We start from the raw sequence: 144,179 nt of genomic DNA, 5'->3' as shown, positions 1-144,179 counted from the left end.
TTTCCCCATACGCCCATAAAACGGCCTGTTTCCGCCTAGTAACACCCATTTCCTGTTAATCACATTACGATCGCCAGAGCGAAGAAAAAGGCGTGAGTAAAAATCCTAACTTCTTAGCAAATTTACTTGGCGCAGTCGCAGTGCGAACATTGCGCATGCGCACTAAGCGGAAAAATGCTGCGATGCGATAAAAAATACCGAGCGAACAACTCGGAATGAGGGCCTATCTATCTATCTATCTATCTATCTATCTATCTATCTATCTATCTATAAAAATGGACGTGTGTTTGTGTGTATGTTTGTATGTATGTTCCAGCACAACTCTGGAATGCCTGGAGCAATTTACACTAAACTTGGTACATGTATGACTTGCAATCGGGAAAAAAATTCTGTGGGGGTAAGACCAGTAGTGAATTTCCCATAAGACACACGAGGCACGTGCCTAGGTGTGGCACTTGTTTGGGAGTGGCACTTGATGCTTGTGTTGGTCAGCCCAAAAAGAACCAGTAACTGCAAAATATTTCCACTGTACTGTACCATATGTCATCTTGAATGGAGTGTAAATGGGTTGACATGCACATACTATACTGCCCCTGTAAGCTATCCTATTTAGTAAATATGTATATACAGTATAATAAATAAAAAAAATAATCATAGTTAGTGTCTTTTTTAATTATTCTATTAAATTGGCTATAATCAAATGAGGTCTTATAACCAACCAATAAAAATAATAAAATGATGCAAGTGGAGGCAGAATTTCTGTTGTGCCTAGGGGTGCCCTCAACCCTAAATCCGCCCCTGGGTAAGACACCCCTAGCACCCCCAGGGGTGGGGGTGGAAGGGGGGTGACATGTAAAAATTCATAGTTTGCAGCATAACTCTGGAATGCCAGGAGCAATTTACACCAAACTTGGCACATGTATGACTTAAAATCTTGATCCTTATCAAGAGCATAAAGATCATAAAAGCGTCAGTACAATGTAGAGGAAATTCAGGACAAAACATAGCTGTTATTATATAGTACAGCCTTGTTCTGACTTTGACAAGCCTAGAATGGGGAGCTTTCTGTTATGTCCACTTTTTAAATAAACTATTAAACAAAATCCAGTTAATTGTGATTTATATGTTGTAGGTGACATTTTATGCAAACTGTTCTTTTTTTCAGTTTTATACCCACATAATTCAATTTCTTTAATATTCATAAATATGGCATCACTAGGGATCAGCTGCTGCATTTCATGGCTTCACCATTCTGTACAACTATAAAAGTATGTCCCAAGGATTAATGTGGGTATTCCAGTGCTTATATTATTATTATTATTATTATTATTATTATTATTATTATTATTGCTACTTATATTGAATTTACCATTTAGGTCAGAGTTGCAAAAAGCAGAAAAAGACAAAAAAAAATGTGCACAATGCTGAAAGCCAATGTTTGTAATAGTATTTACTGATGTCCACCTTAGGTGATGGTTTGACCGTGCATGACCTGTCTGACACCACCAAATGGGAGGGAGACTGGAGACTCACAGACCAGGGTGCAGAATTAGGCACCTCTCCTACTCTGCAGCATTCCACGTTCCTATGGTCTGTGAAGTAAATCCTTTTCAGAATATCTTTCTGAAACAATAGTTAATACATCAGATACTCAAACAAATAAATGCTGTTCTGTAGGTTCAGTTAACATTGACTGGTTGTTATCCATACTAGGGGGGAAATTCAGATCTGATTGCTGCTGTGAGTTTCCACACAGCGGGCGATGAGGTCCAAACTGCACATGAGTATGTGCCGCAATGCGCAGGCGCTTCGTACAGCAACAAAGGGCATCGCTGTTCAGCGATGGGATGGTGCAAAAAATCAATTTGCACGGGCGTTCGCAAGGTGATTGACAGAAGGAAGCTATTTGTGGGTGGTAACTGACTGTTTACTGGAAGTGTTCGGAAAAACGCAGGTGTGCCCAAGCGTTTTCATGGAGGGTGTCTGACGTCCGTTCCGGTCCCAATCAGCCTGATTCTATGGCACTGGAGGAGTAAGTCCTGGGTTGCGCACAGACTGCACACAGTGGATTTTTGCAGCTCTGTATACACATGGGATCGCACACTTGCCCAGCGAATTTACACTCCCCCTGTAGGCGGCGACTATCTGATCGCAGGACAGCAAAAAACGCAGCCCAGAGATCAGATCTGAATTACCCCCTAGGAACAGTACTGTAGTTCTGCTTTTTCTGTCCATTCCACCCATCCTATGCAAACACCACACCACATTATTTATATTCTTTGCCTTAAACTAGTTTCCATCTTTCTCTGCTCTAATTCAATGAGGCCTGGCTTTATGTACAACTGTGATGAGATAACAAATTGTGAGGTTCTGGGAGACCTGAAAAATGTCACCAGGGCTCTATTCAGCAAGCAAATTTCTACTTAAATCCTGCGGAAACAGACATTTCCGCATAATTTAAGTATCCCCACAATAGAGCCAAGGGTTAACGAAGAAGATAATGCAGTTATCTTCTAAATTAATACCATGTGAAAACTGTACTTGGGAAAAGGAGGACCATGTGCGGGAGGGAGCAGGAGGGCTATATATATATATATATATATATATATATATATATATATATATATGGAAAAAGGAAAAGGATTCTCTTGGGAGCTTAACCGCCACAAATATCTAAAACATATGATAAAAAAATTATAATTTATTCAAAAAATTATATATTATAATATTGTCATAACAACTTCCAAAACATGAATATATGGATCATACATGTTAATTGAATAATACATTAATTTGCAATAATCTGTTATATAGTAATTTGATGTTATCTGTTGTTAGGTAAAGTGTTAAATTCTTCAACCCGAATTCAAGTGTAAGATCTATTCACAAATTCGTAGAAACCCAACGCTTTTCGTCCGTTAGGACTTCATCAGGGGTTATCATCAAATAACAGTATTTGCAAATTTCAATGTTCCATCCAGACAGAGCCGTGACAATATTCAAATGGGTAAGTTATCAATTTGGTTTCACCAATATGTATCAATATACACAATGTATGGAATTGCTGTGAATGTTTCCTTTTTGGTACATCTGATTGGACCTCGAATATAGGGTGTAAACCGAGGGGAATCAAAGGTAAGCCCATAAACTTCTTTTTTAATGTATCAAATTAGACTTCACAATCAAAGTGGAATTGCAAACACTAGCCAGTAAACTCCCTTTGTAGTGCCTCAGGGTTCACTTCACAGCTATACAGTATCTGAAGCCTGTTGTCATTATGATTTAAAAAGAGTAAACACAGTTGTTTGACAATAAATGGCTTCACCCAACCACTAACCATGAGTGAAAGAAAAGTTTGTGAGTTATCATTCATATTCTCTCATTCTCTGACAAATGGGCAGAAAATCACAAATTCTGCTAGGGTATGTAAACTTATGAGCACAACTGTATGTGTGTACATGTGATAGAGAATATAGATTGTAAGCTCCACTGGGGCTGAGACTGATGTGAATGCCCAAATAGTCTCTGTAAAGCACTGCAGAAAATATGTGTGCTATATAAATAACTGATACATAACAATAATAATAATAATAATAATAATAATAATTATAAGGATAGATAGATAGATAGATAGATGTTTCAGTAGATGCCAACAGGCAATGAAAGGGAGGCAGATGTCCATTGCCTGTATCATGATGTTACACTGGCCTTCTGTTTGTACACTTCATCTGTGAGGAATGAGGTGAGTGCTCCTGTATTTTTGCTAGAGATGTGCACTTGAAATTTTTCGGGTTTTGGGTTCGGTTCCGCGGCCGTGTTTTGGGTTCGACCGCGTTTTGGCAAAACCTCACCAAATTTTTTTTGTCGGATTCGGGTGTGTTTTGGATTCGGGTGTTTTTTTTAAAAAAACACTAAAAAAACAGCTTAAATCATAGAATTTGGGGGTCATTTTGATCCCAAAGTATTATTAACCTCAAAAACCATAATTTACACTCATTTTCAGTCTATTCTGAATACCTCACACCTCACAATATTATTTTTAGTCCTAAAATTTGCACCTAGGTCGCTGGATGACTAAGCTAAGCGACCCTTGTGGCCGACACAAACACTGGGCCCATCTAGGAGTGGCACTGCAGTGTCACGCAGGATGGCCCTTCCAAAAAACACTCCCCAAACAGCACATGACGCAAAGAAAAAAAGAGGCGCAATGAGGTAGCTGTGTGAGTAAGATAAGCGACCCTAGTGGCCGACACAAACACCGGGCCCATCTAGGAGTGACACTGCAGTGTCACGCAGGATGTCCCTTCCAAAAAACCCTCCCCAAACAGCACATGACGCAAAGAAAAAAAGAGGCGCAATGAGGTAGCTGTGTGAGTAAGATAAGCGACCCTAGTGGCCGACACAAACACCGGGCCCATCTAGGAGTGGCACTGCAGTGTCACGCAGGATGTCCCTTCCAAAAAACCCTCCCCAAACAGCACATGACTCAAAGAAAAAAGAGGCGCAATGAGGTAGCTGTGTGAGTAAGATAAGCGACCCTAGTGGACGACACAAACACCGGGCCCATCTAGGAGTGGCACTGCAGTGTCACGCAGGATGTCCCTTCCAAAAAACCCTCCCCAAACAGCACATGACGCAAAGAAAAAAAGAGGCGCAATGAGGTAGCTGTGTGAGTAAGATAAGCGACCCTAGTGGCCGACACAAACACCGGGCCCATCTAGGAGTGGCACTGCAGTGTCACGCAGGATGGCCCTTCCAAAAAACACTCCACAAACAGCACATGACGTAAAGAAAAATTAAAGAAAAAAGAGGTGCAAGATGGAATTGTCCTTGGGCCCTCCCACCCACCCTTATGTTGTATAAACAGGACATGCACACTTTAACCAACCCATCATTTCAGTGACAGGGTCTGCCACACGACTGTGACTGAAATGACGGGTTGGTTTGGACCCCCACCAAAAAAGAAGCAATTAATCTCTCCTTGCACAAACTGGCTCTACAGAGGCAAGATGTCCACCTCATCATCATCCTCCGATATATCACCGTGTACATCCCCCTCCTCACAGATTATCAATTCATCCCCACTGGAATCCACCATCTCAGCTCCCTGTGTACTTTGTGGAGGCAATTGCTGCTGGTCAATGTCTCCACGGAGGAATTGATTATAATTCATTTTAATGAACATCATCTTCTCCACATTTTCTGGATGTAACCTCGTACGCCGATTGCTGACAAGGTGAGCGGCGGCACTAAACACTCTTTCGGAGTACACACTTGTGGGAGGGCAACTTAGGTAGAATAAAGCCAGTTTGTGCAAGGGCCTCCAAATTGCCTCTTTTTCCGGCCAGTATAAGTACGGACTGTGTGACGTGCCTACTTGGATGCGGTCACTCATATAATCCTCCACCATTCTTTCAATGTTGAGAGAATCATATGCAGTGACAGTAGACGACATGTCCGTAATCGTTGTCAGGTCCTTCAGTCCGGACCAGATGTCAGCATCAGCAGTCGCTCCAGACTGCCCTGCATCACCGCCAGCGGGTGGGCTCGGAATTCTGAGCCTTTTCCTCGCACCCCCAGTTGCGGGAGAATGTGAAGGAGGAGATGTTGACAGGTCGCGTTCCGCTTGACTTGACAATTTTCTCACCAGCAGGTCTTTCAACCCCAGCAGACTTGTGTCTGCCGGAAAGAGAGATCCAAGGTAGGCTTTAAATCTAGGATCGAGCACGGTGGCCAAAATGTAGTGCTCTGATTTCAACAGATTGACCACCCGTGAATCCTTGTTAAGCGAATTAAGGGCTCCATCCACAAGTCCCACATGCCTAGCGGAATCGCTCCGTGTTAGCTCCTCCTTTAATGTCTCCAGCTTCTTCTGCAAAAGCCTGATGAGGGGAATGACCTGACTCAGGCTGGCAGTGTCTGAACTGACTTCACGTGTGGCAAGTTCAAAGGGCATCAGAACCTTGCACAACGTTGTAATCATTCTCCACTGCGCTTCAGACAGGTGCATTCCACCTCCTATATCGTGGTCAGATGTATAGGCTTGAATGGCCTTTTGCTGCTCCTCCAACCTCTGAAGCATATAGAGGGTTGAATTCCACCTCGTTACCACTTCTTGCTTCAGATGATGGCAGGGCAGGTTCAGGCGTTTTTGGTGTTGCTCCAGTCTTCTGTACGTGGTGCCTGTACGCCGAAAGTGTCCCGCAATTCTTCTGGCCACCGACAGCATCTCTTGCACGCCCCTGTCGTTTTTTAAAAAATTTTGCACCACCAAATTCAAGGTATGTGCAAAACATGGTACGTGCTGGAATTTGCCCATATTTAATGCACACACAATATTGCTGGCGTTGTCCGATGCCACAAATCCACAGGAGAGTCCAATTGGGGTAAGCCATTCCGCGATGATCTTCCTCAGTTGCCGTAAGAGGTTTTCAGCTGTGTGCGTATTCTGGAAAGCGGTGATACAAAGCGTAGCCTGCCTAGGAAAGAGTTGGCGTTTGCGAGATGCTGCTACTGGTGCCGCCGCTGCTGTTCTTTCGGCGGGAGTCCATACATCTACCCAGTGGGCTGTCACAGTCATATAGTCCTGACCCTGCCCTGCTCCACTTGTCCACATGTCCGTGGTTAAGTGGACATTGGGTACAACTGCATTTTTTAGGACACTGGTGAGTCTTTTTCTGACGTCCGTGTACATTCCCGGTATCGCCTGCCTAGAGAAGTGGAACCTAGATGGTATTTGGTAACGGGGGCACACTACCTCAAGAAATTGTCTAGTTCCCTGTGAACTAACGGCGGATACCGGACGCACGTCTAACACCAACATAGTTGTCAAGGCCTCAGTTATCCGCTTTGCAGCAGGATGACTGCTGTGATATTTCATCTTCCTCGCAAAGGACTGTTGGACAGTCAATTGCTTACTGGAAGTAGTACAAGTGGTCTTCCGACTTCCCCTCTGGGATGACCATCGACTCCCAGCAGCAACAACAGCAGCGCCAGCAGCAGTAGGCGTTACACGCAAGGATGCATCAGAGGAATCCCAGGCAGGAGAGGAATCAGAATTGCCAGTGACATGGCCTGCAGGACTATTGGTATTCCTGGGGAAGGAGGAAATTGACACTGAGGGAGTTGGTGGGGTGGTTTGCGTGAGCTTGGTTACAAGACGAAGGGATTTACTGGTCAGTGGACTGCTTCCGCTGTCACCCAAAGTTTTTGAACTTGTCACTGACTTATGATGAATGCGCTGCAGGTGACGTATAAGGGAGGATGTTCCGAGGTGGTTAACGTCCTTACCCCTACTTATTACAGCTTGACAAAGGCAACACACGGCTTGACACCTGTTGTCCGCATTTCTGTTGAAATACTTCCACACCAAAGAGCTGATTTTTTTGGTATTTTCACCAGGCATGTCAGTGGCCATATTCCTCCCACGGACAACAGGTGTCTCCCCGGGTGCCTGACTTAAACAAACCACCTCACCATCAGAATCCTCCTGGTCAATTTCCTCCCCAGCGCCAGCAACACCCATATCCTCCTCATCCTGGTGTACTTCAACACTGACATCTTCAATCTGACTATCAGGAACCGGACTGCGGGTGCTCCTTCCAGCACTTGCAGGGGGCGTGCAAATGGTGGAAGGCGCATGCTCTTCACGTCCAGTGTTGGGAAGGTCAGGCATCGCAACCGACACAATTGGAGTCGGACTCTCCTTGTGGATTTGGGATTTCGAAGAACGCACAGTTCTTTGCGGTGCTACTGCTTTTGCCAGGTTGAGTCTTTTCATTTTTCTAGCGAGAGGCTGAGTGCTTCCATCCTCATGTGAAGCTGAACCACTAGCCATGAACATAGGCCAGGGCCTCAGCCGTTCCTTGCCACTCCGTGTGGTAAATGGCATATTGGCAAGTTTACGCTTCTCCTCCGACAATTTTATTTTATGTTTTGGAGTCCTTTTTTTACTGATATTTGGTGTTTTGGATTTGACATGCTCTGTACTATGACATTGGGCATCGGCCTTGGCAGACGACGTTGCTGGCATTTCATCGTCTCGGCCATGACTAGTGGCAGCAGCTTCAGCACGAGGTGGAAGTGGATCTTGATCTTTCCCTAATTTTGGAACCTCAACATTTTTGTTCTCCATATTTTAATAGGCACAACTAAAAGGCACCTCAGGTAAACAATGGAGATGGATGTATACTAGTATACTTATGGATGGACTGCCGAGTGCCGACACAGAGGTAGCTACAGCCGTGGACTACCGTACTGTGTCTGCTGCTAATATAGACTGGATGATAATGATATGAAATCAATATATATATGTATGTATATATAATATCACTAGTACTGCAGCCGGACAGGTAGATATATATTTATTAGGTAATGATGACTGATGACGGACCTGCTGGACACTGTCAGCTGAGCAGCACCGCAGACTGCTACAGTAAGCTACTATAGTAGTATGTATAAAGAAGAAAGAAAAAAAAACCTTGGGTAGGTGGTATACAATTATGGATGGACTGCCGAGTGCCGACACAGAGGTAGCTACAGCCGTGGACTACCGTACTGTGTCTGCTGCTAATATAGACTGGATGATAATGTGATGAAATCAATATATATATGTATGTATATATAATATCACTAGTACTGCAGCCGGACAGGTAGATATATATTTATTAGGTAATGATGACTGATGACGGACCTGCTGGACACTGTCAGCTCAGCAGCACCGCAGACTGCTACAGTAAGCTACTATAGTAGTATGTATAAAGAAGAAAGAAAAAAAAAACCACGGGTAGGTGGTATACAATTATGGATGGACTGCCGAGTGCCGACACAGAGGTAGCTACAGCCGTGGACTACCGTACTGTGTCTGCTGCTAATATAGACTGGATGATAATGAGATGAAATCAATATAATATCACTAGTACTGCAGCCGGACAGGTATGTATATTTATTATGTAATGACTGATGACGGACCTGCTGGACACTGTCAGCTCAGCAGCACCGCAGACTGCTACAGTAAGCTACTATACTATAGTAGTATGTACAAAGAAGAAAGAAAAAAAAAAAACCACGGGTAGGTGGTATACAATTATGGATGGACTGCCGAGTGCCGACACAGAGGTAGCTACAGCCGTGGACTACCGTACTGTGTCTGCTGCTAATGTAGACTGGATGATAATGAGATGAAATCAATATAATATCACTAGTACTGCAGCCGGACAGGTATGTATATTTATTATGTAATGACTGATGACGGACCTGCTGGACACTGTCAGCTCAGCAGCACCGCAGACTGCTACAGTAAGCTACTATACTATAGTAGTATGTACAAAGAAGAAAGAGAAAAAAAAAACCACGGGTAGGTGGTATACAATTATGGATGGACTGCCGAGTGCCGACACAGAGGTAGCTACAGCCGTGGACTAACGTACTGTGTCTGCTGCTAATATAGAGTCTAGACTGGATGATAATGAGATGAAATCAATATAATATCACTAGTACTGCAGCCGGACAGGTACTATATATATTTATTATGTAATGACTGATGACGGACCTGCTGGACACTGTCAGCTCAGCAGCACCGCAGACTGCTACAGTAAGCTACTATAGTAGTATGTATAAAGAAGAATGAAAAAAAAAAAAAAAACATGGGTAGGTGGTATACAATATTATATATATATATTATATACAATTATATATATATATATATATATATATATATATATATATATATTAAACTGGTGGTGATTGATTATTAAACTGGTGGTCAGGTCACGTTGCAACTAGTACTCCTAAGCAGACAATCACAAAATATATTATACTGGTGGTCAGTGTGGTCACAATGGCAGTGTGGCACTGACTCTGGCAGCAAAAGTGTGCACTGTACGTTATATGTACTCCTGAGTCCTGCTCTCAGACTCTAACTGCTCCCCACTGTCAGTGTCTCCCCCACAAGTCAGATAATTAATACAGTCACACTATCTAATCTATATCACTTCAGCAAGTAGTAGTCCTAATAATGCTCCCCAAAATTACTACTACTGTGTCTCTCTCTACTGTCTCACTCTCTTCTCTAAACGGAGAGGACGCCAGCCACGTCCTCTCCCTATGACTCTCAATGCACGTGTGAAAATGGCGGCGACGCGCGGCTCCTTATATAGAATCCGAGTCTCGCGATAGAATCCGAGCCTCGCGAGAATCTGACAGCGGGATGATGACGTTCGGGCGCGCTCGGGTTAACCGAGCAAGGCGGGAAGATCCGAGTCGCTCGGACCCGTGAAGAAAAAACTGAAGTTCGGGCGGGTTCGGATTCAGAGGAACCGAACCCGCTCATCTCTAATTTTTGCACAATTCTTATTATACTGCTGTGAGTGCTGTGTCGGATTATGGGGTTCACTACGATATGCCGGCGGTCGGGCTCCCGGCGCGGATTACATATAGTGAGAAGGGGCATGCACAGAGCAGATCAGAGCAGACCAGAGCAGCTGTGTGTGTGTGTGTATATATATATATATATATATATATATATATAAAACAGATTTCCACCAAGTGGAGGGTGCACTCTCACATATAATACACAGGGTCTTCAATCTTGATTCAATTTCATTGCAGCCTCAGACAAAATTCGACGTTTCGATCCCACTCAGGGATCTTTCTCAAGAAACGCCGTACAGTGATACCATATTCATATATTTACACTTGTAACAAATGCCTAAAGAAAACAAAAAATGAAAAACGACTCATCCTCCCAGGCCCCATAAAGATGGTAATGCAATAAATACATATCTTGGCGTAATATCTATATAGAAAAGAGAACCAAATGTATGTGTGTAACTTACACCCTTATACCCCCAGCGAGCCAACCAGCAAAACCATCATGGATTCTAAAATAGGCACATACGGTGATGTTTAAACATAATCTTATAGTGCTGCTATCAATTCACCAAAGCATGCAAGAATAGTTCAACACCCGATCACTCAATAATCAACTTACAGATCATGATCTCAAGACACAAAACTGTGATCTCAGACAGCAGAACTAATATCAGATGCCAAAACCTATATTGCTAAATAAAAAACATACACCCTTAGGATATATATAATGCCTAACAAGGGTATATTTAATAATAGACACATAAATAGACTTATATGTGGTCAAATAAGTACCTAAACAACCAGCAGGATCAATGCAGGAATAGCACCTGTCAAGGGCCACAACGGACATCCACACGGTCACCAACAATGTAAAAGCACAGTATACCTAAACATCAGAATCTCCACATGATCAAAAAAGTATCCACAAACCACAACCGTAAAGTATAACCTTACCAACAGGTACAGGAGACCATGCTCGCCAGGGCTGCACACCACTCATAGCCTGCCACCAGAAGTATATGTACCCCCTGACCCGGAAGTGCCGCGGACCCGAGAAAACAGCGCAACAAACTCAATATTACCATAGTTATGAGGATAAATATGTAATGATGCCACACTCCTAGACATAAACTCTATACTCGGGTACTCCTCTATTCGATAATGCAATATCTACCCAAAACATCACCGATACACAGTCAATTACGGAACGCCTTGCTTTCCAAATACCAGAAGGAGTACTTTTTTTAAGGTTTTTCATGTTTTTACAACTGTTGCTGCATTTTTGCTATCCATGTCACAAACTATTACCTTTAGTAAGCTTGTTGCGAGCTAAGCAGAGCGGAGCGAGCCACTGCGCCTGAAGTGTGATGAGCAAAGCGAGCCGTGAGGAAACCTATTTTAACAAATTTTGGTGACATATGTTTAAAAACACAAGTGACACAAAAAATAGACATTTTTGTGTCAACGTTTTTCATGTCGACCTTTTGACAGTCGATCTTATGGTGTTGACCTATTGTCTGTCGATAAACTGTCTAAGTAATAGGCCACACCCATACCATATTGGTTTGATTTAGATTTCTCTGTTCATTCACTTTGCATTTTGTTAATTGATAAAATAAACTATTAACACTTCTATTTTTAAAAGCATTCTTATTTTGCAGCATTTTTTCCCACACCTGCCTAAAACTTTTACACAGTACTGTGTATATATATATATATATATATATATATATGTATACACACACACACACACACACACACACACACACACCTGCTAGTAAGCTGTGCTTTAAACTAATGATGATGTCATCAGTGTTTTACTGTGTTGCACCCACTTGACCTGTCCTCAGGGAGATTACTAGACTCTCCAAGAAGTCTGGGAGATCACCACTATTCCAGGGGCATTCCAACAACATTATGGAATAATGTTATGGAATAAGAACACCTCAAATGTTCAATAGGACACAGTATGGATGGTGTAATGCAGTACCATAACTAGACATTTTAGTCCTGTATGCAAGAATCAGCAATGCAGCCCCCCCCCCCCCCATCCCCTGCACATTTAAACTAGGGCTCTTAGTAAGGCACGTAACTAAAATAAAGGGGCAGAGTCACTGAGCAGCAGGCTGCAGCAGCAGGACTCAAGTGAGTCTCTAAGAGTTCCAGAAGTATAGTGCATGCACCTGACAGACAGTGACTGACCCCACCCTGTCCTCAGTCACACAGAAGCCTCGGCACCCAAAGCCATGGGTATGTTGCTACACATAGGAAGGGTTTTACACACAGCTGCCCACTGGTGGGTTTGGGTGGGTTGCGATTGTTGCGAACGCCCTCCCCCCTCCCCCAGCACTGTACAGCTGTAATCAATCAGCAGCAGCTCTCTGTCCTCCTGGCTCTCTGTGGTACCAGTAATGCACAGCACTGTCTCGTCCCCCTTACACTGATTACTGGGAAGAGGAGGGTGGCGGGTAATGAGAAGCGGGTGGGGGAGATACTCTATGTCGGTGCAGCTGCGGGCAGTGCTCCTTGCTAGCACAGTGCTAGGACGCCAGAGCCCTTCCGATACCCTGCTCAACAGGAGTCCCCCCTCCAATCGAGCAATCTCCTCCTCCAAGCCGCCACCACAGCTGGACACACTGGCACTCCAGAAACCAAAGCAGCAGTATGGTCAGCAGACGGCCACCTGTTTCATCAGTTGGTGGCAGGTATGCACCTGCTGCTGCTCTGAGCTCCCGGCGCTCCTCTTACCTATTAAAAAATAGCAAGCTTCAAATGTGTACATAGGGGGGTAATAATCACCTGCCTCACTCCCTCTCTAATCACCCTCCCCCTTCCCGGATCTCATACATCAATCTCATACTTACCTTAAGCCTCACTCCTGCATCTGACCGCTGCCATTCCAACTGGCTGCCCACTCCTCAGAACTATGGGAGAGATGTCATGACGTCTCTCCCATAGTGCACACTATGGGAGCCGGAAGCTGGAGCTTTTGAGTGAACTCCTGACTCCTGTTGTCACTGTGGGGAAGGGGCCAAGCGCCCGCTGGTAACAAAACTCAGTGGGCGCCCTTCATCTTCCTGTGGTGCCGGGCTGACATCCTATGTTAGGTGGGCCGGAGGAGCCGGAACTGAGTCTGTCTCCAAATGGAACTGATGGAAGGCATTTCTGCCCCATTCCAGCTTTCTTTTACTCCTGTTTGGGGCTCATCTATCGACGATCAATGATAAATGGGCCCCTAACTCTCTCTGCACATGTTACATCTGCCCCACCTGCAGTGCAACTACTGGCATTTCTATAATGGGTGCAGTGTGTGCGGTGCACACGGGCCCCTGAGTCCAGAGGGGGCCCCCACCGCACACGCTGCACCTATTTTCTGAATACTCACCCCTCCGGAGTCCCGCGGCGACGTCCACGGCAGTGTTAAAACTCCGTGGAAATGGGCCCCGGTACAGTAACTTCCCAGAGCCTCCCCTGCCGGGGATGTGGCAACAACCTGTTAGTTGCATGGCTGCACCACTTTGGGGGCATGTCTAGCACACAAGAAGTACCCACTCACAGGAGCATGACATACCTCCCAGCAGTTGGGGCAAATGTTTTCACTATTAGGATGGTGGGACAGTCACATAAAAGCTGCATTGGTTGCAGAGCGCATTCCCTGGAACACCATCATTTTGTGAAAGTGGATCCTCCATTGTAATTTAGGGATAAAGGATTCGGTATAGTGTGTAAGTGCAATCACTGTATACACACACACACACACACACACACACACACACACATATAGTCAGGGCCGGCTCAGGGGCTTCTTGCACGCCGGGCGGCTATAGGGGGCGTGGCTTCATACAGGGGGCGTGGTCAGTTACGCCCCCTGTACAGTAGTAGCGCCGCTGAAATGATGTGCGGTGCGCAATGACGTCATCGTGTACCGCACAGCAAAGGTCCTCTCCACGAAGGAAAACTAGATGCTACACGTCTAGTTCCCTTTGTGGAGAGGACCTTTGCTGTGCGGTGCGCGATGACGTCAACGCACACCACACATCATTACAGAAAAGGTCCTCTCCACGAAGAGAAACTAGATGCGTAGCGTCTAGTTTCCCTTCACAGCGGGCAGCCCACAAAGGGAATAGACGCGTAGCGTCTAGTTTCCCTTCACAGCGGGCAGCGGGACAGCGGGCAGCGGCAGCAGGGGGCACAGCAGCAGCGGATCTTGCCGTGGTGCGGTGCCCTCCGGATGGCACCGGCACTCTCCGGAAGGCGGCACCCCGGGGAGAAGTCCTGCTTGCCCGTGGCAAGATCCGCTACTGCATATAGTATATGCAGAAATACCACAGAAATTTCAGTACTTATCATGATTAAAGTTGAATAAACTGAAATGTTTACTTGCACATTAGTGGTCATCACCAGGATATATTGTTACGTTAGTACAGGGGTGGCCAAACAGTCGATCGCGGACATGCGACCAGTCGATCGCGATCCTCCGCCCAGCCACCAGAAGCCGCGCCTCTCCTGCCTGCCGCCCTGCCCTTCTGTCTGGTCTCCGGCAGTGACGGCGGAGTGTATAGCTCAAATCAGGTGCCGGTTCATTAGCCAATGAGAGCTCGTGGACCGGCGCCTGATTTGAGCTATACACGCTGCCGTCACCGCCGGAGATCAGACTGAACAGCAGGGCGGCAGGCAGGAGAAGCGCGCGCTGCGCTGCGCTCACCACACAGCAACGGTGAGCTCTGCTATGGGGGCATATCTGGCATTGTGGGCACATGGCTCAGTGGGGGCATATCTGGCAATGTGGGTCATATGTGGCACTGTGGGTGCATATCTGGCTCTGCTGGCACATGGCACTGTGGGGGCATATCTGGCACTGTGGGCACATGGTACTGTGGGGGCATATCTATAATCTGGCACTGTGGGGTCATATCTGTATCTGGCACTGTGGGGTCATATCTGGCACTGTGGGGGCATATCTAGCACTGTGGGCACATGGCACTGTAGGGTCACATCTGTATCTGGCACTGTGGGGTCATATCTGGCACTGTGGGCACATAGCACTGTGGGGGCATATCTGTAATCTGGCACTGTGGGGGCATATCTGGCACTGTGGGCACATGGCACTGTGGGGGCATATCTATAATTTGGCACTGTGGGGGCATATCTAGCACTGTGGGCACATGGCACTGTGGGGGGCATATCTGTATCTGGCACTGTGGGGGCATATCTGGTACTGTGGGGGCATATTTGGCACTGTGGGCACATGGCACTGTGGGGGCATATCTGGTACTGTGGGCAGAGCCAGCCATAGGCATAGGCAAAGTAGGCAATTGCCTAGGGCATTTGATATGCCTAGGGGCATCAGCAGCTTCTGCTGATTCAAATTATATGTGGCATGCCTATATTCTGTGTGTAGCATTTCATATGCAGATACAGCCACAGTCTCACACAGTATTTAGGCATGCTGCATATCAGTTTAATCAGCAGAAGCTGCTTGTACATCCTAGCTACATAGCAATGCAAATAAGATGCATTTTCATAAAAAAAAGGTGCCCGACATTAGCATTGAGGCAAGATTTATGAGGACACATCTGTTAGGTTCCTGGTGCTCAGAACAGGGGAGATGTTGCGTAGTGAGTCCTGAGCACCAGAACGTGACGCTGAGACTAGGTGTGGTGTGGAAATGGAACGGGAATAGCCCCTGGCACCCTATCTCCGTTGTCTCGCCCGTGCTGTCAGTACACTCTTGCGAGACTATGGTTGCTTGAGCCCATGGCAGCCGCGTTTGAAGGGCGGATTACGTCTGCCCAACTTCGATGGCCCCTCAGGTCTTAATGAGAGACAAAGAGTGAACCAGGGCTCTGCAACTCTGCTTCAACTGGAAAATCAAGAGAGGAGAGAAACATTCTCCTTTGGTTCCTGAATCTATAATGGGGCTCCCTAGCCCAAGGACCCCAATTGTAGGACAGAGTGCTTTTTAGTGTGGGTTGTGTGACAAGCACCCCTGCCACAGTTAAGACAGGAGTAGGTCTTGTATCCTGACTCAACTTGGCCAGAGGGCAAGACTTGTCAACACACTTTGGCTTGCGCAACTCACAGGTCTGCAAATAGTGGCCTAAACCCCCACAATATAGGCATAAATGTTATGCACACCAGTGCCTGCAGGAAAGTACTGGTGTCAGGACTGTTATGCACTCCAGTGCCTGCAGGAATGTACTGGTGTTTGAACTGTTATGCAAAACAAATGGACTTACAGACAGACTGGGGAATATGACATAACGTACACAGAAGGTGATAGGGTAACAAAATACACACAAAGTAAACAGAGAAGCCCAGAGGCTAAGGAACTGGGTATCTCCCTTGTATTAGAAATGCTCAGATGGGAAAAGCAAGATGTTGTGTTTTAATACGTAGAGAACCCGAAATGCTGTTGCTAAGGGCAACAGCAAAACCCTAAAGGGTTACAAACGGGTGTGGCAGTAAACTCCTTGGTCAGAGATGGAATGATAGACACAAGGAGAGTCTCCACAATCCTAATTCTCACTTGCAGTGCACAGGTTCAGTTTACTGCCACTAAACTGACCCCTGACACCTAGCACAGTGAGACAGGATTAGACAGGCAAGTCTTAGAATACAGCCGCAAACTTGCTAAGTTCACAGAGTAGTAACAGAACCCCAGCAAGCTAAACGACTGACTCCAGTCTTACTGCTAGGTCTGGATTGGCAGAGTGTAATACCAAATCCCCAGGCCTATTTGCAGTAAGCAACAAACAAATACAAAGCTACACAGTACTGGCTAACTTTCAGAAACTGACTAACCAACAAAGATTCAGCAGCATCTGCTTACCCTGAGAAGAGGCCTTATAAAGCAGGTGCTGTCCACGCCCCACTCAGACCTCACAGACTGTGAGCACAAAAACCAGCACCGGATCCCCTGCCATGCACAGAGCCTATAACCACTGCACAGCAAAAGACCAGAACCGGAGTATCAGCTGCGCTCAGGTCACTCTGCTAGCACTTGTCACCCGGTTGCCATGACGACGTGGCAGCACAGGGCAGGAGACCCTAACAGTACCCCCCCTCTGACGAGGGGTCAAAGAACCCCTACCACCGGATTTATCGGGGAACTGCGAGAAGAAAGAGCATATCAGTCTGGGGGCATGAAGATCACAACTGCGCACCCACGACCGCTCCTCCGGGCAATACCCCTTCCAGTGCACCAAAAATGACAGCCGACCCTGAACCACCTTGGAGTCAAGAATCCTTTCAACAACAAACTCCCTCTGGCCACGTATCAGAAGAGGGGAAGGTCTTCCACTGGAAGAAGGATTACTAATCGCCCGTTTTAAAAGGGAACAATGAAATGTTTTATTGATACCCAAAGAACGGGGCAGATCTAACTGAAATGCCACCGGATTGATAACCCTGGTGATCTTATAAGGGCCGATGAACCGGGGGCCTAACTTATGAGATGGCTGTCTCAACTTCAAATTCTTGGTAGACAACCAGACGAAGTCTCCTAATTTGAAGCTGCAGGGTCTTTTCCGCTTATCAAAAACCCTTTTGGTCACTAATGACACAGACACAAGGGCTTTCTTCACTTTCCGCCAAATACCTCTAAGGACCGAAACCACAGAGGAACCACCAGGCGTGGAGTCCAGGGGGTCAAAAGAATTGGCCTTAGGATGATGCCCATACACACAAAGGAAGGGAGAGATCCCTGTAGCAGAGTGAGCCGCGTTGTTATAGGCAAACTCCGCCATGGACAGATGAGCAACCCAGTCAGTCTGACACTTGGAGACATAACACCTGAGGAACTGCTCCAAGGACTGGTTCACCCTTTCAGTCTGCCCATTAGACTGCGGATGGTAGCCCAACGACAAGCTGACAGAAATCTGGAGATCGGAACTAAATGCCCTCCAGAATTTGGCCACAAACTGGGATCCGTGGTCAGAGACCACATCAAGTGGCAACCCGTGGAGACGCACAACATGCAGCATAAATAATTCAGACAGGCATCTGGCCGATGGCAGCCCAACCAGTGGAACGAAGTGCGCCATCTTCGAAAACCTGTCAACGACAACCCAGATGGCTGTCATCCCCTAGGATTTGGGCAAGTCCACCACAAAATCCATTGAAATGTGGGTCCATGGCTTAGATGGGATAGAGAGTGGATGTAATGGGCCAACAGGTACACCTCTAGGAGTCTTATTTCGGGCACAGATGTCACATGCCCGAACCCACTGATCCACATCCTTAGCCACCGAGGGCCACCACACCGCCCTAGATAGCAACTCCCGAGTTCTGGCAATACCCGGGTGACCTGCAGACTTCTTGGCATGGAATTCCAGGAACACTCGCTGTCTTAACCTATGAGGCACAAACAAAAGACCTACCGGAAGGTCTGGAGGAGCCTGCTCCTGTGCTCTAAGGACTAATGATAAGAGGTCCTGGGTAATGCCCACTTTAATACATGATGGGGAAACAGTGGGCAACGGCTCCTCGGTGGTCTCCTGGATTGAAGCAAAACTCTGCGAGAGCGCATCAGCCTTGATGTTTTTTGACCCAGGGCGATAGGTTATCAAAAAATTAAAGCGAGCAAAAAACAAAGCCCATCGTGCCTGCCTGGCATTGAGACGCTTCGCTGACTCTAAATATGCCAGATTCTTATGGTCAGTGAGAATTGAGACCACAAACTTAGCCCCCTCAAGCCAGTGTCTCCACTCCTCGAGTGCATCCTTAATAGCCAACAATTCCCGGTTACCCACGTCATAATTCATCTCGGCAGGCGAAAATTTACGGGAAAAGTAGGCACAGGGATGAAGGCGATTATCAGACACTCCCATCTGAGAAAGCACTGCCCCAATACCCATCTCAGAGGCATCCACCTCCACCACAAAAGGACGCTCTGGATCTGGGTGTCGCAGCACCTTGGCCGAAACAAATGCCCTTTTGAGACGGGCAAAAGCCGCTTTAGTCTCACAAGACCAGTGAGCAACATCCGCCCCTTTCTTAGTGAGTGCCACCAAGGGCGCCACTATAGACGAAAATCCAGCGATAAATCGTCTATAAAAATTCGCAAAGCCCAGGAAACGCTGAAGTGCCTTCAAACTAGTGGGCTGCACCCAATCCAGGACTGCCTGTACCTTGGAACCCTCCATTTGGAAACCTTCTGGGGAGATAATATATCCTAGAAATGCGATTTGCTGAACTTCAAATTCGCACTTCTCCAGCTTCGCCCCAAGCCGGTGGTCTCTGAGTTTCTGGAGGACTAAGCGTACATGCTTCCGATGTTCCTCCAGGGAATGGGAGAAGATTAGGATGTCATCTAAGTATACAACTAAGAATCTATCCAAATATTCCCTGAGCACATCATTCATGAAATCCTGGAAGACTGCCGGGGCATTACAGAGCCCAAAAGGCATCACCAAATATTCATAATGCCCTGAGTGGGTATTAAAGGCAGTCTTCCATTCATCCCCCTCTCTTATTCGGATTAGATTGTACGCACCGCGTAGGTCAATCTTAGAAAAAATGGTGGCAGTACGAAGCTGGTCAAACAAGACCGAAATGAGAGGCAGTGGGTATGAGTTTTTAATCGTGATACGGTTCAATTCCCTGAAGTCGATGCAGGGTCGCAACGAACCGTCCTTTTTACCCAGGAAGAAGAACCCCGACCCAACTGGAGACTGTGAAGGTCTGATAAATCCCTTAGCCAAGTTCTCCTGAATGTACTCTGCCATAGCCTGAGTCTCAGGACGTGACAGGGAGTACAACCTGCTCTTGGGAAGCTTAGCATTTGGCAACAAATCAATGGCACAGTCATAGGGGCGATGGGGAGGTAGTACCTCTGCAACTTTTTTGGAGAACACGTCCGCAAAATCTGCATAACACCCTGGCAATCCTGGCAAACTTAGCTGCGAGAGCCTGACTGGAAGGCTCAAGCAACTCCTGAAACAATCAGTACCCCAACTAAGAATCTCCCCAGAGACCCAGTCAAATTGAGGATTGTGGGCCCTTAACCAGGGTAACCCCAACACCAATGGGGCAAAAGTACAGACAGTCACATAAAAGGACAATTTTTCAGAGTGTGTGGCTCCAATAAACAAAGAAATCTGGCTAGTGCAAGAGGTAATTTTACCTTGGGATAATGGTTCCCCGTTTAACCCACAAATCTCAATTTCTGATGCCAAGGGTACTAAGGGAACAGAGTGTTTCAGGGCGAATTGGCGGTCCATAAAAACCCCGTCGGCCCCACTGTCCACAAAGGCCTCAGTCTTGACAGTTTGACCGAGGATCTTCAAGGTCACCGGAATGATAAAAGTCTTCTTGGGAAATTCTGACTTCTGGCCTGACAGGATATTTCCCATCACCCTCAGGCCCTGAAGTTTTCCAGCTTTTCTGGGCATGATACTACCACATGACCTTTATTCCCACAGTACAAACACAACCCCTGCTGTCTCCTCCGCGTCTTCTCACGCGAGGAGAGGCGGGTAGCCCCAATCTGCATAGGCTCCTCGGAAAATTCCTCAGAGTCTGAGGTTCCCTTGGGAAGGAAGGAAATCTCAGTCTCCCTTTCAAGCCTACGCTCTCTCAGCCGTCTATCCACCCGGATGGATAACTGCATGAGCTGATCCAAGCTATCAGGCAAGGGATATTGTACCAGTTGGTCCTTTATCTGGTTAGAAAGACCTCTTCGGTACTGGTGTCTCAGGGCTGGGTCATTCCACTGGGTATCATGGGCCAACCTCCGAAACTCCGTACAGTAAACCTCAACTGGCCTTCGCCCTTGCTTAAGGATCGAAATCTGAGCCTCGGCTGAGGCCGTCTTGTCAGGGTCATCATACAACATGCCCAGTGCCGTAAAAAAAGCATCAACACTTTTAAGCGATGGACAGTCAGGCTGCAACCCATATGCCCAGACCTGTGGGTCTCCTTGTAGCAAGGAAATCACTATGCCCACCCGCTGAATCTCCGACCCAGAAGACTGAGGCCTAAGCCGGAAGTATAGCTTGCAGCTCTCCTTGAAACAAAAGAACTGCGAGCGATCTCCAGAAAAACGATCCGGGAGATTTACTTTCGGCTCCTTAACCCCTGCAGGTTCTGCTGCTGCGGGAGCTCCGCCAGCAGCCTGGGAGGTGTGCATTTTAATGGACAAATCATTAAATTGTCGAGTCAGGACCTGCACCTGATCGACCACCTGTTGCAACGTATTTTGAGGGGTATGCTCCATATTCCCACAAAATTTCAACAGGAGTATTAGGCTGCTGAATATGTTTTGCACACCAGTGCCTGCAGGAAAGTACTGGTGTCAGGACTGTTATGCACTCCAGTGCCTGCAGGAATGTACTGGTGTTTGAACTGTTATGCAAAACAAATGGACTTACAGACAGACTGGGGAATATGACATAACGTACACAGAAGGTGATAGGGTAACAAAATACACACAAAGTAAACAGAGAAGCCCAGAGGCTAAGGAACTGGGTATCTCCCTTGTATTAGAACTGCTCAGATGGGAAAAGCAAGATGTTGTGTTTTAATACGTAGAGAACCCGAAATGCTGTTGCTAAGGGCAACAGCAAAACCCTAAAGGGTTACAAACGGGTGTGGCAGTAAACTCCTTGGTCAGAGATGGAATGATAGACACAAGGAGAGTCTCCACAATCCTAATTCTCACTTGCAGTGCACAGGTTCAGCTTACTGCCACTAAACTGACCCCTGACACCTAGCACAGTGAGACAGGATTAGACAGGCAAGTCTTAGAATACAGCCGCAAACTTGCTAAGTTCACAGAGTAGTAACAGAACCCCAGCAAGCTAAACGACTGACTCCAGTCTTACTGCTAGGTCTGGATTGGCAGAATGTAATACAAAATCCCCAGGCCTATTTGCAGTAAGCAACAAACAAATACAAAGCTACACAGTACTGGCTAACTTTCAGAAACTGACTAACCAACAAAGATTCAGCAGCATCTGCTTACCCTGAGAAGAGGCCTTATAAAGCAGGTGCTGTCCACGCCCCACTCAGACCTCACAGACTGTGAGCACAAAAACCAGCACCGGATCCCCTGCCATGCACAGAGCCTATAACCACTGCACAGCAAAAGACCAGAACCGGAGTATCAGCTGCGCTCAGGTCACTCTGCTAGCACTTGTCACCCGGTTGCCATGACGACGTGGCAGCACAGGGCAGGAGACCCTAACAATAAGTTTAAGTTTCTGCAATGCAGACGCTCCTCTTCTGAGAGCCTGGGCCGCAGAAAATTTTTAAACCTTTTCTCTACAATTAAACCAGAGGATTCTCTTGTCACCATACTGTGAACAAGAGTCTCTTTAGAGATAGATGTACTCTCAACGACTTCTGGCAAGATGAACAAGATTTTAGTCAGAAGGTTTTGCAGTTGCTTTAAAGATTGCTGCAAAACTTCTAGTCGCTCAGGTTTCAAAGCACTGAAAGCAGAGTTCAGGGCTGAGAGAGATGCCTGCAGGGCTTGCATAGTTGACATAGGAGGATTTAAAACTAGACAAGACAAGACAAGGCAAGACAAGACTGGATTTTTAAACACCAGATTGGATTCTGCACACTGGATTCTAGACAGGACTTGATTCTAAACAGGACTGGATTTTAAACACTGAATTCTAGACAGGACTGGATTCTAAACACCGGACTGGATTCTGCAAACTGAATTCTAGACAGGACTGGATTCTAGACTAGACACTGGACTGGGCCAAAAAAGAAAAAGTTTTATTTCTTTTTTGTGGTTTGGCTGGTGATAATGTTAGGTTCCTGGTGCTCAGAACAGGGGAGATGTTGCGTAGTGAGTCCTGAGCACCAGAACATGACGCTGAGACTAGGTGTGGTGTGGAAATGGAACGGGAATAGCCCCTGGCACCCTATCTCCGTTGTCTCGCCCGTGCTGTCAGTACACTCTTGCGAGACTATGGTTGCTTGAGCCCATGGCAGCCGCGTTTGAAGGGCGGATTACGTCTGCCCAACTTCGATGCCCCCTCAGGTCTTAATGAGAGACAAAGAGTGAACCGAGACAGGGTGATAACAAGGGGCCCTCTAACTAAACAAGGCCAGGGGCTACTAACAAACCTAAAACCAAAGTATGTGTGGCTTGCCGCCAAAGGAAAAGAACAACAAAGGAAATGCTGACCACACGCCGACACAATACTTTTGTGTACCGGCGGTGACAGCATAAGCAGAACCCTCTGCAAAACACCAGTGACAGAAATAATAACGGAATACAGCGGCCTAGGCCAACGGACACGGCAGAGCCGCTACTCACGGAACAGGTACGAATACTGGCAAATGGACAGGAACCCCCAATGCTGCCGACACAGACTCTCAGAACTGGAGGACAGGCAGAATCCCAAACGACAGATCGGTGGACACCAAGAAGCCAGAAACTCGACCAGGCATAGGCAAAGCCACAGGACAGGAATGCTTCACGGCAGGACACGGGATCAGACACAGGAATCGACACAGGAACCGACACTCTGGAAGCAGCTAGACTGACACTGCTAAACAGGAGCTCAGGAACTGGCAGGAACAAGCTCAGAACACAAGCACTCTGGGAGACAGGAAACCTAGAAATATCACCAGCGTCTGTGAATTGCAGTCAGCCAGCATATAACAGAGAGGCCTAATTAATTATCTCATGCAGCTGCCCTGTTGCATGACTCCAAACTGACAAGAAGCAATTAGCCAACAGGTGAGGCCAACCAGATAGACACAGGCTGCAATTGCACAGACTCACCACTGACAGCAAACAATAATCCTCTAAACCAGAGCAATGGGAAATCCTGGCCTGCAAGAGAATAATAAACATAAAATAGGAATGAACCACTACCTGTGGTTCATAACAGTATCCTCTCCTTAAAGGTGAGCTCCGAACACCCCATGACACCCACGGGGAACATAAACAGAAGTATAACATAAAATACCTAACCGAAATGCAAAAACAGGAATGGGCCACAGCCGTGGCTCATAACAGTACCCCCGCCCCTTGAGGAGGGGTCAAAGGACCCCAAAATTCAGACTTTTCAAAACAAGGGATACAAAAAAAAACTGACACACTGGTCTAACAGACAAGAAAACAGAAACAAGCTGTAGCAACAACTTGTAACAGTGCCCTCCCCTTGACGGTGGCCACAAGACAAGGAAAAAAAACTTTTTTTTTTTTTTAATATATCAAGGCAAGAGTCAAAAATAATTTATTTTTCTTCTTCTTCTTCTTTTTACAAAGCTCTTTAGGTCTGACCAAGGTAATTCCCCAAACATTGTCTGAACTGATGGTACCACCCAGCAAGGCTGCGTTCAAATCAGAAATGGGTTTCTTACCCTTGGGAACTGAACTTTCAGGCAAAGTACTATTATTAGAAGAAGAGAGAAAAGCACATCCTGCATTCAAAACAACGGGCTGAGACTCTTGTGCCAAGTCTACAGAATCCGGTGAACTCTCAGCAGACAAGATGAGTGACCTAGAGAAACAAGAATTAATTTCTTTGGAACCATATCTTTTAATAATTGCATCACTGAATGCTGGGGGATCCAGAAGAATGGGATCTTCAGCTTTCATTAGGCTGGTCGCACACTCAAAAGGCTCTCCTCTAAAGGAATAAATCAGATAAAGCACAAGGTTCTCTAAATTGATGCCCAGAAATGGTATAGACAACATAATGATGTAATAGGGTTTGTAAAGCGCCAGAAATTGGGCTAAGTCCCCATCAAAGATTATGGATGTTGAGATATCAATAGAGTCATGGTCTGTTTCCTTCCCATCTGACTGACTAGAGTGCTTTGCTAGGACCTGGTCACTATTGACCTTACTCGAGGCTGAGACTTTCTGAACCCCACCTGGGGCAGTGACTTTCTGAACCTCATCCAGAGCAGTGACTTTCTGAACCCAACTAGGGCAGTGGCCTTCGAGAACCCCGCCGGGGCAGTGGCCTTCCCCACTGGGACCGAGCCATCGGCTTCCTTCACAGGGACTGAGCCATTGGCCTCCCTCTCTGAGTCGATAATTATCGAAACTTCTCCCGGGACTATGACTTCCGGGACTTTTGCTGAAGTCATAACCTTCATAACCTCTACTAATGCTATGTCTCTTAAGTTCTTTCCTGGGAAAACGATCTCTAGACCCTTCTTTGGGGCTGCGTCTCTCGAGACCCCACTTGGGGATATTACTTCAAAGATCCCTTCTGGGGTTTTGCTTCTCGAGTTCCCTTCTAGAACTATGGGTTTAGATACCCTTTCTGGGGTTGCGCTTTTGAAGTCCCTACTTGGGGTAACAGCTTCTGAGACCCCTTCTGGTATGGACACCTGAGCTATAGTATTCAATATCCCTCTATAACCTAGAGCATCAGGTACCGCTCCAGAACTCTGGGCACCGGGTACCGCTCCAGAACTCAGGGCACCGGGTACCACTCCAGAACTCTGGGTACCGGGTACCACTCCAGCACTCTGGGCATCGGGTACCACTCCAGCGCTCTGGGCATCGGGTACCACTACAGCGCTCTGGACATCGGGTACCACTCCAGCGCTCTGGGCATCGGGTACCACTCCAGCGCTCTGGGCATCGGGTACCACTCCAGGGCTCTACAACTCTGCTTCAACTGGAAAATCAAGAGAGGAGAGAAACATTCTCCTTTGGTTCCTGAATCTATAATGGGGCTCCCTAGCCCAAGGACCCCAATTATAGGACAGAGTGCTTTTTAGTGTGGGTTGTGTGACAAGCACCTCTGCCACAGTTGAGACAGGAGTAGGTCTTGTATCCTGACTCAACTTGGCCAGAGGGCAAGACTTGTCACCACACTTTGGCTTGCGCAACTCACAGGTTTATTATTTATAGCTTAAAGACAAACGATTCATGTTTGCCAATACATTTAGCCAATCAGAATACACCATGTATGTCTCAGAACTTGAAATACATAAATTGTCATACAATGTTTCAACTGGCAACCATAACATTCTTGAATATAGTTTATTGCTTCATGATTATCAGTCTTTCGGACATAAACTCAAAACATTCTTCTCAAGTAGCCTTGTATTCATCTGGTCTTTCTTTGTCCGCCTTGGATACATTTTGTTTTGCCTTGTCCTTGAACAATTCAAGCTCTGCATACAAGATATTCAAAGTATATAATATTCTGACTAGCTCTGCAAAATTTTTAAGGACACATGAACCCATTTTGTGATTAACAGTAACTATCTTAATAAATGCGAAAAAGCGTGAATCAATATATTTGCTATACTGCGGAAGCTCCTACACCATAATTTCCCCTCTTTTTGATTCCACTTTTTCTCCCTATTCTACCTACACTAGGCCTGAACTATTCCCTTTCAGTAAACCAGTTGCCTGGATTTATAGTCCAAACCTTGGAGATTACCCTTAACAACAACCAAAGGATAAGCAACTTCATTCTTCTGGTTGGAGAGTCACTGTCAACTTCGAGTGGGAGGCGTGTACCCAAGTATTGCGACCTGACACCTTGATTGAGGTAGGCGTGGTTAGCAGCACTTGATATGGACCATCATATCTTGGTTCAAAGGTCTTTCTCACATGTCTCTTTAAATAGACCCAATCTCCTGGATTTAGTTTATGCGTAGCTGATCCTTCTGGGTCTGGAATGGAAGAAAACACTCGGCAATGGAGGTTAGTCAGTGTTTTACAGACCTCCTGTACATAACCTGTTAAATCACCATGATTATGTTGTAACTGTTGTGGATAATAACAACCTGTTCTTGGAGCTGACCCAAACAATATTTCATATGGAGTCAGCTTACTAGGTCTCATAGGTGTGGTCCTAATATTGAACAAGACTATAGGTAGGCATTCTGGCCAAGTTCTTTTGGTTTCTGTCATCATTTTCTGTAGTTTTAGCTTAAGGTCAAAGTTCAGACGTTCCACCCTCCCACTTGCCTCGGGACGGTAAGGCACGTGGAAGGCCTGCTGTACCCCAAAATCTTTCATTATATGATGCATGACTTCTCCTGTGAAATGTGTACCTCTATCTGATTCTATAACCTCAGGTACCCCAAATCTATATACTACTTCTGCTATCAGTTTCTTTGCAGTGGTTTTTGCTGTGGCTTTGCTTACTGGCCAGGCTTCGGCCCAGTGACTAAACATGTCCGTTGCTACTAGTACATATTCATATGGACCGCTTCGTTGCAACTGTATATAGTCGATTTGTAGTCTTTGAAATGGGTAAGAGGCTTTGGGTATAGTTCCTAGAGGTGTCTTGGTTCTTTGTCCTGGATTGCTGATTCCACAGATCCAGCATCCTGCTACAAAGTTTGTTGCAGCTTTATGGAAGCCAGGAGCTATCCAATGCTCTTGTAGTCTATTCACCATGGCTTCCTTTGAATGATGTACTTGTCCATGAGCTATTTGTAACATAGGTGGAAATAGAGCTGCTGGTAGACAGTACTTTAATTCTTTTGACTTCCAAAGTCCATGTTCATCTTCTTCTGCCCCCAATCGTGTCCATTTCTCCTTTTCTCCTTGTGATGCTTGTTGTTGAATTCTGATCAACTCCTCTTTACTGGGCATTTGTTTCACATCTTGAGCTATGAAGACTTGCTCAGGTTCTTTTGATTGTAAGGCAATTCTCTTGGCTTCTGCATCTGCAAATGCATTTCCTTTAGCTTCCATGGTTTGGCTCTTAGTATGTGCTTGTACCTTGATTATGCCAATTCTTTTAGTTAGTTCCAATGCTCTGAAGAGTTCCATAATCAAACTGGCATGTTTGATGGGTTTTCCGTTTGCACCTTTTGAAGTCCCTACTTTTCCAAATAACAGCGTAATCCTGGGACACCCCCCAAGCATAGCGTGAATCTGTGTAGATTTTAGCTGTCATGTTTTCATAATGTATGCAGGCTCTGGTCATTGCTATGAGTTCTGCTTCTTGTGCTGACATGCTCGGTAGTAATGGTCCAGAGTCTATGACTTCAGTTTCAGTTGTTACTGCATATCCTGTCCTTGGGGATCCGTTATCATAATATCTTGATCCATCGACGAACAGGTTCATGTCTGGATTGTCCAGTGGTGTATCTTGGACATTAGGAAGAGGTAAAGTCTCTAATTCCATGAGGGCTAGGCAATCATGTGGAAATGTTTGTGTTGTATTTCTGCGTCTGTAGCAGCATTTTCCTACTCATCTGACGATTTACCATCATTACCATTTCCCCCTCTCCTCCCCTCTTTTGAATCATTGATGGGAAGGAGTGTAGCTGGGTTTAGTACAGTGCATCTTGTGATGGTGACATGGGAGGCGCTTAATAGTGCTACTTCATATTTGGTAAGCTGCTGAAAGATGCTTGCTCGTTTCTTGACTTAGTATTTCTGTTACAGCGTGCGGTACTTGTATACACAGTGGATGATCAAGCACAAGGTCTGTTACCTCTTCCCTCAGTATTGCTGCTGCTGCCACTGCTTGGACACAGGATGGTGCTCCTCTGATAATCGGATCCAGCTGGGCTGAACAGTATGCCACTGGTCTTTGTTTTGGTCCATATTTCTGGGTGAGCACCCCTAAAGAATGCCCTCTGTTTTCATGGCAGAATAGGTTAAAAGGCTTTTTGTAATCATGCAATCCCAATGCTGGGGCTGTTATTATGGCTTGCTTTAGTTTTCTTACTGCTTCCCTGGTGTCCCTGTTTTCGGCTGACGCCTCCTTTTTTGTTAATTCATATAGGGGATGCATCAGTAATGAAGCTGAGGGTATACATTCTCTGCAATAACCAATAAGGCCCAGGAAAGCTCTGATTTCTTTTAATGTTCTTGGGGTTTTGCTTGAGTTATTGCTTTTGTTCTTTCATCAGTAAGATGCCTTGTTCCTTGGGATATGGTGTCCTAAAAAGATAACTCTTTTCTGTACTAGCTGTAGTTTGGCTTTTGACACTCTGCTATCTTCTTCTGCCAAAAAAAATGAGTAATGATGCTGTTTCCTTTTTGCACTTCTCTTCTGTCTGTGCAGCAATAAGCAGATCATCGACATATTGAACTAACTGGGTGTCTGTAAAGTGCGGTCTCCATTTCTGCAGGATTAATGCCATTGCCTCTGAGAAATCTGATGGACTGGTTGCTCCCCCTTGGGGTAATCGTGTCCAACAATATTGTTTACCTTCGTGAGTGAATGTTAGAAACTTCTGGCTTTCCCATTCATCAGTAGATAATCTGTTTTTTCCTCCTTTTGAATCTTGAGATTCAACACCTTTATTGATTAATGCTAGAAAAGGGTTGCTGAGTTGAGGGTAATACATCTTCTGATGGTTACTTGTCGCACTTTGGCAGTGCTACTTCATACATGGTCAGCCTTGCCTTGGTGTCTGGTTCTTGCTTGTTGAAGCTTCTCTGTACCTGCATGTGGACCCTGGATAATAAGTTCAAGATTCAGCACTATGCCTGTGCTCTTGTCCTCTTCTAGGACTACTGATTCAGCACTGTGTCTGTGCTCTTATACTCTGCTAGGACTGTTGCTATCAGTGCTCTGATGCCGGTAGGTGCTCTTTGATTACTGCTGTCAAGCTTGCTTGAGTTGTAGGCCACTGGTCTTCACCTCAGTCCATGATTTTGCATAAGGACTTCTATGTATGGCCTCTTTCTTTAATAGTCAGGTAGTTCTAGGGCTTGAGATGAGGCAACTGCTGTTTCCAATTGTTTAATTGCTTCATTCATCTGTTGCTGTATGTTGGATGCGGACCCTCCTCCCTTTCAGTGTTGTCATACAATGCTTGCATGTAGACTGGTGCTAGAGGTATCCATGTTCTGTAGTGTCCTACTAGGCCCAAGGAATGATCATCTGACTTGCTTGACACTAGTTGGCATCTTAGCTTGCAGTATAAATCTTTTCCTTCTCACTTTTGTTAGATGTCGGGTACCTTGAGTGTCCTAGGAAGATTAACTCTTGCTTGACTAGCTGCAATTTCTCCTTCTGAGGCTCTGCAGTCTTATTCTTCCAGAAACTTCACTAAGGACACTGCCCCTTCTTGGTACTTCTTTTAGTAGTAGTGGCAATCAGCAGTTCATTCACATCCTGTATTTAGCTGTGTGTTTTGTGGATAAATTACTTGGTGATATAGCCCCTCCACAGGGCTATCCTGGTCCAGTAGTATTGCTTACTTTCTTCTACAACTGGTACTGCGGGAATGAGCCAATACTGAACTTCTGTTCTAACTTGCTTCTTAATGGCTTTTTGTTCTATCCTTTGATAAGTGGCTGGAAAATTCAACTTCTGCTGGTGTGTACTGTATTCTCTTTGGATAAGCTTTAGTACATTGTGCTTCAGCAAAGTCACTGGACATGTACTCCGAGGTTAAGAACTGGGCTGGTATTGGTGACTGTAGTTCTTGCATCTCCTGTCCTTTTAAGAATTTCTGATATCATCAGTTCTTGTGGTATCTCCCTCTGCTGTCTTCTGCGTGTGCTGGCTCCAGTATTCATTAGGCACAAACGTATTTCTCCAGTGGGCAAGGTGACTGTAATCATACCTTCTGCTGTTTCCTCTGGAGCCATTATGTTCACTGGGGAGTACCTGAAGAAGCTTGTACTTCATATTGGCAGAAGAAGCATCATTCATTTGTCTTCTGGAACTTTTTCTGTCTTGTTCCTTATTATTTGCTTTAAACCCTGGAGCTTCTGTTGCTTTAAATCATGGCATTATCTCTGTAATCTTGCCATGTAGTACTGACCACTTGTCAGATGTCTTTCTTTGTCCTTCTTAAAGCAGACTTCCTTTAGTCTCCAAACTTTCATGCGACCTTCATATTGTTTCTCAACTTTTCTTTTTCCAATCACCTCTCTTTATGATTCATTCATTATTCTTCATACTTTGTCCTTTCTTTACTTGCATATTTTTTTCCACTGCTGTTGGCATGTCATCTTCTTAATCCAAGTCCACCGAGGCTGATGTTCAACATAATGATGTTCATGCTGGGAGTTGTTGTTCCTCTTACTTTTCCTGTGAGAGATAGACTTGTATAGCAGCTTGTATTTCAGGTTACATCTTTGCTTTCTTGCAGGTGTAGGGCTTAACCTCTCAATCCGGTCGTTGCAATGGCCTGATCTGTAAGTAAACGTAGAGGAATCTGGTTGTGCATAAAAACAGCTCTTGAAACCCTTGAGTCTCCTGTGGGTAAAGTCACTTTTATCAAACTGCCAGTGGTGACTGAGTACACTGTTGCCGACACGGGAGTTGCACACCCTCATATTCTATCATCTTGTGTGTCGTATAGTGACTTTATCATAGTAAGGTGGTGTCCATATGGCTTGAATTCTTTCCATATAGGCATAAAATGCTGTTGGTTTTTTTCTAGGATCTGGGGACTCTGCAACTATATTTGCGAGGTCGTTGCCATACCATGGTTTGTGGTGTTGGCTCTGTACGATGTATGGTTCATCTACCCTGGTTGCATCATTTGTGTTGCATATTCTCTGCACTTGTACTAGATGCAGAGAAATAGGCAATGATGACCGTCTTTCAGCATTTCTAGTTGCATAGTTATCTTGGCATGGCGGTTCATGTGATTAAATCCAGTTTCCACAATTTGGGGAATGCTCATATCCTTCTGGAACGCAAAACTGACATACCGGACACAATCTTTCTGGAAAATATGTAACTTTATTTTGTACATTATGTACCGGGGCATGAAAAGCTGTAGAGGCTGTGTCTTGATCCCTTGCTTCTCCTCTGCGCCTGATTTGCACCCTTTTGCCTATAGTTCCTGATTGTGGACTATTGTTTACTGGACTCATAGCTTGATTCCAGGTGTCCACCACTCGTTTAAACATGAGGGGAGCTTTAGGTGGCCAGTTTCTTTGGTTTGATCTTGTAGGGGTTTCTTGTGATAAAGTATCAGGACACTGGCGCATACTCTGTACACATAGCTCAGGTAAATCATTCGGGTTTTCAACCACAGATTCTTTCAAGATAGGGCTGATTATTCGCCACTCTTTTCCAGGTTCATCTCTTTTCAATTTTACTGTTAGTGAGCTTGCAGATGATTCAATTCTGTTCATACTAGAGGTACCTGGGTGTGCATGCATGTCTGAGTATAGGGGTGGGGTATAGTGTGGAGGTGCTGTTGCTGGAATCACAGGCAGTGAGTTTAATGCTGGTTGTGGTGCTATTGGGTACTCTGGTACAATGGAGAAATCATTTTCCTCATCTCTTCTTCTATTTTCTGCTTCTAATTCTTTTGCGACAGTGATCCAGATGGATACTTGATCTCTACAATTATGCTTAATTATCCAACTCTTGTTACAGGAGGCAAATTTTTCCCATTTTTCTAGATCTAGTGTCCCTTCTGACGGAAAACCTGCTGTTTTGTAAATTTTTCTTATTCCTTTCAGAGCTTTCTTCCCCTCCCTGTTACTAACAATATCAACGGGTTTGAACCCCTCCTGATGTGGTATTTTAGTAACCCCTTATGAGGGACTTAAAATCTCCTTTCAGAGCTTTCCTCCCCTCCCTGTTACTAACAATATCCACGGGTTTGAACCCCTCCTGATGTGGTATTTTAGTAACCCCTTATGAGGGACTTAAAATCTCCTTTCAGAGCTTTTCTCCCCTCCCTGTTACTAACAATATCCACGGGTTTGTCGGACCCTGACATCTTTACAGACCGCGCTCCCATGCCTGGGTGAACGTGCGCGGAACCCCTCCTGATGTGGTATTTTAGTAACTCCTTATGAGGGAATTAAAATCTCCTTGTGAGACTCTGACTCTGAAGAAGAGCTCCTTAAATCCGTCTGTGGACAAATGACTGGGGTTGTAGTGTTGCCCCTTCCTCCCTGTATTGGTGGAAAATCTATTAGTACTGCTCCCCAAGTGAGACCTGCATAATAGATTATTTCTTCTGGATCACTGAGATGCGTCCCTAATATTATTGTTAAATTACTCCAAGGGTCTATCCCCCTGCCTATATAGACTCCTGCTTGTACCAGTACCCCTGTTGTTCCTTGTGTTCTTGGTAAACTCCCCACTATTCTTGGAATATGTTCACCTTGTGTCTCTTTCAGTCAGTAGCTGTTCTTTATTACTGACCCAATCCTACCCCTTAACTGTCTTGCATAGGGACATACAATATATACAGTACAATGTGTGCAGGAGAATCTAGTTACTGACACTGGTTTCATTATTCAGCAGACACCCCGACTCCTCCCCACCTTTTCAAAAGCATATTGACAGAGTACATACAACAGTGCAAGGATCCAAAAAACAAGGATGACCATAAGTGCTATCTTCCAAAAGACGACCACTTCTTATATCTGATTTCTCTGTCTTCTGGATACCCTCTCACTGCTATGTCTGTTATTTGTGTGCACGGCAACTGTTTGAGGCTGTACGGGCAAATGGGTCTTAGACCTGGGATTATGTGGTTCCTAGGCCAATAGGTTATGATGTTAGACCAATCATTCTCAATGTAATGTTCCAACAATTCTCTTTTTAAATGACAACCTATTGTACAATAAAATTCATCATCATTTTCCACATAATTAAATTAGACTTCAGTGCTTGTAATTGCCACCAATCTCGGTGCTACAGACCCTTTGTATTTTCTTAACACAACAACACAGGTACAAGATTTGCATACACCTCTTTGGTTATTTATCAATTCAAACTGTTTATCAGCATTAGAATACACCTTGGCCATACGCCACCTTTTAAAAATGTAAAAGTTTTCTGGATATTTGATTAATTCCCCCTGTACACTTGTGACAAATTAGCTGAAGATATTTACCCACAATTCAACAATATAACATAAATGTATGGTACCTTAAAAAAACACTGGGCTCTTTAAGATATGCTCTGATTTTCTCGACTGGACTTCCGCAGATTCATTCAAGAAACGCTGATTCAAATGAGCAGGTAGAAATCTACACATTAAATCTCACTTACCGATTTTTTTTATCAGCGGTTCCTGAAAGATCAGAGGATTTGTTGCCAGTGAAGGAGATGCTGGAATATCCCTGGACGATGCTCCCAAAATGATAGGGTATGTTAACCTGTTCAGGTCTGGTCTATAAACTCTCTGCAGTCATCAGTCAGAATTCTGTTCAACCGGTTGGAGGTCAGTAAATGAAAAAAGGACACAAGATCATGTGTAACCTAATCAAATCATAAATGACCTGCTAGGGGCCGTCATAGGTTTATTATTTATAGCTTAAAGACAAACGATTCATGTTTGCCAATACATTTAGCCAATCAGAATACACCATGTATGTCTCAGAACTTGAAATACATAAATTGTCATACAATGTTTCAACTGGCAACCAGAACATTCTTGAATATAGTTTATTGCTTCATGATTATCAGTCTTTCGGACATAAACTCAAAACATTCTTCTCAAGTAGCCTTGTATTCATCTGGTCTTTCTTTGTCCGCCTTGGATACATTTTGTTTTGCCTTGTCCTTGAACAATTCAAGCTCTGCATACAAGATATTCAAAGTATATAATATTCTGACTAGCTCTGCAATATTTTTAAGGACACATGAACCCATTTTGTGATTAACAGTAAATATCTTAATAAATGCGAAAAAGCGTGAATCACTATATTTGCTATACTGCGGAAGCTCCTACACCATCACTTGTGTCTGAGAATCAGATTTATCCAGCCTCTTAGACAATAAAGCCACATTAGCATTAAGTGTACTTAACATAGTAACCCAATCAGCAGTCGGCGGTGCCAACAGAGACATTTCCAGCTCCTTTTCTGCGCCCCCAATAACTTCCTCCGTGGAGGAACACTCAGCCTCAGACATGCCGACATGTAGTACCGACACCCACACTGGCCAAATAAAGGGGACAGCCTACAGGGAAGCCTGGAGAGAGAAACACAAAGGGAGTATGCCAGCTCACACCCCAGCGCCCATATACTACAAAGCAATAATATATGATAGTAGCTCTGTTAATAACAAGGAAGCACCAATTTGTCTGCGCTCCCCCCCATTTTGCTCCCTTTTACTTGTGAGGAGATTGGAGGCCCGGGCCAGCGTCTCTGCAGCGGCTGTGGAGAGAAGAAAAAGGCGCTGGTGAGCTGTGCGGCTAAGCCCCACCCCTTCCCAGCGCGCTTCAGTCCCGCTAAAATCTCAAATCTTTTTGCTGGCGGGGGTATTAAATACGGTGCCCGGGCACCGTATATGCCTTTTTGGCAGCTTATTTTGACCCCAGTAACCTGCTGCCCAGGGCGCTCCCCCCCAGCGCCCTGCGAGTGCCGTTGGTGAAGTGTGTGGGAGCATGGAGCGCAGCGCTACCGCTGCGCTGTACCGTTACTGAAGTCTTCTGCCGTCACTGAAGTCTTCTGTTCTTCACATACTCACCTGGCTTCTTTCTTCTGGCTTCTGTGTGGGGGGTGACAGCGCGGCTTCGGGAACAAGCAGCTAGGCGAACCAAGTGATCGAACCCTCTGGAGCTAATGGTGTCCAGTAGCCTAAGAAGCAGAGCCCTTAACTAAGAAGAAGTAGGTCCGACTTCTCTCCCCTCACTCCCACGATGCATGGAGCCTGTAGCCAGCAGGTCTCCCTGAAAATAAAAAAACTAACAAAAGTCTTTCTAGAGAAACTCAGTGGAGCTCCCCTAGTGTGTGTACAGTCACTCCTGGGCACAGAGTCTAACTGAGGTCTGGGGGAGGGGCATAGAGGGAGGAGCCATTTCACACCCAGTCAAAGGCTTTTTAGTGTGCGCATGTCTCCTGCGGATCCCGTCTATATCCCATGGTCCTTTTTGGAGTCCCCAGAATCCTCTAGGACGTAAGAGAAATCGGTGAGGGGACACGTCTTGAAACTCTAACTTGTACCCTTGGGTTACTATTTCTATTATCCAAGGATCCAGGTCCGAGTGCATCCAGACCTGACCGAAGAGTTTGAGACGTGCCCCCACCAGAGCGGACTCCCGCAGAGGAGCACAGTGTCATGCGGTGGATTTGGTAGAAGCCGGAGAGGACTTCTGCTCCTGGGAACTTGCCTCAGCCTGTGACCTTTTTCCCCTTCCTCTCCCCCTCGCAGCAAGGAAGGAGGACCCACTTCTCTTTTTGAATTTGTTGGGCAGAAGGGACTGCACCTAATAGTGAGATGATTTCTTCTGCTGTGCAGGAACATAAGGCAAAAAGGATGACTTACCCGCGGTAGCCGTAGAGACCAGGTCAGTGAGGCAGTCATCAAACAAGACCTTACCGTTAAACGGTAAAGACTCCATCGCCCTCTTAGAATCAGCATTCCATTGATGAATGCACAATGCTCTCCTAGCAGAGACTGCCATGGCATTGGCCCTAGATCCCAAAAGACCATTATCCCTTACCACTTCCTTTTGTTAGAGTCTCCTGCCCTGTGCTGCCACGTCGTCATGGCAACCGGGAGACAAGTGCTAGCGGAGTAACCGGAGCGCAGCTGATACTCCGGTTCGGGTCTTTTGCTGTGCAGTGGTTACAGGCTCTGTGCACGGCAGGGGATCCGATGCTGGTTTTTGTGCTCACAGTCTGTGAGGTCTGAGTGGGGCGTGGACAGCACCTGCTTTATAAAACCTCTTCTCGGGTTAAGCAGATGCTGCTGAATCTTTGTTGGTTAGTTAGTTCCTGAAAGTTAGCCAGTACTGTGTAGCTTTGTATTTGTTGTTGCTTACTGCAAATAGGCCTGGGGATTTGGTACTACACTCTGCCAATCCAGACCTAGCAGTAAGACTGGAGTAAGTCGTTTAACTTGCTGGGGTTCTTTTGCTACTCTGTGAACTTAGCAAGTTTGCGGCTGTATTCTCAGACTTGCCTGCCTAAATCCTTTCTCAATGTGCAAGGTGTTCAGGTGTCAGTTCAGTGGCAGTAAGCTGAACCTGTGCACTGCAAGTGAGGATTAGGATTGTGGAGACTCTCCTTGTGTCTATCATTCCATCTCTGACCAAGGAGTTTACTGCCACACCCGTTGGTAACCCTTTAGGGTTTTGCTGTTGCCCTTAGCAACAGCATTTCGGGTTCTCTACGTATTAAAACACAACATCTTGCTTTTTCCATCTGAGCATTCATAATACTAGGGAGACACCCAGTTTCTTAGCCTCTGGGCTTCTCTGTTCACTTTGTGTTTATTTTGTTACCCTATCACCTTCTGTGTACGTAATGTCATATTCCCCAGTCTGTCTGTGAGTTCATTTGTCTTGCATCCCTATCCGTTCAGATACCAGTACATTCCTGCAGGCACTGGTGTGCATAACAGTTTAGACACCAGTACATTCCTGCAGGCATTGGTGTGCATAACAGTTCAAACACCAGTACATTCCTGCAGGCACTGGAGTGCATAACAGTTCTGACACCAGTACATTCCTGCAGGCACTGGTGTGCATAACATATTCAGCAGCCTAATACTCCTGTTGAAATTTTGTGGGAATATGGAGCATACCCCTCAAAATACGTTGCAACAGGTGGTCGATCAGGTGCAGGTCCTGACTCGACAATTTAATGATTTGTCCATTAAAATGCACACCTCCCAGGCCGCTGGCGGAGCTCCCGCAGCAGCAGCACAATCAGGGGTTAAGGAGCCGAAAGTAAATCTCCCGGATCGTTTTTCTGGAGATCGCACGCAGTTCTTTTGTTTCAAGGAGAGCTGCAAGCTATACTTCCGGCTTAGGCCTCAGTCTTCTGGGTCGGAGATTCAGCGGGTGGGCATAGTGATTTCCTTGCTACAAGGAGACCCACAGGTCTGGGCATATGGGTTGCAGCCTGACTGTCCGTCGCTTAAAAGTGTTGATGCTTTTTTTACGGCCCTGGGCATGTTGTATGATGACCCTGACAAGACGGCCTCAGCCAAGGCTAAGATTTCAATCCTTAAGCAAGGTCGAAGGCCAGTTGAGGTTTACTGTACGGAGTTTCGGAGGTTGGCCCATGATACCCAGTGGAATGACCCAGCCCTGAGACACCAGTACCGAAGAGGTCTTTCTAACCAGATAAAAGACCAACTGGTACAATATCCCTTGCCTGATAGCTTGGATCAGCTCATGCAGTTATCCATCCGGGTGGATAGACGGCTGAGAGAGCGTAGGCTTGAAAGGGAGACCGAGGTTTCCTTCTTTCCCAAGGGAACCTCAGACTTTGAGGAATTTTCCGAGGAGCCTATGCAGATTGGGGCTACCCGCCTCTCCTCGCGTGAGAAGACGCGGAGGAGACAGCAGGGGTTGTGTTTGTACTGTGGGAATAAAGGTCACGTGGTAGTATCATGCCCAGAAAAGCCAGAAAACTTGAGGGCCTGAGGGTGATGGGAAATATCCTGTCAGGCCAGAAGTCAGAATTTCCCAAGAAGACTTTTATCATTCCGGTGACCTTGAAGATCCCCGGTCAAACTGTCAAGACTGAGGCCTTTGTGGACAGTGGGGCCGACGGGGTTTTTATGGACCGCCAATTCGCCCTGAAACACTCTGTTCCCTTAGTACCCTTGGCATTGGAAATTGAGATTTGTGGGTTAAATGGGGAACCATTATCCCAAGGTAAAATTACCTCTTGCACTAGCCAGATTTCTTTGTTTATTGGAGCCACACACTCTGAAAAATTGTCCTTTTATGTGACTGTCTGTACTTTTGCCCCATTGGTGTTGGGGTTACCCTGGTTAAGGGCCCACAATCTTCAATTGGGTCTCTGGGGAGATTCTTAGTTGGGGTACTGATTGTTTCAGGAGTTGCTTGAGCCTTCCAGTCAGGCTCTCGCAGCTAAGTTTGCCAGGATTGCCAGGGTGTTATGCAGATTTTGCGGATGTGTTCTCCAAAAAAGTTGCAGAGGTACTACCTCCCCATCGCCCCTATGACACTGCCATTGATTTGTTGCCGAATGCTAAGCTTCCCAAGAGCAGGTTGTACTCCCTGTCACGTCCTGAGACTCAGGCTATGGCAGAGTACATTCAGGAGAACTTGGCTAAGGGATTTATCAGACCTTCACAGTCTCCAGTTGGGTCGGGGTTCTTCTTCGTGGGTAAAAAGGACGGTTCGTTGTGACCCTGCATCGACTTCAGGGAATTGAACCGTATCACGATTAAAAACTCATACCCACTGCCTCTCATTTCGGTCTTGTTTGACCAGCTTCGTACTGCCACCATTTTTTCTAAGATTGACCTACGCGGTGCGTACAATCTAATCCGAATAAGAGAGGGGGATAAATGGAAGACTGCCTTTAATACCCACTCAGGGCATTATGAATATTTGGTGATGCCTTTTGGGCTCTGTAATGCCCCGGCAGTCTTCCAGGATTTCATGAACGATGTACTCAGGGAATATTTGGATAGATTCTTAGTTGTATACTTAGATGACATCCTAATCTTCTCCCATTCCCTGGAGGAACATCTGAAGCATGTACGCTTAGTCCTCCAGAAACTCAGAGACCACCGGCTTGGGGCGAAGCTGGAGAAGTGCGAATTTGAAGTTCAGCAAATCGCATTTCTAGGATATATTATCTCCCCAGAAGGTTTCCAAATGGAGGGTTCCAAGGTACAGGCAGTCCAGGATTGGGTGCAGCCCACTAGTTTGAAGGCGCTTCAGCGTTTCCTGGGCTTAGCGAATTTTTATAGATGATTTATCGCTGGATTTTAGTCTATAGTGGCGCCCTTGGTGGCACTCACTAAGAAAGGGGCGGATGTTGCTCACTGGTCTTGTGAGGCTAAAGCGGCTTTTGCCCGTCTCAAAAGGGCATTTGTCTCGGCCAAGGTGCTGCGACACCCAGATCCAGAGCGTCCTTTTGTGGTGGAGGTGGATGCCTCTGAGATGGGTATTGGGGCAGTGCTCTCTCAGATGGGAGTGTCTGATAATCGCCTTCATCCCTGTGCTTACTTTTCCCGTAAATTTTCGCCTGCCGAGATGAATTATGACGTGGGTAACCGGGAATTGTTGGCTATTAAGGATGCACTCGAGGAGTGAAGACACTGGCTTGAGGGGGCTAAGTTTGTGGTCTCAATTCTCACCGACCATAAGAATCTGGCATATTTAGAGTCAGCGAAGCGTCTCAATGCCAGGCAGGCACGATGGGCTTTGTTTTTTGCTCGCTTTAATTTTTTGATAACATATTGCCCTGGGTTAAAAAACATCAAGGCTGATGCGCTCTCGCGGAGTTTTGCTCCAATCCAGGAGACCACCGAGGAGCCGTTGCCCATTGTGTCCCCATCATGTATTAAAGTGGGCATTACCCAGGACCTCTTATTATTAGTCCTTAGAGCACAGGAGCAGGCTCCTCCAGACCTTCCGGTAGGTCTTTTGTTTGTGCCTCCTAGGTTAAGACAGCGAGTGTTCCTGGAATTCCATGCCAAGAAGTCGGCAGGTCACCCGGGTATTGCCAGAACTCGGGAGTTGCTATCTAGGGCGGTGTGGTGGCCCTCGGTGGCTAAGGATGTGGATCAGTGGGTTCGGGCATGTGACATCTGTGCCCGAAATAAGACTCCTAGAGGGGTTCCAGTTGGCCCATTACATCCACTCTCTATCCCATCTAAGCCATGGACCCACATTTCAATGGATTTTGTGGTGGACTTGCCCAAATCCTCGGGGATGACAGCCATCTGAGTTGTCGTTGACAGGTTTTCGAAGATGGCGCACTTCGTTCCACTGGTTGGGCTGCCATCGGCCAGACGCCTGTCTGAATTATTTATGCTGCATGTTGTGCGTCTCCACGGGTTGCCACTTGATGTGGTCTCTGACCGCGGATCCCAGTTTGTGGCCAAATTCTGGAGGGCATTTTGTTCCGATCTCCAGATTTCTGTCAGCTTGTCGTCAGGCTACCATCCGCAGTCTAATGGGCAGACTGAAAGGGTGAACCAGTCCTTGGAGCAGTTCCTCAGGTGTTATGTCTCCAAGTGTCAGACTGACTGGGTTGCTCATCTGTCCATGGCGGAGTTTGCCTATAACAACGCGGCTCACTCTGCTACAGGGATCTCTCCCTTCCTTTGTGTGTATGGGCATCATCCTAAGGCCAATTCTTTTGACCCCCTGGACTCCACGCCTGGTGGTTCCTCTGTGGTTTTGGTCCTTAGAGGTATTTGGAGGAAAGTGAAGAAAGCCCTTGTGTCTGTGTCATTAGTGACCAAAAGGGTTTTTGATAAGCGGAAAAGACCCTGCAGCTTCAAATTAGGAGACTTCGTCTGGTTGTCTACCAAGAATTTGAAGTTGAGACAGCCATCTCATAAGTTAGGCCCCCGGTTCATCGGCCCTTATAAGATCACCAGGGTTATCAATCCGGTGGCATTTCAGTTAGATCTGCCCCGTTCTTTGGGTATCAATAAAACATTTCATTGTTCCCTTTTAAACGGGCGATTAGTAATCCTTCTTCCAGTGGAAGACCTTCCCCTCTTCTGATACGTGGCCAGAGGGAGTTTGTTGTTGAAAGGATTCTTGACTCCAAGATGGTTCGGGGTCGGCTGTCATTTTTGGTGCACTGGAAGGGGTATGGCCCGGAGGAGCGGTCGTGGGTGCGCAGTTGTGATCTTCATGCCCCCAGACTGATACGCTCTTTCTTCTTGCAGTTCCCCGATAAACCCGGTGGTAGGGGTTCTTTGACCCCTCGTCAGAGGGGGGTACTGTTAGGGTCTCCTGCCCTGTGCTGCCACGTCGTCAAGGCAACCGGGAGACAAGTGCTAGCAGAGTAACCTGAGCGCAGCTGATACTCCGGTTCGGGTCTTTTGCTGTGCAGTGGTTACAGGCTCTGTGCACGGCAGGGGATCCGGTGCTGGTTTTTGTGCTCACAGTCTGTAAGGTCTGAGAGGGGCGTGGACAGCACCTGCTATATAAGGCCTCTTCTCAGGTTAAGCAGATGCTGCTGAATCTTTGTTGGTTAGTCAGTTCCTGAAAGTTAGCCAGTACTGTGTAGCTTTGTATTTGTTGTTGCTTACTGCAAATAGGCCTGGGGATTTGGTACTACACTCTGCCAATCCAGACCTAGCAGTAAGACTGGAGTCAGTCGTTTAACTTGCTGGGGTTCTTTTGCTACTCTGTGAACTTAGCAAGTTTGCGGCTGTATTCTCAGATTTGCCTGCCTAAATCCTGTCTCACTGTGCAAGGTGTTCAGGTGTCAGTTTAGTGGCAGTAAGCTGAACCTGTGCACTGCAAGTGAGGATTAGGATTGTGGAGACTCTCCTTGTGTCTATCATTTCATCTCTGACCAAGGAGTTTACTGCCACACCCGTTGGTAACCCTTTAGGGTTTTGCTGTTGCCCTTAGCAACAGCATTTCGGGTTCTCTACGTATTAAAACACAACATCTTGCTTTTCCCATCTGAGCATTACTAATACTAGGGAGACACCCAGTTTCTTAGCCTCTGGGCTTCTCTGTTCACTTTGTGTTTATTTTGTTACCCTATCACCTTCTGTGTACGTAATGTCATATTCCCCAGTCTGTCTGTGAGTTCATTTGTTTTGCATCCCTATCCATTCAGATACCAGTACATTCCTGCAGGCACTGGTGTGCATAACAGTTCAGACACCAGTACATTCCTGCAGGCACTGGTGCATAACATCTTTTAATACGCTGCAGCGTCCTTGATATGACCCAAGGTCAAAAGCACACTATCCCTGTCTCGGGAATCTACCTCAGATTACAAGTTATCCGCCCACTTTTCAAAAGCGCTACTCACCCATGCCGCAGCAACAGCGGGCCTGAGTAGCGACCCTGTAGTGACATAAATGGATTTCAGTGTATTTTCCTGCTTACGATCCACAGGATCCTTTAGGGTTGCCGCGTTAGGGGACGGAAGCGCTACCTTCTTGGATAGACGCGATAAAGCTTTGTCTACCGTGGGGATTGACTCCCAAGTGTCCCTGTCCCCAGAGGGAAATGGATGTGCCATTGGAATTCTTTTGGGAACATGTATCTTTTAGCCGGGATTTTGCCAAGCTTTTTCAAAAATTAAATTCAGTTCATTAGAGGGAGGAAACGTTACCTCAGGTTTCTTGCCTTTAAACACACAGACCCTCGTATCAGGAAAACAGGGTCCTCAGTCATATGTAAAATGGCTTTTATCGCCACAACCATGTACTGAATACTCTTAGCCAGTTTTGGATGAAATCTGGCATCACTATAGTCGACACTGGAATCAGAGTCCGTGTCGGTATCTGTATCTGCTATTTGGGTAAATGCACGTTTCTGTGACCCCAAAGGGGCCTGGACCTGTGACAAAGCATCTTCCATAGATTTCCTCCATGGCTAGTTCTTAGACTCAGATTTATCAAACCTCTTAGCCAACTTAGTCACATTTGTATTTAAAACACTAAGCATATTGACCCAATCATCCGTCGGCCCAGACCTGCTAGCGCTTTTATCAAATAATATAATTCATCAATTACTAGTGCCCCCCCCCCCCCCCCGTTTTGCACCCTGTTACTTGCACAGCAGTGTGGAGGATCAGGGCCAGCATCTCTGCAGCCTTCTGTGAAGAGAAAAATGGCACTGGTGAGAGCTATGTGGCTAAGCCCCGCCCCCGACATGGCGCGCTTCAGTCCCGCTCAAAATTATTTATACTGGCGGGGGTGCCATAACAAGTGCCTGGGCACTGTCATACTGCATGCCAGTGGTATTTGCGGCTCCTCATGCTGCCCAGGGCGCCCCCCCTGCACCCTGTAGTGCCGTGATCAGTGTGGGAGCATGGCGCGCTGCACGGTACCTCAAGCCGTCTTCTGCCGTCACTGAAGTCTTCTGATCTTATCATACTCACCCGGCTTCTATCTTCTGGCTTTGTGAGGGGGGTGACGGTGCGTCTCCGGGAACAAGCAGCTACGCATACTGTAGTGATCGAACCCTCTGGAGCTAATGGTGTCCAGTAGCCTAAGAAGCAGAGCCCTTGAACTCTTAAGAAGTAGGTTTGCTTCTCTCCCCTCACTCCCACGATGCAGGGAGCCTGTAGCCAGCAGGTCTCCCGGAAAATAAAAAACCTAACTGCCACTGGGACTTTTGCCCATTCCTCAAGGCAAAACTGCTCCAGCTCCTTCATGTTGGATGGTTTCCACTTGTGAACAGCAATCTTCAAGTCTGACCACAGATTCTCAATTTGATTGAGATCTGGGCTTTGACTAGGCCATTCCAACACATTTAAATGTTTCCCCTTAAACCACTCGAGTGTTGCTTTAGCAGTATGCTTCGGATCATTGTCCTGCTGGAAGGTGAACCTCCATCCCAGTCTCAAATCACAGGCAGACAAACAGGTTTTGCTCAAGAATATCCCTGTATTTAGCACCATTTATCTTTCCCTCGACTCGAAACAGTTTACCAGTGCCTGCTTCTGAAAAACATCCCACAGCATGATGCTGCCATCACAATGTTTCACATGGTGTTCTTGGGGTAATGGGATGTGTTGGGTTTGCAACAGACATAGCGTTTTCTTTGGTGGCCGAAAAGTTAAATTTCAGACTCATCTGACCAGAGCACCTTCCTCCATAAATTTGGGGAGTCGTCCACATGCCTTTTGGCAAACTCAAAATATGCCTTCTTATTTTTAACACTAAGTAATGTTTTTTTTCTGGCCACTGTTCCATAAAACCCAGCTCTATGGAGTGTATGGCTTATATTGTGGTCACATGCACCACTCTGCTGCGGAACTCTGCAGCTCCTTCAGGCTTACATTTGGTGTCTGTGCTACCTCTTTGATTAATGCCCTCCTTGCCCGGTCTGTGAGTTTTGGGGGCCGGCCCTCTCTTGGCAGGTTTGTTATGGTACCATGTTCTTTCCATTTGAAGATGATGGATTTGATGGTGCTCTGGGGATCATCAAAGATTTGGATATTTTTTTTAATAACCCAACCCTAACTTCTCAACAACTTTGTCCCTACTTGGTCTTCATGGTGTGATGCCTCTTGCTTAGTGGTGTTACAGCCTCTGGAGCCTTTCAGAAAAGCTGTGTTTATACTGACAGATCATGTGACACTTAAGATTGCACACAGGTAGACTTTATTTCACTAATTATGTGACTTCTGCAGGTAATTGGTTGCACCAGAACTTTTGTGGGGCTTCATAGCAAAGGGGGAGAATACATATGCACATGCCAATTTTTACATTTTTATTTTTTTGACATAAATTCTTCTCCTTTCACTTCACTTACTTAAACTATTTTGTGAAGATCCATCACATAAAATTTAGATTAAAAAAATAATGAAATTACAGGTTGTAATGTAAAAAATAGGTAAAAAGCAAAGGGGGTGAATACTTTAGCAAGGCACTGTATATAAAATGGATAAAAGTATATATTTGGGTCATTTTAGAGGACTTAATAAAAACAAAAAGTGGAAACAGACTGATTACTCCCACCTGCAAGTATAAAAACACTTGTCCCACTCATAAATGCACCCCAATATAACTGTCCCATACCTTGTACCCAATTTCTATAATTTTGAACTTTTTCACCCCAAAAATGACCTGTCATTATTGGCCAATTAAAAATAAAACTTCATTATGCCTAGTGCCTAATTTGTCATTCAGGTGGTTGTCCCAGTGGTTCAGAAACAAATCCCAACATTTTTAACTTAAAATAGGGATTTTCCCCAAGTTTATCACCTGCTCAGAGTTGGTCAATTGAAATTTGCGGTAAAATTACAGCTTAACAGTTTTTGCGGGCAATTGAATAGCTACTTTGGCGAAGTTACCGCAATTTGCTGTAATTTCACTTCTTTTTACCACAAAAACGCATACTCAACGCTAATTGAATACCCCCTTAGGCTGCTTTGAACTGAATAAGTTTGAGAACCACTGCCGTATGAGACTTATTTTTTTATTTCCTAGAGAGACTGTGTGCTTTATGCAACTGGAACTTTGCAAACGCATATTACTAAATTAACAGAATATTCAATTTACACTGTGAATAAAAACTAATAATTTATTATACCATATATATTTGGCCACACCAAGTGTACTATTAGTGCTGTGAATATTGGCTCTCATTCCAAGTTGTTCGCTCGCTAGCCGCTTTTCGCAGCAGTGCACACGCTAAGCCACAGCCCTCTGGGAGTGAATCTTAGCTTAGCAGAATTGCGAACGAAGTATTCGCAATATAGCGAAAATAAGAATTTACTTACCGATAATTCTATTTCTCGGAGTCCGTAGTGGATGCTGGGGTTCCTGAAAGGACCATGGGGAATAGCGGCTCCGCAGGAGACAGGGCACAAAAAGTAAAGCTTTAGGATCAGGTGGTGTGCACTGGCTCCTCCCCCTATGACCCTCCTCCAAGCCAGTTAGGTACTGTGCCCGGACGAGCGTACACAATAAGGGAGGAATTTTGAATCCCGGGTAAGACTCATACCAGCCACACCAATCACACCGTACAACTTGTGATCTAAACCCAGTTAACAGTATGATAACAGCGGAGCCTCTGAAAAGATGGCTCACAACAATAATAACCCGATTTTTGTAACTATGTACAAGTATTGCAGATAATCCGCACTTGGGATGGGCGCCCAGCATCCACTACGGACTCCGAGAAATAGAATTATCGGTAAGTAAATTCTTATTTTCTCTATCGTCCTAGTGGATGCTGGGGTTCCTGAAAGGACCATGGGGATTATACCAAAGCTCCCAAACGGGCGGGAGAGTGCGGATGACTCTGCAGCACCGAATGAGAGAACTCCAGGTCCTCTTTTGCCAGGATATCAAATTTGTAGAATTTTACAAACGTGTTCTCCCCTGACCACGTAGCTGCTCGGCAGAGTTGTAATGCCGAGACCTCTCGGGCAGCCGCCCAAGATGAGCCCACCTTCCTTGTGGAATGGGCCTTAACCGATTTAGACTGTGGCAGGCCTGCCTCAGAATGTGCAAGTTGAATTGTGTTACAAATCCAACGAGCAATCGACTGCTTAGAAGCAGGCGCACCCAACTTGTTGGGTGCATACAGTATAAACAGCGAGTCAGATTTTCTGACTCCAGCTGTCCTGGAATATATTTTCAGGGCCCTGACAACTTCTAGCAACTTGGAGTCCTCCAAGTCCCTAGTAGGTGCAAGGCACCACAATAAGCTGGTTCAGGTGAAACACTGACACCACCTTAGGGAGAGAACTGGGGACGAGTCCGCAGCTCTGCCCTGTCCGAATGGACAAACAGATATGGGCTTTTTTGAGAAAAAACCACCAATTTGACACTCGCCTGGTCCAGGCCAGGGCCAAGAGCATGGTCACTTTTTATGTGAGATGCTGCAAATCCACATATTTGACTGGTTTTAAACCAATGTGATTTGAGAAATCCCAGACTACGTTGAGATCCCACAGTGCCACTGGAGGCACAAAAAAGGGGTTTGTATATGCAATACTCCCTTGACAAACTTCTGGACTTCAGGAACTGAAGCCAATTCTTTCTGGAAGAAAATTTACAGGGCCGAATTTGAACCTTAATGGACCCCAATTTGAGGCCCATAGACACTCCTGTTTGCAGGAAATGCAGGAAACGACCGAGTTGAAATTTCTTTGTGGGGCCTTCCTGGCCTCACACCACGCAACAAATTTTCGCCACACGTGGTGATAATGTTGTGCGGTCACCTCCTTTCTGGCTTTGACCAGGGTAGGAATGACCTCTTCCGGAATGCCTTTTTTCCCTTAGGATCCGGCTTTCCATCGCCATGCCGACAAACGCAGCTGCGGTAAGTCTTGGAACAGACATGGTACTTGCTGAAGCAAGTCCCTTCTTAGCGGCAGAGGCCATAAGACCTCTGTAAGCATCTCTTGAAGTTCCGGGTACCAAGTCCTTCTTGGCCAATCCGGAGCCATGAGTATAGTTCTTACTCCTCTACGTCTTATAATTCTCAGCACCTTAGGTATGAGAAGCAGAGGAGGGAACACATACACCGACTGGTACACCCACGGTGTTACCAGAACGTCCACATCTATTGCCTGAGGGTCCCTTGACCTGGCGCAATACCTGTCCCGTTTTTTGTTCAGACGGGACGCCATCATGTCCACCTTTGGTATTTCCCAACGGTTTACAATCATGTGGAAAAAACTTCTCAATGAAGTTTCCACTCTCCCGGGTGGAGGTCGTGCTGAGGAAGTCTGCTTCCCAGTTTCCATTCCCGGGATGAAAAACTGCTGACAGTGTTATCACATGATTTTCCGCCCAGCGAAAAGTCCTTGCAGTTTCTGCCATTGCCCTCCTGCTTCTTGTGTCGCCCTGTCTGTTTACGTGGGCGACTGCCGTGATGTTTTTCCCACTGGATCAATACCGGCTGACCTTGAAGCAGAGGTCTTGCTAAGCTTAGAGCATTATAAATTTACCCTTAGCTCCAGTATATTTATGTGGAGAAAAGTCTCCATACTTGATCACACTCCCTGGAAATTTTTCCCTTGTGTGACTGCTCCCCAGCCTCTCAGGCTGGGCTCCGTGGTTACCAGCATCCAATCCTGAATGCCGAATCTGCGGCCCTCTAGAAGATGAGCACTCTATAACCACCACAGGAGAGACACCCTTGTCCTTGGATATTGGGTTATCCGCTGATGCATCTGAAGATGCGATCCGGACCATTTGTCCAGCAGATCCCACTGAAAAGTTCTTACGTGAAATCTGCCGAATGGAATTGCTTCGTAGGAAGCCACCATTTTTACCAGGACCCTTGTGCAATGATGCACTGTTTTTAGGAGGTTCCTGACTTGCTCGGATAACTCCCTGGCTTTCTCTTCCGGGAGAAACACCTTTTTCTGGACTGTGTCCAGAATCATCCCTAGGCACAGCAGACGTGTCGTCGGGATCAGCTGCGATTTTGGAATATTTAGAATCCACCCGTACTGATTGTAGCAGTATCCGAGATAGTGCTACTCCGACCTCCAACTGTTCCCTGGACTATGCCCCTATCAGGAGATCGTCCAAGTAAGGGATAATTAAGACGCCTTTTCTTCGAAGAAGAATCATCAATTCGGCCATTACCTTGGTAAAGACCCCGGGGTGCCGTGGACAATCCAAACGGCAGCGTCTGAAACTGATAGTGACAGTTCTGCACCACGAACCTGAGGTACCCTTAGTGAGAAGGGCAAATTTGGGACATAGAGGTAAGCATCCCTGATGTCCCGGGACACTATATAGTCCCCTTCTTCCTGGTTCGTTATCACTGCTCTGAGTGACTTCATCTTAATTTGAACCTTTGTAAGTGTTCAAAAAAAAATTTTTTAGAATAAGTCTCACCTAGCCTTCTGGCTTCAGTACCACAATATAGTGTGGAATAATACCCCTTTTCTGTAGTAGGAGGGGTAATTTAATTGTCACCTGCTGGGAACACAGCTTGTGAATTTTTTCCCATACTACCTCCTTGTCGGAGGGAGACTTGGTAAAGCAGACTTCAGGAGCCTGCGAAGGGGAAACGTCTCGACATTCCCATCTGTACCCCCGGGATACTTCTTGTAGGATCCAGGGGTCCTGTACGGTCTCAGCGCCATGCTGAGAACTTGTCAGACGCGGTGGAACGCTTCTGTTCCTGGGAATAGGCTGCCTGTTGCAGTCTTCTTCCCTTTCCTCTATCCCTGGGCAGATATGATCTTATAGGGACGAGAGGACTGAGGCTGAAAAGACGGTGTCTTTTTCTGCAGAGATGTGACTTAGGGTAAAAAACGGTGGATTTTCCAGCAGTTGCCGTGACCACCAGGTCCGATGGACCGACCCCAAACAAGTCCTCTTCCTTTATACGGCCATACTGTGCCGTTTGGAATCTGCATCACCTGACCACTGTCGTGTCCATAACATCTTCTGGCAGTTATGGACATCGCGTTTATTCATGATGCCAGAGTGCAAATATCCCTCTGTGCATCTCGCATATATAGAAATGCTCTATAGTCAATAAAATACTGTCCCTGTCAAGGGTATCAATATTTTTAGTCAGGGAATCCGACCAAGCCACCCTAGCTCTGCACATCCAGGCTGAGGCGATCGCTGGCCGCAGTATAACACCAGTATGTGTGTATATACTTTTTATTATATTTTCCAGCCTTGTCAGCTGGTCCTTGAGGACGGCCCTATCTATAGACGGTACCGCCACTTGTTTTGATAAGCGTGTGAGCGCCTTATCCACCTTAAGGGGTGTTTCCCAACGCGCCCTAACTTCTGGCGGGAAAGGGTATACCGCCCATAATTTTCTATCGGGGGGAACCCACGCATCATCACACACTTTATTTAATTTATCTGATTCAGGAAAAACTATGGTAGTTTTTTCACATCCCACATAATACCCTCTTTTGTGGTACTTGTAGTATCAGAAATACGTAACACCTCCTTCATTGCCTTTAACGTGTGGCCCTAATAAGGAATACGTTTGTTTATTCACCGTCGACACTGGATTCAGTGTCCCTGTCTGTGTCTGTGTCGACCGACTAAAGTAAACGGGCGTTTTAAAACCCTTGACGGTGTTTTTGAGACGTCTGGACCGTACTAATTGTTTGTCGGCCGTCTCATGTCGTCAACCGACCTTGCAGCGTGTTGACATTATCACGTAATTTCCTAAATAAGCCATCCATTCCGGTGTCGACTCCCTAGAGAGTGACATCACCATTACAGGCAATTGCTCCGCCTCCTCACCAACATCGTCCTCCTACCTGTCGACACACACGTACCGACACACAGCACACACACAGGGAATGCTCTGATAGAGGACAGGACCCACTAGCCCTTTGGAGAGACAGAGGGAGAGTTTGCCAGCACACACCAAAAACGCTATAATTATATAGGGACAACCTTATATAAGTGTTTTCCCTTATAGCATCTTAATATATATATAAGCATATCGCCAAATTAGTGCCCCCCCTCTCTGTTTTAACCCTGTTTCTGTAGTGCAGTGCAGGGGAGAGCCTGGGAGCCTTCCCTCCAGCCTTTCTGTGAGGGAAAATGGCGCTGTGTGCTGAGGAGATAGGCCCCGCCCCTTTTTCGGCGGCCTCGTCTCCCGCTCTTAACGGATTCTGGCAGGGGTTAAATATCTCCATATAGCCTCCGGAGGCTATATGTGAGGTATTTTTAGCCAAACTAGGTATTCATTTGCCTCCCAGGGCGCCCCCCTCCCAGCGCCCTGCACCCTCAGTGACTGCCGTGTGAAGTGTGCTGAGAGGAAAATGGCGCACAGCTGCAGTGCTGTGCGCTACCTTTAGAAGACTGAGGAGTCTTCTGCCGCCGATTCTGGACCTCTTCTTACTTCAGCATCTGCAAGGGGGCCGGCGGCAAGGCTCCGGTGACCATCCAGGCTGTACCTGTGATCGTCCCTCTGGAGCTGATGTCCAGTAGCCAAGAAGCCAATCCATCCTGCACGCAGGTGAGTTCACTTCTTCTCCCCTAAGTCCCTCGTTGCAGTGATCCTGTTGCCAGCAGGACTCACTGTAAAATAAAAAACCTAAGCTAAACTTTCCTAAGCAGCTCTTTAGGAGAGCCACCTAGATTGCACCCTTCTCGGCCGGGCACAAAATCTAACTGGCTTGGAGGAGGGTCATAGGGGGAGGAGCCAGTGCACACCACCTGATCCTAAAGCTTTACTTTTTGTGCCCTGTCTCCTGCGGAGCCGCTATTCCCCATGGTCCTTTCAGGAACCCCAGCATCCACTAGGACGATAGAGAAAATATTTTTCTTTGCAGTTTCTGAGTAGCTCGAGACTTACTCTTCCAGTGCGATCAGTTCAGTGCTTGTCGTTCCTGGTTTGAAGTCACAAACACACCCAGCGTTCGCCCAGCCACTCCCCCGTTTCTCTAGCCACCGCGTTTTTCCCAGAAACGGCAGCGTTTTTTCACACACTCCCATAAAACGGGCAGTTTCCGCCCAGAAACACCCACTTCCTGTCAATCACACTACGATCAGCAGAACGAAGAAAAAACCTTGTAATGCCGTGAGTAAAATACCAAACTTCTTAGCAAATTTACTTGGCGCAGCCGCAGTGCGAACATTGCGCATGCGCAGTTAGCGGAAAATCGCACCGATGCAAAGGAAAATAACGAGCGAACAAATCGGAATGAGGGCCATTGTATGTATAATTTTTATGATATTTCAGAATTGGAGACCCCTAATTTGCTTATTATTAGGACACAGCAGAGCAGCTTTTCTCATTTCTGAGTTACAGTTGACAACATCAATAATGTAGTCAAACAATCCATAGGATTGTGAAAAAAATAACAAAAATGTACTTAATAGGTCATGCAGGAATGATAGCAAAGAAATAAACTATAGTAAAAGGACAGTGAAAATATTCCATACAATTAAATGTAAATTGTCAATGACATCACAAGAAAGCTAAATAGGCTTTATACAACAGTCAAAGATAATGTGGGATCAATTAATAAAAAGAGGCTGCATATAGTCCTGTCCTTATTCTGATGCTCACTCAGTGGCTACGGATCGAGGCACAAATTTTAGAATGATCGGTGTCTTAGGTTGCATGAAACCTGTAGTGCTGAACTCCATCGGGATCTGCAGACAGAAAAATGACAAAGAAATGAGTAAAATTATGACATTCAATTTACACAACAATAATGCCACAACTTTTATTATTTGATAAATAGAGTCTAACAACTTCATATTTTTGTACTTTGCCATTGTCTCGCTTAGCACACTTTGGTTACATCTATGACCATGAGTAATTTGTGAGTGGCATAGTAATGATGAATGTAAAGTGAAGACTGATGTTTCTCCCAAGCAAGACCTTGGACAACATAGTAAACTACTGCTACAGTAACTACTGGATGAGTCTCCGATAAACAGTACAAAATGCTTGGGACCAGAGGCATTTTGGATTTTTCCTTATTTTGGAATACAAGGCAGATCTGTCACATGAAGCACCACCAGGGTCAGTGTCGGTGTGGAGAAAAGTCCTAGAGAGTTCACCAGATACTGTGGTCTAAGGTCAGTGCTGCATCCTCGATCCTTTGATTGCAGCTTGCAACTTGGCAACAAGAGCAGAGGCGGCAAATCACAGACCTAACAGTGAGTAGGGTGGCCAGAAAAGCCACACTCTCACCAAGTAAGAATGGTGCCCATAGAGTAGACACATGGGAACTGGAGAATGGGGGGGGCTGAAAAGCAAGATATCGGTTTCAGAGTCAGAGCTATGGGTAAACATGCCCCGAGTCGCATGCAATGAAATTTAAATGGTGTCGCTGACACAGCTCCCGAAAACCTACGGTTTTTGGAACAACAGATATGGGAGACTCAACCTGCAGCAGGACATACCACAGAGATAAAAGGCTAAATGTAATAGGGTGCAAGGAGCTGGAGGAACAGGAGCTTGTGTGAGAATGCCCATATTTTTAAAGTGGAAATCATTTACAAGGCAAAACCAACCTGGTTTCATATTGTAAACGATTTCTGCTTTGAAAATACGGGCATTCTCACACACTCTCCCACACCTTCTGCTTCTTGCACCTTATTACATTTAGCCCAACGTTTCCATTAGTCCCTATAACACGCAACTGTTCATGTTTCCCCCAAAGGATATACGTAATGCAGTGGTTTCCAAACTGGGTGCCATGGCACCATGGGGTGCCACAGAGCTCTTACAGGTATGTCATGGGTTTGAGGTACCACATTGAGTTATTTGTGGTCAATGTGATAGGCAAAAGTACTGCTGGTGGCTACAATCATAAAATAACAGGTTTAAGCACAATATTCTTAATTTAATATTTTTTTGCTGTATTTCTCAACACATAATAATGTGCATCTCACAAACGCTTAAACCATTAGCACAGGGGTGGCCAACCAGTCAGAGTCAAAGAGCCAAAAAATCTTGTTAGGTACGTCAAAGAGCCGAAGGTGATCATGCAAAAATGGGGTGTGGCCTTGTGCCTGCTAGGCACCGCCCCTGGTATAAAATATATTGAAAAGGCCAGATCCACATAAAATAAATTTTTAAAGCCAGATCCAACATAAAATACATTGAAGAATGATTCACATAGTACACTTCAGCCAGCACCCTGCTGTGTCACTCCAGTCAGCTCCCTCACTTGTCACTCCTGCTTGCACCCTCCTATGTCACTTCATCCAGCTCTTCCATGCGTCACTCTTGCTAGAACCCTCATGTGTCACTTCAGAGCCCCCCAACTCATGCCATTGTAGCAGCTCCTTATTACCCCTTTCACACCGCGCAAATATCCCGGTATCGACCCGGCATATTGCCGGGTGGACACGGGTTGGTGTGTGGTGTGAATGGGCCATGGTCGAATTCCTGGATCACCTGACCCGGTAATTCAACCCGGGTTATAAGCAGTGTTTTTCCTTCGTTGAATACCAGGTCAGTGGTAGCGTAAACGGGTTCCCGGGTCGAAGGAACCCGTTTACTACTGAGGGAGAGGCGGCGTTGAGATTAGCTCATCTCCCAGCGTTGCTTCCACCCCTGCTTCCACCCCTGCAGCTATGACAACCGACCCAGCAAATTGCCAAGTTGGGAAGCCACCTGTTAGGGTCCACTGCCGGATCCCACCCAGGAATGACCGTTTCTAATTCCCAGGTGGGATCCTGCATTGGCGATGTGAAAGGGGCTTAAGGATCCTCTGTTTGACAGTGGGTGTTTTATCTCTAGTATCTGGCTCCCTCAGTCCACAGTCCTCTTAGTGCTTCCGAGTGTCTTTCTGGAGTGCAGTGGTTACCGGATATGTTGTGGTAATGTGACTTCAAGTGTCGGGAGCCACATTTAAAGAAAGAAAGAGCCACATGCGGCTCAAGAGTAACAGGTTGGCCACCGCTGCATTAGCATATTTCAAAATGTGTAAAACTCCCAGGTGTTTGATAATATGGCTTGGGTACAGAATATCGATAGTTAGGAACCCGACACAACTCGGTAAGTATTTTTACCCTACTCCGGGGCTTAGTAAGAAAGGAGTGCAGTTTCCGTCCATGCCCCTTCCTCTCTAGCAGACAGCGGCAGCTACCCTTTCTTTAAATTACAGAGCATCAGGCATAAGGCTATATGCTTACCAGAGTATCTTTACATGGGCGACATGTAAAATGCTGGAGGAGAGCTGAGATTACTACTTTCATGCTCAGCATAGCAAACCTCATCCCAATACAGTTCCTTGGTCCATCTCCAAAGGGCAGGAAGGTATAAGGGGCATGGTTTTCCCGGTTTTCTTTACTGAACCTAGAAAATACATAGAGTATATCTGTTACAGTACAGTAAACATAGAGAAATGTAATTAACAAAGCTTACTGTGCACGCACATAATGTAAACAGACGACATTGCCTACAGAACTAGGGTCTTCACTAATTTTATTGCTGCTGCACCATAATTTTACAATGAACATGTAAAGCACATAGAGGACGAGGCAAGGGTGGACACAAATCATCTGCAATTGCACTTGCATTGTGTACACAGCAGATATTTACTTGTAGGTGGAGCTGCATAAACCTCTGCCATCTTACCGCCCCCATCTGTACACCTGACTTTATAGCTGTCATGAATATTGAACACTTAAACCAGGCTTATAAGGGATAGGTTATGTCTTATGAAACACCAGGTGTAATTTACAAAAAAAACTGTTATTTGAGGACTTCAGTGCAACTCCTGTAAAATGAATAACTAGTGCTAAAGAAATATACAGACCAAGTCTCCCATAGACAAAATGCTTGGGATCAGAAATACTGCATTTTAGATTTATTTTTTGTTGGAATTATTTGAATAACATACTGAGGTATCTTGGGTATAGGACCCAAGTCCTAAATGCATTTTGTGTTATGTTTCATATACTGTACATAACATTTTTGAGAAAGAAAAGCTGTCAATATTACTATTTCAAAAAGTTTCAGATATGGGAGATTCAACCTGCACTATGAAAAAAGTGAAGTACTTCCAACAGAGCTGTCTTAACAGCAGTGTAAGTCCCTGGGCAAAGCAATGTACTGGAGTCCCTCCCTATTCGTTCTCCAGCGGTGGGGTGGGTGCTATTGGCGGCGGCTGTGATGTCTCGTGGGCAGCAGGGGGTGTTCTATCTTCCACAACCGCATCCTCCAGTCGTGGGGGAAATGGGCTGGTTGAGAAGGGGGTTAGTGACATGGGTGCTGGAGAAAGAATAATAAACTGTAGAAGGAGGGGCATTGAGCCGATTGGGGGAGCACTGTGACTGGACTGGCTGGGAGGGGGAGTTCTAGGTAGGGGGGCAGTGAGATGGGGATGCGGTTAAAATACTGGCTGTCGGGATCCCAGCAGTTGTAATACCAATGCCGGTGTCAGTGATGTGGTCGGTCTACTGGGTTGGAAAAGAGGGAGACACAGGGATTGGTCAGTGAGTTTGGGAGGACAATTGCTGGGGGAGGGGACTGACCTGTAGATGGACTGCCTGGCCTCGCACTCCAGCACTACGCATACCGATACCGGCAGCAGCCCCACAGTCTTCATGTCTCTGCTCCAGCTGGTCAGACTTGATGTGTGCAGAAGAGGTGGCTGCCAGCGATAACTGCCTCACCCTAAGGCGAGATCCCAGGAGCCAGGAGGTGTTAGGACCTTTTCCATGCTTATTTCAGTGGGAAGAGAAAAGTGACAAACAGCCACCATCAGTGAGAGCTGTGAGGACTAGAGGCAGGGCCTCCCATCAGCACTCTCTAATACCCCTTTTCCACCAGCCCGCATACAACACGGGTTATTGCACATGAACGCGCATAACCCGTGTTGCTGGCTGGTGTAAAGTTGGAATAATCCGGGTCGAATGACCCGATATTCTAACTCGGGTAGCTTGCAGGGTTGAACACGGGTTCAACCTGGTAAGCTGTGCAGTGTTAACGGAAGCGACATGGCTCCCGTTCGCACTGTATGGGAAGGTGGCGCTGGGAGTTCATCCAGCCCCCGCTGCATCACCGGCAACGTCACCGGCAACGTCACCAACCCGGCAATATGATGGGTTGAAAATGGCAGATGGAAAGGGGGCTGATGCGGGTCGCAGCCGCATAGCACCCGTGTTAGGCTCCCAGCTGCGACCCGCGTATTTAGATGGAAAAGGGGTATGATTCACAAGTGCAGAGGCACAGCTGCCAGTATACTCACCAGGCATGCACTCACCAAACTCCCTGGTGTACACAGCACCAGTAGCATTATGGCAGTGGCAGAAGGGTGCTGAGACCCCTTGGAACTTCTTGTGGGAAATTTGCCTCTGATTGCCCGCAGCTGCAACCTCAGTGCGGCTGTTCAATGGGTGGTGGGCATAGGTGCTATCTAGGGACCCCTAGGCAACTGACCATTAAGCCCAATGGATGAGATGGCCTAACTTCCGATAATATTGGTCTTACTGTACTTTAATCAAGGTATAGGAGGAAGAGGAGGGACAAGAGATGAGAGGTTCCAGGAGAAAGAGAAGATCCCAGGAAAGGTCACGGTGCCATGGCAGAGTGTCATAAAACACAGAGGATGCAAGTTGACAGGATCACAGGAGAAAGTGCCAGGGGAAAGGGTTCAATAAGCAACTTTCCAAAGATGGTGAAGGCTTACAGATCTTAAGTTCTGTACCTACTTTGGATCCACCCCTCTAGTAGACCCTGAAGGGAAAGTACAGATAAGATGTGCAGGGGCATGATGCAGTGAATTACAGGCCCAACCCCATAGCTCAATGCCACTGTGCTAAAGGGAACGGGCCAAAGCTACAATATTTGATGCAAATCTTAACATGAAGCCTCTAGAGCTATAACTTCACTATGGAAATTTGTTGGATCCAGGAGACTGGATCTACCCACAGAGAGTAGGCTATTCTGTGGGTATATTTCTGCAGAGGTATGGCTTTGCTCAGTGACTCTGGAAGAAGTCTGTAAAAGTAAGGATTAGCTCAGGAACTTCCTGCACCCTATAAACACAGTTGTAAGCCATGGTAAGCAGGCCGGTGAAGTTCTACACTGAGCTCCCGCTCCTATAGACTCTTTCTAGAGTTTTTGTGGAATCAGACTTCAGATTTTCTGTTATTGTTATTTTAACTGAAATGCTAGGAAACTATTGTGGGGGTTATTCAGAAATGAACGAAGATCGCTGCATACGCAGTCAGATCTGCATTCATCTCCTCACATGCTGGGGGCTGCCCAGCACAGGGCAAGGCCATCCAGCATGTGTGAGGCCGCCTCCGGATGCATCTGCAATTAGATTGTGGACACATCGGATCAATGGTTGACCCCTGGCAGTTCAGCCTGGCTGCCCCCAAACCGTGGAGCTGCCCCACAAAAACCCGCCACTGTCAATCACATTGCGATGTGGCCACAATGTGTATATCTGCGCAGCTGCAATGTGGCCGCTGCACATGCGTAGTTCGCTGCAACCAGAAAACCGCTGCGCAATGTAAAATTTAGAATCCGTAATTATAATGTAATAACTTGTTAAAGAACTAAGTTATTTTTTTTAAGTCCTTCTTTTATTTTCCTCTACTAGGCTGCCCATTATCACCATGCATAGCAACTTCAGCTGCTTTTCAAAAAAGTGTTAATGTGCAGTGTAATGGTTCACGAGGAAAGTGTGATCTGGCAGTCTCCACTGACGTCCTTTATTTAAACCACTGTAGATGTCATGCCTTCATTACAGTTATCCATAATGTTTGATTACTTCAGAGGGTGGGGGAAATCCTGTCTGATTCATATTTGCTGTAAGTTACCTTTCAGGATGGAACTCTTGAGGATCTGGCCAATATTCAGAGTCATGATGCAACACATATGCTGGGATCATACAGACCACCCCCTTTGGTATGGTTACACCACTGATCTCAACAGTTTGCTTTGAAACCCTCTCCAATCGCCCCGCAGGGGGGTACATGCGGAGGGTCTCTTGAATCACCATATCTAGGTACTCCATCTTCTTCAGGATTTCATAAGTGGGATTAGCCTGCAGGTGACAAGTTATACAAAGAGTAATGATTAGGAATCTCCTTTACCACTTCACTTATCTTATTTCCCCCTCTCCCAGAATGTAAATTTGTGTTTTCTATTTTTCTCCTCAATAGAATGACATGTGAGTTATTAATCTGTCAATGGCCATGTGCATTGTATGGCTGCTTATATGTCAATTGTTTAAAAAAATTAAAAAACATTTATCACATATCTACATGGACCATTAATATAATTCACTTGGGTAAATTTACTAAGGTGGGAGTTTTTTTAGAACTGGCGATGTTGCTCATAGCAACCAGGCAGATTCTACTTAACATTTATCTGTTTCTAGAAGATAATAGATATAGATATAATCTGATTGGTTGCTATGGGCAACATCACCAGGTCTAAAAAACTTCCACCTTAGTGAATTTACCCTTTAGTGCAGCGGTTCCCAAACTTTTTGGAATCACGGCACCCTAGAGCAACATAACTTTTTTCATGGCATCATTGGGCCAAATGTTTGAGAAATTTTAAGATAAATATTACATTAAGTAAATTGTGTTTATATGTCATCCTTTTAGAGTCAGTTGTGTGGTGAGGGACAAGATTTGTTTCTGTTTGTCCACATATTTTATGATTGGCAGCCACCAGCACTGGTTTTGCCTATTACATCGACCTAAATAACTTAAATTGGTCCTGGACCAGCAATCCAAGCACCCCTGCAAGTGTCATGAAGCACCCCAGGGTGCCTAGACACACTGTTAGAGAACTACTGGATTAGTGTATAAAGTGCTTTTTCCAATAAAATAGGACTCAGACATCTACTTGTGTGTGCTAAGCTTGTCAAATATTTCTCTAGTGTTAAATCCATTCTTTATATATATATATATATATATATATATGTATCTATCAATCACAGAAAAGGCGGCACTCAGACTGTCATAAAATCTTGTAATGGTGCAAAAAAGAAATCTTTTTTGCACCATTACAAGATTTTATGACAGTCTCTGAGTGCCGCCTTTTCTGTGATTGAAATATTTTGGGGGGCCTTACCAAAGCCCTCCACGGAGGAAGGCACCAGAGCAGGACATATCCCCCAGCGGATACTGGAATGCCGGGGCAGCAAGGTACTAATATATTATTTATATATATATATATATATATATATATATATATATATATATATATATATATATATACATACATACATACATACGTATGTATATATATATATATATATATATATATATATATATATATATATACATACATACATATACACACACATATACATACATATATATACACATACATACATACATATACACACCCTGAGAACCCAGCACTCACCTTGGTAAACTCACTCACTTCAATATATCAGTACATATACAAACAATGGGGTTTTAGTTCATGAACTGTACGATGCATTTAAGCTTGCAGGCCAACATCAAGGGACCCCATCTCATGGCAAGTCCTACTCTATCACCTAGACTTTTAAACACCTGGTCAATGCTATCACATCAGAGTCAAATTGCAAATATGCTTCCAGGTGCTGCAAGCTTAAATGCATTGTACAATCCATGAACTAAAACCCCATTATTTGTGTACTGATGTATTGAATTGAGTGAGCTTACTTAAGGGCCCTACACACTTAAAGATTATTTTTCCAATCTGGCTGATTGGCAATGACTGGGAGCAAATGACAATCAACCATTTAATTTAACAAACATAACCAATTTGTCTCAAAGTCCATTTGTGTCTGTTTTACAGACAAAAATGGACTTTGAGTGCAAATAGTCAATTGTCAGTTGCTCCCAGACATTGAAGGATTTTCTTTCCAATCAGCCAGATTGGACAGATAATCTTTAAGTCTGTAGGGCCCTTAAGGTTAGTGCTGGGCTCTCGTATAATATTATTTAAGCAATGTGGTCACAGGCCACCACGTCCCAGCCTGGGGGTGGTGAGTGCAGGTGTGCACCCCACTCCTGGGTATGGTGAGTGCGGTAATTTCCTGTATATGTATATATTTGGTTAATTTTTAATTAACCTTTCTGTGATCATAGCTTTCTCATGCACCCCTCCTAAGCTCATATACTTTAAACCTGTGTCAGCTGCTTCCTTTGTGGTAAGTTAGAAGCTGTGTTGGTGACTGTCTCCCCTTTAAAAGCCAATAAGTTAGTTGGCAGGGCAGCGTTAAACGTGGAAGCATATTTTCAGGCCAGGGTGGTGAGTTCAGGTGTGCACCCCATGCCTGGGTATGGTAGTTACATGTATGTATGTATGTATGTATGTATGTATGTATGTATGTATGTATGTATATGTATATATATATATATATATATATATATAATTAACCTGCTTATCAACAGGTTTTATAAGGGCTTCTAAAAATAAGAATTTACTTACCGATAATTCTATTTCTCGTAGTCCGTAGTGGATGCTGGGCCTTCCTTAAGGACCATGGGGAATAGCGGCTCCGCAGGAGACTGGGCACAAAGTAAAAGCTTTAGGACTACCTGGTGTGCACTGGCTCCTCCCCCTATGACCCTCCTCCAAGCCTCAGTTAGGATACTGTGCCCGGACGAGCGTACACAATAAGGAAGGATTCATGAATCCCGGGTAAGACTCATACCAGCCACACCAATCACACCGTACAACCTGTGATCTGAACCCAGTTAACCGTATGATAACAAAGGAGCCTCTCGAAAAGATGGCTCACAACTATAAACAACCCGATTTTTTTGTAACAATAACTATATACAAGTATTGCAGACCATCCGCACTTGGGACGGGCGCCCAGCATCCACTACGGACTACGAGAAATAGAATTATCGGTAAGTAAATTCTTATTTTCTCTAACGTCCTAGTGGATGCTGGGACTTCCTTAAGGACCATGGGGATTATACCAAAGCTCCCAAACGGGCGGGAGAGTGCGGATGACTCTGCAGCACCGAATGAGAGAACTCCAGGTCCTCCTCAGCCAGGGTATCAAATTTGTAAAATTTAGCAAACGTGTTTGCCCCTGACCAAGTAGCTGCTCGGCAAAGTTGTAAAGCCGAGACCCCTCGGGCAGCCGCCCAAGATGAGCCCACTTTCCTTGTGGAATGGGCTTTAACAGATTTTGGCTGTGGCAGGCCTGCCACAGAATGCGTAAGCTGAATTGTACTACAAATCCAGCGAGCAATCGTCTGCTTAGACGCAGGAGCACCCAACTTGTTGGGTGCATACAGGATAAACAGCGAGTCAGATTTCCTGACTCCAGCCGTCCTGGAAACATATATTTTTAGGGCCCTGACTACGTCCAGCAACTTGGAGTCCTCCAAGTCCCTAGTAGCCGCAGGCACCACAATAGGCTGGTTCATGTGAAACGCTGAAACCACCTTAGGTAGAAATTGAGGACGAGTCCTCAACTCTGCCCTGTCTGAATGAAAAATTAGGTAAGGGCTTTTATAAGATAAAGCCGCCAATTCTGAGACACGCCTGGCTGAAGCCAGGGCTAACAGCATTACCACTTTCCATGTGAGATATTTTAAGTCCACAGTGGTGAGTGGTTCAAACCAATGTGATTTTAGGAACCCCAAAACTACATTGAGATCCCAAGGTGCCACTGGAGGCACAAAAGGAGGCTGTATATGCAGTACCCCCTTGACGAACGTCTGTACTTCAGGCACTGAAGCCAGTTCTTTCTGGAAGAAGATCGACAGGGCCGAAATCTGAACCTTAATGGATCCCAATTTTAGGCCCATAGACAATCCTGCTTGCAGGAAATGCAGGAATCGACCCAGTTGAAATTCCTCTGTAGGGGCCTTCTTGGCCTCACACCACGCAACATATTTTTGCCAAATACGGTGATAATGTTTTGCCGTCACATCCTTCCTGGCTTTGATCAGGGTAGGGATGACTTCATCTGGAATGCCTTTTTCCTTCAGGATCCGGCGTTCAACCGCCATGCCGTCAAACGCAGCCGCGGTAAGTCTTGGAACAGACAAGGACCCTGCTGAAGCAGGTCTTTTCTTAGAGGTAGAGGCCACGGTTCCTCCGTGAGCATCCCTTGCAGTTCCGGGTACCAAGATCTTCTTGGCCAATCCGGAGCCACTAGTATAGTTCTTACTCCTCTCCTTCTTATGATTCTCAGTACCTTGGGTATGAGAGGCAGAGGAGGGAACACATATACCGACTGGTACACCCACAGTGTTACCAGAGCGTCCACCGCTATTGCCTGAGGGTCCCTTGACCTGGCGCAATACCTGTCTAGTTTTTTGTTGAGGCGGGACGCCATCATGTCCACCTTTGGTTTTTCCCAACGGTTTACAATCACTTGGAAGACTTCTGGATGAAGTCCCCACTCCCCCGGGTGGAGGTCGTGTCTGCTGAGGAAGTCTGCTTCCCAGTTGTCCACTCCCGGAATGAACACTGCTGACAGTGCTATCACATGATTTTCCGCCCAGCGGAGAATCCTTGCAGCTTCTGCCATTGCCCTCCTGCTTCTTGTGCCGCCCTGTCTGTTTACGTGGGCGACCGCCGTGATGTTGTCCGACTGGATCAATACCGGTTGACCCTGAAGCAGAGGCATTGCTTGACACAGGGCATTGTAAATTGCCCTTAGTTCCAGGATATTTATGTGCAGAGACGTTTCCATGCTTGACCACAAGCCCTGGAAATTTCTTCCCTGTGTGACTGCTCCCCAACCTCTCAGGCTGGCATCCGTGGTCACCAGCATCCAATCCTGAATGCCGAATCTGCGGCCCTCTAGAAGATGAGCACTCTGTAACCACCACAGGAGAGACACCCTTGTCCTTGGAGATAGGGTTATCCGCTGATGCATCTGAAGATGCGATCCGGACCATTTGTCCAGCAGATCCCACTGAAAAATTCTTGCATGGAATCTTCCGAATGGAATCGCGTCGTACGACGCTACCATCTTTCCCAGGACTCTCGTGCACTGATGCACTGACACTTGGCCTGGTTTTAGGAGGTTCCGGACTAGCTCGGATAACTCCCTGGCCTTCTCCTCCGGGAGAAACACCTTTTTCTGGACTGTGTCCAGAATCATCCCTAGGAACAGTAAACGTGTTGTTGGAATCAGCTGTGATTTTGGGATATTTAGAATCCACCTGTGCTGACGTAGCACTACCTGAGATAGTGCTACTCCGACTTCTAACTGTTCTTTTGACCTTGCCCTTATCAGGAGATCGTCCAAGTAAGGGATAATTAAGACGCCTTCTTTTCGAAGGAGAATCATCATCTCGGCCATTACCTTGGTAAAGACCCAGGGTGCCGTGGACAATCCAAACGGCAGCGTCTGAAACTGATAATGACAGTCATGTACCACAAACCTGAGGTACCCTTGATGAGAAGGGAAAATTGGGACATGAAGGTAAGCATCTTTGATGTCCAGAGATACCATATAGTCCCCTTCCTCCAGGTTCGCTATCACTGCTCTGAGTGACTCCATCTTGAACTTGAACCTTTTTACATAAGTGTTCAAGGATTTCAGATTTAAAATTGGTCTCACCGAGCCGTCCGGCTTCGGTACCACAAACAGTGTGGAATAATACCCCTTTCCTTGTTGCAGGAGGGGTACCTTGATTATCACCTGCTGGGAATACAGCTTGTGAATGGCTTCCAATACTGCCTCCCTGTCGGAGGGAGACGTTGGTAATGCAGACTTTAGGAACCGGCGAGGGGGAGATGTCTCGAATTCTAATTTGTAACCCTGAGATACTACCTGCAGAATCCAAGGGTCCACTTGCGAGTGAGCCCACTGCGCGCTGAAATTTTTGAGACGGGCCCCCACCGTGCCTGAGTCCGCTTGTAAAGCCCCAGCGTCATGCTGAAGCTTTTGTAGCAGCGGGACCGGGCTTCTGCTCCTGGGAAGGGGCTGCCTGATGCAGCTTTTTCCCTCTTTCTCTGCCCCTGGGCAAAAAGGAGTGGCCTTTTGCCCGCCTGCCCTTATGGGAACGAAAGGACTGATTTTGAAAAGACTGTCTTTTTCTGTTGAGAGGCGACATGAGGTAAAAAGGTGGATTTTCCAGCAGTTGCAGTGGCCACCAGGTCCGATAGACCAACCCCAAATAACTCCTCCCCTTTATACGGCAATACTTCCATATGTCGTTTTGAATCCGCATCGCCTGACCACTGTCGTGTCCATAAAGCTCTCCTGGCTGAAATGGACATCGCACTTACTCTTGATGCCAGGGTGCAAATATCCCTCTGTGCATCTCGTATATATAGTAAAGCATCCTTTAAATGCTCTAAAGTTAATAATATAGTGTCCCTATCCAGGGTATCAATATTTTCAGTCAGGGATTCTGACCAAGCCACCCCAGCACTACACATCCAGGCTGAGGCAATCGCAGGTCGTAGTATAACACCAGTATGTGTGTATATACTTTTTAGGACATTTTCCAGCCTTCTATCAGCTGGTTCCTTGAGGGCGGCCGTATCTGGAGACGGCAACGCCACTTGTTTTGATAAGCGTGTGAGCGCTTTATCTACCCTAGGGGGGGTTTCCCAACGCGCCCTAACTTCTGGCGGGAAAGGATATAGTGCTAATAATTTATTAGAAATTAGCAGTTTCTTATCGGGGGAAACCCACGCTTTATCACACACCTCATTTAATTCATCTGACTCAGGAAAAACCACAGGCAGCTTTTTCACTCCCCACATAATACCCCTTTTTGTGGTACTTGTAGTGTCAGAAAATAAGAATTTACTTACCGATAATTCTATTTCTCGGAGTCCGTAGTGGATGCTGGGGTTCCTGAAAGGACCATGGGGAATAGCGGCTCCGCAGGAGACAGGGCACAAAAGTAAAGCTTTTACAGGTCAGGTGGTGTGTACTGGCTCCTCCCCCTATGACCCTCCTCCAGACTCCAGTTAGGTACTGTGCCCGGACGAGCGTACACAATAAGGGAGGATTTTGAATCCCGGGTAAGACTCATACCAGCCACACCAATCACACCGTACAACTTGTGATCTAAACCCAGTTAACAGTATGATAACAGAGGAGCCTCTGAAAGATGGCTTCCTAAACAATAACCCGAATTAGTTAACAATAACTATGTACAAGTATTGCAGATAATCCGCACTTGGGATGGGCGCCCAGCATCCACTACGGACTCCGAGAAATAGAATTATCGGTAAGTAAATTCTTATTTTCTCTATCGTCCTAAGTGGATGCTGGGGTTCCTGAAAGGACCATGGGGATTATACCAAAGCTCCCAAACGGGCGGGAGAGTGCGGATGACTCTGCAGCACCGAATGAGAGAACTCCAGGTCCTCCTTTGCCAGGGTATCAAATTTGTAAAAATTTACAAACGTGTTCTCCCCTGACCACGTAGCTGCTCGGCAGAGTTGTAATGCCGAGATCCCTCGGGCAGCCGCCCAAGATGAGCCCACCTTCCTTGCGGAATGGGCCTTAACAGATTTAGGCTGTGGCAGGCCTGCCACAGAATGTACAAGTTGAATTTTGTTACAAATCCAACGAGCAATCGACTGCTTAGAAGCAGGTGCACCCAACTTGTTGGGTGCATACAGTATAAACAGCGAGTCAGATTTTCTGACTCCAGCCGTCCTTTAAATGTATATTTTTAAAGCTCTGACAACGTCCAACAACTTGGAGTCCTTCAAGTCGTCTGTAGCCGCAGGCACTACAATAGGCTGGTTCAGGTGAAACGCTGATACCACCTTAGGGAGAAAATGCGGACGCGTCCGCAGCTCTGCCCTATGTCGAATGGAAAATTAAATAAGGGCTTTTATAAAACAAAGCCGCCAGTTCAGATACTCTCCCGGCCGAAGCCAGGGCCAGTAACATAGTCACTTTCCATGTGAGATATTTCAAATCCACATTCTTTAGTGGTTCAAACCAATTGGATTTGAGGAAATCTAAAACTACATTTAGATCCCACGGTGCCACCTTAGGCACCACAGGAGGCTGTATATGCAGTACTCCTTTGATAAAAATCTGGACCTCAGGGACTGAGGCCAATTCTTTTTGGAAGAATATTGATAGGGCCGAAATTTGAACCTTAATAGATCCCAATTTGAGACCCATAGACAATCCTGATTGCAGGAAATGTAGGAAAACGACCCAGTTGAAATTCCTCCATCGGAGCACTCCGCTGCTCGCACCACGCAACATATTTTCGCCAAATACGGCGATAATGCTTCGCGGTGACTTCCTTCCTTGCCTTTATCAAGGTAGGAATGACTTCTTCTGGAATGCCTTTTCCTTTTAGGATCTGGCATTCAAACGCCATGCCGTCAAACGCAGCCGCGGTAAGTCTTGAAAAAGACAAGGACCCTGCTGAAGCAGGTCCCTTCTCAGAAGTAGAGGCCACGGATCGTCCGTGACCATCTCTTGAAGTTCCGGGTACCAAGTCCTTCTTGGCCAATCCGGAGCCACTAGTCTTACTCCTCTTTGCCGTATAATCCTCAATACCTTTGGTATGAGAGGCAGAGGAGGAAACACATATACGGACTGGTACACCCAAGGTGTTACCAACGCGTCCACAGCTATTGCCTGCGGATCTCTTGACCTGGCGCAATAACTGTCCAGTGTCTTGTTGAGGCGAGACGCCATCATGTCCACCATTGGTTTTACCCAACGGTTTAATAGCATGTGGAAAACTTCTGGATGAAGTACCCACTCTCCCGGGTGAAGGTCGTGTCTGCTGAGGAAGTCTGCTTCCCAGTTATCCACGCCCGGGATGAATACTGCTGACAGTGCTATCACGTGATTCTCCGCCCAGCGAAGGATCCTGGCAGCTTCTGCCATTCTGTTTCTTGTGCCGCCCTGTCTGTTTACATGGGCGACTGCCGTGATGTTGTCCGACTGGATCAACACCGGTCTTCCTTGAAGCAGAGGTTCCGCCTGGCTTAGAGCATTGTAGATTGCTCTTAGTCCCAGAATGCTTATGTGAAGAGACTTTTTCAGGCTCGACCACACTCCCTGGAAATTTCTTCCCTGTGTGACTGCTCCCCAGCCTCTCAGGCTGGCATCCGTGGTCACCAGGATCCAATCCTGCATGCCGAATCTGCGGCCCTCCAATAGATGAGCCTCCTGCAACCACCACAGAAGGGATACCCTTGTCCTCGGCGACAGGGTTATCCGCAGGTGCATCTGAAGATGCGACCCTGACCATTTGTCCAACAGATCCCTTTGCATGGAATCTGCCGAAAGGGATTGCTTCGTAAGAAGCTACCATTTTTTCCCAGGACTCTTGTGCATTGATGTACAGACACCTTTCCTGGTTTTAGGAGGTTCCTGACCAGGTCAGATAACTCCTTGGCTTTTTCTTCGGGAAGAAAAACCTTTTTCTGAACTGTGTCCAGAATCATCCCCAGGAACAGCAGACGAGTTGTCGGCATTAATTGGGATTTTGGAATATTCAGAATCCATCCGTGCTGCTTTAGCACCTCTTGAGATAGTGCTAAACCCATCTCTAGCTGTTCTCTGGACCTTGCCCTTATTAGGAGATCGTCCAAGTATGGGATAATTAATACGCCTTTTCTTCGAAGAAGAAATATTATCTCGGCCATTACCTTTGTAAAGACCCGAGGTGCCGTGGACAAACCAAACGGCAGCGTCTGAAACTGATAGTGACAGTTTTGTACAACGAACCTGAGGTACCCCTGGTGTGAGGGGTAATTGGAACGTGGAGATACGCATCCTTGATGTCCAAGGATACCATAAAGTCCCCTTCTTCCAGGTTCGCTATCACTGCTCTGAGTGACTCCATCTTGAACTTGAACTTCTTTATGTACAGGTTCAAGGACTTCAGATTTAGAATAGGCCTTACCGAGCCATCCGGCTTCGGTACCACAAAAAGAGTGGAATAATACCCCTTCCCTTGTTGTAGAAGAGGTACCTTGACTATCACCTGCTGAGAATACAGCTTGTGAATGGCTTCCAAAACCGTCTCCCTTTCTGAGGGGGACGTTGGTAAAGCCGACTTCAGGAAACGGCGAGGTGGCTCTGTCTCTAATTTCAACCTGTACCCCTGAGATATTATCTGCAGGATCCAGGGATTTACCTGCGAGTGAGCCCACTGCGCGCTGTAATTTTTGAGACGACCGCCTACCGCCCCCAAGTCCGCTTGCGAAGCCCCAGCGTCATGCTGAGGCTTTTGTAGAAGCCGGGGAGGGCTTCTGTTCCTGGGAAGGAGCTGCCTGTTGCTGTCTCTTCCCTCGTCCTCTGCCTCGTGGCAGATATGAATAGCCCTTTGCTCTCTTATTTTTAAAGGAACGAAAAGGCTGCGGTTGAAAAGTCGGTGCCTTTTTCTGTTGGGGAGTGACTTGAGGTAGAAAGGTGGATTTCCCGGCCGTAGCCGTGGCCACCAAATCCGATAGACCGACCCCAAATAACTCCTCTACGCATCGCCTGTCCACTGTCGTGTCCATAAAGCTCTTCTGGCCGAAATGGACATAGCACTTACCCGTGATGCCAGTGTGCAGATATCTCTCTGTGCATCACGCATATAAAGAAATGCATCCTTTATTTGTTCTAACGACAGTAAAATATTGTCCCCGTCCAGGGTATCAATATTTTCGATCAGGGACTCTGACCAAACTACCCCAGCACTGCACATCCAGGCAGTCGCAATAGCTGGTCGTAGTATAACACCTGCATGTGTGTATATACCTTTTTGGATATTTTCCATCCTCCTATCTGATGGATCTTTAAGTGCGGCCGTCTCAGGAGAGGGTAACGCCACTTGTTTTGATAAGCGTGTTAGCGCTTTGTCCACCCTAGGAGGTGTTTCCCAGCGCTCCCTAACCTCTGGCGGGAAAGGGTATAAAGCCAATAACTTCTTTGAAATTAGCAGTTTTTTATCGGGGCACCCCACGCTTCATCACACACGTCATTTAATTCTTCTGATTCGGTAAAAACTACTGGTAGTTTTTTCACACCCCACATAATACCCTGTTTAGTGGTACCTGTAGTATCAGCTAAATGTAACATCTCCTTTATTGCCAAAATCATATAACGTGTGGCTTTACTGGAAAATACGGTTGATTCGTCACCTTCACCACCGGAATCAGTGCCTGTGTCTGGGTCTGTGTCGACCGACTGAGGCAAGGGGCGTTTTACAGCCCCTGACGGTGTTTGAGGCGCCTGGACAGGCACTAATTGAGTGTCCGGCCGCCTCATGTCGGCAAACGACTGCTTAAGCGAGTTGACGCTATCCCGTAATTCCACAAATAAAGGCATCCATTCTGGTGTCGACCCCCTAGGAGGTGACATCCTCATATTTGGCAATTGCTCCGCCTCCACACCAATAACGTCCTCATACATGTCGACACACACGTACCGACACACAGCAGACACACAGGGAATGCTCTATACGAAGACAGGACCCACTAGCCCTTTGGGGAGACAGAGGGAGAGTCTGCCAGCACACACCAAAAAGCGCTATATATGACAGAGATAGCCTTATGATTAAGTGCTCCCTTATAGCTGCTTTTATATTGATATATTGCCATTTATTTTGCCCCCCCTCTCTGTTATACCCTGTTTCTGTAGTGCAGTGCAGGGGAGAGACCTGGGAGCCTTCCTGACCAGCGGAGCTGTGACAGAAAATGGCGCCGTGTGCTGAGGAGATAGGCCCCGCCCCTTTTCCGGCGGGCTCGTCTCCCGCTATTTAGTACATTTAGGCAGGGGTAAATATCTCCATATAGCCTCTGGGGCTATATGTGAGGTATTTTTAGCCTTTTTAAAGGTTTTCATTTGCCTCCCAGGGCGCCCCCCTCCCCCCAGCGCCCTGCACCCTCAGTGACTGCCGTGTGAAGTGTGCTGAGAGGAAAATGGCGCACAGCTGCAGTGCTGTGCGCTACCTTAAGAAGACTGCAGGAGTCTTCAGCCGCCGATTCTGGACCTCTTCTTGCTTCAGCATCTGTGAGGGGGCCGGCGGCGTGGCTCCGGTGACCATCCAGGCTGTACCTGTGATCGTCCCTCTGGAGCTTCATGTCCAGTAGCCAAGAAGCCAATCCATCCTGCACGCAGGTGAGTTCACTTCTTCTCCCCTCTGTCCCTCGTTGCAGTGATCCTGTTGCCAGCAGGAATCACTGTAAAATAAAAAAAAAAAACCTAAGCTAAACTCTCTAAGCAGCTCTTTATGAGAGCCACCTAGAATTGCACCCTTCTCGGCCGGGCACAAAAATCTAACTGGAGTCTGGAGGAGGGTCATAGGGGGAGGAGCCAGTACACACCACCTGACCTGTAAAAGCTTTACTTTTGTGCCCTGTCTCCTGCGGAGCCGCTATTCCCCATGGTCCTTTCAGGAACCCCAGCATCCACTTAGGACGATAGAGAAATGTGTAAAACCTCCCTCATAGCCGTGATCATGTAATGTGTGGCCCTACTGGACATTACGTTCGTTTCCTCACCGTCGACACTGGACTCAGTATCCGTGTCTGGGTCTGTGTCGACCACCTGAGGTAGCGGGCGTTTTAGCGCCCCTGACGGTGCCTGAGACGCCTGGACCGGCACTAATTGATTTGCCGGCTGTCTCATGTCGTCGACAGTTTTTTTGCAACTTACTAACACTATCACGCAATGCTTTAAACACGACCATCCAGTCAGGTGTCGACTCCCTAGGGGGTGACATCACTAACACAGGCAATTGCTCTGATTCCACCTCATTTTCCTCTTCATACATGTCGACACAATCGTACCGACACCCAGCACACACACAGGGAATGCTCTGATAGAGGACAGGACCCCACTAGCCCTTTGGGGGGACAGAGGGAGAGTTTGCCAGCACACACCAGAGCGCTATATATATACAGGGATAACCTTATATAAGTGTTTCTCCCTTTTATAGCTGCTGTTTATATTAGCTGCCAATAGTGCCCCCCCTCTCTTGTTTCCACCCTGTTAACGTAGTGTACTGCAGGGGAGAGTCAGGGAGCTGTCCTTCCAGCGGAGCTGTGAGGGAAAATGGCGCTGGTGTGCTGAGGAGAATAGGCTCCGCCCCCTTCTCGGCGGCGTCTTCTCCCGCTTTTTCTGGAAAAATGGCAGGGGATAAAATACATCCATATAGCCTAGGAGCTATATGTGATGTATTTCTTTTTTGCCACATAAGGTATTTCATGTTTTATTGCGTCCCAGGGCGCTCCCCCCCAGCGCCCTGCACCCTCAGTGACCGGAGTGTGAAGTGTGCTGAGAGCAATGGCGCACAGCTGCGGTGCTGTGCGCTACCTTATCCTGAAGACCGGAACGTCTTCTGCCGCCGATTTCACCGGACCTCTTCGTTCTTCAGCATCTGTAAGGGGGCCGGCGGCGCGGCTCCGGGACCCATCCAGGCTGAACCTGTGATCGTCCCTCTGGAGCTAATGTCCAGTAGCCAAGAAGCCCAATCCATCCTGCACGCAGGTGAGTTCGCTTCTTCTCCCCTTAGTCCCACGTTGCAGTGAGCCTGTTGCCAACAGGACTCACTGAAAATAAAAAACCTAAATATACTTTTACTTCTAAGCAGCTCAGGAGAGCCACCTAGATTGCACCCTTCTCGGCCGGGCACAAAATCTTAACTGAGGCTTGGAGGAGGGTCATAGGGGGAGGAGCCAGTGCACACCAGGTAGTCCTAAAGCTTTTACTTTGTGCCCAGTCTCCTGCGGAGCCGCTATTCCCCATGGTCCTTAAGGAAGGCCCAGCATCCACTAGGACGTTAGAGAAAAATAGATTTAATCCGTTTATCATGAATTACAGTCAGTAGACAGCTGATATTCTGCATACTTCTCACCTTGTCAGGAAGAAAAGAGTCAACTTCTTCCTGTAGCCTCTGCTGAACATCAGGGTGGGTTGCCAGGTTATAAAAGAGGTAGGTTAATGTCACACTTGTTGTCTCGAAACCAGCCAGTATAAAAATAATGGCCTGAGCCATTATTTCTGTATCTGTCAGAGCTGTTAGGGTAAACACAGACATGTTCTGAATCAAGAAACCCACTATAATAGTTTCCTGAAGAGGTATTTGATGTCACAAAACCTTACTATAAAACGGACATCTAGATTGTAGAGATTAAGGGCCTAATTCAGACCTTATCGCTGCAGCATATTTTTTCTCTTATGGGCAAAACCATGTGCACTGCAGGTGCAGCGGATATAACATGTGGAGACACAGGGGGTAATTCCAAGTTGATCGCAGCAGGATATTTTTTTAGCAGTTGGGCAAAACCATGTGCACTGCAGGGGGGCCAGATATAACATTTGCAGAGAGAGTTAGATTTGGGTGGGTTATTTTGTTTCTGTGCAGGGTAAATACTGGCTGCTTTATTTTTCCACTGCAATTTAGATTGCAGATTGAACTCACCACACCCAAATCTATCTCTCTCTGCACATGTTATATCTGCCCCCCCCTGCAGTGCACATGGTTTTGCCCAACTGCTAAAAAATTTCCTACTGCGATCAACTTGGAATTACCCCCACAGTTAGAATTGGGTGGGGTGTGTTCAAACTGAAATCTAAATTGCAGTGTAAAACTAAAGCATCCAGTATTTACCCTGCACAGAAACAATGGCCCTCATTCCGAGTTGTTCGCTCGGTGTTTTTCATCGCATCGCAGTGAGAATCCGCTTAGTGCGCATGCGCAATGTTCGCACTGCGACTGCGCCAAGTAATTTTGCTATGAAGAAAGTATTTTTACTCACGGCTTTTTCATCGCTCCGGCGATCGTAATGTGATTGACAGGAAATGGGTGTTACTGGGCGGAAACACGGCGTTTTAGGGGCGTGTGACTGAAAACGCTACCGTTTCCGGAAAAAACGCAGGAGTGGCCGGAGAAACGGTGGGAGTGCCTGGGCGAACGCTGGGTGTGTTTATGACGTCAACCAGGAACGACAAGCATTGAAATGATCGCACAGGCAGAGTAAGTCTGAAGCTACTCTAAAACTGCTACGAGGTTTGTGATCGCAATATTGCGAATACATCGGTCGCACTATTAAGAAGCTAAGATTCACTCCCAGTAGGCGTAGGCTTAGCGTGTGTAACTCTGCTACATTCGCCTTGCGAGCGAACAACTCGGAATGAGGGCCAATATAATCCACCCAAATCTAACTCTCTCTGCACATGTTATATCTGCCACACCTGCAGTGCACATGGTTTTGACCATTAGAGAAAGATTTTTCTCCTGCGATAAGGTCTGAATTAGGCCCTAAGTCGTGTAATATTAACATGGGTTTTATTAAAACTACCATGTACAACTGCAAATTCTTTTTTTATTCCATGTAGGGCAAATACTAAATGATCTAGCATGTTCCTCATACATGCTGCACAGTTCTATATTAACACAGCATATTATAATTTAGATGGTCTAGACCAGAGGTGGCCAAAGCATCTATCACAATCAACTGTTCCACTGCAAGCATTCAACCGGTAGAGCGCGGTGGATGTCAGCAGCAGCCAAAAACAATAAGGTTGATTCTTACTGCTAGCCCTTCTGAAGCCACTGCTTCCAGTATATGCTGCAGCCTGCCTTACTGTAACTGGGCAGGAGAGACACTGACACCAGTTCCAGAGAGTAAGTGCATTTCTAGAACTGTAGAAGTGTCCTCAGCTCCCAGGTTTCTCCTTGCCCCACAGCTGAGTACCAGTCCCAGTGGTGTGTGCCCGCTGCCACACCTCTCTCTTAATGCCACTTTGCCTCTTAATGTAGCTATGAACGTATGGCTGCTTCGCTGTCTGCCCGGCAGGGTGGCTGACACCTGTTACCTGCATATCTCCCAAACAGAGGCGTCACTAAGGGGGAGCGGACCACACCTGGGTGTCACCCTCCTCTTTAGTTACTGGGAGTCCAGTGCTGCACTGTGACATTACTATGCAGCAGCCATATCCTGTCACTAATGATCTGGCAGTGCAGGAAGAGTCTCAGGAGGGCAGCCCAGTATCTCCTGGAATGCTGGGCACACCCCTGGAGTGATGTAAACGGGTGCTTCCTGCAAGGCCATGCCCCCTACCTGCAAGGCCAAGTCCCCTTAATGTGAGGCCATCCCTGGTCAAGACCATGCCCCACTCATAACTGTAAGCATCTCATGTAGACACGGGTATAAGTCCAACACAGAAAAAAACAAAACTTTTCCGTATGGCATATATGTAATAAAAAGAAGTATAAGCAGACAGAAGCATACCTGCCCTGTGTATCCCTCTATGCCAGGCATTCCCAACCGCGGTCCTCAAGGCACACCAACAGTGCAGGTTTTAGTGATATCCAGGCTTCAGCACGGATGGTTAAATCAAAATAACTGAGGTACTAATTAAGTCACCTGTGTTCAAGCCTGGATATTACTAACACCAGGACTGTTAGTGTGCTTTGAGGACCGTGGCTGGGAAACAGTGCTCTATGCTAAGAGTCAGAGCAAGGCAGACAATCACATACATATTCAAAGTCATCAGAATTTTGGGATTCTCAATACCTTTCTGTTCCTTTTTCAATCCACTGATATCTTCAATTCTAGAATCCAACATAAGTTGCAGAAAATCCACACGGCTCTGTTGATAAAATATAACATTCAGAAATGATGCTATTTTTTACATATTCCTAAAATAATCTGTATTGATGTTATGTTAATTATATAGAGCTAAGATGGTGCCCTCCGTATACCATCCACAGCCAGGATGTCTTTCAATAATACTCCCAGTCGGCGGCACTCACGGCTCCCTCAGCAGGGAATAAGAGACAGAGTCACGGAGCTGGTCAACGTTTCAATGTTAATGATACAACATTTTCGTCAGGACATAAGACACAATGTGAACAAAACATACCTATATACCCGTGAGGCCGTCCATGCCGCCCGTCGTCCGCCCGCTTCACGTCCATCAAAAAATGACGTCATAGTGCCGCGCCAGACGCGGCGTCACGGAGAGCCCCATCACACCTGTGAATGAAATCATTGTAATAATCCATTACCAAACATGAGTGTAATCGGCAATAAAAATCACGTGATAATGAAAGACTGTTTTAAAAAAACTGTCAATGAAAATAACAGAACTATATGTATATGTATCACAAGTAGTAATGATATTAGAACTGAATAATGGTCTGCAATATATCTTATTAATGAAAAAACCATCAATATTTTATGACGAACCCTCAATATTTTATGATTTTATACATGTTATCACTCCTGCGCTGTTTAGACAAACAGCTATAAAGATAAAGGTATTTAATGAAACATGTAACATACTACAGTTAAAGGAAACAATGTAAGCCAGAGTGTTCGTTTAAACCTCTGGGTGTTAATGTGTCCAATAAAAAGATCCATCGGGCCTCCGCTTTCAAAAGAATTAACCCTCTGTCACCCCCACGTTTAAGTGGAGGGACGTGGTCAATAATCTGGTGTCTCAAAACCGCTAGAGAGTGGTTGGCATTTAAGAAATGTCGGGCGACCGGCTGGTCGCTCTTTCCAGTAGACAGGGCCGCTCTAATAGAGGCACGATGGCCTGCCATCCTTTCTTTAAATGTGCATTCGGTTTTGCCTATATAGTGCAAGCCGCAAGGGCAGTTTAACATATAAATGACAAACCTCGTGGAGCACGTTAATCTGTGCCTGATCTTATATCGTTTTCCCGTATAGGGGTGGCAAAAACTGTTGCCAACAATCATATGGCTGCAGGTGGTACAGCCGAGGCATTTAAAGCACCCAGCCTTCAAAGGATTTAAAAATGAAGAAGACAAAGGGTACGTTCACAGCTACATTAAGAGGCAAAGTGGCATTAAGAGAGAGGTGGCTGAATTGGATCGTCAATTAAAGGACACTGCCACCTACCAGAAACTTAACCATGACCCTACAGCCCGCTATAAACGAGAATTAGATCTGATCTTAGCGAGAGCAACTAATGAAGGCTTATTAACTAAGGAAGAATGTGAAGCATTAACCACTCCATTTCCGGTAACTCCTGTCCTTTATTCGATACCAAAGATCCATAAAGACAGCCGTCATCCACCAGCACGTCCTATCATTTCAGCACGCGGTTCCCTTTATCAGAGTATTTCCATTTTTCTGGACTTTCATCTCCAACCCTGTATCCAAGCTAAAGCATCTTGTCTTAAGGACACAACAGATTTACTAATTCAATTGGGGAGGATCATTGAAGTTCCTCAGAATTGCTTATTAGCCACCATTGATGTTAGCAATCTTTACACTTCGATACCTCATGAACAAGGGTTAATGGCGGTCAGGACCTTGATCACAAATAATCCTGTTTACAAAGGTCCTGATATTGATCTCTTTATGGAATTACTTAAATTTACTTTACAGCGCAATTATTTCTTATTCAATAACCAATATTATCTCTAGTTGCAAGGTTGTTCTATGGGTAGTAATGTTTCCCCTTCTGTTGCTAACAGTTTTATGTTTCAGGTGGAGGATTTATTATTCTTTTCAGAAGAAACCATTCATTCAAATGTTTTGTTATATTTGAGGTTCATAGATGACCTACTGGTCCTATGGACAGGTACACGTGATTCCCTTTCTAATCTCATTGATACGCATAATCAATCTACTACTCCAATTAAGCTAACCTACAATATTGATTCAGAAAGTGTCAATTATCTAGATGTACAGATTAATATCTGTGATGGCAAGAACACTACTAATATGTTTGTCAAACCGACTGATCGTAACAATATCTTGCTTCCCTCCAGTCATCATCCTAAAGCATTATTGAGTGGTCTTCCCTACTCACAGATGTTGAGAGTAAGACGAATTGTGAGTGATGAATCTAAAGTTGAGGCATCTCTTGATATCATGATTGCCAAATTTATTGAACGAGGTTATCATATAGATGAGTTAAACACGTTAAAATCTTGTGTTTTAAACATACCCCGTTCACAATTATTAGAGCCAGGAAAGAAGAAAAAAACCAATCAAGATAGGTTCATTTGGGTTAATAAACACAACACCCTCAGTAAGAAAATTAATCGGACGAGCAAACACTTTTGGCCCATAATTCAATCCGATCAACAATTAAGTTCATTATCAAACACCCGTTTAATGCCAGCCTACAAACGTTGGCGTAACTTGCGAGACCATTTGGTGAAAACCAATATTGAGTTACCTTCAGTCTCGTGCCACATCTAACCCTTTGTCTTCTTCATTTTTAAATCCTTTGAAGGCTGGGTGCTTTAAATGCCTCGGCTGTACCACCTGCAGCCATATGATTGTTGGCAACAGTTTTTGCCACCCTTATACGGGAAAACGATATAAGATCAGGCACAGATTAACGTGCTCCACGAGGTTTGTCATTTATATGTTAAGCTGCCCTTGCGGCTTGCACTATATAGGCAAAACCGAATGCACATTTAAAGAAAGGATGGCAGGCCATCGTGCCTCTATTAGAGCGGCCCTGTCTACTGGAAAGAGCGACCAGCCGGTCGCCCGACATTTCTTAAATGCCAACCACTCTCTAGCGGTTTTGAGACACCAGATTATTGACCACGTCCCTCCACTTAAACGTGGGGGTGACAGAGGGTTAATTCTTTTGAAAGCGGAGGCCCGATGGATCTTTTTATTGGACACATTAACACCCAGAGGTTTAAACGAACACTCTGGCTTACATTGTTTCCTTTAACTGTAGTATGTTACATGTTTCATTAAATACCTTTATCTTTATAGCTGTTTGTCTAAACAGCGCAGGAGTGATAACATGTATAAAATCATAAAATATTGAGGGTTCGTCATAAAATATTGATGGTTTTTTCATTAATAAGATATATTGCAGACCATTATTCAGTTCTAATATCATTACTACTTGTGATACATATACATATAGTTCTGTTATTTTCATTGACAGTTTTTTTTAAAACAGTCTTTCATTATCACGTGATTTTTATTGCCGATTACACTCATGTTTGGTAATGGATTATTACAATGATTTCATTCACAGGTGTGATGGGGCTCTCCGTGACGCCGCGTCTGGCGCGGCACTATGACGTCATTTTTTGATGGACGTGAAGCGGGCGGACGACAGGCGGCATGGACGGCCTCACGGGTATATAGGTATGTTTTGTTCACATTGTGTCTTATGTCCTGACGAAAATGTTGTATCATTAACATTGAAACGTTGACCAGCTCCGTGACTCTGTCTCTTATTCCCTGCTGAGGGAGCCGTGAGTGCCGCCGACTGGGAGTATTTATATTTATATACATATATATATTATATATATATATATATATATATATATATATATATATATATATATATATCCTCCTGTGTAAAGCACACCGTTTAAAGCAGCCTATCCACATAGAGACCAGCACACCAAATAGATGCAAAAAAGTATCTTTAGTGAAAAATTAAGCAGTACATCAATAAAGTTCCAAATAGCAGCAGTTGGTAAAAAATATTGTTGATAAATGCATGATGGCAGCTTAAAACCAAGGAACTTATCTGGTCAGCTCATGGATGCATTGTCCTGTATTGATAAGCCCTTTTTTGCATCTATTTGGTGTGCTGGTCTCTATGTGGATAGGCTGCTTTAAACGGTGTGCTTTACACAGGAGGATTTATGTTTGCAATATGAGATTGCAGCACCCGACATCTATAAGGAAATGAGTGCGGTTTCTTCCACTGGCATTTATATATATATATATATATATATATATATATATATATATATATATATATATATACACATACACACACACACACACACGCACACACACACACACACACACAGGTTGAATATCCCATATCCAAATTTTCCGAAATACGGAATATTCCGAAATACGGACTTTTTTGAGTGAGAGTGAGATAGTGAAATCTTTGTTTTCTGTGGCTCAATGTACACAAACTTTGTTTAATACACAACGTTATTAAAAATATTGTATTAAATGACCTTCAGGCTTTGTGTATTAGGTGTATATGAAACATTAATGAATGGTGTGAATGTACACACACTTTTTTTAGTGCACAAAGTTATTAAAAATATTGGCTAAAATGACCTTCAGGCTGTGTGTATAAGGTGTATATGTAACATAAATGCATTCTGTGCTTAGACTTGGGTCCCATCACCATGATATCTCATTATAGTATGCAATTATTCCAAAATACGGAAAAATCCGATATCCAAAATACTTCCGGTCCCAAGCATTTTGGATAAGGGATACTCAACCTGTATATTGTAACACTGTAGGGGGAACAGGCGCCATCTCCTGGGGTAGACTGCAGTGTGCAGCAGCTGAGAGACCATATAAGTCCAGTTTTGTGGTGCAGAAAATAAAAATAAACATCAAAAGAAAATGACTTGCCTGTCCGGCACTAACTATACACAAGATGTACCTGACTGTCTCTAAACAAAACACAAGAGTTTTTCCAGTAAGTACTGTGTGGCTCACACAGGTTTCCCTCACAGAGATTCTGCAGTTTCTCCCCAGGCAGTCTGCACACACTGATCAGGATAGCAGCCCTATAACACTCTTACACAGCTGGAAGCCCTGATTAGCCCTCTGTGAGGCCAAAGACCCGAACTGGGCCCAATGGCTGGAACTTGCCCCCTCTCTCTCTCCCAGGACCCTTATCCAGCTTTTCCAACAGACTGAAAAGCTGCTAACAAAACAAAAATTTTCCTGGAAGTTTCTTTTTTGTAAAACATGTAGGACAAGAACCTGGGACAAACATACCTGCCTTCAAACACTATTCCAGTGTTCCTGTCACATATCCCCCTCCCGTGTTTCGACCTAGGGGCCAGAACACTTGTAGCCCCTAAACAGAAGATGCGGGAGAACGCTTCTGCGTTGGCCAATTGTGTACCCGGCCTACGTTCAACAGTAAACTTAAAATATTCCAATGCTAGAAACCACCCAGTTACACAAGCATTCTGACCCCTATTTACATACATGCATTTTAAAGGGGCATGATCTGTCACTAGTTTGAACTGTATGTAATGCCCACTTAATGGCCAAAGCCTCCTTTTCCACAATAGCATACCTTCTTTCATGCTCATTGAGTTTCCTACTCAATTAAATTATAGGGAGTTCCTCCCCATCTCTGTTTTGGGACGACACGGCCCCTATCCCTACCTCTGAGGCATCCGTCTGTACAACAAATTCTTTTGAATAATCTGGTGTTATCACTACAGGTTGTGAACATAAAGCCACTTTTAACACTTGGAATGATTTTTCTGCATCAGGGTTCCATTTCACCATATTTCACTGCTTCCCTTTGGTAAGGTCTGACAACGGCACTGCTGTGGTCTCAAAATTAGGAATAAATCGTCTATAGTACCCTGTTATTCCCAAAAAAGCCTTTACATGTTTTTTATTCACTGGAGGCCAGTTTTGAATCGCGTCAATTTTATTCAATTGGGGTCTAATCAGACCTCTACCTATGGTGAAGCCCAAGTATTTCACCTCCTCCATCGCTAGGCAGCACTTCTTTGGGTTAGCAGTTAACCCTGCCTCTCTGATTGAGTCCAGCACTGCTTTTACTTTAACCAAGTGGAACCCCCAGTCCGGACTGTGAACTACCACATCATCCAAATAGGCAGCTGCATACTTTTTATGGGGCTTGAAAATCTTATCCATTGTCCGTTATACTGGTATAGCCCCTCCGGAACCGAAAAAGCTGTTTTTTCTTTTGCGCTATCAGTTAAAGGTATTTGCCAGTAACCTTTGGCCAGGTCCAACGTGGTGAGAAACCTGGCTGTTCCCTGCCTTTCTATAAGCTCATCCACACAGGGCATGGGGTATGCATCAAATTTGGACACCGCATTTAGCTTACTAAAATCATTACAGAAGCGTATGCTGCCGTCTGGTTTCGGGATTAGAACTATTGGGCTGGACCATTCACTGTTAGACTCCTCTATAATTCCAAGTTCTAAAATGTTTTTAAACTTCTTTAGAGACAGTTTCTCGCTGAGCTTCAGGAATACTATATGGCTTTAAATTGACCTTGACCCCAGGTTCTGTGACAATGTCATGCTTTATTATGACCATTCGGCCAGACAGCTCTGAAAATATCTCCCTATTTTGGATGAGAAACTCTTTAACCTGGTTGTTCTGATCAGCTGATAGTGTCTCTGACACCACTACTGTTGGAGGTGCTGACACAGAAGGGCAAGGCTCAGCTGACAGAGACAACCTATCCTTCCAGGGTTTTATTAAGTTAACATGGTAAACTTGTTCGGGTTTTCTCTTTCCCGGTTGGTATACTTTATAGTTAACCTCATTCACTTTTTCCCTGATCTCAAATGGTCCCTGCCATTTAGCTAAAAACTTGCTTTCCACAGTGGGTACCAAAACAAGAACTCTATCTCCAGGAGCAAATTCCCGTACCCTGGCATTCTGGTTATATACCCTCTGTTGAGCACTTTGAGCCTGTTCCATGTGCTCTCTGACAATAGGTACCACGGCTGCAATCCTATCCTGCATTTGTGTTACATGTTCAATAATGCTTTTATAAAAAATGGGATGTCCTTCCCACGTCTCTTTGGCAATGTCCAACAGCCCTCTGGGGTGTCTACCATACAATAAATCAAATGTAGATTACCCCGTAGAGGACTGAGGAACTTCTCTGATGGCCATTAACAAGTAGGGCAACAAACAATCCCAGTTTTTTCCATCTCTATCTACAACCTTTTTTAACATACTTTTTAATGTTTTATTAAACTTTTCTACCAACCCATCAGTTTGGGGATGGTAGACGGATGTCCTGAGGTGAGTGACCTTAAACAATTTGCACAATTCTTTCATGATCCTCAACATAAATGGGGTACCTTGGTCAGTCAAGATTTCTTTTGGTATTCCCAACCTACTAAAAACCTGCACCAGCTCCCTAGCTATCGCCTTAGTTGTGATATTGCGTAAAGGGATAGCCTCAGGATATCGAGTGGCATAATCCATTATTACCAGGATATACTGATGACCCAGAGCAGACTTTAACAAGGGACCCATGAGATCCATGGCTATTCTGTCAAACGGGACCTCTATAATAGGCATGGGAACAAGTGGGTTCCTGAAATGGGGTCTGGGGGCATGATACTGGCATTCAGGACAGGAAGAACAATATTCAGACACCTCTTTATAAACCCCTGGCCAAAAGAACCTTTGTAAAACTCTCCCAGTGTTTTTTTCTGCTCCTAAATGTCCTGCTGTAACGTGACTATGAGCTAAGTCTAACACTGTTCTCCTATAAGGCTGGGGAACTACCAGCTGTTCCACCACATCCTCACCCCTTTTGACCATTTGGTACAAGAGCTCATTATAGATGGCCATGTGCGGATACGTAATCCTGTCACCTGGTACCACAGGTTCCCCATTAATAAATGTAACATTCTCTCTAGCCTTTATTAAGGTAGGATCCCTTAACTGTTCAGACGCAAACAGATCCTTCTTTAACTCAAGGTCAGGCACACTTTCAGCTCTAACTACTATGTCTCTGTTCCCAGCAAGAGGGTCCTCACTGGACTCCCCATCTGTCACTTCCCCAGCCAAACTAGCAAAAGGTAAAGGGTCAGAACGTTCAGAGGACACACGTACAGCCATATTATGGCCCCATGCACCAAGGTAGGGACCAGTCCTGCTTTAACAACTGCTGACCCACAAAAGTTTCTATATTCACTTCAGCAGTGACATAGTGTTGGGTATCCCCATGTATGCAAGTTACCCTAATAGTTATTTACTGGACCTTTAAGCGGTTCACTAAGCCAGCTTTCACGAGGGTAACTAAACTTCCTGAATCAAGCAACGCCTCTACCCAGTTACCATCTAGGGACACTACACACATTTGTTTTTCCAGCTCAGGTGAAGGTACAACAGTAAATGCTAACGTAGCAAAGAAAAACATTCTGCGACATTCAAAGGCAGCATCACATTGCATGGGTTCTTCCATAACTGGGCAATTGGCAACAACATGACCTGGCATACCACACCTAAAACATTTAAACACACGATTATCAACTCATTTGGGCGGCAGAGACCTTTCTGGCCCCATTGGCCTGTCTACAGGGCCAGTATTTACAGTCTCTCCAATTTTGCGTTCTCTTAACCGCCCAGCAACGTTTTCCCACGGAACAGTCTTACCAGTCTTTACTGAAGGGTGCTGTTGAAGATCTAGGGGTTGCTGGGTAGTCATCAGTAGTAGTTCTGCCACCAGATACCTCTGTACCATGTCCACTAACTGGTCAGCTGTATCCGGGTTCCCATGGCTCACCCACTTGCGCAGTGGGCAAAGATCTCAAATAGCGGTCCATGATGACTCTTTCAACCATCTGAGGACCAGTTAATGTCTCTGGCTGTAACCATTTTTTGGTTAAGTGAATAAGGTCATGCATCTGTGTGCGAGGAGGCTTCTCCATGGCATACACCCAACGGTGCACCCGTTGTGCCCGTACTGACAGCGTGACTCCCAGGATCTCAAGTTTTTAGTTTTTCATAGTCCAGAGCCTCGGCAGGGCTTAAATCAAAGTATGCTTTTTGGGGCTCACCCGAAAGAAAAGGTGCTAGCAGACTGGCCCATTGTGCTTTAGGCCAGTTCTCACGCTCGGCAGTCCTCTCAAATGTGGTCAGATATGCCTCCACATCATCAGCCTCCATCATTTTCTGCAGGAAGTGACTGGCCCCTATGGAACTAGAGCTGGTCGGAGCACTGGCAGCGACATTTCCAGTCCGTGCTGCAAGGCTCTGCACCACTTCTGTTAAGGCTTCTCTATCAAGAGCCAACTGCTGTAGTCTCCTATTCTCTTCAATGGCCACCTGCTGTTGTCTGTTGGCCGCCTGCTGAGCCGCTGTAGCTTGCAGCAAGGCCTTAAGAAGTTCCTCCATGTCAACAGGTTTTTCGGGCTGCTTTGTAGCTGCTTTCACCCAGGACATATATTGAATCTTCAGGGGTGAGTCTCAGCAACTTCACACTGGGCTGTATCTGCATAAACCACAGTTTTCTGCAGGTCTCATAAAGCTGCGGCTTTCACTTATGCGCAGAACAGAATGCTCGCATTCTCCACCAACTTGTAAGACTGTAGGGGGAACAGGCGCCGTCTCCTGGGGTAGACAGCAGTGTGCAGCAGCTGAGAGACCATACAAGTCCAGTTTTGTGGTGCAACTGGCCGCAACCAGTTTTATTAAGCAGAAAATAAAAATAAACATCAAAAGAAAATGACTTGCCTGTCCGGCACTAACTATACACAAGATGTACCTGACTGTCTCTAAACAAAACACAGAGTTTTTCCACTAAGTACTGTGTGGCTCACACAGGGCTACGATCATGACCATTGTCAAAGTCAGAAAAATATCTCTATGCACACTACCATATTTGCACCTCATACAGGTCCGTGCTGCGCATGCGTGCGCTCTCCCGCATACCCGCTGTTACATGCACCCGCAGGGGCACGGTATGCGTATTTACGGTAGAGTTTATGTGTTCGTAGCATGCGACTCAATCGTTACATATTTTCACTATATAATGTATTTTAAAGATCATGGTCCCTTTGATAGATTCTGAAAGTTTAGTTAATATAGCATGTTCCTGGACAGAGAGATCCCTCTTTGTATTGTACGAAGGGTCCAACATGGGTCATACAGTGGTGTTTAGTATCCATCGGAAGAGTATTTAATTAGCAATATTCCGGTGTTGGTTTGAAGCGGATTAATCGCTCGTGCGAATAGTTATGGACATAAGAAGTTTATGTCCATTTACTATTATTTGCACTTACTTATCCATGCGGCGGGAAACCTAGTTACCCACCCACCTGAGCAGTTGGAAGTAGCCACAGCCCACCTGTATGAATCAACCTATGACCTTTTGTTATAATGCGAAGCCGAATTCCTGTGTCCAATGAACAATGAGATTGTAGGGACCATTGAATTGTATTGTGTGTGGGGCATAAATAGACAAGCCGATGGTATCCAGGTCACTCTCTTCAACGGTTCTCATTGCTGATAATCGGGAGCTGGATATTCAGAGGCGCATGCGATCGTTTCCCCTTGTGCGTAAGTTTTCTCCGCAATCATATTGTCTTATTGTTATTGTGAGCCATTTCTCTCTCTCTCTCTCTCTCTTCTCCTCTTTCTCTCTTATTTTCCCTTAAAACGTAATTGTATTGTATTGTATTTCCTGTGTAGTTATCTGGTTAGTTAGTCTATGTTATATTGTAGTGTATGACTTGTATTGTATTAATTCTTTTGCAAGTATAACATTCATAATATATATATAAGGCGTTGGACCCTAAGCCCAGGTATCTGTGTATTTCTTATAGTGTTAAGTATTCTCAGAGCGTCGGTGACGCTCGAACAGCTTTTGAGTTAATAAGGTTACACAAGGTTGCATCTACACTCTATCACTACACTAAGGTTTTGCTGCATAATACACTGTTTATGGTTTAGATATAAAGGTTTAACATTGTGAGCGTCAGCGCCGCTGGTGATCTCCTCGTGGTCCCGAGCGTCCGCTACGCTATAGCAAACCATTACGTTAGTCGGCAGCCAATAGCGTGCCTGCCTGTGTTCCCTTGGCCGTGAGCGAACGTGACGCTTGAGCGTCTCGACCACGGCTAAGCGAGTGTTACGCAACGTGCGTACCCTTACGGTACTCCATACGATAAATAGCGTACATTGTTCTTAGACCTCTTAAAGGGTTTTATATAAGATAAATATTTAGCTTCATCACCATAGACATGTGGGGGGATGCCCAGCACAGGGCTATCCCACCCAGTATGTCAGTGCCAACTCTCCCCCCCAGAGAAGTACAAAAGCATCACACAGCGACACTTTAGGAGTAGCTCCCGGCCAGCGCAGCTTTAGCGTGCTGGCCGGGAGCTACTCGTCGCTTCCCTGGCCCACAGCGGCTGCATGTGACGGCACGCAGCCGCTGCAGCCCGCCCCCAGCATGGTCCAGCCACGCCTATGTTGAACGGACTGCGCCCCCCCTCCGCCCAGTGACCACCTCTGCCTGTCAATCCGAGATGATCGTAGCGCAGCGACGGCCACAGTGAAAAAATGCAGCATGCGATCGGGTCAGAATGACCCCCATTGTTAGGTTGGTCAGAGAGATAAGTGGAAAACACATGTAGCTCTTTGTATTTTTAAATGATGTAGGGGTGTAAGGCTCAAGGCTGCAGAGGCAAGGGAGGGGGAGGGGGTGCTTGCAGGGACAGATTGGCTCCCATTGACCATTCAGTGTGCTTGCACTCCTTCCACAGCAGCCTTTAGGTACTTAGGATGGGATGTAGTTACATTGCCGACAGTCGGGATCCCAGAGGTCAGGATACCAACGCTGGAATCCCAACCACTAACAATGCCGCCAGCTGGAATCCCAGCTAACGGGTGCTATTCCTACTCGTGGGTGTCCACAACACCCATAGAGTGGCAATAGAACCTGTGGTGAGCGCAGCGAGTCTCTGAGCCTGCAGTGTGGCGAGTGCAGTGAGCCCGCAAGGGGCTTCGTGGCGCTCGCCCCACTGCCGGCATTCTAGCCGAGATACTGGTGTCGGTATGCTGACTGCCGGGATCCCGGCCACTGGCATCCCATACCCAAAGCATTAGGATAGGTGTTAGAAGGCATGTGGAGGAGGTCTTGTGGACATGAAAGGAACATATGCGGAAAGTGTGATAGACATGTCAGGAGCATATGGAGAGGTCTGATGGCAGGTATGGTACACACTGAGTCAAAAGCTGTAACACACAAAGTGAATAAACATTTGGGCTCGGTTTTTTTTAGCAAAAAATTGGAAATTAAGTTATATTTTCAATGTAAGTGTGTACTGTATGTAAGCATGTATTTGTTTATACTCCTATATTGTGGATCCGCCAGCATCCCAAGTGCCAGAATCCCGATACCATCCCATATATTGATAGTAAGCTTGACTTCTTGAAGTATCTATGTTTTGTGGCTCTTAAGGCCCATACACACTAGCTGATTTTGAGATCAAAGTAGCTCACTTCTGGCGTTTTGAGCTACTCTGAGCTCAAACTCGGGCAGTGAGTATGGCCGGGCGATGAGCGCTGTTGCGTACTCCCGCATCATCGCTGGTCACCGACGTTCATCGTGCTGTTTAAACAGCCGAGTGAAGCACTTCACACAGTCTCCTACTGTGGAAAGTGCTTCACTACCATGTGAACATCGCTGGGCCGGGGTAAAAATCGCTCAGTATGTACGCACTGAGCTATTTTTCTGCCAGCGATGTTCACATCATCGCTGTGCATATATACGCTGGGCAAAAACGCTCAGTGTGTATGCACCTTTAGACTCTGACTCAGGATGTAGTTTGCAGTTTAGAGAATCCTGTAATTATTAATTCTCAGCAAAACAGAAACACCTTTCTGTCTTGTGACAATGCAGTGTACATAGTAAAAAGTCATCCGTGTGGTAATTTGAGGTGGACTTACTGGATGGTCTTCCTTCTGCCGCTTCTCTTTGAAACTAGTAACAGCATTCATGTAAAAATTCAGGAAGTCTTTTGGGAAGAAATTGACATTCAGCCCGTCAAGAATAGGGCGAAGGAAGGGAAACATCACTATAGAAAAATAAAAAGGAAAGAAATAAGTCTGTTAACCTAAGAAAAATTATGTTCTTGATTGTGCCTAATACAGGGATAGAGATATATATATATATAGATATATATATATATATATATATATAAATAAAACACATTGTTCTGCTATTCAAATATATATATATATATATATATATATATAAATAAAACACATTGTTCTGCTATTCAAATATATATATATATATATATATATATATATATATATATATATATATATATATATATATATATATATATATATATATATATGCTATTCATCTATGCAGGCTAACTCAGAGTTGCTGTCTGATGGTTTTTCTCTTCTCTTCTCTTATTTTTGCTCCTGTCTTGCCATGGGCATTTCTCCCAATAACAACAAAATATGTATTGTGATAAGAATAATCCCACCACACGTAGATTGAGAGAAGAGTTCTGGGGTGAAATAAAGGGATTATGCAGAAGAGAAAGCACAAAATAGGACAGTGGGCACTACAAGCAGATTTACTAGTGATATTACAGAGACTGATGAAGTAACACAGCCACACCCTAAACATTTAACACATTAAACACAGAAGGAAAATATATTATTATGGCGCCTTTAAGGTGGCATAAATTTATACATTTTTAGGACCTATTCTAAATGACTAATATTATGTTATGAATACTCTGGCATTTGTTGTCATCATATATTGTCAGTCAAATACGCACCAGCACTCTTTTATGTAAATCGTTTGCTTTGTGTTGTATGGGTTTGAGTCAGAAATAAATTCTACTGATTTTATGAATTCAATCATTGAAAGTATATACCTGTACCTGTAATATATAACACTAGGTAACAAATTTTATTTTTTGTCTCTCCTTGTGTTTTGAAGTATTATTTCCTAATTGCCAATGCTCCAAGAGTATAGAAAATGCCAATTATTCCCCATAATCTATACTTTTGTGACCTGGACAGAGATACTTTGAAATGTTCTTATTTTCCAGGACATTTCTGATACTTCAGTGCAATGTGCAATGCAGAAGCTGCTGAGCAGTACAACTGTGCCAAAGGGAAGCTCAATAAACACTGACTGTACCTCAAAATGCCTCCAAATGCTGCTACATCTTGCCGGAAGTCTCCGGGAATGGTAAGCTCACCGGGCATCAGCTGGGTGTACATCACAGCCACCGTCCGGACAGAGCATTCAGCCGCATCCCTGCTGTATCTGCCCACCAAGAAAATACAGTACTTAACCAAGAACAAAGCAGTACTGAACTAAGTAACCACTGCAGGATCACGAAGCGCTGGGCGGACGCCCAGCATCCTCTACGGACTACGAGAAAAGGATTTACCAAAGCTCCCAGAACGGGAGGGAGAGCGCGGAGGCTCCTGCAGAACTGACCTCAGATGCCAAAGTATCGAACTTGTAAAACTTTGCAAACGTGTTCGACCCAGACCAAGTACCCGCTTGGCAAAGCTGTAAAGCCGAAACACCCGGACAGCCGCCCAGGAAGAACCCACCTTACGAGTAGAGTGGGCCTTAACAGTTGTAGGACACAGCAATCCTGCCGTAGAATACGCATGCTGGATAGTGAACCTGATCCAGCGAGAGATTGTCTGCTTAGAAGCAGGACACCCAAGTTTCTTAGGATCATACAGGACAAACAGTGAGTCCGATATTCTGTGACGAGCAGTCCCCTTCACATAGATTTTCAGAGCCCTTACAACATCCAAGGACTTTGATGAAATTGAGGAGTCAGTAGCAACTGGCACCACAATAGGTTGGTTGATATGAAATGCCGACACAACCTTCGGAAGGAACTGCTGACGTTTCCGGAGCTCAGCCCTATCTTCATGGAAGATCAAGTAGGGGCTCTTACAAGACAAAGCCCCCAACTCCGACACACGTCTAGCAGAAGTTAAGGACAACAAAGTGACCGCCTTCCCCGTGAGAAACTTAACCTCGACCTCCGGTAGAGGTTCGAACCAATCTGATTGGAGGAACTGTAACACCACATTAAGATCCCAGGGCGACGGAGGCGGCACAAAGGGAGGCTGGTTGTGCAGAACCCCCTTTCAAGAAAGTCTGAACCTCAGGAAGGGAAGCCAATTGTTTCTGGAAGAAAATGGATAGGGATGAAATCTGGATCCCAACCTCAGGCCCATATCCACACCTGCTTGCAGGAAGAGGAGAAACCCTCCCAGTTGAAACTTCTTAGATTCACACCAAGATACATACTTTTTCCAAATCAGATGGTAATACTTTGACATTACTCCTTTCCTAGCCTGGATCAGGGTAGGAATAACTTTTTTCGGAATGCCCTTCCAAGCTAAGATCTGGTGTTCAATTTCCATGCCGTCAAACGTAGCCGTGGTGAGTCTTGATAAGCGAACTGCAGCAGGTCCTCCCGAAGAGGAAGAGGCCTCGGCTCTTCCAGCAGTAGATCCAGAAGATCCGCGTACCAAGCCCTTCTTGGCCAGTTCGGAGCAATGAGGATTGCTTAAACTCTTGTTCTCCTTATGAGCTTCAGAACCCTTGGAATTAGTGGAAGTGGAGGAAACACCGACTGGAACACCCACAGAGTTACCAGGGCATCCACCGCCACTGCTTGCGGGTCTCTTGACCTTGAGCAATACCTCTAAAGTTTTTTGTTGAGGCGGGAGGCCATCATGTCTATTTGAGGAACCCCCCAAAGATGTCACCTCCGCGAACACCTCCGGATGGAGGCCCCACTCTCCTGGATGGAGATCGTGTCTGCTGAGGAAGTCCGCTTCCCAGCTGTCCACTCCCAGAATGAAAATTGCCGACAGTGCCAACGCGTGCGTTTCCGCGCAGAGGATGATTCGATTCCTCCGACATTGCAGCTCTGCTCTTTGTTCTGCCTTGTCGGTTTATGTAGGCCACCATCGTTACACTGTCCGACTGCATTTAAATGGGTCGATCTCGCAGAATATGAGCCGCATGGAGAAGACCGTTGTATACGGCTCTTAGTTCCAGAATGTTTACTGGAATACTGGATTCCATACTTGACCACCTTCCTTGGAAGGTTACCCCTAGAGTGACTGTGCCCCAACCCCGGAGACTTGCATCCGTGGTTAGAAGGATCCAGTCCTGAATCCCGAACCTGCAGCCCTCCAGAAGGTGAGGCATTTGTAGCCACCAGAGGAGTGAAATCCTTGCTTTCGGAGAGAGACGTAGCCTCAGGTGCATATGTAGATGAGAACCCGACCACTTGTCCAGGAGATCCAATTGGTAGGATCGAGCATGAAACCTTTTGAACTGCAGAGCCTCGTAAGAGGCAACCATCTTCCCCAGAACACGAATGCACTGATGAATCGATACCCGGGCTGGCTTCAGGACATCCCGGACCATTGATTATATCACCAACGCTTCACCGGTAGAAACACCCTCTAGACTTCCGTGTCGAGGATCATCCCCAGGAAAGGAAATCTCCTTGTTGGCTCCAAATGTGACTTTGGAAGGTTCAGGATCCAACCATGGACCCTGAGCAGATGAGTCGTGAGAGCAATGGACTGCAACAGCTTCTCCCTTGACGACGCCTTTATCAGCAGATCGTCCAGGTATGGAATTATGTTCACTCCCTGTCTGCGGAGGAGAACCATCATCTCTGCTATGACCTTGGTGAAGACCCTCGGTGCCGTGGAGAGACCGAATAGCAGCGCCTGAAATTGATAATGACTGTCTAACAGTGCAAATCTGAAATAAGCCTGGTGCGGAGGCCAAATTGGAATGTGGAGATACGCATCCTAGCCTATCTAAGGATACCAGGAACTCCCCCTCCTCCAGACTTGAGATCACCGCTCTCAGAGACTCCATTTTGAATTTGAACTCCCTTAGATAAGGGTTTAACGATTTCAAGTTAAAAATTGGTCTAAACGAACCATCTGGTTTCGGTTCCACAAAAAGGTTTGAATAGTAACCCACGTTGTGCATATGAGGTGGAACTGGAACAATGACCTCTGACTTTTCCAATTTCTGGATAGCCTCCTGTAGGACAGTTCTGTCTGTCAGTAAAGCTGGCAAGCCTGATTTGAAGAATCGGTGTGGTGGGGTTTCTTGAAACTCCAGTCTGTACCCCTGGGACTCAATATCCTGTACGTGGCTGAAACGCCTGAGTCTGGCCCCCACCAGCCCGTCCTCCAGGCTGTGTGGTCCACCATCATGCTGAGGATTTGGAGGTACCAGAAGCAGGCTTCTGGTCCTGGGAGCCTGTGGGTGCAGGCTTTTTGGATTGTGCCCGCCCACCTCTAAAGAAGGTGGTAGGAGGCTCGGACTTCTTTGTCTTACGGTCCGAAAGGACTGCAATACAGATGAAGAAAAGGGTTTCTTCGTAGAAGGCGTAGCTAAGGGAAGAAAGGGTGAGTTACCCACGGTTGCCGTGGAAATCCACGCATCCAATGCTTCCCCAAATAGAGCCTGACCTGTGTAGGGTAGGTTCTCCACACTTCTCCTGGATTCCGCGTCTGCAGACCATTGGCGTAGCCAGAGTCCCCTGCGAGCTGAGACAGACATGGAACATATCCTTGCAGTCAGCGTACCCAGGTCCTTCATGGATTCCACCATGAATCCTGCAGAATCCTGTATGTTACGTAAAAATAATTCAATGTCACTACTATCCATTGAATCCAAATCCTCAAGTAACGGGCCTGACCTCTTTACTATAGCTTTAGAGATCCATGCGCAGGCAATAGTAGGCCTAAGCGCCACCCCTGAAGCAGGGTATATGGATTTGAGCTTAGTGTTAATCTTACGCGGTAGATCCAGGGTCAGGTAAAACCACCTTTTTCGACAGTCTGGAAACAGATGCGTCAACTATGGGTAGGGTTTCCAATTTTTTACTATCTTCCTCAGGGAAGGGAAAAGCAACCAGAACCCTTTTTGGAATCTGGATTTTTTTCTCCAGGTTTTTCAAGGATTTTTCAAATAAAGCGTTTTAATTCTTTAGACGCAGGGAAGGTTAGCGAGGTTTCTTATTGCCTGTGAAGTAAGCCTCTCAACCTGCTCAGGTGGTGTGTCAGTAATGTGTAACACATCTATAATGGCCTCAATCATTAGCTACACCCCCTTTGCAAGGTATACCGCCCCTCTCAGCACATCCACATCACCGTCTGCCGTGTCAGAGTTGGTATCCGTGTCATCTTGCATTATGGTCCCTGACAGCTTTGGTGCCAGTGCAGGGTATAGGCGCTGGCTCAGGGCGCCCCTCACAGAGCCGCACTATGTACCGCTGAGCCTCTGGAGCACAGATAATACTGCGCTCCCACCCTGTTGCCATCTTCACACCGGCTCCCTACTTGCTATTGGGGCCGGTGACTCACTCGCCACCGGAATCTTCTGGCTCTGCTAGGGTGTGACGGCAGTGCTGTGGGAGTCAGCGGACGCCTGGGACGGCTAACGATCATCACCCTCAGGAGCTCAGTGTCCTGTCAGCGGAGATAGTGGCTCGAACCCTGCAGGGCGGACACTATTCCCCCTCTAAGTCCCACGAAGCAGGGTTGCTGTTGCTAGCAGCCTCCCTGTGCCTAAACTCTAAGAAGACCAGAGAAACTCCTATGGAGCTCCCCTAGCTGTGACCGGCTCCTCCGGGCACATTTTCTAAACTGAGTCTGGTAGGAGGGGCATAGAGGGAGGAGCCAGTCCACACCCCCAAACTCTTAAAGTGCCAATGGCTCCTAGTGGACCCGTCTATACCCCGTCTATACCTCCATGGTACTAATGTGGACCCCAGCATCCTCTAGGACGTAAGAGAAATACCGTGTTCAGTATTGAGGCATAAGCAATTAAGAAACAGCACTGTCTACCCAAGGACAAAAATGTTGTTACATATAGTATTGTCGAATGTGTATCATTTTAGAAGGTTACTTTAATTACTGTTATAATATTCTACTAATTTCAATACTACAGCTTTACGCCTAGGGGCTAATTCATAGTCGCAGGCTGCTGCGATCGCTTTTGTGTCTTTTGCCGTTGTTGCATCTGTGACTTTATGCTAAGTTAGTAAAAGCCCTGTCCCTGGTATACAAGCGTGTGTCTGGCTGTACAAGGACTGGGACACTCACACTGTGCATCTTTAGATGCAACAATACCACTTGGGGCAACCCTAGATATTACCATCATACTCACCACTGAAAGTTGCACCTGCCCTGAGAGTATGCCTCCAATGTGAGTGATTAAGCATCTGAATTTAGAAAACATTTCTGTGACAGACTCCTAACCAGAGGCAGAACTCTGGGAGGCAACCGAGTCATCTGCCGCCGGGCTCCTGCTCTGAAGGGGGGCACCTGTCCTCCCATTCTGTGATACCAGTGAATTAAGTTAATTGATAGCTGCCGCTATCTTTTCAGTGGCCGACTTTCTCACTGGTCCCCGCACCTTACAAATCACACCCACTTTATTATACTGAATATACACATTTTACAAGTGTCACACCCAGGATTAGAAACCACAACCTATTACACTGGAAGCAGACACCTTACTGATGAAACTGTTTGCGCCTGTATAGGAAATATGAGAATTTTAACTATATGAAGATACTTCTCTGACAATAACACGTAACTTCATATAGTTAGCATTCTCATGCTTCCTCTACAGGAGCAAATAGCTCCATCAGTAAAGTGTCTGCTGTCACACACACACACACACACACACACACACACACACACACTTATCTTGATATAGGAAATAGGGGGGCACCAATATTTATCTTGCCTCCGGGCAAGTGGGACGAACTTACGCCACTGCTCTTAACACTGCCATAACACGCCCATACGACAGTACAAATCTATGTGTCTGAATTTCCACCTCCCAGTCACTACCCAGGCACACTCAAATACCTCCCAACCGTGCGTCCCACTCGCAATTGCACCTTTGTGTGTACACACTGTGGGATGCATGATCTGTGCAAATTTTTAGCAACTTAGATGTATACACAGTTGAAAACTATTGACCATTTGCATTAATATCAGCTCTGTATGCAACTCATAATCAGGCCTCTAATGTTTTTAATATAAAAGCAGAGACTGTGCAAAGAAAAGAAGACTTATAGTACAAAACATTGCTATATAAACAATTCTGCATATGCAGTCATAATACCCACAAAGCAGTTCTAGCTGGTCCAGTGGAATGGAGATGAGGGTATAAGTGAGAGACAGAGGGGAAAGCACATGAGGGAGGAAGGCCCTACTCGTAAGAGCTGACAGACAGAAGAGGTGACGTAGAGGGAAAAAACAGTGAGCAAGGAGCATGGAGTATTGGGTTGGATGAAAGCTGGAAGGCTTTAATAAAGAAGTGGGTCCCCCTCCCCCTGCATAAAATGCGGGCCCATCAGCTAGTATGTTTGGGGTAACCCCCTGCCTGCGCAGCCTAGCTGTGAAGGCAGTCGCTGGGGCCGCCATGCTTTGAGTCGCAACGGCTGCGTGTGACATCACACAGCCAACACGGCTAGCCCCGCAAACAGTCCGTACCAAGCACGCCACAATGCACCGTCCTCGCCCACCGCCAGGATTAAGTCTGTGATCACGTGCGATCGCAATCAAAGTCCTCCCGCATGCGTTTAGTAGCGTGCATGCGCGGAAACTGCCAAATAGCGGTTTCCAAGGATCACAGATTCATGCTGAATCGGGGCCTCAGGTCGTTAACAACCTACATGTCTCAACATACATACGTTTGGGCTGAATCAGAGATTAGGGGTATGTGCTCCCGAACTGCGTGAACAATAGTAATGTGTATATTCACCTGTAAGCAGAGTTATACCATCTTGCAGTGTGCCCCCCTATGTACACGCTTGCTTTGCCACCAGTCATAACCATCAGTACACACTTGCACCAACACTGTACTAGGTGGAAAAGATGCCTGGAAACAAGTGGATATTTGCTTATGTACAACTTTTGACTCTTAAATCATTGCTGCTTTAATTCTAGTGGCTAAATCGCTGAAAACTTGTAGAGTAATACTGATTGGTGTGTCTTTATACACATTATCGATCATACCAACAAAACTTCCACTGGATCTACGGAGGGTGCAGTCTCTCCACCAGAGTATGGCCTCCTATGCGCACGGTTGAGCGTCTGTGTATACAGCCACCATCACTGACACGCTTGCGTCACTCCCATAATATGCCCATAAGATGGACCATCTCCGTGCATGCTCTAAGCCACCTCCCTGTCACTGACAAGGAATTCCTGCTACATTTTCAACACCTTTCTGTGTGTGCATCTGAAATCGCAAACTGCGACTCTGTACAGAACCAACTGGGACACATGTGCAGTGCGACAGACGCACACGTAGAAGAAGAAAAAAACACTCCACTGCTTCCAACATCGACAGTGCGTGCGACTCAGAATGAGGTCCAAATTGTATTTATACTTTCTGCGCAGACTCTGAGCCAAAGCAGGACTTTGCTGGCTTCTCCTTTGTCTGCTCTCAGTCATACTTTATTAGACATATTATAGATTTGCCACACCCACCAATGATATAATAACACAGCAATAATGCTGTTATACCATCGTGCCTCCACTTCCTATTGTCAGGAAGACTTTGGGATTACATAATGGAGTACGAGTCAGAGGCAATCTGCAGAATGGTAAACCTTGCAAGCAGGCTTATTACAAATCACATAAAAGGCTACAAACAATAATTTAAAAGTAAATAATAAAATGAAGAAACTACAATTAAGGATATTACAGTCAGACTACCTTGTATTGAGACACAGTAGTTAGAGTAGGTGAAGCCAAAAATATATATATACTTTACCAACGACGAGGAGTAATGGACTGAATAACCCGAGTTTCAGTAACTTCTTGGTTTGTGTAACAAATGGATCATTAGGCTTATTTAAAGAGTCGATGTTCACACTGAACGAGCTACTGGTGATAACATCCATACTGTAAGCTCCCAAGACGCTAAAAGATTAAAGACACAATATTTGAATTAAATTATTATTGCTATCCTTTTATTTATATAACTCCTGCTTTATAATAAGGTTTCCAACATATTGGAGTGAAAAATCTCTATCTAAGATGTGTTTGCAATGTAAAGCTAGCCATACATCAGACCAACTTCAGACCAACTTTTCTCCAACTCTCCAAACCTCCAACTGTCCAACTTGTTTGTCCAACTAAAACAGTGCTCCACACATCTAAACAACTTTTCATCGGACCAGCAGACCAGCCAACTTCTCTCCAACTTGTGATGTCACAGAAGTAGGCGGACAGTGCCTGCCTACTTCTGCATGTTTTGAATAGTATATTTAGAAATAGAAAATTGCAGGTCTATTTAGCGTTTTCAGGGAGGGTGTCTGACGTCCGCTCCGACCCCTATCAGCCTGTTCTCATCGCACTGGAGGAGTAAGTCTTGGGTTACACACAGACTGCACAAAGTGGATTTTCGCAGCTTGGCATACACATGTGATCGCACACTTGCATGGCAAATTTACACTCCCCCTGGAAGCGGCAACTATCTAATCTCAGGACAGCAAAATTAGTAGCCCAGCGATCAGATCTGAATTACCCCCACACACCCCTCATGCTATCTATCCCCTTCTTTAGGGTTCTTTTCATCCTTTCATTCTATCCATTCCTTCCTCTCACTCCTTCTGTGTCTCAGGTGCCACGAGGGTGGGTGTCGCAGCACACAGGGGCACGGCAGGGGGGTACGGTGCCGGTCAATCCCCTGTATGTGACGTATAGCTGCCCGCTGCGCCCTCACTCACCTCCACCTCCTCAGTGACAGCCCGCCGCTCTCCGTCCCTCCATCCTCACATCGCTGTTGACTTACATGCAGCGGTTAGGCTTTGGGCGTCCTGTGCGCTAGCTCCGCTCCCTGTTACACTGGTTGGGGGTCAGGGAAGGTGGTTGGTTGGACTTCTTCTGTCAGCACGGCAGCAGCAGCTTTGTGAGGGGACCCAGCTCTAAGTTCTCGCTCCCCGATGACAACCTATCAGACAGTGGCAGATCTAGACCTAACTTTTAGGGGGGACAGTTTAAGAATCCTCCCCTCTTTACACATTACTCCTCCCACTTCCAGTGTGTGTATGTATGTATAATAAGAATTTACTTACCGATAATTCTATTTCTCATAGTCCGTAGTGGATGCTGGGGACTCCGTCAGGACCATGGGGAATAGCGGCTCCGCAGGAGACAGGGCACAAAAGCAAGCTTTTAGGATCACATGGTGTGTACTGGCTCCTCCCCCTATGACCCTCCTCCAAGCCTCAGTTAGGTACTGTGCCCGGACGAGCGTACACAATAAGGAAGGATCTTGAATCCCGGGTAAGACTCATACCAGCCACACCAATCACACCGTACAACTTGGGATTTGAACCCAGTTAACAGTATGATAACAACGAAGTAGCCTCTAAAAAAGATGGCTCACAACAATAATAACCCGATTTTTGTAACAATAACTATGTACAAGTATTGCAGACAATCCGCACTTGGGATGGGCGCCCAGCATCCACTACGGACTATGAGAAATAGAATTATCGGTAAGTAAATTCTTATTTTCTCTAACGTCCTAGTGGATGCTGGGGACTCCGTCAGGACCATGGGGATTATACCAAAGCTCCCAAACGGGCGGGAGAGTGCGGATGACTCTGCAGCACCGAATGAGAGAACTCCAGGTCCTCTTTAGCCAGAGTATCAAATTTGTAAAATTTTACAAACGTGTTCTCCCCTGACCACGTAGCTGCTCGGCAAAGTTGTAATGCCGAGACCCCTCGGGCAGCCGCCCAAGATGAGCCCACCTTCCTTGTGGAGTGGGCTTTTACAGTTTTAGGCTGTGGCAGGCCTGCCACAGAATGTGCAAGTTGGATTGTGCTACAGATCCAACGAGCAATCGTCTGCTTAGACGCAGGAGCACCCATCTTGTTGGGTGCATATAAGATAAACAACGAGTCAGATTTTCTGACTCCAGCTGTCCTTGAAATATATATTTTCAATGCTCTGACAACATCCAGTAACTTGGAGTCCTCCAAGTCGCTAGTAGCCGCAGGCACCACAATAGGCTGGTTCAGGTGAAAAGCCGAAACCACCTTAGGGAGAAAATGAGGACGTGTCCGCAGTTCTGCCCTGTCCGAATGGAAAATCAGATATGGGCTTTTGTACGATAAAGCCGCCAACTCTGATACTCTCCTGGCTGAAGCCAGGGCCAGTAGCATGGTTACTTTCCATGTAAGATACTTCAAATCTACCGATTTGAGAGGCTCAAACCAATGGGATTTGAGAAAATCCAAAACCACGTTTAGATCCCACGGTGCCACTGGAGGCACAATCGGGGGCTGTATATGTAGTACACCTTTGACAAAAGTTTGTACTTCAGGCACTGAAGCCAATTCTTTCTGGAAGAAAATCGATAAGGCCGAAATTTGAACCTTAATAGACCCCAATTTGAGGCCCATAGACAATCCTGCCTGCAGGAAATGTAGGAATCGACCCAATTGAAATTCTTCCGTTGGGGCCTTCTTGGCCTCACACCACGCAACATATTTTCTCCAAATGCGGTGATAATGTTGTGCGGTCACTTCCTTCCTGGCTTTAATCAAGGTAGGAATAACTTCCTCTGGAATGCCCTTTTCTTTTAGAATCCGGCGTTCAACCGCCATGCCGTCAAACGCAGTCGCGGTAAGTCTTGGAACATACAAGGTCCCTGCTGAAGCAGATCCCTTCTTAAAGGTAGAGGCCACGGCTCTTCCGTGAGCATCTCTTGAAGTTCCGGGTACCAAGTCCTCCTTGGCCAATCCGGAGCCACGAGCAGTGCCAGATTAAGGTCCACATGGGCCTGGAGCTGGAAATCAGGAAAGGCCTATTGCGTGCCGCAATGTGACTAGCGCTGTGGCAGTATGACTAGTGATGTGGAGGTGTGGTCTATATAGGGGGTGTGGCCTGTGCCATGGGTATCTCCATACTTCTATTAGTGTTCACCCCTCATACCTAGCCACAACAGTAAATTAACTAAATTAATAATGCAGAGATCATTGCAGTGACCGCCATATAAATTCTAGAGCATTGCAGACAATGCCATATAATACAGAGCTCATTACAGTAACGGCTAGATAATACAGAGAACATTACAGTGACATTCAAATTATTTACAGAGCATCCAAGTGACCGCCATACAATGCAACGAACATTGTAATGAGTACCATATAAAATAGAGAACTCCAACTACCACCACAAAATACAGAAGACATCACAGCCACACACTATTGCCTGTGATCTGGAATTAAATAAATCAGACTGCAAGTATATCTACCGTGTCTATCTATAATAGGAAATTATTGGAAGTCACACTTTTTAGCATTGGGCACTGGCAGTGGCTTTGGTCAGACACCTCACTGGAAGAATGCTTGGATAAACAAGGCACACCAGGCACAGTCCCGCCTCCCTTCTCTGGTCTTTACTCCCATCTCTGTTCTCCTGGTTCCCTTGATACTGTGTGCTCCAGAGACAGTGGGGGAGATAAATTATCCTGACATGGATCGTGCAGGTATGGGATGCAGTTAAAATGCCGGCTGTTGAAATCCCAGCGTTCAGGATACCGACGTTGAAATGCCGACAGATGAAATCCCTGTGCACCAGGGCTATTCCCACTGTTGTATGTCCAAGACACCCACAGAGCGGGAACACATCCTGTGGAGAGTGCATGAACACATCTCCACAGTAATACATGGGGGAGAAGCGGAGTCAGCGTGCATAACATTCCCTTAAACCACTTCTCCCCCATAACGACTAATCTTACATCTACTCCAGTGTGTCAGCACAAACACACCGAGCCTGCGCTGTAGTAAAGCAGAGCCAAGGCAGGACCAGCTGCAGTCCACATCACCTATATGCCGCAGCTCACTCCCAGCCACCCTGTTCTCCGTCACCATGGTGACATGCCCCACCCGTCCCTTACACCCCAGCATACATATATATATATATAAACATATGAGAAAAAAGGCATAAATATAAATACATTAATCTACCCTCCTGACGCCACATATTATAATGATAAAAAAATCTGACTAGAATTCAGATTATTTACCTCAGCTTCAACTCTATCAGGTGACAGGTCTCAGTCAGTCAGGAGGTACTCTGCCTCTGTGCTGGGTGCAGTGGTAACATCACACAGCGCAGTGGAGGTGCCCACGAACTCTATATGGTGGTGGGAGGGCTTCTGACGCCTTCCATACTGTCCACCCTCCTTTTCACTTGTGTGCCTCAAGCTCCTGTGCCCTTCCAATTGTGGGTCTATGTATGTATGTGTGTATTTAAACATTGTGGTCACACACCGTGCTGCACCCCAAATCTAGGATGTGGTTATGTTACCAGCAGTCAGCATGCCAACCCTGGAATCCCGAACGCTAAAAATGCTGGCAGATGGAATTACCCACAGGGACTATTCCCACTCATGGATATCCATGACACCCATAAAGTGGGAATAGAACCTGTGGCGAGCGCAGCGAGCCTGTAAGGGGCTTTGCTGCACTCACCCGTCCCCCCATCCCTCCCACAGGCATTCTGGTGCCGGGACCCCGGTACCGGTATGCTGACCGCCGGGATTCTGGCAAAATTCTACACACAATACCCCATAATGACAACGAGAATAAAGTTTTTTTGAGATTTTTTGCAAATCGCTGTGAATACTTTCCGGATGCACTGTATATAGGGGGTAATTCTGAGTTGATCGCAGCAGCAAGAAAGTTAGCAATTGGGCAAAACCATGTGCACTGCAGGGGGGGCAGATATAACATGTGCAGAGAGAGTTAGATTTGGGTGGGTTATTTTATTTCTGTGCAGGGTAAATACTGGCGCCTTTATTTTTACACTGCAAATTAGATTGCAGATTGAACACACCACACCCAAATCTAACTCTCTCTGCACATGTTACATCTACCCCACCTGCAGTGCACATGGTTTTGCCCAATTGCTAAAAAAAATTCCTGCTGCGATCAACTTGGAATTACCCCCATATATCAATGTCCTGGTGAAGGAGGAGTAAAGCCCCTCCTAAACGTTGACCTATATATATTGTCTTATACACAATGGGCGAGATGCAGAAAGTGGAAAATTGCAGCCAGACCTCCGAAAATGCAGTTTCTGGAGGTTTGGCCGTGTGCTGCATATGCACCAAGCCCCGGAATGCTTGGATGTGGTGGGCAACGCCATCTTCAGATGAGAGGGATCAAACCGGACACCCCACGGCATGCGTCACTCAACACATACGCAGATAGGACTCCGGGTCCTAAACCCAGAAGTCCTATCATCACAAAGGGCAGCTCTTACAGCAAGAGCTTCCATTGTAATTTTCTTCATGCATACAGTGTTTGTAAAAGCTGATATGCATACTGTACCTGCTGCATCCCACCCATATATCTCTATATATACACAGTTTACACACACTGTATTGTATATAAACGCCAGGGCTTTAAGAAGGGCAGGGCAGAGCCAGCAATACTCATTCGCAATGGCGTAACTAGAAATTTTTGTCCCTCAAGCCAAAGTGAAGAATTTGCGCGCGCCAAATCCAAAAGGGGTGTTGCTTCACCAAAATGGGTGTGGATTCACTGAAAGGGGCGTGGCATTGCAGGAAAAGACTACCTTATACCCCAGTTTTGCAACCTGCACGCCCAGACGTTAGCCACCACAGGAAAGAAAAATAATCCTGATTCATGCCCTTTACATTATTTGTCATTTTTCCTCCTTATAGTGATGCCACATACTGCAAAGGCCCTCAGACATTATGCCACACACAATAATGCACATGACACAATATGCACACACAATAATGCCCCCGACACATTATGCCACACACCGTAATGCCTGTGACACATTATGACAGGAAGCGCAATGCCCGTTATACATTATGCTACACACTGCAATGCCCGATACATTATAGCACATACAATGCCTGTGACACATTATGACACACACTGCAATGCCCCTGATACATTATAGCACATACAATGTCTGTGACACATTATGACACACACTGCAATGCCCCTGATACATTATAGCACATACAATGCCTGTGACACATTATGACACACACCGCAATGACCCTGAGACATTATACCACATACCACAATGCCCGTGATATAGTATACCACACACCGTAATGCCTGACACATTATGACACACACCGCAATGTCCGTGATACATTATGCCACACACTGCAATACTTCTGATACATTATAGCACATACAATGCCTGGGACACATTATGACACACACCGCAATGCCTGTGACACATTATGCCACACACCGTAATGCCTGTGACACATTATGCCACGCATCGCAATGCCCCTGATACATTATATCACATACAATGCCTGTGACACATTATGACAGGAATCGCAATGCCCGTTATACATTATGCTACACACTGCAATGCTTCTGATACATTATAGCATATACAATGCCTGTGACACATTATGACACACAACGCAATGCCTGTGACACATTATGCCACACACTGTAATGCCTGTGACACATTATGCCACGCATCGCAATGCCTCTGATACATTATAGCACATACAATGCCTGGGACACATTATGACACACACCGCAATGCCTGTGACACATTATGCCACACACCGTAATGCCTGTGACACATTATGCCACGCATCGCAATGCCCCTGATACATTATATCACATACAATGCCTGTGACACATTATGACAGGAATCGCAATGCCCGTTATACATTATGCTACACACTGCAATGCTTCTGATACATTATAGCATATACAATGCCTGTGACACATTATGACACACAACGCAATGCCTGTGACACATTATGCCACACACTGTAATGCCTGTGACACATTATGCCACGCATCGCAATGCCTCTGATACATTATAGCACATACAATGCCTGTGACACATTATGACACACACCACAATGCCTGTGACACATTATGCCACACACCACAATGCCTGTGACACATTATGCCACACACCGTAATGCCCGTGACACATTATGACATACACTGCAATGTCCGTGACACATGCCACACACTGTAATGCCTGTGACACATTATGACACACACCGCAATCTCCGTGATACATTATGCCACACACCGTAATGCCTGTGACACATTATGCCACACACCGTAATGCTGGTGACACAATATGCCACACACCATAATGCCCCCGACACATTATGCCACACCACAATGCCCGTTATAAATTATGCCACACACTGCGGTGTCCCTGAGACATTATACCACACACCATAATGCCTGTGACACATTACGCCATGCATCACAATGCCCGTTATACATTATGCTACACACTATAATGCCCCTGAGATATTATACCACACACTGTCAAGCCTGTGACACATTATGACACACATCGCAATGCCCGTGATACACAATGCCACACACCGCAATGCGCGTTATATATGATGCCACACACCGCAATGCCCATTACACATTAAGTCCTACAGTAAGGCTTCTAATTACTTTTAAATTACCTGCTCGTTGCCAGGGGTTGTCATGCTCTGGGTGTCATGCTCGTTGACAGAGGTTTCATGCGCTGGGTGTTATATTCGTTGCCAGGGGGTAATGCTTGTTGCCAGGGGTTTCATGCACTGGGTGTCATGCTCGTTGCCAGAGGTTTCATGCGCTGGGTGTTATATTCGTTGCCAGGGGGTAATGCTAGTTGCCAGGGATTTCATGTACTGGGAGTCATGCTTGTTAGTTGTTGCTAGGGAGTAATTCTGCCGATCCCCCCTTCCCGCTGCCGCTGAAGGTTGTAGTGAGCCGCGGGCACCGCTGCCCGATCCCCCCGTTGCTGCTGCCTCTGAAGCTGCGGGACATTTTGGAAGGGACATTTTGCAGATTGATATGCGGACGGCTAGTCCGCATGTCAATCTGCTCTGAATCAGTGGCGGCGCCCCCGTAGCCCTGCGCCTCCGCAGTGGCTGCGGGGGTGGGAGTTACGCCACTACTCACTCGCTGCCACAACCTCTGCACCCTAGAAGGCACTTTCACCCACGCACCCCATGGGGAACAGATTTATGGGTGCCGGTCAGGGGGTGTGTGCTGCACAGGGCGCACGGATGCCTTGTTATGGGGCGGATACATGCAAATACATAGACAGGGGCGAGACCTTACACTGATTTGTGGGAAGGTAGTTCGGGCATGCCTGCAGGTTTCTGCACAGCCAGTGACTGTAATTCTTCCTGTGCTCCAGCCTCCACTCACAGCAGCATTTAATATCACACCATTAGTGCCTTGCTGCTAACTAAACTCAGAGGGGCCGTGAATGGTCTGAAGGGACTGTAAATGGGCTTCAGCCGAGGCATGTCACAGCCTCAGGCAAAGGGGACAGAGTTGTAGTCAGCTAGGGGGCGGAGCTACGGGCGGCCAGGGGCGGAGCTTCGGGTGGCCGGGGGCGGAGCTTCAGACTCAGAGGGGCCGTGAATGGTCTGAAGGGACTGTAAATGGGCTTCAGCCGAGGCATGTCACAGCCTCAGGCAAAGGGGACAGAGTTGTAGTCAGCTAGGGGGCGGAGCTACGGGCGGCCAGGGGCGGAGCTTCAGACTCAGAGGGGCCGTGAATGGTCTGAAGGGACTGTAAATGGGCTTCAGCCGAGGCATGTCACAGCCTCAGGCAAAGGGGACAGAGTTGTAGTCAGCTAGGGGGCGGAGCTACGGGCGGCCAGGGGCGGAGCTTCGGGCGGCCGGGGGCGGAGCTTCAGACTGCTCCGTGTGTAGAATGGAGTGACAGCTCCTGCTGATCGTGGGGTGAGTGGGGTGGCTGGGAGGTGAGCTGGGCTGTTGCTGGTGACAGGATTTTTCTTCTGTCAATACTAGCTGCACAGCAGCACTGCAGGGAGTCCTGTGGGCCTAATTTCATGGGAGGGCCTGGAGCTGCAGCTCCACCCGCCCCATTGTTAATCCGGCCCTGGCCACGAGTATTGTTCTTACTCCCTTTTGCCGTATAATTCTCAGTACCTTTGGTATGAGAGGCAGAGGAGGAAACACATACACGGACTGGTACACCCACGGTGTTACCAGAGCGTCCACAGCTATTGCCTGAGGGTCTCTTGACCTGGCGCAATATCTGTCCAGTTTCTTGTTGAGGCGAGACGCCATCATGTCCACCTTTGGTTTTTCCCAACGGTTCACAATCATGTGGAAGACTTCTGGATGAAGTCCCCACTCTCCCGGGTGAAGGTCGTGTCTGCTGAGGAAGTCTGCTTCCCAGTTGTCCACTCCCGGAATGAACACTGCTGACAGTGCTATGACATGATTTTCCGCCCAGCGAAGAATCCTTGCAGCTTCTGTCATTGCTCTTCTGCTTCTCGTGCCGCCTTGTCTGTTTACGTGGGCGACTGCCGTGATGTTGTCCGACTGGATCAACACCGGCTGACCCTGAAGCAGCGGTTTTGCCAGGCTTAGAGCATTGTAGATCGCTCTTAGCTCCAGTATATTTATGTGAAGAGACGTCTCCAGGTTTGACCACACGCCCTGGAAGTTTCTTCCCTGTGTGACTGCTCCCCAGCCTCGTAGGCTGGCATCCGTAGTCACCAGGACCCAGTCCTGTATGCCGAACCTGCGGCCCTCTAACAGATGGGCACTCTGCAACCACCACAGGAGAGACAACCTTGTTCTTGGTGACAGTGTTATCCGCTGATGCATGTGCAGATGCGATCCGGACCATTTGTCCAGCAGATCCCACTAAAATATTCGTGCGTGGAATCTGCCGAATGGAATTGCTTCGTAAGAAGCCACCATCTTTCCCAGGACCCTTGTGCATTGATGTACTGACACATTTCCTGGTTTTAGGAGGTTCCTGACAAGTTCGGATAACTCCCTTGCTTTCTCCTCTGGGAGAAACACCTTTTTCTGAACAGTGTCCAGAATCATTCCCAGGAACAGCAGACGTGTTGTCGGGGTCAATTGGGATTTTGGAAGATTCAGAATCCACCCGTGTTGTTGAAGCACTACTTGGGTTAGTGCTACATCGACTTCCAGCTGTTCTCTGGACCTTGCCCTTATCAGGAGATCGTCCAAGTAAGGAATAATTAATACGCCTTTTCTTCGTAAAAGAACCATCATTTCGGTCATTACCTTGGTAAAGACCCGAGGTGCCGTGGACAAACCAAACGGCAGCGTTTGAAACTGATAATGACAGTTTTGTATCACGAACCTGAGATACCCTTGGTGTGAGGGGTAAATTGGGACATGCAGATAAGCATCTTTTATGTCCAGGGACACCATGAAGTCCCCTTCTTCCAGATTCGCTATCACTGCTCTTAGTGACTCCATCTTGAACTTGAATTTCTGTATGTACAGGTTCAAGGATTTCAGATTTAGAATAGGTCTTACCGAACCGTCCGGCTTCGGTACCACAAATAGTGTGGAATAATACCCCTTTCCCTGTTGTAGGAGGGGTACCTTTACTATCACCTGCTGAGAATACAGCTTGTGAATGGCTTCCAATACCGTCGCCCTTTCTGAGGGAGACGTTGGTAAAGCAGACTTTAGGAACCGGCGAGGGGGAGACTTTTCGAATTCCAACATGTAACCCTGAGATACTATCTGCAGGATCCACGGGTCCACCTGTGAGTGAGCCCACTGATTGCTGAAAATCTTTAGTCGACCCCCCACCGCTCCTGAGTCCGCTTGTAAAGCCCCAGCGTCATGCTGAGGGCTTTGCAGAACCCGGGGCGGGCTTCTGTTCCTGGGCAGGGGCTGCTTGCTGCCCTCTCTTACCCTTTCCTCTGCCTCGGGGCAGATATGACTGTCCTTTTGCCCGCTTGTTTTTATAGGAGCGAAAAGACTGCGGCTGAAAAGACGGTGTCTTTTTCTGTTGGGAGGGAGTCTGAGGTAAAAAGGTGGATTTGCCGGCAGTTGCCGTGGCCACCAGATCCGATAGACCGACCCCAAATAATTCCTCTCCTTTATACGGCAATACTTCCATATGCCGTTTGGAATCCGCATCACCTGACCACTGTCGCGTCCATAAACTTCTTCTGGCAGATATGGACATCGCACTTACTCTCGATGCCAGAGTGCAAATATCCCTCTGAGCATCTCGCATATAAAGAAACGCATCCTTTAATTGCTCTAAAGTCAATAAAATACTGTCCCTATCCAGGGTATCAATATTTTCAGTCAGGGAATCCAACCACACTACCCCAGCACTGCACATCCAGGCTGAGGCTATTGCTGGTCGCAGTATAACACCAGTATGTGTGTATACTCTTCAGAGTAGTTTCCAGCCTCCTATCTGCTGGATCCTTGAGGGCGGCCGTATCAGGAGACGGCAACGCCACTTGTTTTGATAAACGTGTGAGCGCTTTATCCACCCTAGGGGGTGTTTCCCAGCGCGCCCTAACCTCTGGTGGGAAAGGGTATAATGCCAATAACTTCTTAGAAATTAGCAGTTTTCTATCTGGGTTAACCCACGCTTCATCACACACGTCATTCAATTCCTCTGATTCTGGAAAAGCTACAGGTAGTTTTTTCACCCCCCACATAATACCCCTTTTTGAGGTACCTGCAGTATCAGAGATCTGCAAAGCCTCCTTCATTGCCGTGATCATATAACGTGTGGCCCTATTGGAAAATACGTTTGTTTCTTCACCGTCGACACTAGATTCATCTGTGTCGGTACCTGTGTCGACTGACTGAGGTAAGGGACGTTTTACAGCCCCTGACGGTGTCTGAGACGCCTGAGCAGGAACTAACTGGTTTTCCGTCCGTCTCATTTCGTCAACTGACTTTTGTAATGTGCTAACATTATCACGTAATTCCATAATTAAAGCCATCCATTCCGGTGTCGACTCCCTAGGGGGTGACATCACCATTACCGGCAATTGCGCCACCTCCATACCAACATCGTCCTCATACATGTCGACACACACGTACCGACACACAGCAGACACACAGGGAATGCTCTTATCGAAGACAGGACCCCACTAGCCCTTTGGGGAGACAGAGGGAGAGTTTGCCAGCACACACCAAAAAGCGCTATAAAATGTATATAAACAACCCTAAAAGGTGTTGTTTCTGTTATATGCGCTTTAAATATATAAATATCGCCAAATTATGCCCCCCTTCTCTTTTTTACCCTGTTTCTGTAGTGCAGTGCAGGGGAGAGTCCTGGGAGCCTTCCTCACAGCGGAGCTGAGCAGGAAAATGGCGCTGTGTACTGAGGAGAATAAGCCCCGCCCCCTTTTCGGCTGGCTTTTCTCCCGGAGTTTTAGATATCTGGCCTGGGTTAAATACATACATATAGCCTCAATGGCTATATGTGATGTATTCTTTGCCATCAAAGGTATTAAACATTGCTGCCCAGGGCGCCCCCAGCAGCGCCCTGCACCCTCCGTGACCGTTCAGTGTGAAGTGTGTGACAACAATGGCGCACAGCTGCAGTGCTGTGCGCTACCTTCATGAAGACTGAAGAGCCTTCTGCCGCCTGTTTCCCGACCTTCAATCTTCAGCATCTGTAAGGGGGATCGGCGGCGCGGCTCCGGGACGAACCCCAGGGTGAGACCTGTGTTCCGACTCCCTCTGGAGCTATGTCCAGTAGCCTAAGAATCCAATCCATCCTGCACGCCGGTGAGTTGAAATTCTCTCCCCTAAGTCCCTCGATGCAGTGAGCCTGTTGCCAGCAGGACTCACTGAACATAAAAACCTAAAAACTTTCTCTAAGCAGCTCTTTAGGAGAGCCACCTAGATTGCACCCTTCTCGGACGGGCACAAAAACCTAACTGAGGCTTGGAGGAGGGTCATAGGGGGAGGAGCCAGTACACACCATGTGATCCTAAAAGCTTGCTTTTGTGCCCTGTCTCCTGCGGAGCCGCTATTCCCCATGGTCCTGACGGAGTCCCCAGCATCCACTAGGACGTTAGAGAAATACATACATATAGCCTCAATGGCTATATGTGATGTATTCTTTGCCATCAAAGGTATTAAATATTGCTGCCCAGGGCGCCCCCAGCAGCGCCCTGCACCCTCCGTGACCGTTCAGTGTGAAGTGTGTGACAACAATGGCGCACAGCTGCAGTGCTGTGCGCTACCTTCATGAAGACTGAAGAGCCTTCTGCCGCCTGTTTCCGGACCTTCAATCTTCAGCATCTGTAAGGGGGATCGGCGGCGCGGCTCCGGGACGAACCCCAGGGTGAGACCTGTGTTCCGACTCCCTCTGGAGCTATGTCCAGTAGCCTAAGAATCCAATCCATCCTGCACGCCGGTGAGTTGAAAGTCTCTCCCCTAAGTCCCTCGATGCAGTGAGCCTGTTGCCAGCAGGACTCACTGAACATAAAAACCTAAAAACTTTCTCTAAGCAGCTCTTTAGGAGAGCCACCTAGATTGCACCCTTCTCGGACGGGCACAAAAACCTAACTGAGGCTTGGAGAAGGGTCATAGGGGGAGGAGCCAGTACACACCATGTGATCCTAAAAGCTTGCTTTTGTGCCCTGTCTCCTGCGGAGCCGCTATTCCCCATGGTCCTGACGGAGTCCCCAGCATCCACTAGGACGTTAGAGAAATATATATATATATATATATATATATATATATGTATGTGTGTATATATATATATATATATATCTATCATATTACAGTACTTAATTATATTCACATGACAAAGGCTGAGGGGACAGAGACTAGGGGAGAGGAGCTGGCAATGAGAGAGGAGGGTAGGAGGGCAGAGAGACAGAAGCTGGAGAGAAAGAGAGATAAGGGAGAGAGACAGAAGCTGGAGAGAGAGATAAAGGGAGACAGAAACTGGAGAGAGAGAAGTTGGGGGGTGGAAAAATGGGAGAGGGAGTAACAATAGGTGGGGGGGAGACAGAGGGGGTAAGGGGAAAGAGAGGAATCAGGGAGGTAGACTGTGAGAGAGCGTCAGAAGAATGGGGAGAGGGAGAAGAGAGAGACAGTGGAGAGTGTGCGAAAGGGCACCAGGCAGGCAGCTGACACTATGCAGCAAGGCTCCAGGAGGAAGAGCTGACCATCCACAGTGCTGTGGCCGTTGCCCCCCTTGCCTAGATATGGCACCTGCTGCATCTCCTTAAAACGGATCCACCCCACTAAGAACTTTGCCCTGGGCAGAACCGGGCAACGTGTGTATCTGGCGGTGGTGAACCTGCTAAATCAGCGGCGGGCAAGAGACCTGAGCCTGGAGCAGGATTTCAGATGTCCGCATCCTAGACACCTCGCCAACGGCACTTATCTTGTGGTCCCAGCTGGCCCTGTCCTCTTATGCGCATGCACGGTCCGATGTCAGAGCCTCTAGCCTAGAGGCTCTGACATCGCGACCGCGCATAAGCATAGGAGGACAGGGACAGTCGTCAAAGCTGTGATGGCCGGGTCCCGGCGCCGCACAAGAAAAGTGGCATGAGTGATGTTTCGGCTGTGTGAATCCGGTGCTAAAGTGTCAACTGAGGTGACAGCGCCGCGCAAGATACGTGGCATGGGCGAGCGGTGTCGGCTGTGTGAATCCACCAATGCTATCAGACCCCTACCCCTCCGGACAGCTCGCATACCACACTACCATCGCTGTCAAGCAGCGGCAGCCGGGCAGCAGTGAAGTACTGCCGCGGCTGCCGGGGATCATACATGAGTCCTGATGTCCCGGGGCAGGAGTGAAGTACTCCCGCAGCCCGTCCCTGCTTCTCCTCCTGCCACCGCGATGACAGGGGCAGCACGGCAGCAGTGATGGACTGCCGCAGCTGCCCCTGAACCTCATCACTACTCCCTCCAATGCCGCCGCTGGGATCCTGGGCTGGCCAGCAGTGATGGTGACAAAAGTAGGTGGACACTGTCAGCCTGTGTCCACCTACTTATCGTTCAGTTGGGGGGAAAGTTTCCCCTACACCTGAACGATTAGTTTGGAAAATCAAACAGGTTTGATTTTCCCAACTAGTTGGACAGACCGTTTCTGGCCGTTTTTTAGCGTGTGGGAGCAAACGGCTGATAATCGTTTCCTCCCACACACTGCCAGATTATCTTTCCAACCAGCCAACTAGTTGGCTGGTTGGAAAGATATCGTCCTGATGTATGGCTAGCATAAGTTAGATGTATGTAAACAGCTGTGAAAATATCGATTGATCTAGTAAATGAGAGTGTACTTAAATGCATCTCCACATGTATTTCTTCCTGTTTCGTCACAGAAGTAAATTTAATAACCACAGCTTGAATTAACTTATAAATGAATATCAAACATGTATAAAATGCCAGTGAGCAGAAAGAACAGGAATATTAAAAGAACAGATCACAACAATAATTGCACAGAAGGATGGCAGCTCTCAGATAACTGAATCTGTCCATTTATGTAAAGCCCGGTACACACTGGGCGATAACACTGGACGATATGTCCGAAAATCTTTTTTGAAAGATCTATCGTTCATATCAACCGGTGTGTATGGATGAACGATGCGCATACCCGCGGGTGGTTCTCGTTCATCCAGGACCTACCGAACATTCAGCTCAGTGTTAACTAAGCTGCATGTTCGGGGAGTGCGGGGGATGACGTCACTGAACTATATCGTTTAGTGATATCATTCAGTGTGTATGCACTAGAACGCTGACTGATCTAACGTTCAGCGATATAGCGCTAGTCGTGTACAGGCTGAAGTCGCCCAGTGTGTACAAGGCTTTAGGTGTGTCAGATAAACCTGAGGAGACTGTTAGGAATACCAGATGAACCCTGGGAGACCTTTTAAGTAAGGTGTATAACATGAACCAAAAGAGACCCATTAGATAAGATGTATCAGATGAACCCCAGAAGAAAAGATAAAAGGTTCCTATAACTGCACATAACTTGTCTTTTAATCATTACACAAAAATTTTGTAAGGACAGACTCACTCCTTCATGGCACATGCTTCATCCTTATCAACATAAACTTGTACATTTCTGACCAGTTTATTCGAGTAGTCCTTCATGATCTGAAACATCTAAAAAGAGAAATAGACTACTACCATTTGTTACATTCCATTTAAAAAGTGATCAATTATTCTAATTCTCAATATGCACACAATGCAGTATGTTCTTTAATTTAGGGAATGGTTTTATGCAATTAACAGTGGTAGAACATTAAAATATTGTAGTACCGATTTAGTGAAAGAAAGCTTCCTTTTAAATGCAATTGGAATATATCATGTCTTGAATATGATAGGAGTTGAATTAGGTGTAAACGGAGATGGAGAGATATGGCAGATTCCTATACCTCTTTCAGTTTCCCGCTGGTGAATGTGGGCGAGAGCACTGTACGAATCCTTTTCCACTGCTCATCCTCAGCAATTGTAAGAGCAGACTCCAGGGGCCCATTGAGCCCAAAATTCTACAGAGGGTAAAAAGGACATACTATAATAACCATTGTTTTTAAAATAGACTAAAAGAGCTTAAACAATATAAAACAGATGGTCATTCACATATAGTTGTCCTAACTTCTGTGTGTCTCCTACTATGTAACAAAATGCAACTCTCTGCACTAATAGGATTGTCACATAAACAAAACTACAAATCACATTGCTGATGTACTTCCATGTAGTCATCCCATACACAAAGGTGGCACCTGAGAGCCAATAAATGAAAGTCTAAAAGAAATATAAGTAATAAGGCAGGATCATGTAACATTCCTGCAAAGAAATGTATTGTGATATTTCATTTTCCCTTCCTACAATTATATGTATGGTCCGATTACAGGAAGTGAGACTTTACAGGGTGAACATGTGACATTATTACTAGTACAACTGGTTTTAGGACAGGCTACTAATGCATGAACTATCTATGTACAGGATGTATATATAGATAAATGTACTTGTACTTTGTTCTTGTTATCCCTGCCTCTGAGTGTATCAGGTGGGGAGGGGGTGGAAACGGTGTAAATAAATACTGCAGACATCAATGAGACATAGGGGTGTGTATTTGGCTGTTGGAAGACTTATGCTTAGTGAGCTTTATGCAGAAAATTGGTGCAGATATTTTCCAATGACCAAAAAATATTTAAAATTACATGATTAATATATATATTTATCTGATAATTTACTCAATGAAGAAATATATTTGTGCTTTTGGATAACAAAATTAGCCTGAATCAAATTGTCTAATTACTATTAATCAATGTGAATCAAAAAGATTTTGTTGCATTTAAAATACACAATCTTAATTGGGAAGATTCAATTATCCGCTGTAAACCACAGCGGACAATAGTGGCAGTTAGGCTTGTTAACGCCCATTAACCTAATGTGTGAACAGGCATTAACACACAAAATCTGTGAAAACTTCACGGATTCATGCGTAAAACCTGTCGCAGCACCTGTTAACCCTCGAGATGTCAGGGATTTTTTGGGGGGTATTAAAACAGTATTATACTATTTGGAGTTCTTTTCCCTAATATTCAAATTTGGAGGATTATGGGGAATCTAAGGAGATGTCATGGCCGGCACTGTCCACTCCACACAGCTGCACATTTGTCTACAACAGGGATGGCCAACCAGTCAGAGGCAAAGAGCCAGAAAAGATCTGTAGTCAAGGGGCAAGAGCCAATATCATGGGGGAATGGGCTAGTTTTCACCAAGCCACACCCCATTTTTGTGCGCACACCTTTCGGTATGACGTTTGTAGGAGTATGACCTTGTGTTATAACTCAGTTTTTAGTCATGTTGTACAGTGCCACATATATATATAATGCACCAGTACAGTTCCACCTACATATAAAAAAGCAAATAAATGGGTGCCTCCACACTGCCAGAAACATATGTCCCCACAGTGCCAGATACACATATGTCCCCACAGTGGCAGATACACATATGCCTCACAGTGCCAGATACATATATTCTCACAGTGCCAGATACACATGTCCCCACAGTGCCAGATATGCCCCCAGTGCCAGATATGCCCCCAGTGCCATATACACATGTTCCGACAGTGCCAGCTATGCCCCCAGAGCCAGATATACATGTCCCCCAGTGCCAGATATACATGTCCCCCCAGTGCCAGATATACATGTCCCCCCAGTGCCAGCTATGCCCCCCAATGCCAGTGTCCCCACAGGGACAGCTATGCCCCCCGTGCCAGCTCTGCCCCCTGTGCCAGATATACATGTCCCCACACAGTGCCAGCTCTGTCCCCAGTGCCAGATATACATGTCCCCCCAGTGCCAGATATACATGTCCCCCCAGTGCCAGATATACATGTCCCCACAGTGCCAGATATACATGCCCCCACAGTGCCAGATATACATGCCCCCCCAGTGCCAGATATACATGCCCCCACAGTGCCAGATATACATGCCCCCCCAGTACCAGATATACATGTCCCCCCAGTGCCAGATATACATGCCCCCCACCTTCCCCGTGCTGCTCACCGCGCTGCTTTCTGTGAGGGAAGGAGAGCGCAGCGTACGCTTCTCCTGACCCTCACTCTCCGGCGGCGGTGTCTCTCTTCAATTAGGCACCGGTCAGTGAGCCAATCAAAGCTTGGGGTACGGTAGCCTTAGCTGCTGGTCCGCGAGCTCTGATTGGCTCATGGACCGGCGCTGAATTGAAGAGTGACACCGCCGCTGGAGACAAGTGTATGTGCCAGGCAGCGGTGGCCAGGAGCTGGCCGAGCAGCATACGGCTGATGAAAGAGCCGCGGATTGGCCACCGCTGGTCTACAATAATAGTAGACCATCACTTCTGATAGGAGTCCGAACAATTGCTTGAATTCTTGCAAAGATCATAAAGTTCATACCATCTGCATTATAGTATTTGTGTTTTATGTGTTTTAAGGAACTTATAGAAATCACTGGTGTAAAAAATGTGTGAAGTTCCAATCCATTTATGGTAGAAAGAAAGATTCTTTATGACACATGTATACAGTGGTATTTGTAGGGAGGGATTTTTTCCCCCGACAGATTCAGGAAGTTAAAAAAAAAAGTCCCCGATGGATGCAGGTTTCGGCAATAATTGAATAACCCCGGGGTAACAATTAGCCCATGGTAATCAATCGCTGCTAATTGGATTCCTCCCATAATGTTACAGCTAATGGAAATATTAACATATGATCTTATAGTAATAGTCATGTTAGAAAATTTCACCAACCCTCTTTAAATGTGTTCCTAAATTAGTTAGTGCCATTAGTTCTCTAGTCTCATTAAGGGCGGGATGTACTAAGGAAAAAATGCGGTAAAACCGACATTTTCAGGAGTTTTACTGCATTTTCAAATGTACTAAGAGCCGGCCACCGGGTTTTCGCCGCCCAAGGTATCGCCGGCCGCCGCAACCCGCTGTCTCAGCCGCCCCCCTGCCGCAGATGCCGACCCCCCTCCCCCCGGCATACCTTCCTCCAGGCAGCCTGGACCCGGAAGGTAAACTCCTCCTTACCATAGCAACGCAGTTGGAGGTCCTTCCGGCTGCAGGGGGGAGGAGGAGGCGCTGGGGACAGCCTGCTGCCTTGTTCCCGGAAGCGGAGGAGAAGGAGAGCCCAGGGAGGTGACTGAGACCCCCCGCACACCACCTCACGGGTATCGCGGGGGGCCTCAGTCACTGCATTGCGGTGTTGATCGCATATGTTAGTATGTCCACACACATCTTGCTGAACCAATTTATTGTCATTTATTCAGGATTGTCAGGATGGCACATACAGTGTCAGCATTGGTTACATTGTCACATCAGCAAAGTATTCCTGCTACCCCGTCACTGACTAGACACAGAGGTTTCCTGGCTTGTCACCAATCAGTAACTGGAGTTTGGTCGCCCCGCCCCAGACACAAAATCAGTACTTATACTTCCTCCCAGCATTCACTTGCTAATCAGTCCCACCTAAGTGATTCACCTGTGCAGCTGTGCAGGGATATGTGAGGAATTAACCTTGTCACAGAAAGCATTAGTCTCTCTCATAAGAGACTCGGACAAACTACCATGTTTGTCACATAGCTCATCCTTAGCTTTGCCAATCACGTGAAGCGGACCCTAGCGCACATTTATAAGACAAACTACCCTATTTGCCACAAATCATACAGAAAATGCAGTTTCCATATGATTTTACAGTATATAGGGGGTCATTCTGACCCGATCGCATGCTGCAGTTTATCGCAGCGGTGCAATCGGAACAGAACTGTGCATGCGCCAGCGCATGCCAGATGGCCGAAGGCCATCGGGCCGTTACGATCGTCTCTGCCTGATTGACAGGCAGAGGCGGTCACTGGGGGGGAGGGGCGGAACTGCAGCATTTGGCCACCGTTTCGTGGGCGCAGTCTGGCAAACGCAGGCGTGGCCGGACCAAATGGGGGGGATGCCTTTGCACTTCTGCGGGGTGGGGGCTGGCACTGACTTGCGGGGCGGGATAGCCCTGTGCTGGGTGTCCCCCCACATGTCAGTGTGAATTATCACAGCTGTGCTAAATTTAGCACAGCTACGATCATCTCGGAATGACCCCCAGTGTTTACTCTCAACCGCTATCCCTGCATACATTTTTGCGAACATAAGAAGGATAATTATATTTAACAAAAAAAAAGATAATAAATGGCTCTAAAGATCATAGCACACCACACTTATAGGCCCCTGGCTCTTTCAAGTGCTCTCCTGTTATTAAACTTGGGTATAATGCTCTTGCTTTACTAACATTTCTAAAGGATTGCATAAAGAGGTAGCATAGTAACACAACATTTTTAAGAAACCCTTTAAACCTCATTTAGTAAAATAAATAACTATTATTTCCCACCTCTTTAGATACCTCCAAATTATAATTTTTTTCTTATTTTTGGGGTCCAAATTAATACTTATGGAGCTTAAAATAAAAATCATTATGGACAGAATCGAGAGCTCATTGTGAGCACCCAATGTGTAATTAGTGAAACTCATCACAGATAAGAGATCTCTCTGATTGGCTGTCTGACTATTAGTTGGTATGTTCACCAGAGATTTACTAATTTTGCATTGTTTGCTTCCATTATGGAAATAAAGGGGGTCATTCCGAGTTGATCGCTAGCTGCCGTTTTTCGCAGTACAGCGATCAGGCTAAAAATCGGCATTTCTGCACATGCGTACGGGCCGCAGTGCGCACGCGCGAAGTAGTTTCACAAAAAACTATGCAGTTTCCCACAAGGTCGACTGACTCTTTTCCGTCGCTCTGTTGATCGGTGAGTGATTGAAAGGAAGTGGGTGTTTCTGGGTGGTAACTGACCGGTTTCCGGGAGTGTGCTAAAAAACGCAGGCGTGTCAGGTAAAAACGCAGGCATGCCTGGGGAAACGGGGGAGTCACTGGCCGAACGCAGGGCGTGTTTGTGACGTCAAAGCAGGAACTAAACAGACGGAAGTGATCGCAAGGAAGGAGTAGGTCTGCAGCTACTCTGAAACTGCTTGAAAAAAAATCAACACTGTTCTGCTAACCTTTCGTTTGCACTTCTGCTAAGCTAAGATACTAAGATACACTCCCAGAGGGCGGCGGCTTAGCGTTTGCACTGCTGCTAAAAGCAGCAAGCGAGCGATCAACTCGAAATGAGGGCCCAAATACGGTGACAAGTTGCAGTGAGTCCTATATGAAAACCACAGTTTTAAGGCAATTTTGCCTTTAATAAATCCCACATGTTAGAACAGAAAATTGGTTATTTTAGCAGCCATGCTCCATTACATTTTCCACTCTAAGGGGGTATTCAATTAGTGCCATTTTCTCTTTTCGCCCATCTTTAGGTAGAATTTACATTCGACCTATTCAACGCCCGTGCCATTTTTTCGACTGTTGATACACGTTTTGGCTAATTCTCTGTCGTTTTTTGACCATATTTAGCACAATTTTCATCCATGCCGATTCGTCAAAAAATAATAATAATAATTAAACAGCATGGACGAAATGGAATACCCTGTGTCGAATTTGTGGTTGAAAAAACAGCACTTAATTGAATATCCCCGTGTCTGTTTGAGCCCAACAACCTATTTACACAGATACCCTTCATCACTTTAAAACCCAGCTGTTAAACATGATGTTGACTGTGTAAATTAAGTAGATGTTTCCTATAGCAATGGAAAGTCTTTAATTTGTCTTATATTTTCCATTAAGCTCATTTAAACAAACTCTTATAGTACTGGAGGACTATTGACAATGAGTACCAATAACATATATCAGCAAAGTACAATTTACATAATGTGGAACAAATTATTGTGTGTAATAAATGGTTCCCGATGAATTTTGGCCAGTACCGCTAGGGTCAGCTTACCCGTCTGTTCAGGAAGTTAGTGTAACAATCTTTCACTAGAATGGACTTAATTATAGCTGGATCTAGAATTGCAAGCACTGGTTGTCTGCCATCGTAGAGGCTGCAACACAACAAACATCAGAATGAATACTGATAAAATATCTACATTTACTGAGCACTTATTCAAACCTGTGCTTACACTTTTGCATTGAGCATAAATATTACAAAACCCAAAGCTTAATAACAAAATATCAGGTTTGGGGACTTTATGCTTACCCCCATAATTTTCCATATTTCTTGTTGCATTCCATATCATACTGGACCACACCCTGCAAAAATAAATACATAAAAACTAATTTACAGATTATCTGCCAGATAATTGTATACTGTATGTCCAGTTTAACGTTATCACATGCAATACTTTTTATCTTTCTGGTTTCTTAACTTTTTGGAAAGCATGCTTCTGGATAGCAGATCCCATATTAGTATTCTATGGTTTGCTAGAACAGTACATTTTTATTTTGAGGTAAATTTAATAAGCTCAACTATTTTTAAATCTGACTGGCAGAGAAAAATGCTTCTACATAGAGCAATAAACATACAATTGTGAATATCTTTACTAGCGGACTCAGAAAGTTATTGCCCTGACATCCAGTTAGACTTGATCGCTATGTCTTTCCAATTCTTTTTCTTTTTTTTTATGCATTATTTACAGATATAATCACCTCTGGTCTGACACTAGCAGTGGAGTTTAACCTTTGAGTTTACCCTTTAGACCTGTAATTCCGTCTGAACCTTATTTATTTTTAGAATATTAAACTACTAATACATTTTCCTTTTGTTCGATCAGAAAAAAAAATATTTAAAAAAATGAAAATAAAAAGTAAAACATGCGGAAATTGGGAGTTGACATGAGTTCACTGAAATAATTATTCTACATCCCTATATATCCATTTACCTACTCTTTTTAGTGGGGAAAACCCATTAGTGGAAGCATGATTTTTGAAGCCTGTTGCAAAATGGTCTTCAAAACACAAAAACTGGACATGTACTGCAATAATACATCTCATTAAAAAAAATTAAATGCGGACACTAAATATATTTTTAGATTTATCTTTGAAAAAAACAACAAATGGAAATAGTTTTCTCAGAAGCTAAGTAGGAGACTTCGGTTACCCAATGTGTCACTATTCACAGTAAGAAGATGGCCCATGCACATGCTCAGTAGAGATATTGTCATCCATTTTGGGATAGGTCATGAAGGAACCCTGCAGAACAGGAAGACTGGAGTCTGCACAGTACCACACCCCACTTTCAACAGTTTTCATGTATCACATTTGTAATTTTTAATACTTTCAGATTATTAGTAGAACTACACTCAAATATACTGTTTCCTTTATTAATGTGCCTTATTGATACAAAATAATTTTTTGAAAGTATAGACCAATTCCCAGTATCAGGGGAGTAATCAAAGAGCATTAAGGCTCTGTAGATATACACTGAAAAAGTGAGAAATAGAAGGTTCTGTTATTGAGAAAAGGTATAAAGTTTTTGCGCTGCAGAGGGTGTGGATTGACTAATTTTTTTGATCAATTTGTGATCACTTTTTAATTATGTTTGATTTCTAAAAATATATAAAATAATCCTTTTTGATTATTTATTATGTTAGGATCTCTACATATGGCATTTAGTTATGTTATGTGTATGGACCATATTTTTAGCTTTATGGTATATATTTTTGATTGTATGTTTTTTTGTAGTGTGTCAATATTCTAATATGCCATGTACCAAGTCTGGGGTTCCCTGTCTCTCAACCTAATATTGATCAATGATTGATATACTTCCTAACATATGTATGTGTGGTAATTATTATATACTGCTGTGGATATATGCGGGAGATCCGGACCACCGCCATTAGTATTGTGGGACTGAATATATATTTTCCGATTTGGAACTTCCGGTTGCGTTCCACCCTGTTGCTGGGTTACTTTAATACTTCCGGTTGCGGCTATTTATAGCCAGGGATTGATAGCGCCGTGGTGCTGTTGTTGTGCGCGGTCTAGCTGTGGAACGCATGATGCTTCCGGATGCTTTCCACGGCTTTACTTTCGGATTCGGCCATCTCCGGCCGTGGCCAATTAATACATTTTTGTGCTTTTAGCTAGCATTTTATACTATGTTGGACATGCATGGGTACAGCGCGTTTGCGCTGACACTATTGTTGTTACTGTGCTGGTTGGTAGTGATTTATAAATACTTATTAGATATGTTGCCAAATTTGATATCCCATGATGCATTAGTTGTTGAGACAGAGAATTCTGGGTGATTGATGATGGTATATATGTGTGTGTTGGTGGTGATGGTGCTTCAGTCTGCTCTTTTGCTGCTTTGGTGATAGGATGCATCGCTGCTGGTCCTGATGATGGTCCTGTGGACCTAAATGTCACGTCGACAATATATACGCATATTTGCACTTTTCTAAGGTCTGTGAGTAAATAAAGAGACTTTTTTTCTTTAATTTAATGTAATTTTTTGGATATTGAGTGCCCATCTATATTCGGTTTATTGAATGATCCTTTTTGGAGCATCACGCAGTTGCTTACTAATTATATGAGTGCGGCTATATCTTGAAGTGTGTGTGTGTGTGTGTGTGTGTGTGTGTGTGTGTGTATAAAATCAAATGAAAGTGACCAGCGCCTGTTAATGCCAAAAAAAAGAGGGAGCTGCCAGAAAGTAGGTAAGTATGAGTTTGCTGCTGCGATAAGGTCTGAATTAGGCCCTTGTTTTGATACCCATCATCATCAGTACCCTATACATGGTATAAAGATGTGTGCACTCGGCACCAGAGCATGCACAGTACAAAAAACATACTAGAGCCATTTCAAAAACTAACTTGTGGCCACCGCAAGTCAAACGCATAATATCTTTCTAATATTTTCCACTGTTTTGTATAAAGTCTCTACACAGTCTCCGGACATTTCAAGCTTATTTTATAATTCAGCATTATAGTCAACATATGTTTCCTTTGTTTCACTATGGTGCAGTGCTCTAGGATACAGCAGTGCTTATTAATAACACTAAAAGCAGTAAAAAAAAATGTCAAAAGCTTAATACAGTGGCACAATTCACCATTAATACGTCATTTTACAGTGACATCAAATTTGTCAACAATAACATAACATACTTACTTTTCTATATCCCAAAAATGTTCCAACAAATGGTAACGGAGTAGGTCCAGGAACTCCCAACTTCTTGAATATTCCATATGGTAATATACCATAGCTGTAAGAATGACACAATAGGTAGTAACAAACAACATGCGTTATTGTCTCCATCACATTTGGAATGTAAGCTCTCACGAGCAGGGTCCTTTCCCCTCATGTGCTTTTCCTTGATTTTCTGCCACCCTGATACTTATTTCAGTGTCGTCTGCTGATGCAGCTACTGTATGTTTACATACCCTGTACTTGTCCTATAATGTCTTCAACTGTAAAGGTGGGTACACACTACCCATGTGCTACACACTACACATGTGCTCTATGAGCGACGTCGCCTGTTGTGTTCCCTTCCCTGCCGGTCGTCGGCAGTGCGTACATACTGAGCAATATGCAAACAATATCGCTCAGTGACGTCAATGATTACCTGTTTTGCTTACTTGTTTATATACTCTGTAACTGGGCACTGCGGATCACCTGTGGCGCCATATAAAGGATAATAATAATTTAGAGGCTTAGCTTATATGGAATTGTAAGTGAGTGGAGTCAGTCACATAGACCTTTCTCTGATAACTTGTGGACATCTATTATGTTGTCCCTAATGTGGACATGGGTAACAACCTCGTAACCGTGATATCCAGTGTTCTCCCAGGATCAATTTCACAAGTGTTCGACCCAGCTTATTTTACATGTCACTCTGCACTATCCTACTCCAGTGGTCTGATGATGGGAAAATCAAAGCTACGCTACATACAGTACACATAATTGTGACTGGCACAGTAACAAGAGAACCCTAGGGGTTGCAAAAATACATGTGGGCTTCCCCCTGAGTTTAGCCAGCCCTAGTGCCAACAGCAGTAGGGCTTATATGCCTCACCTGGGGGGAAATTTCCTAAGATGGGAGTTCTATTTAAGATGGGATGTTGCCCATAGTAACCAATCAGATTCTATTTCTCATTTATCTAACACCTTCTAGAAGATAATACCTGGAATCTGATTGGTTGCTATGGGCAACATCCCATCTTAAATAGAACTCTCATCTTAGTAAATTTACCCCCTGATGTCCAGTGGGTGCCGGATAACAGTGAAATAATAGGATTTTGGTACTTACCAGGTAAATCCTTTTCTTTGAATCCATAGGGGGCACTGGAGTACTCTTGAGATATGGACGGCATAGCAGAAACAAAGGCACTGAATATTTAAATTTAGAACTCTCCACCCCTCCATATCCCAGAGTACCTCAGTGTACGACCTCAGTGTTTTTACTGAGCGAACTACTATAGAGAGGTTGACAATGGAGAATTCCTATAACATAACGGACAACAACAAAGTTGACCCATAACGTTACTGTCAACTAAACAGTTGACACCATAACCGATAGACCTTTATAATTTGATCCAATCGGTGAAAATGTGTTACCATAAGCTCCTTTGAGCTTAATACAAACCAGGTAAAATGTGTTACCCTAAGCTCCTGTGAGCTTAACACAACCCAGGTAAAACTGCTCTGGGTGGGCGTCCAGTGCCCCCTATGGATTCAAAGAAAAGGATTTACCTGGTAAGTACCAAAATCCTATTTTCTTTTTCATCCACTAGGGGTCACTGGAGTACTCTTGGGACGTACCAAAGCTTCCCTTGTGGGCGGGAGAGCTGTTTGACACTTGTAACAGTAGGCAGCCAAAGCTAGATGCTGATGCCGCAACCGTTTAATAACGTGTAAACGCGCACAACCGTGTGCACTGAAGGCTATGTAGCCGCGTCGTAGACGCTCCACGACCAGCTGGTCCTGACATTCACACAGAACCTGTGGAATGAGCTATTACTGACGAAGGCGACTGTAACTTAGCCTTCAAGTAAGCCTGACTTGTAGTCATTTTGATCCAACTGGATAATGTCAGCTGAGAAACTGGCTAACCCCAGTTGGCCGCATTATAGAGAACAAACAACGTATCCGTATCCCGTACTGTAGACGTTCGGGACATATAGACGCGTAATGCGTGTACCACATTCAGAATTCTAGAATGTGCTGTCAACACAGGAACCACTATTGGTTTATTGATGTGAAGAATAAGAAATCGGAATTCGTCCGAAGTTCTGCTTTGTCATGAGAAAACTCAAATACGGTGGCTTGGAATACAAGGCACCCAAATATGAAAACAAAACCCTTGCCGAAGCTAAGGCTAGAAGAAAACGTTTTCCAAGTGAGAAACTTAATCCCCATTTGTTGTAAGGGTTCAAAATATGAAAACTGTAAGAAATCTGAACCCAGCCTCAAGTCGCATGGCGCTGTAGGTGGGATAAATGGAGGCTGCATTTGATGACACCTTGTAGAAAAGGTGTGTACTGACGCAATAGAGTCAAACGTCTTTGAAACTAAGTTGACCACACAGATACCTGCACTCTCAGTGCAGATAAACTCAGTTCTCCATACCACCCCGTCTGTAAAATAACAGAATACGGGTAACTTGAAAGATGATGTCGGAAACTTCCGAGCTTCACACCCACCTATATAGGCATACCAAATTTTGTAATAATGAGCTGCCGTAAACGGCTTCCTAGCTCGTAACATGGTTGGTATAACCGATACTGTAATGCCCTATTTCTTTTCTTAAGAGGGCGGTCTGAACCCCCACCCCGTCAACTGCAGCCGCGGTACATAGGTAAATAAGGGTAACAGAACGGTCCCTGTTGTAACAGGTTGGACGTATTATGAGCGGGCCAAGATCGTGTGCAAGTATTCCTTGGAGATTCGAGAAGCAAGCTCTCCGAAACCCATGAGATATCACTAGTATGACTGTGACGAACTGTCTTATGATCCGTTTTAGCAACGGAGAGAGCAGCGGAAAATGGGGGAGCCAGATACACGAGGCTGTATGACCACACGAATGTGAGAACCTGTGATGACCAAACCGGAATGGGTAAATACGCCTTGTGAAGATCAAGTGCAATTATGCAATTTTGTGGCTCCAAATACGCAAATACTAACTGCAGAAAATCCATTTTCAAACTGCAGTAAGTGACTTGCTGATTGAGACTGCGACGGAGCTGTCTGGTTTTGTTACCCCAAACAGAGGGGAATAAGTAACCCTGACTCTGTTGGTGTACTATGCCTGGAAATAAAAACAGCTGAAACCAGCAGAGACTAAATGGCAACCTGCCAAACCGTTCGACAGAGGCAGTCTTGTCCTTTAATCTGTAAATAGCGGAGACATCCATGAGTTGATGTCTGGAAACCCCGCAAATGTAACGTGTAAAGACGCGCTTCCACAATTGGAAAATGGAGATGGCCTAAGAGGTCGTCAAGCCACTGGCTTGTTGACTGTAGCGTCCTGTCGTTACAAGGCGTGACTGTTTTTGTACCACCGCCTTGAAAAAACTGAAGTCTAAAGGGATTAAACGCCGGCACAAGTATTTCCGTTTTGATACTGGATGCGGTAATGGCTGAATATCAAATTTAGGACCAAGCAAGCTCTGGCCTTGTCGTGCTGAAACTAGCGACGATGAAAAGTGAGAATCGAAGTAACCGGCGTTAGCAGAAGCTTTACAGATATACTCTGCAGCTTCTCATTAACAGTGATCGTCATTGTTTCCATACATAGAGTCTAGTGACCCAAATGTATCTTGGGTCTTTATAATGTTTGACACAGACGATTTCACCAATGGCGAATCGCGTCATTTAGATGTTGAAACGATTAAATAGTGGTTAGAGTCTACTCAGTCTCTGTAAAAAATGGAGACATTGACTCACTGGGTTTTAGCAATGTATGTTGTCAAAAACCCCGCACTATCTGAGTGCTGGTGTAATGTACCCTTCTCACTCGTAGTTATCGCTGTGAGATTTGACATAGAATCGTGCATTAACTTATAAGACCAGTTAAATAAACACCCTGGTACCCAAAGGGAAATTGGCCCTTTGGAAAGACTGTCCTTCGTTAGAGCTGGCGGAGTAACTTCCGAGACTCCGATGTTACCGCTCCTTTAATTTGAATTGCCAATGCTTAACATAGGATCTTTAAAATTATTTTTAGTCTGCGCTAGAGCCTAACTCGCTATGCAGACAGACACCACAATAGGCAACGGACAGACACTTACACGACTTATTGAAGTTATTATGTGTCATATATATATTTTTATTGCTTAAAAGCATATTAAGCCCAGCCTTAGCCAGGCATCAAAAAATTATATGAAACTCATGGTTGTTCCTCTCCACGGAAATCTTTAGTAAAAGGCGAAAGATTTATTCGATCTGAAGAGAAACCAGAGTATTCTTTATGTGAAAAGCAGTTCACATGTGAAACCCGAACCAAATTCCCACTAACACCCCTGCGCCTCTGGTGGCTTAGAGATGTAGGGCAGGAATGTTCCAGAATTACAAACTGGAAAACAACAGGAAGCATGGTTAAAATGGCCCCTTTGCCATGCTGACCCTGATAATCACAGAACAAGTTACAATTGTTTCCGTGTTAATATAGCCTATTATACAGTGATAATCACAGGCAGGGTACAACACATGCTCTATGAATATAATTACAGACATTAATATAGGCTCAATAGCCTATTATACAGCAATAATATAGGCTCACTAGCCTATTATACAGTGAAAATAACAGACATTAATATATAGGCTGAATAACCTATTATACAGTGATAATCACAAACATTAAATATAGGCTCAATAGCCTATTATACAGTGATAATCACAGACAGTAATATAGGCTCAATAGCCTATTATACAGTGAAACTCACAGGACAGGTAACAATACATTATAAATACCTGTCACATATATATAGCTGCATATACACTGTGCTGCTGTTCATATAGGTATTTTACATACCCTTGCCGCTGTGAACCGCCAGATTCCACCGCCCCTCTTCCCCCCTGTAACGCTGCGTCTCTGCGGGAAGCCCGGGAAGACTTGCAGGGAGGCCTTTTTGCAGCCTCTTAGCGCTGGCACTGATCTGCGGGTGGATGGTGCTGGGCGGCCGGACGGAGCGGCGGCCCGGATATCACCGTCTTAGTGCTGAGAACTGAGGGAGCGTCTGCGGCCGTATGGCGCTGGGCGGCCGGGCGGCTGGGACGGGCGACGTAGCGCTGTATGGAGCTTGCAGACATAGCGGCTGGGGCGGGCGGATGAGCGGCGGAAGCGGCATATTAAAACCAACATAGCGGGGCGGCAGCCTGCGCTGACCGCCCCGTTCCCCAGCCTACCTTGCTTGTATCCCTGATCATGGCTGCGACGGGGCTTCTTATGTGTAAGCTCCGTCCAGCTCTCCAGTGATCTTAGTCATGGCTGCGACGGGGCTTCTTCTGTGTAAGCTCCGTCCAGCTCTCCAGTCATGGCTGCGACGGGGCTTCTATGTGTAAGCTCCGTCCAGCTTTCCAGTCATCTTAGTCATGGCTGCGACGGGGCTTCTATGTATAAGCTCCGTCCAGCTGTTGCAGGAGCAGTGGGCTGCCTGTGGCTGTGAGGGTGCTCTTTGTGAGGACCGACACGCCATGCGCTGTCCGTGCAGCGGCACTATCCCGGACCCATGTTTTTCCTGAAACTGGGTAGGGATGTGCTATTGAAAAAAGTAAAAAATAAAAAGTAAAAATGAAAAATTAATAAAATCTTCCACAAAGTGTGGGAACTCCCACAAGCCGATGTTAGTGCTTTGAGCACAGAAAAACACTGAGGTCGTACACTGAGGTACTCTGGGATATGGAGGGGTGGAGAGTTCTAAATTTAAATATTCAGTGCCTTTGTTTCTGCTACGCCGTCCATATCTCAAGAGTACTCCAGTGACCCCTAGTGGATGAAAAATAAAAATAAACACACTTTGCCTATGGTGAACTACAGGTCCCCACATGACCCTATTGCTAGCTACTGGGGCATGCATGCACTTGGGACTTGGAGAACTACTGTGCAAGTGCAAACTGGGATCTATAGTTTTCCAAGAAAATTTTTTTTCCTTAAACTGATCATAGACCAGTTTAAGGGGGGGAAAAACACTTTAGTCATTTAACTGATGCTTATTTTTAAAAAATGAAAAAAAAAATGCCTTTTTTTACTGAACTGAACATCTTTTAAAAATATATACATAATATTTTAGCAAAAAAAGAATCACGGTCTAGCATCCCCCTCCTCCCACTCGCTATATGCTGCCATTGCGACATTGGCAATATATTCCCAAACAGCAATAGATACTCCACTGGATTGAGGACCTAATTCAGACCTGGTCGTGGCAGCGGCAGCTATCACAGGCTGAAGCCCTATGCCATGTGAGCACACAGTGAGATGTGAAGATATCTTACTGGTGCGATCGCCAGAGGCGGTCGCAGGGCATGTCGGTGGAATTGGGGGGGGGGCACAGTCCGGACAATGCAGGCGTGTCCGGACCACTTGTGGGGCGGCCCGCGCCAGCTGCATAATGTCACACGCAGCCACTGCGGTCAAAAACATGTCGGGTAGCCGCCTGACTTCACATCTAGGCTGCATAGACAGGGAGCTACTCGGCGGGTGCACGTCTGTGGGGGGGAGCCTGGCATGCGGGGCGGACTAGCCCTGTGCTGGATGTCCCCCTGCATTTCGTATCTTGCGACTTCTGGTTAGCTGCTCAGGGTCTTGACAGGCACCACCTCCTGCTCCGCCACCACAACACAGCAGTCAGGGACATGAAGGTGATAGCCTAACTGTATAAGATGGCTCAGTGCACTGCACTCCACAACAAAGAACGGCGTCCCCTTGCTCCCGCTCCCCCATGACAACATGCATCTTTGTACACTGTGTTGCTGCACTTGAATTAAAAAAAAAAATAACATTTTCCTAAATGACAGGGGGGGGGGGGGGGGGGGGGGGGCTAGGGGATGTCTTGGTGGTCCCCACTCCCCCTGAATCCACCTACTGCCATCTTAACTTAAGCACTTACAATTTCTTGTTTTAAATTACAATAAACAAAGCGCACAGCCAGTCCTTTAATGTTGTCGGTGTGAACTTGCGCAGATAGGGGTCTTCTCACATGGTCGGTTATACGTGGGTCTTTCCCGTAATGCCACCAATTAAATCATACTCACAACTGATGTCAGTAATAAGACACGTAATGTGGTTTACAATGAGGTGTTTACAGACTAAAGAAATTGTTTAACAACAAGAAAATAAAAATTATTTTTTTACTACAGAAGATATTATTAAGCCAGACAAGGGAACTAAAAATAATGGGAAAGACAAAAATGTATCATTGATTGATGAAATATCACTTGGCAACGACTTGTAGACACTACTAATTACAAATAATAACAGAAGTCATGCTGGAAGGTGTAATCATGTGTACTATGTCTGTCCAACTGCAGTGTCCATGTAAATTATAAGTACATTTGGTCAGCTACAGTATATTCAATATAATAGTGTTGTGTACAGCATAAATATCACATTCTATACTTACAGTAACAACAGCAACCACAATACAGCCAGCAGGATCCAGGTCCCTGGAGAGAGGTTTGGTATGAAGTTCATACTGACTCTTTGTTACCAGATCTTGCAGTACGCTCAATGTCACTTTGTTATACAGTCAGGCTCCTGCGTGTCCCAGTCTGTCTCTAAGTCCAAGCACAAACAAAGTGTACGAGTGTAATGTTCATTGCTGTTGCTTCCTCACTGCGCCTTCCCCTCTGTCAGTAGGCAGCAGTCACGTGATCCCGTGGGCTGGGCGGCGGTACCGCGTTGCAACATACATCTGATCTGACTGCTGTATGTTGCAACGCGATTCCTACAGTCATATGAGCTGACGGTCATATGTGTAGAAAAGATGGATGTGTCACGTGTGGCTTTTTATGGTTTCATATCCTGCTCTATAGATCTCGGATTGCAATAGAAAAGACAGAGAGAAGCTGAATTCTGTATATTATACTCCTTGAACACGTGATGCACAATGCGGTCAGCAAGTATATTCATGAAGCAGTGAAAAGAGTGGAGAAGTGATCCAGTGGAGACCACTTGCCCATGGCGACCGTTCAGCTGCTCTGTATAATTTTATAATATGCAAATTATATGATTGGTCGCAATGGGCAACTTCTCCACCTTCTCACTTCTCCACATTTTTCACTGCTTCATGAATAGACCCCTAAAAACATATTATTATACTAAAAAAAAAAAACAACAACAACATTTGGTTGTTACTACAAGTAATAGCACATTATTTATCAAAGCAAAATATATCCTTTATTAAGTGTATGGGTATTTATGATATGCTGAAAAATTCTAGTTTGGAATAATATGGGATGTGGGTGGCGTCCCAATGGATCAGCTCTCAGAATGCCAACACCACAATCCCAACATCTGGAATCCCGAACGTAAGTATGCGGAGAAGGGTTAGGCTGCAAGAGGGAGGGTTAGGGTTAGGCTGCTGGAAGGGAGGGTTAGGGTTAGGCTGTTGGAAGGGAGGATTAGGGTTAAGTTGCTGGAAGGGAGGGTTAGGGTTAAGATGCTGGAAGGGAGGGTTAGGGTTAAGATGCTGGAAGGGAGGGTTAGGGTTAAGCTGCTGGAAGGGAGGGTTAGGCTGCCGGAAGGGAGGGTTAGGGTTAGGCTGCCAGAAGGGAGTGTTAGGGTTAAGCTGCTGGAAGGGAGGGTTAGGGTTAAGCTGCTGGAAGGGAGGGTTAGTTTAGTTGCGGGCATCTATCAGGATTTTGGTAGTCAGGATGCTGATGCCGGTATTCTGACACCCGGCATCCCAAACTAAACCCAATAATATGGTGCATGGTACTTCTTTATGACTGCCACTTCTTGGGTGTATGTTGGTAATAACGGAAGCCGGTTACCTACGGTTTTCAGATTTTGGTAATATATAGAGTGGGGTGGAGGTCACGGGTTTGATTTCCACCATGGCCCAAACTGTATGGAGTTTGTGTATTCTCCTCATCCACAATCCAAAAATATGCTGGGAGGTTAATTGGCTCCTGACAAAAAAATGAAGCCAAGTGTGTACATGTACATCTGTTTAGGACAGACTAGATTAACCCCCAACTGGGACAGTGACTGATGTGAATGGTCAATTATTTTCTGTAAGGCAGTGCAGAAAAATGTGTGCACTATGGAGGTCATTCCGAGTTGTTCGCTCGCAAGCTGCTTTTAGCAGATTTACTCACGCTAAGCCACCGCCTACTGGGAGTGAATCTTAGCATCTTAAAATTGCGAACGACGTATTCGCAATATTGCGATTACACACCTCTTAGCAGTTTCTGAGTAGCTTCAGACTTACTCAGCATTTGCGATCAGTTCAGTGCTTGTCGTTCCTGGTTTGACGTCACAAACACACCCAGCGTTCGCCCAGACACTCCCCCGTTTCTCCGGCCACTCCTGCGTTTTTTCTGGAAACGGTAGCGTTTCTTCGCATACACCCATAAAACGGCCAGTTTCCGCCCAGTAACACCCACTTCCTGTCAATCACATTACGATCACCAGAACGATGAATAAGCCGTGAGTAAAATTCCTAACTGCATAGCACATTTACTTGGCGCAGTCGCACTGCGGATATTGCGCATGCGCACTAAGCGGAAAATCGCTACGATGCAAAGAAATTTACCGAGTGAACAACTCGGAATGACCCCAATATAAATAACTGGTACTAATAATACAGCCTGAAGCTGGAAAGGCTTTTGCTCAGTCCTCATTGCCGTCAATAGGTACCTTAATGCTGATGCTTTCATTGGATTGTTCTAGCAATACAGTGACAAACAGTGGTAAGCTAAACTTACTGCTGATTGTTAAATACAAAAAGAGGACATAACCTCTTCAGCAAGTGCTAAAGGGGTTATTTCTCATGGTATGCGGTTACCATACCTCTCGTCGGGATCCCGACGGGGGCACAATGCCAGCAAGGTAGGCGATTCCCCCTCTATGGGTGTCCACGACACCCATAGAGAGAGAATAGAAACTGTGGCGAGTCCGTACAGAGTCATCCTCACTCTTGCTGCCTGCTTCTGAACAGTTCTTCTTGTTGCTGTGTGCTGCTCTGTGCCTGCTCACTGCTTAAACAGCCACAGCAATGACCTCTAACATTCCCTGTTTGTTCTTTTTACACCTCTTTTTTTTTTCTTCTTAAAACCCAATGAGAAAACAAAAGTAAGGTTTACATTTTGCAGTTTTAATATACACAGGTTATTTTAGGTATAGTTGCCTGCTCTATAGTGATTACTAATTATTTTTGCTGTTCCTAACACCAAGGGTCAGCTCTAAGGTTGGTAGCTTAGTGGTTAGCATTGCTGTCTCATAGTGCTGGAATAATTGCTGCTTTAAAAAAAATGTCAGTGTTTGTCCTGCAACCCGCATTAGATCCAGCCCCATAGGTTAATTTTCAAAAGGAGTGAGGTATGAAATCCCAGCTGTTAGTATCCCACGTGTCGGCCAACAACAATGAGTTTCGCCAAACAGTGGCTGGCTTGTGTTAAAATTCCAATCGCACAGCCAATTGCAAGGTGATTGACAGGTAGAGGCCGTTTGTGGGTGGTAACTGATCGTTTTCAGGGTGTGTCTGTGAAAACGCTGGCGTTCCTAAGCGTTTCCAGGGAGGGTGTTTGACGTCAGCTCCTGATTTGATCAGGAAGTACTTTTAGCACTGTAGGAGTAAGTCCTGGGCTGCACACACACTGCACACACTAGTGCAATTTCTTGCGGCGGGCGAGCCGTGCAACCGCACGGGGTGCCCACCACGGCACTTTGCGGGTCCTTGCTTCCCACTCCTCCCTCTTCCCGAGTACTCCTGCTTTGGGGCGGAGTTTCGCGGAATGACGTGGTTGCATCATGACGTCACCACACAATCGCGTCATTCCGTGAAACTCCACCCCCCGAGTGGAGTACTGATGACAAGAGAGGGGGAGCCAAGCTAGAAGGAGGAGGCGGCCAGCGCGAGGAGGGAGAGGCGGCCCGAAGAGCGGGAAGAACCTCTGCAAATGTAAGTAAGTCTCTCTCTCCCCCCCCTCCCTCTCCCTTCCTTCCCCCTTACTTGACACTTGCCAGCCTAATGTGTAAAATGGGGACACTTGCCTGCGTAATGTGTAAAATGGGGACACTTGCCTGCCGTACTGTGTAAAATAGGGACTCTTGCCTGCCGTAATGTGTAAAATGGGGACTCTTGCCTGCCGTACTGTGTAAAATGGGGACTCTTGCCTGCAGTAATGTATAAAATGGGGACTCTTGCCTGCTGTACTATGTAAAAGGGGGACTCTTGCCTGCCGTACTGTGTAAAATGGTGACTCTTGCCTGCCGCAATGTGTAAAATGGTGAATCTTGCCTTCCGCACTGTGTAAAATGGGGACACTTGCCTGCCACAATGTATAAAATGGGGACTCTTGCCAGCCGTACTGTGTAAAATGGGGACTCTTGCCTGCCATACTGTGTAAAATGGGGACTCTTGCTTGCCGCAATGTGTAAAATGGGGACTCTTGCCTGCCGCACTGTGTAAAATGGGGACTCTTGCCTGCCGCACTGTGTAAAATGGGGACTATTGCCTGCCGTACTGTGTAAAATGGGAACTCTTGCCTGTCGTGATGTGTAAAATGGGGACACTTGCCTGCCGTGATGTGTAAGGTTTACGTTTTGCAGTTTTAATATACACAGGTTATTTTAGGTATAGTTGCCTGCTCTATAGTGATTACTAATTATTTTTGCTGTTCCTAACACCAAGGGTCAGCTCTAAGGTTGGTAGCTTAGTGGTTAGCATTGCTGTCTCATAGTGCTGGAATAATTGCTGCTTTAAAAAAAATGTCAGTGTTTGTCCTGCAACCCGCATTAGATCCAGCCCCATAGGTTAATTTTCAAAAGGAGTGAGGTATGAAATCCCAGCTGTTAGTATCCCACGTGTCGGCCAACAACAATGAGTTTCGCCAAACAGTGGCTGGCTTGTGTTAAAATTCCGATCGCACAGCCAATTGCAAGGTGATTGACAGGTAGAGGCCGTTTGTGGGTGGTAACTGATCGTTTTCAGGGTGTGTCTGTGAAAACGCTGGCGTTCCTAAGCGTTTCCAGGGAGGGTGTTTGACGTCAGCTCCTGATTTGATCAGGAAGTACTTTTAGCACTGTAGGAGTAAGTCCTGGGCTGCACACACACTGCACACACTAGTGCAATTTCTTGCGGCGGGCGAGCCGTGCAACCGCACGGGGTGCCCACCACGGCACTTTGCGGGTCCTTGCTTCCCACTCCTCCCTCTTCCCGAGTACTCCTGCTTTGGGGCGGAGTTTCGCGGAATGACGTGGTTGCATCATGACGTCACCACACAATCGCGTCATTCCGTGAAACTCCACCCCCCGAGTGGAGTACTGATGACAAGAGAGGGGGAGCCAAGCTAGAAGGAGGAGGCGGCCAGCGCGAGGAGGGAGAGGCGGCCCGAAGAGCGGGAAGAACCTCTGCAAATGTAAGTAAGTCTCTCTCTCCCCCCCCTCCCTCTCCCTTCCTTCCCCCTTACTTGACACTTGCCAGCCTAATGTGTAAAATGGGGACACTTGCCTGCGTAATGTGTAAAATGGGGACACTTGCCTGCCGTACTGTGTAAAATAGGGACTCTTGCCTGCCGTACTGTGTAAAATGGGGACTCTTGCCTGCCGTACTGTGTAAAATGGGGACTCTTGCCTGCAGTAATGTATAAAATGGGGACTCTTGCCTGCTGTACTATGTAAAAGGGGGACTCTTGCCTGCCGTACTGTGTAAAATGGTGACTCTTGCCTGCCGCAATGTGTAAAATGGTGAATCTTGCCTTCCGCACTGTGTAAAATGGGGACACTTGCCTGCCACAATGTATAAAATGGGGACTCTTGCCAGCCGTACTGTGTAAAATGGGGACTCTTGCCTGCCATACTGTGTAAAATGGGGACTCTTGCTTGCCGCAATGTGTAAAATGGGGACTCTTGCCTGCCGCACTGTGTAAAATGGGGACTATTGCCTGCCGTACTGTGTAAAATGGGAACTCTTGCCTGTCGTGATGTGTAAAATGGGGACACTTGCCTGCCGTGATGTGTAAGGTTTACGTTTTGCAGTTTTAATATACACAGGTTATTTTAGGTATAGTTGCCTGCTCTATAGTGATTACTAATTATTTTTGCTGTTCCTAACACCAAGGGTCAGCTCTAAGGTTGGTAGCTTAGTGGTTAGCATTGCTGTCTCATAGTGCTGGAATAATTGCTGCTTTAAAAAAAATGTCAGTGTTTGTCCTGCAACCCGCATTAGATCCAGCCCCATAGGTTAATTTTCAAAAGGAGTGAGGTATGAAATCCCAGCTGTTAGTATCCCACGTGTCGGCCAACAACAATGAGTTTCGCCAAACAGTGGCTGGCTTGTGTTAAAATTCCAATCGCACAGCCAATTGCAAGGTGATTGACAGGAAGAGGCCGTTTGTGGGTGGTAACTGATCGTTTTCAGGGTGTGTCTGTGAAAACGCTGGCGTTCCTAAGCGTTTCCAGGGAGGGTGTTTGACGTCAGCTCCTGATTTGATCAGGAAGTACTTTTAGCACTGTAGGAGTAAGTCCTGGGCTGCACACACACTGCACACACTAGTGCAATTTCTTGCGGCGGGCGAGCCGTGCAACCGCACGGGGTGCCCACCACGGCACTTTGCGGGTCCTTGCTTCCCACTCCTCCCTCTTCCCGAGTACTCCTGCTTTGGGGCGGAGTTTCGCGGAATGACGTGGTTGCATCATGACGTCACCACACAATCGCGTCATTCCGTGAAACTCCACCCCCCGAGTGGAGTACTGATGACAAGAGAGGGGGAGCCAAGCTAGAAGGAGGAGGCGGCCAGCGCGAGGAGGGAGAGGCGGCCCGAAGAGCGGGAAGAACCTCTGCAAATGTAAGTAAGTCTCTCTCTCCCCCCCCTCCCTCTCCCTTCCTTCCCTCTTACTTGACACTTGCCAGCCTAATGTGTAAAATGGGGACACTTGCCTGCGTAATGTGTAAAATGGGGACACTTGCCTGCCGTACTGTGTAAAATAGGGACTCTTGCCTGCCGTAATGTGTAAAATGGGGACTCTTGCCTGCCGTACTGTGTAAAATGGGGACTCTTGCCTGCAGTAATGTATAAAATGGGGACTCTTGCCTGCTGTACTATGTAAAAGGGGGACTCTTGCCTGCCGTACTGTGTAAAATGGTGACTCTTGCCTGCCGCAATGTGTAAAATGGTGAATCTTGCCTTCCGCACTGTGTAAAATGGGGACACTTGCCTGCCACAATGTATAAAATGGGGACTCTTGCCAGCCGTACTGTGTAAAATGGGGACTCTTGCCTGCCATACTGTGTAAAATGGGGACTCTTGCTTGCCGCAATGTGTAAAATGGGGACTCTTGCCTGCCGCACTGTGTAAAATGGGGACTCTTGCCTGCCGCACTGTGTAAAATGGGGACTATTGCCTGCCGTACTGTGTAAAATGGGAATTCTTGCCTGCCGTACTGTGTAAAATGGGGACTCTTGCCTGCCGTACTGAGTAAAATGGGGACTCTTGCCTGCCGTACTGAGTAAAATGGGGACTCTTGCCTGCCGTACTGAGTAAAATGGGGACTCTTGCCTGCCGCGATGTGTAAACTGGGGACTCTTGCCTGCCGCAATGTGTAAAATGGGGAATCTTGCCTTCCGCACTGTGTACAATAGGGATACTTGCCTGCCACAATGTGTAAAATGGGGACTCTTGCCTGCCGCACTATGTAAAATTGGGACTCTTGCTTGCCGCGATGTGTAAAATGGGGACTCTTGCCTGCTGCACTGTGTAAAATGGGGACTCTTGCCTGCCGCGATGTGTAAAACGGGGACTATTGCCTGCCACACTGTGTAAAATGGGGACTCTTGCCTGCCGCGATGTGTAAAACGGGGACTCTTGCCTGCCTTACTGTGTAAAATGGGGACTCTTGCTTGCCGCGATGTGTAAAATGGGGACTCTTGCCTGCCGCACAGTGTAAAATGGGGACTCTTGCCTGCCGCGATGTGTAAAACGGGGACTATTGCCTGCTGTACTGTGTAAAATGGGAATTCTTGCCTGCCGTAATGTGTAAAATGGGGACTCTTGCCTGCCGTACTGAGTAAAATGGGGACTCTTGCCTGCCGTACTGAGTAAAATGGGGACTCTTGCCTGCCGCGATGTGTAAACTGGGGACTCTTGCCTGCCGCAATGTGTAAAATGGGGAATCTTGCCTTCCGCACTGTGTACAATAGGGATACTTGCCTGCCACAATGTGTAAAATGGGGACTCTTGCCTGCCGTACTATGTAAAATGGGGACTCTTGCCTGCCATACTGTGTAAAATTGGGACTCTTGCTTGCCGCGATGTGTAAAATGGGGACTCTTGCCTGCTGCACTGTGTGAACTGGGGACTCTTGCCTGCCGCAATGTGTAAAATGGGGAATCTTGCCTTCCGCACTGTGTAAAATGGGGATACTTGCCTGCCACAATGTGTAAAATGGGGACTCTTGCCTGCCGTACTATGTAAAATGGGGACTCTTGCCTGCCGTACTATGTAAAATGGGGACTCTTGCCTGCCGTACTATGTAAAATGGGGACTCTTGCCTGCCATACTGTGTAAAATGGGGACTCTTGCCTGCCATACTGTGTAAAATGGGGACTCTTGCCTGCCATACTGTGTAAAATGGGGACTCTTGCTTGCCGCGATGTGTAAAATGGGGACTCTTGCCTGCTGCACTTTGTAAAATGGGGACTCTTGCCTGCCGCGATGTGTAAAACGGGGACTATTGCCTGCCGTAATGTAAAATGGGGACACTTGCCTGCCGTACTATGTAAAAGGGGGACTCTTGCCTGCCGTACTGTGTAAAATGGGGACTCTTGCCTGCCATACTATGTAAAAGGGGGACTCTTGCCTGCCGTACTGTGTAAAATGGGGACTCTTGCCTTCCGCACTGTGTAAAATGGGGATACTTGCCTGCCACAATGTGTAAAATGGGGACTCTTGCCTGCCGTACTATGTAAAATGGGGACTCTTGCCTGCCATACTGTGTAAAATGGGGACTCTTGCTTGCCGCGATGTGTAAAATGGGGACTCTCGCCTGCCGCGATGTGTAAAACGGGGACTATTGCCTGCCGTAATGAGTAAAATGGGGACACTTGCCTGCCGTACTGTGTAAAATGGGGACACTTGCCTGCCGTAATGTATAAAACGGGGACTCTTGCCTGCCGTAATGTGTAAAATGGGGGCTCTTGCCTGCCGTACTGTGTAAAATGGGGACTCTTGCTTGCAGTAATGTATAAAATGGGGACTCTTGTCTGCCATACTATGTAAAAGGGGGACTATTGCCTGCCGTACTGTGTAAAATGGGGACTCTTGCCTGTCGTGATGTGTAAAATGGGGACACTTGCCTGCCGTGATGTGTAAGGTTTACGTTTTGCAGTTTTAATATACACAGGTTATTTTAGGTATAGTTGCCTGCTCTATAGTGATTACTAATTATTTTTGCTGTTCCTAACACCAAGGGTCAGCTCTAAGGTTGGTAGCTTAGTGGTTAGCATTGCTGTCTCATAGTGCTGGAATAATTGCTGCTTTAAAAAAAATGTCAGTGTTTGTCCTGCAACCCGCATTAGATCCAGCCCCATAGGTTAATTTTCAAAAGGAGTGAGGTATGAAATCCCAGCTGTTAGTATCCCACGTGTCGGCCAACAACAATGAGTTTCGCCAAACAGTGGCTGGCTTGTGTTAAAATTCCAATCGCACAGCCAATTGCAAGGTGATTGACAGGAAGAGGCCGTTTGTGGGTGGTAACTGATCGTTTTCAGGGTGTGTCTGTGAAAACGCTGGCGTTCCTAAGCGTTTCCAGGGAGGGTGTTTGACGTCAGCTCCTGATTTGATCAGGAAGTACTTTTAGCACTGTAGGAGTAAGTCCTGGGCTGCACACACACTGCACACACTAGTGCAATTTCTTGCGGCGGGCGAGCCGTGCAACCGCACGGGGTGCCCACCACGGCACTTTGCGGGTCCTTGCTTCCCACTCCTCCCTCTTCCCGAGTACTCCTGCTTTGGGGCGGAGTTTCGCGGAATGACGTGGTTGCATCATGACGTCACCACACAATCGCGTCATTCCGTGAAACTCCACCCCCCGAGTGGAGTACTGATGACAAGAGAGGGGGAGCCAAGCTAGAAGGAGGAGGCGGCCAGCGCGAGGAGGGAGAGGCGGCCCGAAGAGCGGGAAGAACCTCTGCAAATGTAAGTAAGTCTCTCTCTCCCCCCCCTCCCTCTCCCTTCCTTCCCCCTTACTTGACACTTGCCAGCCTAATGTGTAAAATGGGGACACTTGCCTGCGTAATGTGTAAAATGGGGACACTTGCCTGCCGTACTGTGTAAAATAGGGACTCTTGCCTGCCGTAATGTGTAAAATGGGGACTCTTGCCTGCCGTACTGTGTAAAATGGGGACTCTTGCCTGCAGTAATGTATAAAATGGGGACTCTTGCCTGGTGTACTATGTAAAAGGGGGACTCTTGCCTGCCGTACTGTGTAAAATGGTGACTCTTGCCTGCCGCAATGTGTAAAATGGTGAATCTTGCCTTCCGCACTGTGTAAAATGGGGACACTTGCCTGCCACAATGTATAAAATGGGGACTCTTGCCAGCCGTACTGTGTAAAATGGGGACTCTTGCCTGCCATACTGTGTAAAATGGGGACTCTTGCTTGCCGCAATGTGTAAAATGGGGACTCTTGCCTGCCGCACTGTGTAAAATGGGGACTCTTGCCTGCCGCACTGTGTAAAATGGGGACTATTGCCTGCCGTACTGTGTAAAATGGGAATTCTTGCCTGCCGTACTGTGTAAAATGGGGACTCTTGCCTGCCGTACTGAGTAAAATGGGGACTCTTGCCTGCCGTACTGAGTAAAATGGGGACTCTTGCCTGCCGTACTGAGTAAAATGGGGACTCTTGCCTGCCGCGATGTGTAAACTGGGGACTCTTGCCTGCCGCAATGTGTAAAATGGGGAATCTTGCCTTCCGCACTGTGTACAATAGGGATACTTGCCTGCCACAATGTGTAAAATGGGGACTCTTGCCTGCCGCACTATGTAAAATTGGGACTCTTGCTTGCCGCGATGTGTAAAATGGGGACTCTTGCCTGCTGCACTGTGTAAAATGGGGACTCTTGCCTGCCGCGATGTGTAAAACGGGGACTATTGCCTGCCACACTGTGTAAAATGGGGACTCTTGCCTGCCGCGATGTGTAAAACGGGGACTCTTGCCTGCCTTACTGTGTAAAATGGGGACTCTTGCTTGCCGCGATGTGTAAAATGGGGACTCTTGCCTGCCGCACAGTGTAAAATGGGGACTCTTGCCTGCCGCGATGTGTAAAACGGGGACTATTGCCTGCTGTACTGTGTAAAATGGGAATTCTTGCCTGCCGTAATGTGTAAAATGGGGACTCTTGCCTGCCGTACTGAGTAAAATGGGGACTCTTGCCTGCCGTACTGAGTAAAATGGGGACTCTTGCCTGCCGCGATGTGTAAACTGGGGACTCTTGCCTGCCGCAATGTGTAAAATGGGGAATCTTGCCTTCCGCACTGTGTACAATAGGGATACTTGCCTGCCACAATGTGTAAAATGGGGACTCTTGCCTGCCGTACTATGTAAAATGGGGACTCTTGCCTGCCATACTGTGTAAAATTGGGACTCTTGCTTGCCGCGATGTGTAAAATGGGGACTCTTGCCTGCTGCACTGTGTAAACTGGGGAATCTTGCCTTCCGCACTGTGTAAAATGGGGATACTTGCCTGCCACAATGTGTAAAATGGGGACTCTTGCCTGCCGTACTATGTAAAATGGGGACTCTTGCCTGCCGTACTATGTAAAATGGGGACTCTTGCCTGCCGTACTATGTAAAATGGGGACTCTTGCCTGCCATACTGTGTAAAATGGGGACTCTTGCCTGCCATACTGTGTAAAATGGGGACTCTTGCCTGCCATACTGTGTAAAATGGGGACTCTTGCCTGCCATACTGTGTAAAATGGGGACTCTTGCCTGCCATACTGTGTAAAATGGGGACTCTTGCCTGCCATACTGTGTAAAATGGGGACTCTTGCTTGCCGCGATGTGTAAAATGGGGACTCTTGCCTGCTGCACTTTGTAAAATGGGGACTCTTGCTTGCCGCGATGTGTAAAACGGGGACTATTGCCTGCCGTAATGTAAAATGGGGACACTTGCCTGCCGTACTATGTAAAAGGGGGACTCTTGCCTGCCGTACTGTGTAAAATGGGGACTCTTGCCTGCCATACTATGTAAAAGGGGGACTCTTGCCTGCCGTACTGTGTAAAATGGGGACTCTTGCCTTCCGCACTGTGTAAAATGGGGATACTTGCCTGCCACAATGTGTAAAATGGGGACTCTTGCCTGCCGTACTATGTAAAATGGGGACTCTTGCCTGCCATACTGTGTAAAATGGGGACTCTTGCTTGCCGCGATGTGTAAAATGGGGACTCTCGCCTGCCGCGATGTGTAAAACGGGGACTATTGCCTGCCGTAATGAGTAAAATGGGGACACTTGCCTGCCGTACTGTGTAAAATGGGGACACTTGCCTGCCGTAATGTATAAAATGGGGACTCTTGCCTGCCGTAATGTGTAAAATGGGGGCTCTTGCCTGCCGTACTGTGTAAAATGGGGACTCTTGCTTGCAGTAATGTATAAAATGGGGACTCTTGTCTGCCATACTATGTAAAAGGGGGACTATTGCCTGCCGTACTGTGTAAAATGGGGACTCTTGCCTGTCGTGATGTGTAAAATGGGGACACTTGCCTGCCGTGATGTGTAAGGTTTACGTTTTGCAGTTTTAATATACACAGGTTATTTTAGGTATAGTTGCCTGCTCTATAGTGATTACTAATTATTTTTGCTGTTCCTAACACCAAGGGTCAGCTCTAAGGTTGGTAGCTTAGTGGTTAGCATTGCTGTCTCATAGTGCTGGAATAATTGCTGCTTTAAAAAAAATGTCAGTGTTTGTCCTGCAACCCGCATTAGATCCAGCCCCATAGGTTAATTTTCAAAAGGAGTGAGGTATGAAATCCCAGCTGTTAGTATCCCACGTGTCGGCCAACAACAATGAGTTTCGCCAAACAGTGGCTGGCTTGTGTTAAAATTCCAATCGCACAGCCAATTGCAAGGTGATTGACAGGAAGAGGCCGTTTGTGGGTGGTAACTGATCGTTTTCAGGGTGTGTCTGTGAAAACGCTGGCGTTCCTAAGCGTTTCCAGGGAGGGTGTTTGACGTCAGCTCCTGATTTGATCAGGAAGTACTTTTAGCACTGTAGGAGTAAGTCCTGGGCTGCACACACACTGCACACACTAGTGCAATTTCTTGCGGCGGGCGAGCCGTGCAACCGCACGGGGTGCCCACCACGGCACTTTGCGGGTCCTTGCTTCCCACTCCTCCCTCTTCCCGAGTACTCCTGCTTTGGGGCGGAGTTTCGCGGAATGACGTGGTTGCATCATGACGTCACCACACAATCGCGTCATTCCGTGAAACTCCACCCCCCGAGTGGAGTACTGATGACAAGAGAGGGGGAGCCAAGCTAGAAGGAGGAGGCGGCCAGCGCGAGGAGGGAGAGGCGGCCCGAAGAGCGGGAAGAACCTCTGCAAATGTAAGTAAGTCTCTCTCTCCCCCCCCTCCATCTCCCTTCCTTCCCCCCTACTTGATACTTGCCAGCCTAATGTGTAAAATGGGGACACTTGCCTGAGTAATGTATAAAATGGGGACACTTGCCTGCCGTAGTGTGTAAAATGGGGACTCTTGAATGCCGTAATGTGTAAAATGGGGACTCTTGCCTGCCGTAATGTGTAAAATGGGGACTCTTGCCTGCCGTAATGTGTAAAATGGGGACTCTTGCCTGCCGCAATGTGTAAAATGGGGAATCTTGCCTTCCGCACTGTGTAAAATGGGGACACTTGCCTGCCGCGATGTCTAAAACGGGGACTATTGCCTGCCGTACTGTGTAAAATGGGGACTCTTGCCTGCCGTACTGTGTAAAATGGGGACTCTTGCCTGCCGTAATGAGTAAAATGGGGACTCTTGCCTGCCGTAATGAGTAAAATGGGGACTATTGCCTGCTGTACTGAGTAAAATGGGGACTCTTGCCTGCCGTGATGTGTAAAATGGGGACTCTTGCCTGCCGCGATGTGTAAACTGGGGACTATTGCCTGCCGCAATGTGTAAAATGGGGAATCTTGCCTTCCGCACTGTGTAAAATGGGGATACTTGCCTGCCACAATGTGCAAAATGGGGACTCTTGCCTGCCGTACTATGTAAAATGGGGACTCTTGCCTGCCATACTGTGTAAAATTGGGACTCTTGCTTGCCGCGATGTGTAAAATGGGGACTCTTGCCTGCCGCACTGTGTA

General features: G+C 46.2%; 1 protein-coding gene and 1 non-coding gene across 2 annotated transcripts; both read right to left on the bottom strand.

The window, feature by feature from the left end:
* Nucleotides 1–52,246: 52,246 nt before the first annotated feature.
* LOC134909715 (cytochrome P450 3A9-like) lies at nt 52,247–130,646 on the bottom strand. The gene is made up of 13 exons (XM_063916909.1): nt 130,274–130,646; nt 122,826–122,919; nt 119,914–119,966; nt 119,659–119,758; nt 113,686–113,799; nt 113,325–113,413; nt 97,271–97,419; nt 88,372–88,499; nt 75,466–75,541; nt 72,801–72,961; nt 58,842–59,068; nt 55,200–55,362; nt 52,247–52,700 (listed from the first exon to the last, which is right to left on the bottom strand). The coding sequence occupies exons 1-13, from the start codon at nt 130,342–130,344 to the stop codon at nt 52,611–52,613; spliced, it is 1,515 nt and encodes a 504-aa protein (XP_063772979.1). The 5' UTR covers nt 130,345–130,646; the 3' UTR covers nt 52,247–52,610.
* LOC134913288 (U5 spliceosomal RNA) lies at nt 127,003–127,117 on the bottom strand. Its single transcript, XR_010177066.1, has one exon. It is a non-coding gene; the product is annotated as a U5 spliceosomal RNA (small nuclear RNA).
* Nucleotides 130,647–144,179: the final 13,533 nt, after the last annotated feature.

The sequence above is a fragment of the Pseudophryne corroboree genome, chromosome 4 (genome assembly GCF_028390025.1).
Source record: "Pseudophryne corroboree isolate aPseCor3 chromosome 4, aPseCor3.hap2, whole genome shotgun sequence".
Lineage (NCBI taxonomy): Eukaryota > Metazoa > Chordata > Amphibia > Anura > Myobatrachidae > Pseudophryne > Pseudophryne corroboree.
The sequence above is the reverse complement of the archived record's forward strand: the minus strand, read 5'-3'. Positions and strand labels throughout refer to the sequence as shown.

Coding starts and splice junctions, on each gene's coding strand:
- LOC134909715 (XM_063916909.1), bottom strand. CDS start 130,344: ATGAACTTCATACCAAACCTCTCTCCAGGGACCTGGATCCTGCTGGCT. Junction 97,420..113,324: donor GAAGCATGTGCCATGAAGGA/GTGAGTCTGTCC, acceptor TTAATCTTTTAG/CGTCTTGGGAGCTTACAGTA. Junction 55,363..58,841: donor CAAGAGTTCCATCCTGAAAG/GTAACTTACAGC, acceptor TGTATTTTCTAG/GTTCAGTAAAGAAAACCGGG.